General features: G+C 40.9%; 1 protein-coding gene across 2 annotated transcripts; it reads left to right on the forward strand.

The window, feature by feature from the left end:
- The first annotated feature begins 53,582 nt into the window (after positions 1-53,582).
- ZNF462 (zinc finger protein 462) lies at positions 53,583-110,713 on the forward strand. 2 transcript variants are annotated; one of them, XM_054398078.1, is made up of 13 exons: positions 53,583-53,802; positions 54,312-57,219; position 58,293; positions 60,673-60,837; positions 62,587-62,690; positions 65,685-65,803; positions 70,106-70,297; positions 89,958-90,222; positions 94,594-94,730; positions 101,671-101,894; positions 104,271-104,403; positions 109,238-109,352; positions 110,512-110,713. In XM_054398078.1, exons 1-13 carry the CDS (start codon positions 53,583-53,585, stop codon positions 110,711-110,713), a joined length of 4,785 nt encoding a protein of 1,594 aa, XP_054254053.1. The 2 variants fall into 2 exon arrangements, with proteins under 2 accessions (XP_054254053.1, XP_054254052.1); XM_054398077.1 differs by having other exon boundaries at positions 54,312-59,803.
- Positions 110,714-144,179: the final 33,466 nt, after the last annotated feature.

A 144,179-nucleotide genomic window follows, 5' to 3' on the forward strand; every position in this document is an offset into this window, starting at 1 on the left:
TGGGAAGAGAAGGGAAAGAAAAGAAAAGAAAAGAAAAGAAAAGAAAAGAAAAGAAAAGAAAAGAGAAAGAAAAGAAAAGAAAAGAAAAAGAGAAAGAAAAAGAAAAGAAAAGAAAAGAAAAAGAAAAGAAAAGAAAAGAAGAAGAAAAGAAAGAAAGGAAAAGAAAAGAAGAAGAAAAGAAAAGAAAAGAAAAGAAAGAAAAGAAAGAAGAAAAGAAAAGAAAGAAAGAAAGAAGAAGAAAAGAAGAGAAAGAAAGAAAAAGAAAAGAAAAGAAAGAAAAGAAAAAGAAGAGAAAGAAAAGAAAGAAAAGAAAAGAAAAGAAAAGAAAGAAAAGAAAAGAAAAGAAAAAGAAAAGAAAGAAAGAAAAAGAAAAGAAAAGAAAGAAAAGAAAAGAAAAGAGAAAGAAAAGAAAGAAAAAGAAAGAAAGAAAGAAAAGAAAAGAAAAAAGAAAAGAAAAGAAAAGAAAAAAGGAAAATGAAAAAAGAAAAGAAAAGAAAAGAAAAGAAAAAAGAAAAGAGAAGAAAATAAAATAAAAGTGAAAAGATAAAACAGCAACCTACCCAGCCTGCAATGTGTACCTGCATGCAGATGTCTTCAAGAGACATGTTTGCACCACTGCAAATCTGTTAGGTATTTTGGTGCTTTCCTCATGTAATTTGACATGTGATGTGTAAAATAACCTAAAGTAAAAATAGGAAAGTATATATAGTAAAATTATAAAACTATAAAATTAAGAGTGCAGACGAATGTCATCTTTGCCTGCTGTTTTCACAGAGGTAAGTTCATGAAATAATTTTGTGCTGCTTAGACTATGAAAAGGATTGAAGAGAAATGATGGAATTTCTTGACTTGATCAGGTAACATTAGAGACAGTCAAGTGTATTGGTGTCTTTATATTATACAGTTTTTAGAAGCAGAGACATCTACATCCATCTATCTGAAAAGTAGCAATGAGGAAAAGCAATTGCCCTGTTTAACTTCAAACATGTATTGTGGTTTCGAGATGTCCATTGCTCATTTCGTTTATATGAACAAGGTTAGATGGTAACCATGGAAAGAACAACAGAGAAGGATTTTGACCTTGGTAAAACTAGAAGCATCCTGGTGGCAGGATGTATGTGGCTTGGCCGAAGAGGCTTGGCTGATGGGCAAAAGATCTGGAATCAGATTTATTCCAGGGCTGAAATGACAGGAAACCTTGAATAAAATGAAAAGGTTTGGCAGATTTCATAATTTAGGAGTGGAATAAGATCCCCAAGCATTCCAAGGTTTCTGTAACTGGGGCTGGGGTCAGGCAAGAAGCTTAGTCTAAGGGCTTGTCTACACAGGAAACAGACTGGTTTACTACACTAAAAAAATGATACTGCTATAGTTTGGATGGTCAGTTCACCAGTGTAAACAAATCCTTACAAGGCAAAGAAATCCTTATGAAGTTGCAAGGCTGGCAGGCATATTCATCAGGCTAAACAGTGGCTATCTCAGAGCTGGTTAGACCAAAGAACTCTGAGTCCTGTTTGCTGGGGAAAACCAAGGAGAACAACTTCTGACAGGTGGACATGTTAGCTAGAAAACTGGAGTCTTTCTGGCTAGTGAACACCGAGACAAGAACTGCACATTTCACAGAAATGTCCTTATGACTCATACTTCCTCTGCTTGTGTTCTTCAATTCTCACACCCAAGGGATGAAGGAAAACTTAAAGGAAGAAGAAGATGGATGTTTGAATAAACTTGTAGAATACTGAAGTGTTGTGAATTGACATTTGGTCAGTGCAATGGGCAGCATTTGATGAAATAAAACTGATTAACACCAGCCCTTTAACCCAGAGAATGTAAAATTAAGAGTGAGAAAGACATTTAGAGCTCCACGCCTCCTTACCAGCAAACCACACCTGAGTTGGTATGCCAAAGGATTCTTGTTGCTGTGAAATTACATGGAAGCTTGATTTTACACTGAATATATTGAAATCCATGATTAACTAGCTATGAAGGCAATTAATCATTCAGTACATTAATCCCAGGGACAATTAAGTAGGTAGGCAAACCAATTAATTTATTGGAGTCCCTGTGTTTTTTCTAGTATGCCATGAGTTCTTGCACTGGCAATTCCCATCTGCAGCTTGAAAGTTGTCAAGAGGGAAAATAGATATCATTTCAGCTCTAGACTTTCTCACCTGGAGGCACAAGAAACACTTTGAAATTAGGGAATAAAAACTTCAGAGGGCTTCTGTGAAATGATCAAAAGAGAAAGTTAAAAACGTGGGGCTGGCTCTAAAGCTGATGATTAAGTTAGAGGGTGAAGAATGACAATTTAAGAACAAGATGAATGAGAAGGTTCAAACCTCTTGGACCTATTGCTCTAGGCTCTCTTCAGACTCAGAAGTACCTGCACCTGCTGGTGTTTGAGGTGCATCTATCAGAATTTCCTTTGCAGTCACAACGACTAGAAACACATTATTCAATATCCATACTTGGACCCTGGAGAACAATTGGGTATCAGGGAGAAGCTTCCATAGCCAACAGCACCTCCAGCAGAACATCACCATCCAAGAGTAGAAGAGGCAAGCAGAAGTAGCTATGATAATACGGTCTAGAGTCGTGGAGCAATTTTCAGTGGCAGCTTAACTGAACTGGATCTAACTGGCTACAGCAAAAACCTGATTATATTCTATGCATGTGTAATCCATCTACTTTTCTCTCTGAAAAGCTGCACACTTGCTGTTGCCCTCACCTTTTTAATCTGAAATCTTACTATTTTCCCTGAAGTTATTAATGTCTCTGTGGCTATTATGCAAACTTCTGGTTTGAATTAACTGTGCCATGGTCACTGTTCTGCTGGATTTATTGACACCCATTAAGTCCTATTTGATCTGTCCCCAATACTACCACAAAATATCAGCCTGCTTTGCCTTGCCTTGCCTTTGCCTTTGAAGAGTACCTTGCTCTTCTTCGTATACTCTCCCCTCGTGTCTCCCTTATTTTTAAAGAAAATACGTGGTTGACCTTCTCCCTGTTGCTTGTAGTACACTATCAGCAGGGTCAAAAAAGGGACATTGGATCCTGATGAACTAGTCATTGTACGTACACCATAACAACCTCTTCCAACTGGCTATTTAAGACAGGGCATTACCCTATCTCGGCCATGTTTGGTTGGGTTTATCTTCCAAACCTTTCCTTTAAGGTACTTTCCACAAGAAACAGTCTTACTCATCCAGAGCGTGTGTGTGTATAAAGATTTCAAGACCCAGAGCAGAACTCATGCTAACATAATATAACTAACATATCTGCTAAATCTCTGCTCAATCATATCACTTCTCATTACATTCCATGTCAAGTTTTGATGCTCGGCATGTTTTACTACTAGAATAGTAAGTACCAACTTGATTGCAGCAATATCTTTTGTAAGACTACATAGAAAAGAGTACCACCCACTTGCAGTTGTCAGATTTTCAGATAAATTAGTTCATTACTGAGGAAATGACGGCTTTTTTCTGCTATCTTCTTTTGAAATTAACTCAAATATTAATATGTTGATTGGACAGGTGGTACTTACATAGAGACTGATATGTATAAATAATTGTTACCTTTTTGAATACAGAATGGGATGCTGAAATATTTTTTAATTATAGGTGAGGTTTTTTCCAACTGTACTGGCACTATTTAGGGACTTCCTTTTGTGTTCTTCTTTGTGTCTTTCCCCCCCACAACCCCCAATTTCTCCCTGTTAATGGGGTCCACCAATTTACCTTGAAGGCTGAAATGTAGCCTCGGTTTCCATAGGGAGCTTGAAATTTCTGATACTGAAATGGTGTTGCCAAAAAGGAAACAAAACACTCCTAGCCATTTCTACATGTTAGTGTAGAAACGTGAGCGAGGGCAATCCCAAGAAAGACAGGATACACTGTAAGTTATTAAGTATATTTTGAAGTCTACACTATAGCACCTGCATTCTTACATATCCTGTTATCTTTTAGGACAATATGACTGCCCACTTCTGAGTAGACCAGTATTGAATGGGCATTGTAAATATGAATTTGTACTCCAAGTGGTGTCCTTTCAATTCCAGAGAACACAACAGCTAGCTGTAAAGATGAATACAGGAAACAATGTCTTCTTCATAAATAGGTCAAAACCAGTAAAAACAGGATATTCTAAGAAGAAAAGCTATTTTGATATATAGCATATTAAAATAAATTAAGGCAGAGAGAAACTCAGTAAAATTCCACAGTTAAAAATATGGAAAGCCAAGGTGGGCACTAGGAAACCGAATAACACTGGATAGATCAGAAAAAGGTGTCAAAATAGAAACGTGCATTTTTAAAACAGAGTAACACCTTATGAGATACCATGGTGGTACAGTGAAAACATTAATGGAGAAAATCATGTCATTTCAATACCTAGCGCCCCCAAGTAAAAAGATAAATATCTAAGCTACTGAAAGTATTTGGTAAAGATTACTAACCCAATCATATGTGAAAATGAGCCAGAAATGGCTCATGGAAGTAGGAAAAAAGCAGTGGTTTAGTGGACATATATGACAGCAGATGGATGAGGAAGATTTTCATTTTGTGTGGGTCACAAAATTAAGATAACGAGAAAACTCTTCAACAGCATTTGCTGAAACACCTCCAGATTAAAGGTGTGCCCATAGCAAATGACATTATTAGAATAGAGTTTTGGCACGCACTTCAGCATTGTCCAACTTTCTGTATTGTGTACCCCTGTGCTCACAGGGAAAATTAACTGGAATTGAGCCACATGTACAACAGGGACTTCAGCAAAAGATGAAGAAGAAACAGCTTCATTAGGAAGTAAACTGTAAGCTGAAGGAGTTCAAATGTAGGAGATAAAATGCGTTGTTTCCTTTTTATATCTCCGAAGACATGCAACATGGGAAATCAACTATGCCTGAAATGTTTCCACGTGAAATGAAAACACCTACTGGAGTTGCTTCAAAAAAATGAAACTTGAGCTAAATTTGTAATGTATCAATAAAAATGTCATCAAACTGCATATACCAGATTGATTATTTAAAAGTACCAGGTACTTCCCTACAAAGCCAGAGATGGCCTTGTTCAATTTTATGGTAAGTCTAGAAAAATTAGATATCAGAAATACTGTCTAGAAAGTGGAACTGAAATCTATCAGAGGCTATATACTATACAGGTTGAATAGGATATATAGAATAAAAATTATTTGACTGGCATTTGAAAGCTTAAGTTTTAAAAATGCTGGAGTGCTAGAGAAACAGACAAGAGATGCAAGAGTTGCCTTTAGGTTTTGAAAAAAGGAAGAATGGTGTGCAAGTAAGAACAGCCCTTTACTGAATTGTATAAACCTAGTAAAATAAATATACAGGATGGAGGGACTGAAAAAAAAAATGACCAGTAAATACATTTTGTATCTGACCAATAAAATAATTTCACAAATCATTTAGTACCTATCCCTTAAACCCAAATTGTTTCTCTCTTGATGTCTTCTTAGTAGTAAGTATAATATGATGATGGGCTACAGTGTTGCTATACTAACCAGCAAACAATTCTCATAATCTAGAAGGTCAGATGTTGTAAAAGTGACTGCAGTTTCCATTTCACTGACTCCATCTAAAACCATGTAGAAGTTAAATGAAATCCAGCTGTGTCTTTGGAAGGACTGAATTTTGTAAAAACTTAATTTGCACTTACAACAAAGAATATTTTGCTTCTAAAGATTTCAAAAGTGGAAAGTGAATTTAATTAAGCTTCATGGTCACTGTTTTTCAACAGTAAGAAGTGAAGTCTGAGTGAGCTTTCAGTCACATAGCAAATCCTTGTCATGGTAATTACAGATTTCCTCAAAATCAGCTTGTTGCTGTCTTCTGGTGATAGATAAAACACTCTTTGACTACACTGCATTATATTCTTTTATTAGATCAAACCAATCATTGAGAACAGGATAAATACCAATGAATGATATCCTAAATATCTAGGGCCATTTGTGATCCATGTTGCAATTACTAAGGACGTGCTCTATTTCGTTCCAACCCAGTTAACTCTAAAGGGTTTTATTTTAATTTATTTTTATTAACTCTACTGGGAGTTTGACTGGGCTCTAAACACAAGGTTTTCTGCTACCTTCCTGTTCTCAGGTTGGAGAAGTGGTGACTTGGGGTACACATCAAATTCATATGGAAGCCTACCATAGCCCTCCAACCCCATATACCCATTTTTCTTGACTCAAGCCTAATTTAAAAGGGTTTGGAGCAAGACTGGTTCTCTTTGTAAAGGGACTTCTAGGCTCCTGTTTCTGGTGTGGAGTTTCTGAGTTTGGAGACAGGTGTAGAACATAACCATGAGTTTATCCAAAGATCTGAACACTGAAGATTCAGTTTTCTCAAAGGAGTACAAACTGTGTCTTTAACAGTTACCAGCTATGTATCTGTCAGATGAGGAAGTGATTTCCCAATACGCAACCAGGTCATCTTAGGTATACTTCTCTTAAGCTTTACCATCAACATTAAAATGTATCTTTATATGGGTCTGCAACACGTGTTCTCCATGATGAGGTGTCCTTGTAGATAACAAAGCCCATCTTACAGTGAAGAGCTTGGAGATTTCAGAGTGACTTCTGCCAGAAAGAAAACGTTTGAAATTTTATTCGTAGGCTGAAAGTTTTCGGTTTTAATAGAAGAATTTTCTGAACAGTTCTTAAGAGCTTAGATTTGGATTATTTACATGTAAACCTTTTTGAACTCATTGTCTTCTATAACAGTATTTGCTAAAAGAAAATTTGTCTCATTAGACTTCCCTTGCCTTTCATGGATTGGAGTAGGATTCTCTGCTTCCAACCAACCATTTTTCCTTCAAATTCCTTCACAATAAGGAAACCCCTGGTGTTTAAAGAAATAAGTGGGTTGCTAGGGTTAAGGTCAGAACAGCACATTGCTAATCTTCTTAGATTGGAAAGTGAAATTCTCTCAATAGCTGCGGAACATAATATTCCAGAGAGTGATATTCAGTTCTTCAGTGAGCAGATACAATGCTTGCCTCTTGCATAAGGACAGTGGAACCTTGCTATTGTAGAATATAACAACCATAAAGTTCACTCAGACTTGTCGCAGAAAAAGAAAAAAATTCTTCCAAATATGGGGAGGAAGAAAAGAAGCCACTTCTACTTCTGTGAGAGGACGTTAACAACACTGCCTCACTGTTGACTATATATAAAGAGGTATACATTCAGTATCTTATTTTCTACATTGCTTTGCTAATGCCTTCTGCTCACTAAAACTATGCTCACTCTCCATGCTAAATGGAGCCCACAGAGCAAAGTGTTTGGCTGAAAAACATTAAAAAAAAAAAAAATAAAGGCAAAATAGCACCACCTTGAGCTTCCTGCAGCCTGCCAACTCTTGTGCCTATGGCCTTGCCACGTTGAGGCTCACTGTGCAACCCACATGGACTTCTAGTGGCTCCAGAAGTGAGATGTAGGTGTCATCAGGAGTGAAATACAGGTGTCATCCAGGGCAATACAAAACTGAATCTTTGCACACCAGCAAAGACCTGGCTTGAGGATGAAGTGCTCAGGCCTGGCTTGGTCATATTTTATGGATGAGGAAAGATTTATGGATGAGAAAATATTTTTCTCCTACCCCAGGCCCTCATTTCCCTGGGTACATGGTGCTACATCATCCATCTACCCTAGGTCGATGGTGGAGGATTTAATTTTTTATTTAAAACCAAAAATATCTCCTTTCCATGGCTTCAGCCAAGACAGTGGAGGGATACAACCCCTGCTGAGAAGAGAGAAACTGAAATACTGTATTGCTGCACCCATCAACCTCCCAGCTACAGGCAAGGAGTGGAGGTGGGCTCCACCGTGGATTCAGTCCCAGCTTCCTCCCTCCCACCCCGCAGCTAGGCTGTCTGGCACAGGAGGCACTGGAACCTTTGTCTAGACCCCGAGGTACCCTGGCGACCCAAATGCCAGAACCCAGAGGTGTCAACTATGTTTGTTCCCCGTAATGGGACTGTTAATCCGCCGGGGTAACTGGAACCAGGGAGCTGTCAGCACGGTTAACCTCTTTACTGCCGGGCACGGCACCGGAGCGAGCCAGGGTGGCAGATAAAGCCCTCCCACTCCCGCCCGCCCACCACTCATGGGGGGTCCTGCACCTCCCGGTCCTGCTGTCCTGGAGTCGGCAGCCAGAGGCGCCAGTTCCCGCGCGAAACCAGCGGCGGGTGGACACGGCGGGCTCCGGAGAGCCTTGCCCTTGTCTTTTTCGCTTCTTGGTAGGGCTTTCCCAGCTCAACGTGTCCACTTCGTTGTTGGCTTCCCTGGCGGCGCTCTGAGCGCGGTGGGGTGGCAGAAAACCTGAGGAAGGAAGTTATGGACCACCCAAACCCCAGGGAGAAACCTCCCTCCCCGTGGCCCCCGGCACTGCCCTCCAGAGCCGGGGCTCCTCTGACCGCCTGGGATCCTGAGTGCCCGGACACCTGCACTCCCCGCCTGAGCGCGGGGGTCCCTCACGGGACCGCGAAGGAGAAACACTCCACTCTGCCAAAGGATTTGGGAATACGGCGGGAAAACGTTTCCAGGCTACCTCCATGAAGATACCTTTGCTTTTCACTTTTCACTTTTCCTCTTTTCCTTTTTTCTTTTATTTTTCCTTTTTTTTTTTTTTAATTTTCTTTTACCTTCTTTTCTCTTTTTTAATTTTCTCTTTTCTTTTCCCCCCCTCTTTCCCTTTTTTCTTATTTTTTTCTTTTTTCATTTCTCTTTTTTTCCTTTTCTCTTTTTTCTTTTTTTTTCTTCCTCTTTTTTCCTCTTATTTTATCCATTTTCTTTATAGTGTTTTTTTCATTGTCTCTTTTACTTTTTTTTTGGCCTTCCTTTTTAAATTTTTTTTTTCTTTTTCCCCTCCCTTGAGACTTGATGCCCAGTCCTTCCAAGAGCCTTAATTTCGAAATGGGACTGCCATTTCCTTGGAGGGTGGCTAGTCAGAAGTCAGGTGTTTTGAGGCTTGTGGATGTGGGGTTGCCCTATTTTTTTTCCCCCCCTTTTTTTTTAATGTAATGCTCAGAGACAAAGAGGTGAATTATCTGCCTCGGCACTGATGGTGCGTCAAAGATTGCAAAGCCCAGGCGCTCTCTTCCTGCAAAGAGGATGATTTATAGGAAATTGCAGTCAGAACACATGCACATTCTGGCAGTCATAAAGACAGTCCCTCCCTTTTCTTTAATGTTCTTTTATCAGCTTCTTAGGAGGTGTTCGCTTTATTTGTCTGCATGGAAACAGTCTTAGTAGGAATCCCCAGTTTTGATGTTTTTCCCCTTTTCCTTATGAAGGAATCTCTGAATCCAACAGTGCTTCTTCTGCCCTGATATTATCTTTTCTCCTCTCCCACAGCACTTGTTTGTGGTGAGGAGGGGTGGAACGGAAAGAGAGGAGGAGGGAGTAGATCTTCTGTTTAGTGATTAACTTGCACGGCTCAAAGAAAGAGAAGATTTGATGGGAGAGATCCTGCCTGTGTGCTTTGTATTTACAGCAGTCTTGTGGATGGGAAGATCGGAGAATGCGTGGGCTTAATATTTGACTAGTACCTGGGCAACTGATTTTTGTTATTTTATTTTGTTGCTATTGTTAGCATTTCTGCATTTGGTCTTCAGCTGAGCTGCGAGAGTTCAGAAAATGAAGTTCTAACATGTCTGACTTCTTCCAGAACCAGTAAAATCTGGACTCTTAAGATCCTCTCAGCTTCACCACTCACATAAAACTTCTTCGGAGCAGGGAAGGATCTTTCTCTCCCCCCGAAACAGAGCTTTGTGGTTCTAGTCTCTCTTCCACCCATGCAAACCACAATGCTTAAGGGCTTCAGAAAACCCAGTGATGTTCCAATACAAGCCATGCCCTTGCGCTCAAATTGATTTTGCCTCACTCCCGTGTATGGATTTTCTGAGTCTGCACATAACCCCTAGTACACACCCCCTCAGTGCTAGACATAACCCTAGAAAGAATCTGACCTGGTGCTGTAGAAGAATTGGAGGGGGAGGGGGTGTATGTGTGTCGAGCAAAAGAAGTAGCTCAGCACAATACTTAATAGAAAAGAGACTAAATAAAAATGCAGGCTACAGCTGCTTTGTCTTTGCCTGCTTGCCTTCATCACCAAGACACCATTCTTTGTGAGCTTTGATCGTTAGTTTCCAAGGTTTTAAATAATCAGTCACAAAGAATCAGACAACTAGGTGTTGGAAGGCATAAAAGTTATTTTAAGTACAATTTTTTTTTTCCCAGCCAAAAACGTTTCACCAGTGTAGGAAGAGCTTTTGGTGCTCAGTAGTACAAGCTCTCTTTTCTCCTAAATGATTGTGAGAAATAAAAAACCTGGAGATGACTGTCTTTATTTCCGGGAGTAGACTTCAAAATACGTGCCAGAAATGGACAATTCGAGTGTCCTTTCTCCACATCAAATGTGAGCTGGATGGAGGATTAAAAACCAACCACGTGGTAGATCTGGTTTTATACTTCGCAACCTCCAGCTCCATTTATGTTCTTTACTCTGCTCAGGGAAGATTAGCCTCTAGATGGAAGTGTCTGAGGGATCACCTCAGGGGCAGATCTGCATGCAGAAACCGGTTTTTGCCATGGCTCGAAGAGAGCTATGACCTAGCTAAGCGCTCCATCCGAGCGTCTCGCTGAGCATCACAGGAGCTGCTAAGCGCTCCTGCACAGGAGGCTTTGTGAAGGCAACAGCTTGGAAGGGGAAGCTCTTCAGATCTTTTCCCCTTCTTCTCCACCTCCCTGGCCTGTGAGTGATTCAGTGTCCCAAACCTTAACTTTTTGTAACCACCTTCCTCCTCTTCTTCATCTCAAACACCTCCTCCTCTATCACTACCATCTTCTCCTCCATCTGTCTGCCTCCTGGATCTCTCTTGCATTCTTTGCTTCCCCCCTCCTCTTCCACCTCCCTCCGTCTCTTTCTTCTTGCCTTTCCTCCTCTCTTTTCTTCTCCTTTCTTTCCCTTTTTCCTCCTCTTCCCCTACACGTTGTTGTTGTTGTTAGAAAGGATTCTTGCACCCCCTGGTGCTCTTGCGTTTTGTGTGGTAGGAGAGGAGATTGTCTTCTTTCTCTCTCTCCCTCTGGTTGCTCATTATTCAGAGAGAGACACAGAGGGTGAGTGAGAGAGAGAGAGAGACGGATATCTCAGGTCATCTGCAGCTGCAGCAAACCAGTGAAGGAGAGAGAGAGAGGGAGAGGGAGAGAGAGAGGGGGGGAAAAGCAGGGAAAGATGGCGATCCTCCATTGCTGAGACCTGGCAAGGAGCACATGAGGCTCACAAAACAACTTCCACAACAATAACAACAAGAAGAGCTAGGCAGAGAGGAAGAGGAGAGGAGGCAGAAGCAAGAGCAGCAGTGCCGGGACGCTCCTGTAAGTTCTTGCAATTAAAACCCATCTCCGGTTTGGCATTGGAGAGATCATCTCTCTTGTGTGTGTATATATATTTGGTTTTGGTTTGTTTTTTTCTGTTTTTCTTTCTTTCTACCACCTTCCTGTGAAATCCATTCATTCGGTCAACGGAGGAAGGAGGAAGGAGGAAGAAAGAAAGGAAGAAAAAAAAAAAGAGAGAGAAGAGACGGGAGCGAGAGCGGGGTGTTTTGTTTGAGAGAGAAGTCTCTTGCATGGAGGAGGAGAAGAGGAGGAGGTGCTGGTGGTGGTGGTGATGGTGGGAGGAGGAGGAAGGCAGTTAATTAATTTTTTGTTGTTGCATTAAAAGGGGGGGTGGGGGTGGAAATATATGGGGAGATAAGTGAGATATCAGCCGAGCTTTCGGGGTGGGGGGTGCCCGAGAGGATATGTGTGTGTGTGTGTGTGTGTGTGTGTGCGCGCGAGGTCTGGATGGTGCTGTGCGTGTGGACTTGGATCAGAGACGAGAGACAAGGAGGAGAGCAAGGCTCCGTGCTGGCACGACTCAGGCAATCGGGTGACCTCTTTCTTCCTTTCTTTCTTTCTTTTCTTTCTTCCTTTCTTTCTTTTCTTCCTTCATTTCTTTTATCTTTTCCTTTCTTTTCTTTCTTCCTTTCTTTTCTTCCTTCCTTTCTTTTCTCTCTTCCTCTCTTCTTTCTTCCTTTCTTTTATTATTTTATCCTTTTTTGTCTTTATTTATTATTACCTTTCTTTTCTTTATTCTTTTCTTTCTTTCCTTCTTTTCTTTCTTTTCTTTATTCTTTCCTGTCTTTCTTGCTTGCTTGCTTGCTTGCTTTCTTTTCTTTCTCCCACGTCTTCTTCCTGTGTCTTCTCCTCGTCCCCTCTCGCTGCCCTCCTCCTCGCCTGTGCCCAGGCTGGTCCCTCACCCCGGTGGTGGTGCCCCCACCGCGGCTCTCCTGGAGTTGGGATGTGGGGGTCCCTGGCGGCATCGGGGCTAGGGGGCTGGTGGTGCTCGCAGGAGGTTGCTTGGAGGAGGACAGCGTTCAGCTGGAGAGCAGGAGCCATTACACATGCTAGTGCTCTCCTTTGAGAGAAAGAGAGCGAGAAGGGAAGAAAGGAAGGGGAAGGAGCCCACTTCTTGCTCAGCTCCCCGATGTCCCTACCTTTATACCAGGCGAGGGAGAAGACTCTTTCTCCCTTGCCCCTTTCTGAACTACCCGAAGCAGCTTTCTCCCTATCTCTCCCCCTCTTTCCCTTTCTTTATCTCCCTGTCCTCCATTTGCAAGCTGTCTGCTTTGGTTCCAGTCCAGGCTCCACAACACAAAGCTTCTCCTCACTCTCGCACACATGCACACACACACACACAGAGTCTACAGGCTGTTTATGTCTTCTGGAGCAACCTTCTTCTCCCCCTCCCTTGCTCCTCTTAGCAGTGTGGTTTCTATTCTCCATACAGAGACACCCTTCTGGAGCTTCATGTAGTTGTGAGATCTGATAGGATTTCTCCCCCCATTCACTTCCCTCTTTTGGGGGAGAAAAAGGAAAAGTTTAATTTGTTTTTCTGGTGTTTGGAAGGAGAAAGACCTTCAGGTTTGAGTGCTTGCTACTGCTGCTTTTGTGTGTGTGTCTGTGAGGGTCTGTTTGTCTCATGGAGCTGCTTGCATGTCTAAGAGGAAGTGACTAGTTTGGCAGAGAGCTGTGATCTGAGTCAGGTAAGCCATGTCATGTTCTCTAGCTCCACCAGAAAATGGAGGAGAGAGAGAGTAGACAAAGCTGAGATGGGAAGTGCTCCTAACATCGTGGATGTCTCTCCATGTTTTGAAGCTTTGCTGGCTTAATCATGATTTTTCCCCCTAAGGTTTCTTCAGTTTTTTTCAATGTACAACATTGTGATGGGTCTTCACTCTGACTTCATGCTATCAGGAAATGAGGATTGGAGGAAATTGCTCAGATTCTCCTTCACACAGAGAAACATATCCTCAGGCTTTTTTGCTCTTACGCTTTCTTGTGGAGGTCACCTTTCTAGATAATTTTCTTAGGTTAAAGACCACGAATTAGGAGGTTGATCAGTTGGCCAAAGAAATAGTGTATAGATGCATATATTTAGAGATTTTTGAAAGCTTTTGGAGGTAAGTGCACGCAGCTTGAGGCTGCTCAGGTTCTTCCAGAGAACGTCATGAAATGTCTTTTTTTTTCTAGGTGATGATGGTGATGCCTGATTTTTGGGATTTTTAACATCTGATTTTCAAGAGCATTCCTTCTTTTGGATGTATTTTAAATTAAGATGGAATATTTCTCCCCACTCAGCAGGTTTCATTAAAGTTAAAGTTAAAACTATCAAGCTTTTAGTAGGTTCCTCAGAGCATCATAACACACATAATTTCTTTTGGAAGAAACAAAACAGTTTTCAGAACTGTCTTTTTGGTGTCTTAATACTTTTTTTTTTTTTCCTGAAAACTTATGACAACATTCTTGTATGATTTTAATGTCATTATGGAAAACTAAGATCTTTAAAGTGACGTGGCAGTTGAATAGAAATTTCTATGCATTTTTTAACCCACCTTTTCATCTGAAATAATTTTGAGTAGACTCACAACAGGCCCAACTCTTCTCCCACCAACCTAAATTTGCACATCAGTTGCATAGTAGATGCAGTTCCTCAAAATATTCAAACTACGTGCTGAAATACATGTGGGGGCTACCAGAGTGCAATGCTACTGAGCTCGAAGGCACAGCTTCATACAAAAGTATCAGTAATGTTCGTGCATAGGTTACTTTGAAGACTATAGAAATGAATGCGTTACATAGGGAAGATGTGACAAAATAGGGAACCAGTGAATCCGAATTGGAACATGCTCCCAGATGTGCAAAAAAGTACAAACATTTGAGGATTGCAATAACTAGTGATGAACTTGAGATCCAGCTGCTGCAAGGTTAAAATCAATGCCCTTGCTTCATTTTTGCTAATCTAGTATACTTGGGAAGGACATTGCGTTATCAACTGTGCATTTCTTAAGTTCTGATTGCTGATCTGTCACCCAAATTACTGAGATACCGTGGTTGTCTCCGTCTTACAGAAGTGGGCCATGGAACATACCATTTCAGGTAATTTTAATCTTACATTTTGACAAAGTAAAGAAGGAACTTAACTTTCCACACCCCACCACCCACCCCGAGGAGATGTTCTATGATGCGCTTTGTGGTCTCTGCACAGGTCAAAATCAGCAGCCACTGAAGAAGCTGACAAAGTTCCCACTGACCTTTGGTTGTTTGGGTCAGATCCTGAACAACCATCCCCTGTATAATGACTGCATGTAATCTTATTAGTTATCTGCCTGTTTTTTATAGTTCAGAATCATGAATCTCCTCTTACTTTCTGAGAGGCCAACTCAGTGCTTGCACTATAATGTGCATTACAGATATATTGCTCTTGAACATGGCATGTGCAATCCAAGTTTGAAATTTAAGGTGAGGATCTTTTTGGGAAGGCCTCTTACCCCTCTCCTGTGGTTGACAGATACCCTTTAAAATCAATTGTCATTGTAATATTTTGAATTGGAATGACTGTGGTGTTATATCTATGGGGAGGTTTCTTCACTATGAGACTGAACTCTTTTAGAAATTATATTCTTATTAATGATATTAATGATGTCTGACAGACCCAAGTATACCTTGTTAAAATACTAGCTGAAGGACTTTAATAGCAAAGCAAAACAAATCTTGAAAGAACCACAAAAACCCAAGCAGTGAGTTTCAAAGGAGCTCTAGAATGATAATCCTGATTCATGAGATGGTGGTTACTTGAATGTTTCTTGTGATCAGACTTTTTTTTTTTTCATTTGACAATGGTTTTCAGTTTCTTTGTGGGCATTCAAAACTTTTTCATGGTGTAAGCTCTAACAAAAACTGCATTCATAGCTTATTCTTCAGTATACAAACTTGTTTAATCACAATTCCCATCCCTCTTAGACATAGCCTATAGACCATTGTCTTAAAAATTCTGAAACAATTATTTGATTTCCTTATACATTTTTACTAGGTTCATAATGGATTACATTGTTGGAAGTTTTAAAAGTCATGTTTACAATTTTTTTTCCATAATTAAAAAGAATTATTTTGTTACAAAAGGAATACTAGAAACATGTTGTCTATGCTGATCTTTGAAGAATACAATACATAAGTGGATACTGGAAATGGAAAGTAGAACAACTGCAAGTGGGAGTGGAGTGGGGAAAAAATCAATTTAGTAAAATTTATAACAAATTTTTTAGTTTTGTGAATTTTGAGTTAAAGGAGAAGTGACTTTTATGAAGACATGAGTGATTAAAAAGCAAATAGCTAAGCATTGGGGAAGAACTCTGTTCAACATAGATGTCTGGACAACTGTCAGATGTTACTCTGAGCCCGAATGAATGGACAAGTTTAATTTTAGCCTTAAAAAGGAAATGGGAAGAACTAAAGTCTTTTTACTAGTACAACTTACAGTTTGAGGAAGGTTACTTAAGAAAAGCCCAAAGATGTGTATTGAATCTGGAGGTCCCAAAAATAAGTGTAAAAGACTTTTTCCAGTAGAGTCTTCCTGTGGTTTAAAATAACATGTTTGGAGTTACAGCTATAAGTTGAGATTGTTTGCTGTCAGAGTTTCTCTGTGTGGTGGTGTGGATAATTTCTTAAATTGAGCAGAAGAACTCTGCTTTGTAGTAATGAACTGCGGAAAAAGGACTTCAAAGTGTCAATCTGGTAAATAGCTGCCTAATATTCACTTACTAACATTATTATGTAATTATCAATAAGCAAACTTAGGGACAGAACCTGTAGTATCTGTTAACCCCCAGTGAAAGGCTGAAAAGGGTGATTTGAAGAAGCATACTGGTAGAGGAAGGAGATCCTGTTGTGACAGATCAGGAAAGGTCTACAAAGGCACATATGTCTTTGTGTCTTTTAATGTATTTTGTTTCCTTATCCATTGTTATACTTCCAATTCATTGTAGTCAAAAAATAATGTAAATGCTCTCTTTACAGTTAATTCTCTACTTTGAAATCAATGTATTTGTGAACTCGTTCTGGATAAAAATGATCTGCTGTTAATGGCAGAACTGTATGATTTGCTTAGCTTTGCATGCTTGATCAGGATATGATCAAGTATGAACTTCTAATTTCTGACTTCCATAAAAATATTGAACATCAGTATAAATGATTGCTTTTCAAATAGTTGCTTTGTCCTGGAGTACTACATACTAAGCAATCTGTCCAAAATACTTTGTTAAATGGGACCCTTTCTGGTAGTGTTAAAATACATGGGCCCATAGGGGGTGAGCATGAGGTCTGTGAATTGTTGATTGAGGAGGGGACGATACTCTTCAGAGAGAGAATAATTTTGAAGGAAAAAAAAATAAAAAGAAGTAGTAGAGAATGAAGGCTACCTAAGCATCTGCTAACCTCTTGAAGGAACTAAAATTGTTTAATCAAGAAGTGCTGGAGAAGGTGATGTGATGCAAGTCTTCAGCTGCTGGCAGAGACACAGTTAACATTGTAAACGGTTCAACTTCAGCATGGCACTTCTCCAAATGAGTTGACTGTTGAAAATAAAATGTTCCAGAAGAACTGGGAGAACAGGAAAGAAGTTAAAATAGCATGGTTTGTATGCCAGTGCTGAAAGAAGAAAAGTGGGGAGGAAGGGAGATAACTCAACTTATAATAATTATCTTGTTGGTTGTAGTGAAAAGACTTTAGTAGAAGTTTCCAAATGAGGAGACTAGATTTAATAGAATGCAGTCTTCATTTGTGTACTGAGTTTTGGAAGTATTCTTCTCCTTTCAGCTTGTGCTTAGGAAGTTGGACACATAGGTAAATAAAAGGTCACATGAGATTGTTTTGGGGTTTGTTCCATTTTGTTCTTTTAACTTCAAAAACAATGCTGAAGATCTAAAGTCTGCCCCTCATCTCTGCTGTTTTATGAAGCTGTGCTACGTGTTGAGTACAAACACAATTCTGAAGGGATTTTAGAGAGAGGCTTTGAGATGGGGAAAGGGAGGTCTTTCTTTCTGAAACACAGTCGTATGTTCAATTTTTTCTTTTCCTGTGTTTTCAGCTCTTCAGAAGTTGAAGATCTTGGTATAGTTGCCTTTTTTTTTTTTTTCATCTTAAGGTAGCATGCTTTACTGCAGTAACTCCAAACATCCTTGCCTAATCACTACTTGAAGGAACGTTTCTTTAAGGAGTGTTTGGGAAAGAGCCTTCCCTCATCATTGGTTGTGATTCCTTAGAGGTCATTTCTGAGACCCACTGGTTATCAGAACATCAGTCCCAAGCCTAGCAACAATTCTATTTTTTTTTTTTAATTTCCCCTTGATGTAAAAGTCTTTGGTTTTGGATAGTTTTTGTAATGCAATTATAGACCTCCACAGCTGCTGTCTGGGGGGAATACAATAGGTTTTACTTGGACTAAAAGGAGCTTTTGGGGTAGAAGATGGTAAGATCCTTAAAGAAAAAGCATTAGTTTATGTTTATTTTCTTACTTAAAGATGGACATGAGACATCTCAAGATGTGGAGTCATTGTTCTTGAGTGGAGCCAAATACAGTCTCTTTAAGAGTACATGTTTAATAATGTCAACATAAAGAGCTGTAGGCACAGCATCAATGTCATGAGTGATTAGGAGGGACTTACTGAGAGCTTATCAAGGTAGCAATCATTGAAAGACCAGTGTATTGAGGACAAATAATTCTGGGAAGGCACTTGATTCACTGGACTACATATGTTAGTTTTGAACTAGTTAAATTAAGAATTCGGTTGTTCAAATGTATCTCTTGTTCCTTCACGGTGGAAGATGAAACAGTCTAATTGGGATTGTACAAAAAATTGGTGAAATATTTCATGCCTTTTGGAGAAGAAGCTAAGTGCTTGCATTGTGATTCTGTGTCCTCCCTTCTTGCAGTGCTGGGAGTATGCGATTAATAACCTGCTAGTCATTTAGATAATCGGTGGTCAGCAGCACTGGACGGTGTATTTACAGTGCTTGTGACAAGTACAGGCTTTGTTGACCTGAAGATTAAGAAGTGGGATGTCCAGCGATGGCATTACTGTTGCTATTAAAAAGCTCTGGAAAGGGGCTTGAGAACCCCAGCTGCTGTTGTGGTGGAGGAAGTCAGGCCTTCAAAGCATACAAGGATTAGAGTGTCAGGAAAAGTAAATGGTAGCATCAGCACAAGTAGAAAATAGGCAGAGCTATTCAGCAAACAGAAAAGTAGGCTAAGGCATGCCATAATTATGTGTAGTGGAGACTTGCTGCTAATAGAGCAGTTGCGTGGGGTAGAGAGGCAGGAGAAGGATTTTTCAAGACAAAACAAAGCCAACATTGCAGAAAATGATATAGGAAGACTGAGGATTTAGTGTGCTCGTGATAATGTGAAAGAGAATACTCTGTTTTGAAAGATGCTAAAAATGGAATCTTCTGATGTACATGTGGTCACTGTTTCCGTGGCCTTGCAGGACAATAGGGGCTTCTTTGCACTGCCCCGAATGAGCAAACTCTTCCTTCCCGCTTGCAGCTCTTAAGGTTCAATTTGTGCTGCTTCAGTGTATTATCAGTCCTTGTGGAAAGAAGGCATCACAGGATATTCCTTTTAGGAAGAAGATGGGTCATACTGGATTGAACTGTTGTCATGCAAATGGCTTTAAAATACAGTAGATATGTATCAGAGGGGCCAGGCAAATGCATTCATCCCACACATTGTCCCTAGACCTCTCATTTCTGGTAAAGTGCAGGATGGAGGAATGTGACATACAGAATCTGTGCTCTAGCAGCCTATAGTTTGAGTTTTATCCTGTTTTATCAATTAAGCATGGTAGCTAAGGGATGATGACATGTTCTGGAAGATTTTTGTCCAGCATGGGTGACATGCAGTGCGGTGCATTTACTTTCTAATGACTTTGACTTACTCAAAACTTTAATTTAGTGTCTAGCTAGGGAAGGGATCATTAATAAAGGCCTTGCTTTGTTCTGAATGCCAGAATTCATCTGTCTGGTGATGCTAAAATGGTTTTTATTTTTTTTCCTTTCTGCCTCCCTTTTGTTCACCAACTGACACCTTGAATAGATCCTTGGTCAGAAGTTCTAAAGGGATTGGTGAAGGTGAATTATGTTGGTGGTGGGTCTTGTAACAATTTATTTTTCCTGTCCTGGTTTTGGGGTTGTTTTGTCTGTGGGTCATTTGCATTTTGTTTTGCTGTTTGGTTGGTTCGTTGTTTTTTTTTTGGGGGGGGGGGTGGGGCAAGGGAGGAGGGGAGGTGTTGTTTGTGGTGTTGGTTGGTTGGTTGGTTTTATGTTTGTTTGAGTTTTTTGTGTTATCTTTTTGGTTTGGTTGTATGTGTGTTGGTGTTTGGTTGGTTTGGGTTTTGTTTGGGTTTTTTTGTTTGGTTGGTTTTGGCTTTGGTTTTGTTTTTTAAATTTTATTTTAAATAAAACAGACACTCCAGTGTGGGTTAAACTTGTGTGACAGCTTGGAGGATTGCTGGTCTTAAGGTGGATGCAGTGAATCAGGCTGGATTGTTCAATCTCTAGCCGAGCAAACCACTTCTGCAAAGAACTTGAGAGGGACCTGAATATTTATTTTAAATCAGATTTGGATTCTTCAGTTCCAGCCAGAATCAGCTAGATTTGTAGGGATGTAACTTTTTATAATGGGGTTTTAGGCCTCTTTGACCAAATGCTGAGGACACCAAAAAATTGGTGTCTGACCTTGGAATCGTGCTATAATTTTTTATATATATATATATTCCCGCCCCCGCCCCCATTCCTTCAACCACTCATCCCTTTTGTAGAACAGGGATAGTTAGAATTTAACAGGGATATTGGAAATTAAGGCATTGGTGCTGGATGCTCTGGCTGTGTGTGTGAAATAATTCAATATGTAGGTAAGAAAATAAAAATCTGTTGGGAGTGGTTCTGGTGAGACTGGAGCAGATCTACTCTGTTGCTTGCAAGCACTTGAGAGATGGGGAGCTAGAGTTATCTTCCATTTTGTTTCTTTGTCACTACTGTCATTCTTACTGATCATGTGTTCTCAGGTATGTTGCTGCTTATGGTGAGTATGGAAGAAGAGACTAACTATAGAATCATAGAATTTTTTCGGTTGGAAAAGACCTTTAAGATCATCAAGTCCAACTGGCAACCTAACACTACCATGGCCAGTAAACCATGTCCTGAAGTGCCATGTCGACACGTTTCTTGAACACCTCCTGGGATGGTGACTCCACCACCTTCCTGGGAAACCTATTCCAATGCTTGACCACTCTTCCCGTAAAGAAACTTTTCTTAATAACCAATCTAAACAGCCCCTGGCACAACTTCAGGCCATTTTCTATCACCTGATACTAGAGTGAAGACACTGACACCCACCTCACTACAACCTCCCTTCAGGTAGTTGTAGGGAGCAATGAGATCTTCCCTCAGCCTCCTCCAGGTTAAACAAACCCAGTTCCCTCAGCCACTCCTCATTGTTTTCTAGACCCTTCAGCAGCTTTGTTGCCCTTCTCTGGATGTGCTCCAGCAACAGTATGTACATACAGTATCTACTTAAGTTCATTTGGTAATGCAGCAAAGTTGTTTGGAAGGCAATGGTCACAAGGAATCATCTTGTTTTCTTCTGTGTTATCGTACTGTGAGAAAAATAAATAAATTTCATATGAACAAATTTGGAATGATTTCTCTACTTATTTAATTGGAAGCTCTTGTATTTAAGATGTCCCCTTCCTTGTCTACATCTGGGTGACCCTGGCTGCAGGATATAGAATGTCTAGCACCAGTAGGCTCTGAAACTCCACTCAGCTAAATAACTTTTAAACTACAAGGGTAAAAATGTTACCAAATGGCTGATGGAAAATTGAGAGCACCCAGACTGCTCTCCACCTGACTAATTAACTTCTTGACTGCTGAATTGTTCCTGCCCTCTCATATGCCTGAAGCTTGTAGCCCTTAGAGAAAAAGTTTGGGTTGCTGGCCAGGAGTGCATCCCAAAAGTTGAATTCATGTAATTTGAAGTCAGTGTGGATCAGTTCCTTTTGGTTTAAATGACCTTTTGTCTTCGTTGGGGGAGGGCAGTGAGGAGAAAGCATATCAGCTTTCAGCTATGTCAGGTCATATAGAGGTCAAGTTCTCTTGTCTGTGATCAAGTATGTGGTGTAAAACAGCCCAGTGTGGGTTAGCACCAGGACATAGGCAGAGAAGGGCATTTATCAGGCCTTCTGGGGGTTAGTATGACTGATGTCCATGTTGTTAATCAGCATATATGATGGCTCTTGACTTGCAGGGGTTTGTAGGATTCAGGTATTTAACCCTTCAGTGGTACTAGCTCCTGGTAGGTTGTGAAGAAACAGTTGTTTCCCAAGAACATGCAAATTTCTCGTGCCAGGTTATCTGCATGTAAGACCTTCTAAAATCCCTGGTTCCAAGGGCATAACTCTTACTCACTGAAACTGCTGACACACTGAGTCAATATATTTGGGTCTCCCAGCTGCAAGAATAAATGAGTAAACCTGAATTATTTTTAAGTGATCAGATTACAGAGGTGATAACATACTCCAGTGAATTTTCCATTCCACGCCCTCTAGACATGTGCTGGTCTCCTTCCACTGTGGAGAAGGGAGGGGAATACAAAGCTTTCAGTGTGTTGTTCTCTCAAGGAACCACATAAACCCTGAGATTGCACTCATAAAATATCTTTCAGACCAAAATCCTTGAGTCAGAAGTTGCTTCGCAAAATGACAGATGGTTTGACCAAAGGTTGCATGTGATGTGCTCTTTCAAAGTGAACATGAAGGGCTTGTTGCCCTCTATGGTTCTTCATTGCTTCCACAGGTTCACCCACATTACTTCAGTGGTGTACAGGAATATAGTTTGCTTGCTGATATTCTGGTCTTATCTCTGAAGATACTTATTTTAAGAATTCAAGTCTACATAGGTTTGTTAATACTGTACTGTAATATCAGATGGGCTGCTGAGACCTCAAGGGGGTGAGGAATCTATTTTTAGTGTGTTTGAAGGGTAGATGATGTTTCAGATTGTGGAATGACTTTCTAGGGGGCCTGTCACCATACACTGAAGTTTTGTATGTCATGGCAGTGGAGGCCAGTCATATGATGATGAGTTAGTAACTTAAATGGGACATTAAAAAAAATTCCTGCTCTTTAGGGAAATTTTAAAGATAGATGGAGCTAAGATGCCACACAGTCTGTTCTTATGCTTGTTTCCTTGATGTGCTGAAGACATCTAATCCTCTTTACAGGTGAAATAAGCAGTCTGCTTATGAGCTGAAGGCAATGCCTGCTGATCTGTTGACATCCAGATTTGAGGGTTATTCATGTCTGAGTAAGAAATTTAGTAATGGGTGACAAAAAGAGTGTGTTATTTGTCCAGGTGGTGTGAAAAAAAATGGTTTATGATCTCCTTCCACATCAGAAGTTAGTCACTTGTAGGAAGTTGGATAATACAAGTGTTTGACACCCCAGCCTGCAGAGATGTGGAGGTAGAGATTTGGAGAAGACTGCCTCAGACAAATGAGTGCATGCAGCAGTCTGAAGAGTGGACCCAGTCTTGGGTCTGGGGAGCATTGTAGTGGTAGTATAGCTATGAAGAACAAATTTTAATAGTTGTTTATTATGGTTAGGGTTTTTGTGGATTTGCTTCCTATTTTCTTTGGAAGGCAGTAAAACTGTAACTTTGACAAGATTATTATTACATTTCTGGGATTTTGTGTGCAGGCATGTGTGCTTTATATATTTATTTTTAAAATTCTTATTTCCACCATTAGGAACATTAAGGAAGATTTTTTAATAGGTCAGATACCAGCTACCATTGCAGTTTCTTGTAACTGTAGACCATTTGGCAGATAATAGAAGATGGGGACTAAAACCCTTATATTTGTAAAAGCTTATTCATGTGAATAATCACTGTGATCTGATTCTGAATTTCACTATAGCTACTCCTGTAGTAAACATTTGAAGATCAAGTCTTTAGCTGCATGGACTAATTCTTCTGGAGTCTTTAGGGAGATGTTTTGAAATTACGTTTTGAATAGAGGATGGCCCTAGCTTTCAAAAACTACCATCTACGTACATGAGATGTTCATTTGTGGTTGCATGTGAGGGCATGGTTGTAGCTGATTTGCAAGTCAGTGGGAGCTTATGCATCAGATAATTCTTTCATTTTCATTCATGTACTCCTTTCATTCTCACTCTTTGTATTTTGACAGGGGGAGCATTTATGTTATACTCAACTTTGACTTCAATTAATGCTGGCATGTCCCTGAAATGTAATTCCAGATGAGTTCGTGGGTGTTCTAGTAAGAGCATTTATGTTGTTGGGCTGCTGGTAGATGTGCATGCCTTCTGGAGTCCCATCACTACCTGCAGTGTTTTTTGAAACCATGGGTTTTCTCACTTTAAAAAAAACCAATCATTGTTAGTAGTAGTAGTAGTAATAACAATAAAAATAATAATGGATTGGTTTGGTTTGGTTTGAATGTTTACTAATACTCTAATTGTCTCTTTGAGGCAGAGATGCTTCATATGAGGGAAAACACAACTTCTACAATTGCAAGAGTGTGTACTTTTGTATATGTGCATAATACAAGTTGCCATCCATGTGGTTCATACTGCTATGGTAGTACATCTGGCAGCTCACTTAAATATTTACTCCAAAAGATCTTGTTCTTTGGTGTGAAGAAGCATTTCTAGTTATTTTATGTCATGTTCATCTCAGCAATCCTGTTGGGGGGAAAAATCCGGCATAAGTGCTGTAAACTGTCCGTGCATGTTTAGTGGAGTTTGGTCTCAAGGGGAGATCAGACCATCTGATTAACAGAAGGTTAGCCCAAGTAATACAGTTCTGAGTGCCACAAACCAGCCCAGAATATCTGGTAGTGTGTCCAGTTGATGTATGTATTAAGCACTGAAACGGTGCTTTCAGATCTGCAGAGCCAGCAGTTCTGTTACCACTTCTGTGACGCAGGAGATTATTCTGTTGGGCAAGCATCAGCTTGGGGGTGGATCTACAGTACAGGATGTGTAATGTCAACATGAAGCATGGGAGCTGGCAGAAAGAAGGAAAGCAGCCATTTCATGCCGGTAGAGGAAGCCTAAACAGATTTTCCCCCTCAGCATCTTGTCCTTTTATGCTACTTTCATACTTTATATTAAACAATTACCTTCTGCTTTGTCATCTGAAAACTTCAGCCCAGCAGGGTTTAATTTCTTTTTCTTTTTGAATCTGTTTGGGTTTTTTGGTTGTGTTCTTCAGTTGCCTTTTTTTTTTTTTTTCTTTTTTTTAAACAAGTGAAGGGCCCTCCAAAAGCATGACTGATGGATTATAAAGGAGGCTGTGGGGAGGCTGAAGGGCTAAACAGATCTGAAGAAAGAGAAGAGTTCAGTCATGTGAAAGTCCTGAGCTTCAGATGAACTTTCATTGTAGATCCTTTTGGCTTTAGTGCAGAGAAAGTTTGTTCAAAATCTGTAACCATTTAAGAATATTGTACTACAGTTACAAAACTCAGAGGGATGTGCAATATTGGAAGTGATATACTATGTAGATTTTTAAATTCTGTAAATTACTTAGAAGCTATAGAAAGCTATTGTAATTGTTTCTGCTTTCAGAAGGAATGTTGTATTAGAATTTCTTCTTACGTTTTTCTTAAAACTAATGGAAAATTACTGTAATATTTTTGTTTGGTTTTGTTTTGTATTGTTTTGTTTTGAAGAGACAAAAAATTGCAGAAAAAGAATTTCTAAACAAGTTTGTTAAGCATTCTGCGAACTTAAAAATCTAGTTATGTGTGTCCTGTCAGCTCAGTGATAGATTGGTTTGGGGTTTTTTTGTTGATGACTTGTTTTTCCCAAAACATCTGGAGATATCTTCTGTTAGCTGCAAACTGGAAAACTTTAGGGTTCTAGATTTAGGCTTCCTGATCATCATGGCAGAGCTAAAGTTTAGAATCAGAGCTCTCATGGTTTCCATTGCCTGTTCAGCAGGATTTTTGAAGAATCATATTACAGCTTCCCTTGAATGAATCCTTGTCTTAGAAGCTGTTCTGTGGTAGCCCTGCAAAGGTATGTCTTTCTTCCTCTGTTTGAGGAACTGGAGTGAGATTGTGGTAGTAGTCAACCCACAGGTATGTTTTTCCAGTTGCTGTTTGGTGGTGGCAGGAGATTGCATACAAAACGTGGCTTGTGTCTGAAGATGATTTGTCCTGTTCTTCAGTAACTTAATCTTCACACAGTACTCTTCGTTTCATTGGTCTCCTTCAGGAGATTTTTTGCTTGAAGGTACGGAAGTCTAGCACTTCTGCATAGGGCACTTGCAAAGAAATGGCACTGAAGGGTTATATGAAACTCAAACACCATCTCTCAGGGCAGAACTTATTCTTGGCTCCACAGATAACTCCATGTTGTGGTAGATGTTCCAGTGTCAGAAGTATTAAAGAAGCAGGCAAACCAAGAGCCTTCTAAGGTATGGCAGTTCTGTCATGTCCACGTAATTTCCCTTGCAGGGTTTATTTTTGAAGTAGCTGGTAATTCTGTGGTTTTTCTGGTGGTGTTGGACAGTTTTTAGAACATGCTGGATAATGTTCATCAGAAGTATTTCTTTGTATGTAAATAAATAATGCTTCTAGAGTTTCTCTACACCTTTTCTCATGGAATATCTCTCTACTGCAAAGAAAATACATTGTCCTTGACTTTTTTCATGCCAAAAAAAGGTGCTACTTGCTGAAGATAGTTTATTATAAATAACTACTAAGATGATAATCTCACCACAGCATGCTTGGCAGTCTTCCACTGAATTAGCCTGTTTCAGCAAGGAGCTGTCTCTTAAGATACAAAGCAATCTGCAGAGACATATGATCATACACATTGACTGTTTTCTCTCTCATGGTAGATACCTCATCACTTCCTTTGTCTAGTAATTAGGAACTGGAATTATTATCTGATAGACCAGCAGGATCTAGCACTTGAGTTTCCATCTTATAAACATCACATTACAGAGAGGTTCTCAGTCATGGAAGCACTAGTAGGAGAATGTCTGTTCAATGTGCTTGTGGAGGTTTGGGGGATTTTTGTCCTTTATTTATTTTTGATGTCACAAGAATAGATGGAGATAGTGGAGGAACTCTCTCACTGTATATATATATATATGTGTGTGTGTACACGTATATGTATATATATGTATGTGTATATATATGTGTATGTATGTATGTATATATATGTATATGTATATAAAACTATTTATCTATCTATATGTTCACAGCATACTTTCCTACTAGAAATGGTGTAGAAATCTAAGTGTATCAAGGATAATGGTGTAGAAAGGCAGGTTTTGGTAAATAATTACTTCGATGTCTTTCAATGTTTTATTTTGTAGAAATACTGTCCAAAAGAAAGACATTAAAAAAACATGAACAAAAAAAGAGGCTGTATCCATTTTTCTGAGGGTATTGGAAAACTAATATTAATACTTCTAAATGCTGTAGTGATAGAACAAGGTGCAGTGGCTTCAAACTAGAGAATAGCAGATTTAGATTGGATGTTTGGAACAGATACTTTACCATGAGGGTAGTGGGACACAGGAACAGGTTGCCTGGGAAGGTTGTTGAAGCCCCATCCTTGGAGATACTCAAAGTGGGACTTGACAGGGCTCTGGGCAACTTGTTACAGTTGAGGATGCTCCTGCTTACTGCAGAGGGGGTTGGATTAAATGACTTTCAGAGGTCACTTGCAACCCAGACCATTCTATGATTTTATGATTCTACATGCTTAGTATCAGGATTTGACTGTAGTCACATAGCTAGATGATGACTTTTTTGATTTTGAAAAGTTGCTGATTTGTTGTACATGGCCGTTGAGTTCATGTTATTGCAACAGTTGTGTGATGGGTATCAGTGGCTGTTGTATGAAAACTTCAAGTAGAAGGATGGAAACTGTGTTTTATTTGTTTAGAAACAACTTGATCACGTCATCCCTACTGCTTTGTTAACAGTATAATATGAATCAGAACTTTTTCTAAGCCATGTTACTCAAAGATTCTTTTTCTTGGCACCTGATGCTTCTCAGAGTCTTAACAACTCATGTTTCAAGCCTGGGCAACAATGGTTGCTTAGAACTATGGAACATGGTATTTCTTTGAAACAATTGGTAAGATCAAGATGGAACAAATGAATTCCAACATTTAACAGTAATGTTGGAATTTTTTTTATTCCTGATTTGACAGATCATGTTAAATCCTATATGTATTTCATATCCCATATCCCAGGCAAAACCCCATGTTCTTTACTGAAATTTTGGAATTAGATTAATCATGGGATAGGCTCTGCTCACAGATAAGATGAAGAACTGGTTCAATGGGCTCATGGGTTCAATGACCCATGCGTAATTGGGAGTGTTCTTCAGCTCTTAACATCTGACCAAGATGCCTTTACACTTTGGGAAGGCTGTTCAGAATCTGTCCTGGCCAGACACTGCCTAGCTTGGTTGACCTTGTGGCTTTAAAGAAAATCCTGTGGAAGTGCTACTTTCAACCTTACCGAAGGACATATTCTGAAGAGCTAGTTCATTAAGCAAGCTTTGAAGGGTGTGCTCTGCAGAGCAGCTTCCTGTTATTTGGTTAATGGTTGACCTAGTTCTATTGCCATATGCCTCCTGGAACGCATTCTAATATAAAGTATGTGTTAGAGAAAGACTAGGATAATAGAAGTCAAAGCCTTTATGAAACAGAAATCATGTCATGCTGTTGCATTTTGGAGAGTATTGTAGTTACTAAAAACGGCAGTATCTTCATGAAACTATATTGATTATGATTGCAAATTCAGGAGTGTTAATCAAACCTATTCAATAGCCTTGTACAAAAGTTTTGTATCACTAATTCCCTGTGCTTAATATATAAAACTGAACTTAGGGAGTGAAGCACTCTGACTAATATTATAGTGGTGAGGAAAGATTAGAGCAGATTTGGCTAAAGGCAGAAGGATTTCTCTCCTGTGGTATGTGTTTTTTAATTTCGAACTATGGATTAGCAAACTTTTTTCCTCTGTGAATCCTGGCTAGAAGCTAGAAATAGGGATTCAAGGTTTTATCTGGTATCAGAGATGTCACAGCATACCTACTTAGGCAAAAAATATAAGAAATTTGGAGGTATTAGACAAAGTTCAACCTCCAATCTGAATGAGTACTGTCTGACAAGCTGAAGTTCTGAAGAATGTACAGACTTTATTTTCTGGTTCATTTGGTTTTCTGCCCTAGGAAAAGGAAGAGGGTTGCAAAATGGACCATTTTCATCAGTAGCATCCATTATGGTAGAGCAGAGAGAAGGGAAGATTAAAGCCATGCTTTGTAACCTTTTGTGAGCTCATAACTTACAACAGTAGATACAGTGATTTATTACCCTTCTGTCAGTGTGGGAAACCGAACTGCTTACCAGATGTACCACTTTGAATATTCATATAACCTGGCAGTGGCTAACCTGTGTTGCTTCTGTTGCAGATGGCTGGCAAGCAGTCCAGGTGTAAATTCTGGGCAAAGGTATGTCACCACAGTGGTGGGGGTGGCTGAGGCCAGTCCAATTTGTCTGTGTGGGAAGAAGTAAGCTGTCAGGACCTGTAAAGGCAGCTGTTGCCGATCAGTATGGGATGTAGTAACCTGCATAGAAGTGGTGGGATGTCTTGAGTGCCCTCATCACCTTGTGTCCCTGTCACTCTTTAAACTGGAGGGCCTTCATGTGCCTCTTATGACTGGACTCATTTTGCGAGGCTACAAATATTTTGGCTTACTTGGCTAGGATACATGCTGTGGTGGCGTTACAGTTTCCCCTTTTTCATTAGTATGTACTACTGAATGCTATTTTGTAGAACTCCTGGATCAGAGGGAAAACAATCTGCAACATTTTTAGTAGGACACACTATGCTGCAGTGAATTGTAACCATATTGGTCATGAAAAAAATCTCTGGAGACTGACACAAGAACAGCTATTTGTGCAACTTGACCAGAAAAAAGCATAATGCTTCTGCTGCAAGATCAGATAGATCTGACATTTCAGCAGGCTGAGCTGGATGGTGGAAGTGTTCTGCCTCCCCTTATCCATTGTCTCAAAGATGCAGGCTCATAGTCGAGAAAGGGAAGTTGAACAGAGCTTCCAAAGGAATATGCTACTTGGTGTTTTGTGGGAAGAGAACAATAGAAGTTCTCTGCATTGGCAGGCTGACAAGCTGGTAATGGGAAAGTATGGCAACGGACTACTGGTATTGAATGAGTACGTTCTCTTCTGTAGCTTGCCTAAACAATTTTACCTATATTGAGAAGTGATGAAATGTTCCAGGCCTGGACTATGGAATCAAGCCTACCTTGAGGGAAGCTCAGCAAGTGTAGAAATCCACTTAACTCTGACCTCCTAGTAAGAAATTACTCAATACTCCCTCTAAACATGCAGAAAGTCAGAGAGTTTCCCTTTTCTCTTTTCTCTTTTTCCTTTTATCTTTTCCCTTGCAGTCTTCCTTGAATAAGTCATCTTTGTGTTCCTGATGGGATTTCTACATGGGGAGAGCTAGGATGATCAAATTCTGGGACAGTCAGAATCTTCTTGGGAGAAGCCTTCTGTTTCTTTTACTCCAGCTGTCGTGTTGTTGTAGCCAAATTAACTCAAGTAGAGTTAGTAGCAAGCTCCCCTTTTAAAGGCATGATGAGCCTAAGAAAATTGAGAAGAAAGGGGCAGGACAGGAATATCTGATAAACTGGACAGAATTTGAGAGATACTTCACATTCCAGAACTGTAGTATTTGACTTCCAGCCTGAAGGTGGGTTTCAGCTGAGAAATGAATCCTTTAGAAAGAGGGGATTCTTTCAGCATCATGGCTAGATCTCTTGAGTATTACCTTTTTACATGGCTACTGAGACTAGAAATTGCTCGCAGTTGGATTTCTTATGGTTAATAGACTTTCATATGGAACCAGTTTCGAGATTTTCTTGGTGCAGGGACCCACAGCTGTAATTTCTTTGGCAAGTATGCTATTGTACTTTCTTTAAGTTAATGGTGATTAGATTTCTGTCTGCGATAACAGAACCAGTCTTCGTGATCCATGAGATCCTTTTCATCCATTGTTCCTCTACATACTGTCTAGAAGGTTATATCAAATCAAAAGAGAATAAATTAGTTCCACAGAATGATGGCAAAGTCTATTATTACTGTGCAGTGCTGATGAAAATGCTGTTTTTAAGAGCACATCAGAAAGTCATCACACTCCTCGAGTGGATTTGACCCAAGAGAACCTTTGGTCAGTATGGGTTTTCAGCTGCTTTAACTTAGAGAAACCACTGTTGGGGAGACAAAGTAATGATGCTAGCTGCTTTGCTTCCTTATTTCAAACACAGATACACCATGTCTGAACTAAAATAATGTCATGTGGACAGGGTGATGAAAAATGCCTATATTCCAAAATCACATCTAATGGCAGAGAGTTCAGTGAGTATTCAAACAATGCTGGGGTATGAGCACAACAGGAAAAATCTCCAGAGGGGACATAAATCTCACAAATTAGAAGAACATTACATTAGAAGAAACTGCTTCACTGGAAGGGTTCTCAAACCTTGAAATAGGCTTACCAAGGAGGTGCTTGAATCCCCATCCCTGCTGATGTTTAGAAGACACAGAAATGTGGTGCTGAGGGACACAGCTTAGCGCCAGCCTTGGCAGAGTTGGACTTGATGATCTTAAAGGTCTTTTCCAACCAAAACAATGTTACGGTTTTATTTATTTATCATAAATAAATCAAGGAGCATTCTCCCATGCAATAAATATTTGGGTCTGAAAGCAAGCACTTTTAAAAATACAACTATAAGACTGATACTAAGCAGAGATAAAAAGTTAATTGTTTAACTGTGACAGCTGCAAAAGAATTTATTACCTTCTGCTCACTGACTTCTTCAGGAAATAGGAGGCACAGCAGAGGATCTTGGCTAGTTTTTGAGGTCTGCAGAAATGCATCCTTTGAAGTTGTTCTATTTCCCAAACAGATCTTATCTTTGTTTTGTGGGATGTTTTTATTATTTTCTTTATAATAGAATCCTTAGGATATAAGACAGTTGGACCAATTACTGTTCTGAAAAGTCAAATCACGGTACCAAGCAAAAAGCTCATGTTTTCACATACCAGGAAGGAAAATAAAGGGTTGGTTTGCATGAAACTTTGAACAAGAGCAATGTGCCTGGTTTCTCAGTCATCCATCAGGTCAAGCAAGTCTGAAATTCTTGTTGTCAAATGTCGAATTTTGGTATTTACCCATTATACTTAAAAGACTTTGAGCTTTCCTGAAATGTTCGTAATGGACGTGAGCTGAAGAAGGGAAATCATAAAAATACATATTTGTACAATCTTGAAATCTAAGTCTAACACCTTGTGTGCTTTATTTTTTCGAAGTAAAAGAGACTGAGAATTGGGTCAGTTCCTCAAGGATCATCCAGATGGAGGTACCTGATTTTGTAGCTCCAGGAGAAGAGTACTGTGAGATGAGAAAACATTATGCAGAGAGTGACAAGGAATCATAGGTCTCATTTGCATTGGCTTTTCTGGTGTATCAGAAAAGTTTCTGCGGCTTTCCATGACCAAAGTAAATAATGACCCTGCTTTGAGAGATCAAACAAAGCAACACCAGTGTTGTGCCTTAAGAGCCCTTGGACCCAAAGAGAAAAAGCACTGGTTTTCCTTTTTTTCATTGAAAAAAAAAAATCATCCCACAGGTCAGGAAAAAAGGGTATCTGTCAGTATTTAAAGAGGCCTGTCCTTTTTCTCTACTGTTCTCTGCCACAGTAATTTTATATTTAAAAATACAGTAGCTTGATGTCCAGATAGAGACTGGTGACAAGTGGTGTCTGTACTGGGACCAGTATCATTTAATATCTTTATCAATGACATAAGTGAGATCAAGTGCACCCTCAACAAGTATGCAAACATCAAGCTGAGTGGTGTGGTTGATGTGCCTGAGGAATGGGATGCCATCCAGTGAGACATGGACAAGCTTGAGAAGTGGGTCTGTACGATCCTTATAATACTCAACAACACCAAGTACATGGATTTGATTATCTGTCAGGTCTTTTCCAAGCTGGTTGATTCTGTGTGACCTACACCCAAGTCAGGGCAATTCCTATTATCAGTACAGGGTGAAGGACTTGGGAATACTGGTTGGTGAAAAGCTGGACATGAGCTGGCAATGAATGCTCACAGTCCAGGAAGGTCTGTCGTATCCTGGGCTTCATGAAAAGCTGTGTGGCCAAGAGGTCAAGGGTGGTGATCCTGCCCTTCTGCTCTGCACTACTGAGACCTCGGACTACTGAGTGCAGATCTGGAGTCCTCTCAGTACAAGAAAGACAAAGATGTTGAAGTGGATCCAGAAGAGAGAGACAGAAATTATCAGAGGGATGGAACACTTCTACAAAGAAAGAGAGTTGGAGTTGTTCAGCTTGGAAGAAAGCTATGGTAGACCTTACTGTGATATTTCAGTATTTAAGGGGGTTCTATGAGAAAGATGAGGACAGACTTTTTAGCAGGGCCTGCTGTGGTAGTACAAGAGGTAATGGTTTTAAACTAAAAGAGAGTTGATTTAGTCTTGATATAAGGAAAGAAATATTTCAGTGAGGGTGGAGGAACACTGAAACAGATTGCCCAGAGAAGTAGTAGAAGCCCCATTGCTGGAGACATTCCAGAACAGGTTGGATGGGGCTCTGAGCAACCTGATCTAGCTAAAGATGTTGCTGTTTATTGCAGAGGGGTTGAACTAGATGACCTTTAAAGGCCCCTTCTAACCTAAAGTTTTCAATAATTCTATGATCAGACCTAAAAACCTCCTTATTCTGTTTATATCTGTAACATGTAGAAAACGTAGAACAGAAAATATTCTGTGACTCGCTGAAGAAATATGTTGACTTTGTAGTGTGTGTGGACTTAAAGACTCGTGTCTTGCCTTTGAATCAGAAAATAGATTATGCAAAAGTAGTAGATGCCATTCAAAATGGTTAGAATCACTAAATAGACTAGTATAGCATTTAGATGTATAAACACACAGGATATTGTCATCCCTCTGCTGATGTGTGCAAGTACTGCTCTTGGAGTATGAAATCTATTCCTGAAGGTCTCACATGCCTGCAGTGGAAATCCTGTGGAAGAGTAATAATTTGAAGAGGTTGTTTAGCTTGGAGAAGAGAAGGCTGAGGGGAGACCTCATTACTCTCTACAACTACCTGAAAGGAGGCTGTAGCAAAGTGGGTGTTGGTCTCCCTAGTAACAAGTGACTGACTGAGAGGAAATGGCCTCAAGTTGCACAAGAGGAGATTTAGATTGGATAGCAGAAGAAAGTTTTACACTTAAAGGGTTACCAAATGCTGGGTTACCAAATGCTGGAATAGGCTCTACAGTGGGGGTGGTTGAATCCCCATTCCTGGAGTTGTTTAAAAAGACATATAGATGGGGTGATGAGGGACTCTACCAGACTTGGTAGAGTTAGATATTGGTTGGACCTGATGAACTTAAAGATCTTTTCCAGCAGAAACAATTCTATGATTCTAGATCTGTAAAATGGTTGTTCACAGTAACAGCTTTCAGATAGTCCATTCTTCTATTTCAGAGGTTTTTCAGAAGTGACATTTAGAAGACTAAAATCACTTAATTTACCAAGCTATGTCCAACATTGTAGGAATCTGGAATCTCTACCAAGCTGTAACAATATGCAGTGGCTGGAATCTAAGACTAGAAAATGTTTGCTATATAAATAGTTCTTTATTTGTGATTTAATAGTGGAAAAAGATTAAGAGATACTGGCATTATTAATGTACTGTGTAGAAAGTCCAAAGGTGCTAAGCCTATGTGTAGTTTCTCTTCAGATTCTGTGGTGGGAGACAAGCTTTAAACTGTTAACCACTGCGTTGGATGTGGACGTTGTCTAGTTGTAGAAGGTGAACTTTCAGTGAGATGACTCCTACTGCCATTACCTCATGCCATGTAAAGGATTAGTTGTCTTAAGGAACAGCTGAGTTGTGACTTAGAGGCACAGGAAGAAAGAGAAATTGATTGAGTTTCACCAGAATATGCAAGAATACTCACCTGGTAAAGAAAATGGAAGCAAATAAAAAAGTTAAGTTAAATTATAAGACTGACTGCAGGTTTGTAGTTAACAATTTAGGCTTGATTATCCATAGTGAGTTTTCCTCCATTTTCCAGTCTTGGTTTTGATACTTATGGACAAATGGATTTGCATTTTGTTCTTAAAGCACAAGGTTCTTAAAGCACAAGGAATCTAAGCACAAGGTTAGTGGAAGCTGCCTCCCTCTTAAAAATTGTTTTTTCCTGTTGTCTCTATAGAGGAGAAGAAGAAAGCAGTTTTGTAGTCCTCACAGAGCTACTGCAAACTTTGACATTGTGGTTTCTGAAGGATCACTGAATCCCCCAGAGACACCACCTCTGGTCTCATCTGGACTTCTACAACCCAGCAATTTGGTATCTCTTAGTCATGGTTTTACAGACTTTGGTTCTGCAGTTACCACAGAGGTGGCTGTGGCATAAAAATGCAATCAGAATTTGTCAATTTCATGGAAATATCCCACCAATTATATTATGAAAGGACTTAAGTAGATTAGAAGGATCTTGACCCTTTCAGTAGTAATCTCTCTCAGTTTTTTGTTAGAGACATCTCAAAATCTTAGACTTTGGTCGGTTAAGGATGATCAGTCTAGGAAAGGAAACTCAGAGATTAACTCTTTTTTTGTCTTTACTAATAAGAACAATCATTAGATTTTTTTTTTTTCCTTTCTTGGACAACTGATGCACAAACTAGTAAATTTTTGGGGAAAATGGTACATAAGCTTGGTTTCAAAGATCTTGTGCAGCAAGGGATTCATTGATAATGCTTTTCTTTTTAACTTTATAAACCAGCTACTACAGCAAGATGAAGGAAAGTTCAGATTCCCTGACAAATTATTTTCTGTTCTTAATTCATAGTACCAGTTTTTGAAGACTGCTTTCAAGATTCAGAACTCTGTATTGCAGTGGTCTAGCCAGAGGAGTTAGAATACAATGGTCAAACGAAAGAACTCAGGAATGGTGAAAGAGAAAGAGGTCTGAGATGTTCCTCCTATGTCTTGTTTTTGGAATGAGTGACTATTTTAACCTGTAAATAATGCTAATATTAGTGGCTGCCTTCCATCATGAAATGCAAGTAAAGTTAATTAGGTAACTTCCTCTTGGCAAACTGTTCCCTCTCCATTTCTCTTTCGTATTCTGTGTAAAGTATTTTCTTCTAGACACTGGTGCACAGGAACGTTCTTGTCTTCAGCTTGAACATTTCCTTTCTTCTAGTAATCAAGCCTACAGATATAGCCCCTGTGTACTCAGCTGAAAAGGAAACCACTTTTTTTTTTTTTGGACAGTGAAGCTCCACTGCCAAAGTGATCTTGTACTGCAGGTGGCTAGAGGTATATGATACAAGTTAGTTTGTCAGCTTTCGAACACATCTGAAGGACAGGCTCTTCAGGCAGGGTGAACTGTAGCACCAGTCCTATGATTAGCAAGTCTGGTTCTGCCTCCTTCAGTTTCTGAGACCTTGAAGTTCCATTGCACATTCAGCTTTCAGGTAAGGAGAAAATTATTCCTATTTTGACTCTACACTTCATAATAAAAGGCTCTAGTAAGTACTGATCCACATAAAGGTCTGGCCTTCAGCTGGAAAAATTGGCAGAAATCCAGCAAATTTCTAGAAATAAAAACCTAGAGAAGTCTCTAAAAGCACAGCAGTTACTGGAACTTGCACAGTATTCTGCAGCTTCTAAGAATACAGCAGTGGTAAGTTTGAATGACACTGATGGATTAATATTTCTGTGATCTCTTGGTTTTCTCATGACGGAAAGAAAATGTTTAGGTCATAACTTTGCTCCTGTTCTCTTGGTGGTATTGGCTTGCATGGCTTTGTTTTCCTTTGAAAACTGATAGCAGAAGACTATCCAACCTTCAGGAGTGGAGCCATTATATGTGGGGCTGTGCAACAGAAGCCAAAGTTTAAAAATAAAATGCCAGGCAGCCTTCCTGAGGATCCAGACATAGCATACACACATGCACACGCATATGCAAAGTCTTGACTGACCGCAGTTATATCAGTTACTGAATTCAGAGCAATGGACAATGAGAAAGAAGAAGGGACTCTTGATCCTCAAAGAGAAAGAGGAATAACTGTAAGGCTTCTTCAGCCTCAAATACTAGTTGGGAGGTCCCTCACCAGCAGCAGGGTTGAGAGACTTAGTAAGACCAGATGACTCTCAGTTATTTCTGTTATAGCCCCTTCTCAGCCCTCCTTTTCCCTCCCTCATTTTCTCTGGTCTACTGAGTATGGTTCTGGGCAGAGCAGCCTTTATATGAAAATGTGCTCCTTTCGTAAGAGCTAAAAGCAGTGGCTTTTATTTCATACCGAGTGCTGAGTGACCAGCATGCCAAGCACCTTCGAAGAAGTGTAACACCAACAACTTGGACTTCAAGCTACCTCAAAGATACACATCACCAGCTGTGGAAATAGCAGATGATCAGTTTGCTTCTTTCCAGAAGACCTGGAGAAGAACTGACCTGCAGAGGAGGTAATAGATCAGGAAGAATCATTTATTGCAGAAAAGCAGAAATTTAAGATTTAATGCCAGGAATACAGCTTGGAAGGTGAGGTAAGTTATGTTAGAAAGGGATGAACTTTTGAAAGATGATTGGGACAAACAGTCTAACTAAATTGGAAAATACAGTTCTTGACCACTGATGAAGGTAGATGGGGATGAAGAAGATGAAAGATTTAACTGTTTTTTTTGTATGCTTCCCCAAAATGCTGATGTCATGTCAGCTTCCAGACTTTGGTTGATAATTGTGAGCTGGGATGATGAAATTGGGAAGTCATTGATGTGAAGCAGCTTCTCTCATGACATAACAGAAACCATGTGGATGTAGCAGCAGTGCAAAATCTTACCTGCTTGTAAGCCACCTCAAGCTAGTGTGCTAAAAGACCAGAACTTACGGTTTTGACTGCATGGAGTGGGTAGTTTCCAGAAAGAGCCCTGGTTCTTGGATGCACCTCATATTAAACACAAACTGGATATTTTGCTAAGCCTCTTCCAGATGCAGTAAACATGTTTGTGTATGTCAGTTGACAGCTACAGGGGGGCAAAAAGCCCCAAAAACCAAAGAAGAGGTGTTACCACTTTGTATCTCTGCCCAGGCAAAGTAATAGTGGCTTTTGGCAGAGCTCAGACTGGTTTTGCGCTGTAGACATAGGATGAAGCATGCTCAGTATGCTTCTTTGAAGAGCAATACCAGCAGTATCTTGGGTTGCTACAGAGGTTGCTTTGTGTTTGTGAGCTCCTTTAGCACAGTTTGGGTTCACATTAAACAAGATTAGGAGTCCTTGGAAGGCTATGCATGGCTCGTAGCTCAAGCCAACACCTCTTTTGGAAAGTTGTGTTTTCTGAGACATCCAAACTTTCAAGCTGGAACACTTATTTTATTGAAGTTTTTTTGGGAAAAAAACATCCTAGTTTAATATACTAGTTGAGTGTATGCTGAAGATGATGCTGTAGGCTAAAGATTCAGTGGGACTCAATTCTCTTACAATCTGGAAGTTTGGGGGTTTTTTAATCCATAAAATACCTGGGCCTTGTTTGTGGTGATGATCTAACAATTAAGGGTAGGTGCATATGAAAACCAATTACCTGGTTTCTCACAGATTTTGCTAGTGAAGGTGGAGTGGAAGTGTGCACATGCCTTGTGGCTCCACCTAGAATGTGTGAAAGAGAGGCGTGATTACATCAAACTTCCTCTTCTTTGCTCATGAATGTCTCCTGCTTACAGAAAATACTGAAGGAGACCTACAATGTTCCTCTTACAGATATTTTTATAAAGATGCTATAATGAACACTCCTTCTTAATTACTTCTAGTAAGTTTGGTTTGTTTGTTTGCTTGCTTGTTTTTTGTCCAGATGCTTACTAGAGCAGAACAGTTAATATGTCGCATATTATTTGGATGAGTTTGGGAAGAGAGTAGAAGGATCAAGCAATTAGGGCAAAATCATATAAAGAGAAAATCCTCTCAGACCACATAAGAATTTCAAGTTTTCTAGGTGTCAGTCCTTCACAACAAGTATTCTTTCTCACCCTTTCTGGATGGCCACCCTTCTCACTGTGATCTCATGTAATATGAGTGTTAGACCATGTTCATCATCCTTGAACTTTGTCTCCACTGGTATTCTTCTCAGCTCTGTAGACATTTTGCTGAGTTGACCTAAATTCTTCAGTCCTGGATTCTGTGTAGAAAGCTGGAAATGGCAACTCCAGTTAAGAAGTAAAAACAAAAATAAAGAGCATCAGTTACATCCTTGTGTGTGGTGTATGATTTACTTCTGCTATTGAAATTTTAACTTCTACTGTGCTGGAGAATCTCTCATTTTTGGGAAGTTAGCCCTCAGCTTTCAGGACCAGTGGCACAGAAAGTTACCGTGGCATAATAAGGAAGGGCTGGAGTCTGGAAACCTACTTTCTGCTACTGGCTCTGTGACCTGAAGCCAGGCTACTTCAGTTCTCTGTGCTTCTCCGTTACCAGGTAAAGGAAGAAAGTTCACCCTGGCACAAATTCACTCAACTTGCTTTTCACACAGCCAACCTACAACACTGCAGCCTGAAGCTGCACGGAATAGAGTGTCAGTATTGCTACTTGATATATTTACTTTGTGTTTTTGTTCCTTACATACTACCTCCAGCTTGTAAGTCTTCAGATTTTGTTTAGTAATTTGAAGCCGTTTGAAAACCAGGGCAATACTTACATCTTTTCTCTCTCTGAGAGCAAGTAACTTCTGCTGACTTAAATTTAAATGGCTTATGAATGGAAACCTGAAACATATGATACTGTCATTTGTCTTTCTTTGGTGGTTCCACAAACAGCAGAAAGAAAAATTAATTTCTGCAGGACTGATTGTATATATTTGGCACAGACTCTTCTGTCAATAATGTCCTAAATTAATGTAAAACTTTCACTCTGCATACATCCTGGTAAACAAGAACCCATGCTTGAATGAATTCTTGTTGCAAGGAACAACAAAAAAAAAGGCAGAACTTACTTTTATTCAAATTAATTTTAAAGAGAAAAAAAGTGTAGAATGGACTACAAAACATTACATTCTTGCTTTTTCTCTTCAATAGTGTTAAAGGATGCTGGCTAACATAAATAATGTTCCTCAAAGTGTGTGACCCTTTTGGGATGAAAACAGAGAGATGAGATTCACCTGACTGGCAAGTGGTGTTGCTGAATGCTGTGTCTGATGGGCTTTTCACTTAACTGGACTCTTGTTCAAGACAGATGTGTTTATCTCTGTAATGGGTCTCCTCTCCATGTGTATTTGAAAAGATGCATCCTGTCCCTTTCAACTAACATAAATCTGAGGACATACAATTTTATAACAGTTGAGCCTTCATGGTTTAGGCTTTTTTTTGTTGTTTAGGTTTTTGGTTGGTTGGTTGGTTTTTTTGGTGTGGTTGGTTGTTTTTTTGATGTGGTTGGGTTTTGTGGGTTTGGGGTGGATTTTTTTGTTTGTTTTGGGTTTTTTTGGCTCTGACTTGCTTGTTTCCATCTTGGTTCCTTTAGTAAGAAGAAGAATAAGAATTTCTTAATATGGTTCTACTTTGATGTAATCTTGTTTTATTTTAAAATCTCATGAGCTGGAGGATTCAATGACACTTGATCAAAGTGTTAATGTATGCCTCTTGGAAATGCAGTAAGTTGGGAAGTTTGTAAGTTTCTTCCCTATAAGTCACTCTGGTTCCTTTTATTAAGTGGTCATCGATAAAAATCAATTTCAATTACATACCACTTGGCTTTGGAACTGTGGAACTCAGCATATATCTCTTTGTCATTATCATAGCTTGATGCAGAAAACATTGTGAAGCAGACTACTCTTCCTTTGTTTTCAAAATACTACTTCTGCAGCTTTCAGATTAGTTAAAAGGCACATTACATTGCATAATTTTGTTTGTATCTCATCAGGTTAAAAGTTCTCTTAGGTGTTTTAAAACATCACAGGGCTTGAATTTTCTGGGTTCTTTGAGGTGTTTTTTTTTTTAATGGTTTTGCCCTTTTTTTTTCTTATAGCTTAAAATATATTTTATCCATTTCCACCTCTTTTGCACACAAGAGTAAACATTAGGATTTGTTGACTTGTGGGGTAACTTAATCTAGTGCTTCTTTTCAGGCTTCTCATTGTCACTTCTTAGTATTTATGTGCAAAACTAAAATCCTGGTGAAGTCTAAATCCCACTGAGGTGTCTTTCCTTGAATTTGCACAAGAGTCTTGGTAGGGTTTTTAGGGCTTTTTTTTTTTTTCTCCTATTTGAAGAAGATTGCATTTTTTACTAGGACCAAATATGAGCACTTTCTAAAAAAGTCCTTTCACACTGAAATTACCCAGGACATTTCTTCTCTTAGGACACGAAAACCAAAAATCTCTTCCACTCTTCACCTTGCTTTAGACAGAGTGCTTCCTAGGAAACTATGTCAAGTCTTCTACATCCTCTTACACAAATCAAGCATTTGGGTTCAGTTTGTAGGTTACACAGATCCAAAGATTAGGGAAATTTGTTTATCCAGAGTTTGTCTCTGAAGTGGACTGTCCTATGTTTTTTTCATAATGAAGATACACCACCTTCTTTCAGAGTGTTTGAATAAAACATGATGGCTAGGTTTAAAACTGCTGATGCCTGAGGTAGCTAAAATCTTTAATGAACTATTTGTAAATTGTGGTAAGTTGTTAGTTTAATTTGCTGGGTTTAACAGAGGGAGTGAGCGGCCAGAAAACAGAACAGGATGTTCATGGTCTCCCTCTTTTTTTTTTTTCAATTTTTCAAAAGGCACTACTTTTTCTGTTGATGAACTAGTTTTCAACGGAACTTTCCTTCTGACATTTTCAAGAGACATTGCTTTCTTTATATGTACTTTGGTAATTGTTTAGGTATTCTGGGAAAAAAGTTTTGGAAACTATTTTCTCTTTTGTAAGCTTTCATCCTCTATCTTTAGGGTAAAGTAAGAACAGTTCCACTTTATTCAAAATGAGAGTAATCTTACAACAATTGGAACTGATTATTTTGTTCCAAAATTGGATGTTGTTACTTTCCTAGTTACTTAAAACACTTGAAAATTTTTCAAACGGTTAAATGTAAAACATTTACAACAGCAGAAAAAAACAAGGTGGTGTGTAATGACTTGCAGAAGATAATAAAGCCACAATTGTTCTGTGATGTCTACATATTTGCAGGGATTGTAGCTTCTGAAGGATGCAGTTGGTTATAATCTCAGCCCCTCTTAGCCATGGGCCTTATTACAAAGAAAGTTATTTCTTTCTTCTTTGTAGTCTTATTTTCTTTTAGGTATTTCCTAGGAGGAAGGGGAAAAAATGGATCTTAGTGGCTGGCCCTCAAACAACATATTTAAAGCAAAAAGGATAAAACTGGGACAGAGAACTCTATTAGTAGCTTCAACATTACATCACTTTTGATACAACTCAGCTTTAATAGTTTTCTCCTTAACAGTTTAATGGTTTTCTGCTTAATTTGATTATGTCCAGAGTAGTCAAGGGATAAGACTGTTTATTACTGGAAAGAGGAGAAACAAGGCTAACTAGAGTTTAATTTTTTTTCTTTTTATGAGGAAGATTGTTTTTAGTTATTACCTGCATAATAAATTATCTTTCTTTAATAAAGAAGGAATAGCAGCTTTTCTCTGTTGTTGTAATAATTTCTAATGTCTCTTTGATTCAAACACTTTCTGGATGGAGAACTTCCACTAAGTTTGTTCAAGTCATAGATACTGTGATCCTGAGTACTCTGAATTCCTTTCCCCCACAATACCTCCTTGAAGTGCGTTGTAGATATTCCACTTAGTTTCTTCTGCTGTTAGTGTATCATGTTAGACTGTCTGCTGTTAGTGTATCATGTGAACCATACAATCATAGAACAGCAGGGGGTGGAAGGGATGTCCTGAGATCATCAAGTCTAACCCCCCTGCCAAAGCAGGCTCACCTAGGGCAGGTCACACAGGAAAGCATCCAGCCAGGTCTTGAACCTCTCTAGAGAAGGAGACTCCACAACCTCTCTGTACAGTCATTTCAGTGCTCTGTCACCCTTACAGTAAAAGTTTTTCATCATATTGAAGTAGAACTTATCTTCCAGTTTGTATCTGTCACCCCTTGTCCTATCACAGGACACCATTGAAAAGTGACTGACACATTCTTCTTGATACCCACCCTTCAGATATTTTTAAACATTAATAAGGTCTTTCCTTTTCCAGACTAAACAGCCCCAGGTCCCTCATCCTTTCATAGAATCAGAGAATGCTAGGGGTTGGAAGGGACCTCCAGAGATCAAGTCCAACTCCCCTGCAAAGCAGGACCACTTAGAGCAGGCCACACAGGAGCACATCCAGGTGGGTTTTGAAGATCTTTAGAGAAGGAGACTCCACAACCTCTCTGGGCAGCCTGTTCTGATGCTCTGACACCCTCATAGTAAAGAGGTTTTTTCTCACATTGAAATGGAATTTCCTGTGATTGAGTTTACATTCATGGCCCCTTGTCCTATCACTGGGTATCACTGAAAAGATGGCTCCAACCTGCTGACAGTCACCCTTGAGGTATTTGTAGACATTGATAAGGTAACCTCTCAGTCTTCTCCAGATTAAACAGCCTAAGGTCTCTAGTCTTTCCTCATAAGAAGGATGCTCCAGTCCCTTGATCATCCTTGTAGCCCTCTGTTGGACACTCTCTCATATATATCCATGTCCCCCTTGAACTGGGCAGCCCAGAACTGGACACAATACTCCAGATGTGGTCTCACCAGAGTATAAATTACGACGATTGAGCCACTGTGCTATGTCAAATGTTTTGTACTTGGGTTTTGTATATTACATCATCTGCAAAAACTTGCTTCCTGGAAAGGGGGAGTAAAGAAACAAGATTCTCATTTGGACCCATTCCAGTGTGCACATATATTGCATCCCAACATGGGGAACAAATGAAAACCAAAAACGTGTGTGTGTGTGTGTGTGTGTGTGAATAAAAGTTATTTGGGACAAAGTATTTTGGACAACCTAAGTGTTTGCTGCAACTTGTTGTTCCTCCTTTTCAGATGTATCACTTTTCAGCTATCAATGATAGGATCCGCATCTTACTGCCATCATCCCAAACAAGCAGAGGATCTTCACTTGCACAGATGGAAAAGATCTTTTGTGAGGGATGTCAGGAAGAAGGGTGGCAGCCTAGTGGTAATCACTAATCTGAAATCTGTCAAATGCTGGCAAAGTATATATTTTCCTACCTGGGGCAGAGATGCTGGCAGCCATACTGCAAATGAGTCAGTGGGCAAGGAAAATTGTATATACTGTCTGGCATAAATGGGTCAATGATGGATTTGTATTACCTGAGGAAATGAACTGGCTGATGGAGAGGCTTCTGCTGGCTGCCCAGTAAATGTCAAATATAGCAGGAAGGCTGGGGGAAGGGGAAGGATAGCTAAGAGACAAAGGCGGTGTTAAAATAACTAGAATGTCACTGGAGCTCCTCAAACAAAATGTGTTTCTGAAGAGTAGACTGCAAGAGCAGAACAATGTTTAGACTTTGTTAATCAGCATTTTCGTGTCCTCCAGTAAGGTTTATGTCATAGATCCTGCTTTATAATTGGAGTTGTTCATGAAGTCAGACTGGGTCTGCGTGAAGTGCTTGTGCTGTTCTACTCAGCTTTGTTTGCTGGTATGGAACATTACTTCTGGTGCTTTGGGCTTATAGGGTTAAACCCATTCCTTTGAATGACCTTTCTCATCCTTTCTGCAAGCTTTCTGTTCAGGGCTAACCCTTTAAAGGAGTACCTCTGGAAATGTTAGATTTCAGGACTGAGCTGCATCATTTCTAGGGTCCTTACTAAGCTGAGCTCTTATTGATGATGAAAGGCAGGCAGTGAGCTCTGGCTCACTTGGATCTGATCCATATAACATTTCTTTGGTTTCCAGCAGTCCTGTGAATTTCTCTTACTTAGAGAGTTTTGTCTAACAAACTGGGCATTATGGAAATGATCTCTGGCTTAAAGATTACTCCTCTCACCAGATGAGTTCAGTCTGTCACCTCTGCTAGGACATAGGTCCAGTCTCTGCACTTAAAGAAGGAACATGGGTCCAGCAGAGCATCTTTTCACATGTGTTTTTCAAGATAGTGATAATCTCTCTTTTTGCCTTCCTGAAGACATTTTTCAATAAGAGTCCCAAAGCAGAGCTTTGCCCTTTGTATTTGTGGTTTCTGGGAGCTAGTGACTTGATTTCTGCCTCTATGCTAGTGTTTTATACCAGCTGTGTTGGCTGGTCTAATCTCAGATCTCCAAGATTAAAATGCTGTGACCCCTAAAATATAATCTACCAGTTCATGTGTTCCCATGGTTTAGCTGCTACCAGTTTATAAACTGTACTTAGCCCCTGTAAAAGCACCATACTCCCTGAAAACATTGGTCCTCTTGAAAGCATGTTTGAAACTCACCAGCTATGGCAGTATTAAATGTCCATGGAATGGAGCAGGGTAAATTACAAGATTACTTTTAAAGGCACTACAGGCTACACAAGTCTGGTTTAGGGTTTATTTAAGGACAGATGGCCATCAGAAGATAATCTCTTGCCTTCAGTCACAGCTTTCCTCTTTCCCACCTAAGTTCATGATCTGTCAGGGTATGGGGTTGAGTTCTTCGTCCTTGATTTGCTACTGGCAGGACCTCCTTTATAACAGCTCTGATTTTTCTTGGCAAGAAAGAGATCTTCGCTGGTGTTATGCCAGGCTGAAGAGGGTGCTCCTCCTCCCTGCTCTTTCCAGGGTGAAGCTGGTAATGCATCCTTTGTGCAAAGAACTCTTACAAGATGTTATCTGTGATGCATGAGAAGGAATTAAGTTGTTTCTGGAGTACCAAGGCAGAGTACTGCCGTGTTCTTCAGCACCACCTACTGACATCTCCTAAGTCCATGTACTTGGGGGAGTGCACATCTCTTAACGCACAGGAACCGGATTTCCTGAGGTAATTAACAAATACATTCTTGGTCGGAAATTGGAAACCCCAGACCCACTGCTTTCAGTTGCATTATGCTGTATAGGGAGCGCCAAGGAGCAGCGTACAAAAGCCAAAAGCTTGGCTCTGGTATCTGTTTTCCTAGATTGGGCCAGCTTGCTTACCTCTTGAACATGTATGCCTGTGCTGAAGGGTGTCGAGAGTTTGGGTTCTGTCAGTGAGGTGGATGACTTGGCTTTTTCCTGTGAACATTTAGTACAGGAAACAAATGTTCTGCTCTAACAGTTTTGCCCTATACTTTTCCATCTTCATTTTAAATCCGTGAAGGATTAAATTGATACTTTCTTTACAGGCTTTGACTGGGAAAATGGCTTAATGCTTTTGTGTGTATGTGTTTTCATTTTCTTCTTCTGGTAGGAAAGAAAACTAAGTTTGTTCTGGAGGAAAAAAAAATATTTTGTTCACTGACTGAACCACAGGAAAGCTTGACATAACTGTCTGTATTTGCACCTCCACAAGTACTTTTGTGCAGCAAACTATGTACCTGTCATTGTTGTTGAGATTTGCACATATATTTACAGTCTTTTTGATTTTTGTAAGGGAATAACTTGCCATAAAGGTAATTCAGAAGATCAGAAAAACCTACCGTAGTCTTGCTTGCAGCAAAAGCATTAAATATTTGAGAAACTTCTCATAGGTGATGTTCTTCATCCTAAAACTCAGATCCATGTGCTCTGCAGCATGTAGTACCTCACAGCTAACCTCCAGGAAGGAAAGACAAAAAAAGTCATAATTGTACTTTGTATACAGACACTCTCAATTTGTCATTTAATTAAGTTGTGTCATTCTGCTTGCAATGTACTTTCATTTTAAACATTTTGTTTGCAAGTATCCTTCCAACATTTAGATGGCTTCTTCATCTTCAGGAGCCCAAAGAATGAAAAGACATTATTTGTGAGAAATGGAAAAGGAGAGGTCACCATTTAGGTAGCTTGAATCAGTAAAGAGCATCAATCTCATGCATTTTGTAGTTGGGTTACTTATATTTGAATTGTCTTTCTTGGTTTATTTCCTTGTGAGTAACACATGGGTGTAAAATCAAGTATTCCATCTTGGAATTTTGTCTTCCTTTCTGGGGAAGTTTGTGTTTTCTGCAGCGAGACAATCATCTGCTTTGTCTGCTTAAGCTTGGGGACTGCAGTCTTCATACCTTGTACAAGCTGACATTGTGCTGCTACCTATGATTCCTTCATACCTCCATGTAAAATCTTTTGTATGCCTTTTCTTCTGCTAGGAACTTAGAGTGAGATGGCTAAAATGCATCAATGTTCAGTAACTATGGTTTTGGGGGGTTTTGTTTTGTTTGTTTCCATTTATTTAAAAATCATGGCCTTGAAGAAGCAGTTGAGCTGATAGCAATGTATCCATCATTTGGACTCATTTCAGGTCATTTACATGTTTAAGTTTCCCAAAATAAAAATAACCTGAGGTTCTGTGAATCCTTGTTCTCTTCTTGAAATGAAAAACCTACCTATGCTTCTGGCAGCTTCTAGCACTGTGTACCCTGTCTTCCACAAGTTTTAGCAGTAATGTGGTTTGTGTTTCCTTTAAAATGTAGAATATTTTGCAAGTTATGTGGTAGCTATACAGTGATGAATAGTATGGTATCAGGTATGTTAAATGCTTGTATTCAGGAACTTAAGTAAACAGTAACAGCAGAACGATCAGCAAATTGGGTTGTCCTGCTTTCCATGACTGGGATATTTCTAAAGAGTTTGGCAAACTATGTACAAAGAATGTATAGTAGGAAGATCTTGTTTTGTGGAATGGAACCTGAAGACCACTTCAGGATCAGACTCCAAGTTGGCTGCATACATATATTTTAGGAAAAATATATGTATTTTAGGAAAAAGAAGTCTGTCCCAATCAGTTTAGATCATTGTTTTTACCAATGAGTTGTAATGCATCTCTAATATAAAATATCTTATATTGTAATACATTATTTCCATGTAGGTAAACAGAAATTTTTACTGAGAGAAATGGATGGCATGATTACAAGTATAATCATCAGACAAAATAGTTCTCTTTCAGGTATAACTGTTGAATTTCAAAATGTCATAAATGACCTAAAATTGGACATCTGTCTGGACATCTTGATAATAAAAGCAGTAACCTGTAATAAAATCTACCATAAGGCCTTTACATGCAAATACAAACTATGAAGTAAGTGTATTGAAGTGGACAGTTGCAACCAAACCCATGGAATTCTATCAAAATCCAGTTATAACAATTTGGTGTTTTTAAAGAATGAAAAAAGAAATTGTATTTCAATTTAGTTTATTTTTATACCAACTTGGAGGAGTAACTCCAAAGACCACTCTCAGAAGGCTACGAATCCCAGCAGCTTCACTGGAATTTGGTCATTGAAAAAGACCCATCAGTTGAGTAGGTTTGCCCAAATGTAGTCGAGAGTTTGATTTATTCTGCGTTCATTATGTGTTTTTAGGGCTTGTTTTTGTTTGTTTGTTTGTTTGTTTCCCTTATAAGTTAAAGATGAGGCTGGCTTCCTCCAGAGTAGCTTTCAGGTTTCCAGTTTCTGGGATGTATAGATTTGTACGTTGCTCTATGATTTCTCTTGTTCACCCCTCATTTTCCTGGTCACAATCTTATGTTATAGAAAGGGTTTAAGGGAAAAAAAAAAAAAAAGGCAAAACAACCTTGAAGACATGGATATCAGGGCAGCATTTTGGTCATACTTGAGATGAACCTGGCCAGGAGACCACGTGGCATGGCTCTAAGGTCCACACCAAAGCTCTAGGTACTGGTGCCTCACAAACCCCAGGCTTCTCTGGTAGGGAAAAATGTTTGTTAGAATTACTCATGGGAATTTTGAAAACTTGTCGTGTCTGCAATTATTTGCTTGTGAATCACACTGCCATAGTGTTTGGTCACTTCTTTCTGATAGGATGATCTCTAACAGCAAGAAAAGGTGTCAGAGAGATTAGACCAATACAGAAGCTTCCTGCATGTTTTGAAGCTTTGGTGTGTGATTCCAGTTTCTGCTAAGACATTTTGTTCATGCTAAACTGCTTTCACCCAACAATGCCATGTGAGAGCTGCTGGGGCTCCCTTGAAGCAGCAGGTCAGGGCCTAGTAGCCTGAGCCTGTGCCACCACATTGTGGGGAGCTGAGCAGGCCCAGGGATAGCTTCAGCCCCGGGCACTGGGAATGTCCCTGGGGATCACCCTAGCCATAGAACTGCAGGTAGGCATGGCTCAGCAGGACCAAGAGCAGGGTGGCATTTCTGGGGCAGAGTCTGATGGTACCAGGGGAGGAAATGGGATCCTGTGCTGTGGGGGCACCCCAGGAGCAATCTTCAGAAGGAGCCTATGGGTGCCCTCAGGGCCCTGACACATGCTGTAGGACTGTCCAGTTGAAAGGAGTTTGGAAGTTTCTGCCAGTGTGATAAGGTGTGTAACATTATAGATTCATTTGCATTGGGGAACATCTTTAAGACTGTGTCCAAGCACTGCCAATTTCACCACTAAACCATATCGATAAATGACATGTCCCTGGGCAGCCTGTTCTAATGCTTCATAATGCTTTTGTTAAAGAATTACATTTTTTTGGGGGGGGGGGGGGTGTCACCTTGGCACAGGGTAAAATAAAAGCTGTATGTGCGACTGGAGTGTATGAACGGGATGATGATGCCTCTCTCTGATCATGTGACAAGAGGAAGGCTTGGAGAAATTGAGATTACTTTGAAACATGTAATGTTACTAATCCTGAGCTGGAAGTTCAAATTGTGTGTGTGGTCGGTGTGACCTTTTCAGTTGTGGTTGTGCATGTGCATATTCTTAACTTCTAGAAGCACTGCTGACTCCATCTCAAAATATAACGGATGGGTAGGCAAACCACAGACGCTCAATTTTGAGGTCAGTGCCTTGGGCTTCACAATTAATTTTGTATTTTGAAGCCTTAAAACCAAATGTAATGATTTGTACTACTTTGGCTGCTGCCAAATTCTGTAATGACTGTTGTTCAACAAGCACAATTATCTTTTGGGTTGGATTTTTAAAAGCCTAGAAATCTAATGCAACTGTGTTTCTGATCTTTACATGCAATTACAAGCGTAGTGAAATATGTCAAATACAATTTGAGACTTCACTTTGGCTCCTTAAAACTGTGGTTTTGAGAATCTCTTTTGCCCACAGTTCTGTAACCTTTCCACTCATGGGGAAAGTGAGAATACTTCCATATTAAGTATTAAAGCCACATATTTTAAGTTGTAAATGCAAGTTAGTCAGACAATGGCATTTTAATAATCTGTTTGGTGACATATTAGTAAGTCAGGCAACATTTTAGAAGTCATGTTATCTGTAAGCAGTGTGGTCTCAAGAGATTGGTTGTGAATACATTAGAGGGCTTGTAGGATTTATGGATTCCTCATATGGTGTGTTCAGTTGCTTGGGATTTTTTTTTGTTGGTGGTGATGGTTTTTTTTTGTTTTGGGTTGGGTTGTGGGTTTTTTGTTGTGGTTTTGTTTTGGTTTGGTTTTGGTTTTCTCCCAGACTTCCTGTTCTGCAGTTGATATAGTAGATTTGGTAATTCCTCTCTCACTTCTCCTCCATTCCCCTCTAAATTTTCTTATTGTGCTATTTAAAGATTGAAAGGATTATGGAAAACATTGCCTTAGCTAGTCATGACAGAAACATGCAAATCTTGCATTGTCTCCGTTGCATTGTCTCCGTTGCTTGAGGTGTGCGTTTTGCCAGCATATTAACGTTTGTGCTTGAAAATGCTTTTTGCTGGTGGGTAGATGGGCCTCTCAGGCCAAAAAAACCAAACCAAAACAACAAACAAACAAAAAACCCAAGAAAGATCTACATAGTGTTGCATTTTCTTTTGACATATGAGCTCAGAAAAGTAGTTTGTGGTTTTCTTTGCCTTTGTGCAATGCCTGAATTTTAAAGAAAAATGTGAAAATGGTAGAGCAGAATTTCTTACAAAATGCTTCATCTTGCTTTCAGTGTGGTGCATGGTGAAAACATCAAACTGAAGTCTATTCAGCTGTACCTGATGTTTGTTCCTCAAGCTGCAGTAAGATTAACCTCTTCTCAGACTTGGTGCTGCTTTTGTGATATAAGCCTTGCTGAGATTCAAGCTGGAACCCATTAGAAAGTCTCCATCAATTTTGTAAGCTGCAGTTATTAACTGTTGTGATTTGTAGAAGAAGGGTACTGTTAAAGATTGTCTAGACAGTAACGAGCGTCTTTGAGGATATCTTCTCCAAGGATCAGTGTATCGTGACAGCTGGAGGTGGGGAACGGTGGTGGGTTTTACCTCTTGAAGCTGCCAGGATTAATATTTTTTTCACTACGTCAGCTTTGCTCGCCCGTCTTTTTTTATCTATTGTGTAAGGTGGCCTGAAGTTTCCAAAAGAGAACTGAGAGCGCTTTGCGGTGGTGTTTCTGAAGTGGGGGGTGGGAGGGAGAGGGGGGGAAGAGCGAGATTTGTGTGTGTGGATGCGTGTGTTGTTTTTCCTCTCTTCCACACAATGGAGATTTCAGAGAACCTCTCTTAAAAGGCACAGCTACAGCCTTTGTGTGAAGGGTGTGTCTGCTGGCAGGGTTTGCTGATGCAGACAGGCTGGCTGGTGATTAACAAAGGTCATTAGACTTTGGAATCTGGCAGGGGAGTGGGGTGGTGTGTCTTCTTCGCCAAGCAGGAGGGCTCCCCAGGGACAGAGCAGGCTGGAGGTCCCCCATCCGCCTCCCTCCCCCACTCCACCCCCACCACCTTTTTTGTCTTTCTGGGAGGCTCAGTTGTGTGTTGCCTCTGCCTGGAGGACAGTTTGGTCAGTGTCTTGATACTGTAACACTATGTTTCTGGAACGAACCGTCATATTTGATATCCAAGAGTCCAGAGGAACCAACTCTAGGAGATGATTGCAGGCGATCTGCTCAGGGAAAGAACAGGCTGCTTGGGCAGTGCAGGGGGACAGAAGTGACACGATTTGGGAGGCAAGTCATGCAAGGGAAGGTGAGATGTGTTCTGGGGATGCAGATTTTTTAAGCATCACTCAAGGAGGAGGAGTTAAAAAAGAGTAAAAAAAAAAAAAAAGCCTGGTGTGCTTGAGATGAAGCTGAGATAAGTGAAGCCATGTTGTGCACAGGCGAGAAGCTCTGAGCCTCTGAGTGCAGGAGTTGTATGAGCTAAAATGGCTGCTCCCATAGCTCAGAGGACTAGGGCAGCTTAGTGAGTCTTAAAGCTTCAGTGACGCAGGGACTCATATCTCTTGAAAGTGTGATAAACACATTCAGCAGAGCTGTGGCTTGTTTGGCTGAGATGAAAGGACTAAGCTTGGGGGATGGGTAATGAAAACTGGATGATCTGCTTTTCTGTGAAGTGCTCTAAATGCAGGAGTCGTCTGCTCCATGGAAAAATTTGTTTTCAGGTCTAATGGACTGTGCTAAAGGAGACGTGGGGTGGGGCTTCACTCACTGCTGTAATTTGATCCAGAGCAGATAGCAACCTCTTCCACACAATTTGGTCTGGTGCTTGCACATAAAAGCTTGAGTATTTCGATTATTGTAACTTAGTTAGCTGAAAAGAAGCTGCTGCAGCGCTCATTTTCTTTATTGGTGGTGGGAGGGAGTAGGGGAAGAGAAAGGACATAGTGGAGCCTGCAAAGTAATGTAGATAAATATGTGGAGGGCCTCTGCTCTGATTGTCCAGAGTTTGACTTCCTAGAAGTTTATTTTAGCAGTCTATGAGAAGAAGCATTCTGTGATGTACAATCCTGATGCCCTACCCAGTCTTGTTTGAGTGTTCTAATGTTTTTGAGCTTTCTTCTTGCTGTGGAAGGAGCTTTATACTCTCCAGACAATAAACACGTGGAATTTTCAGTGCTTTGGGCTGCCCTTGTGTCTTGGACCTCTGAAACTCTCAGTTTATCATCGTTTTCCAGCACAGCACATGAAAACTTGAAGAAGTAATTCCTGTGTTAACATAGGAAGGTGGTTCCTGTTCCTAAGTACTGCACAGGGTAGGAGGGTCTTAAGTCTTTTGTTTTGCTTATGTTTTTTTATCTGTTATGGCGGTGCATAAAAATACAAGTCTCTCTTGTCTCTGTCTCAAACAGAACCACCATACTTCATGTTACCATACCTTACATTGCTTTGTATTTGAAGGTATGCAGACCTTTTGAATAATTCAAGTAATGATGTGTCAGAGCCTCTGTAACTCCTATATTATGGTGTTTTTTACTATTTCTTGTATTTTTCTCTCCACTGCTGTCCTCTTTTTCTGTCCCTCTCCATTCCCCAAACTGCAAAGGCACATGGGTCATGTCTCCAGAATAGGGTAAAATGAAACTGAATATTTTAGAAAAGAATGGAGATGCCTTTACAAAGCTTGGTGGAAGTAGGGCAGAGTGAAGCATTCTACCTTGGCTTCAGGTAGTTGCCACTCACCTAGAGTTTTCCACAAACATGAGAACTGATAGGAGAAAAGAAAGGCAAGGGTTTTTTTCATGAGAAGGCTTTTGATCTATGGTAGTGAATCAGGAAAGACTTGGCAACTTCCAGGAAGGTTAGAGTTGGTCTCATAAAGGCAGAAGCTACTGTCTTTCAGTTGTAATATCTGTGTATGAGTGGGAGTAATGTGCTGTTTCTCTGTCATACATGTGATTGTGGTCTTTGAACAAGACAAACTTCTAAACAGCAGCTCTGTCATATGTAATGGAAAAGCCAAGAGGACAAAATCCTTTGAATCAATTGTTGCTTGTCAGAAAGCTGACTTCGTAGAGTTGAGTCAGCAACTTGTGAGCTACCTTGATAGGACTTTATGTAAATCTCAAATGATGCCTCTTAATATGGTAAGCAAAGGCTGAATTTTATGCTGCAGTTATTTGTGGAATCTCTGGAAATGAAAGGGTCGTCATAAGCTTGGTATTACCTATGTTCAGGATTTGTTTCGGTGGCATTGCTGTAAAACATATCTCGCTTCTCCTTTGTTCTTTTCTTCCAGAATTTGCTAATGTAAGAGATCATACCTGAACCATGGAGGTGCTGCAGTGTGATGGCTGTGATTTTCGAGCTCCATCGTATGAAGATCTAAAAGCCCACATTCAGGATGTTCACACTGCTTTTTTGCAGCCAACAGATGTCTCTGAGGAAAGTCCTAGCCAGCCACGGTCTGGTTCCATGAACGCTAGCAACCAGACTGAGGTTGAATTTTCTTCTGTAAAGGATGAATTTGGAATTGCAGATGAATTAGCAGGTAAATCTCAAGTCTAAGACTGATTTCAAATCATAAGATCTCCGTTCTAACACCCTATTTTAATATGTGGCTAACTTCAGTGTATTTTAGTTTCTACTTTCTGTGTGATTTTAAAAGCTTACATTGTCTTTATTGTTTTATTTCCCCAGCTGATTTTTATGTAGTTCATCATACTGCTTTTTGTTTTTCAAATTTTCATGGTTGTTCTTTGCTGCCATGAACCACCTCAAAATGTTGAACTTTATTAGTGTACTAGCATTCCTTTTCCCCCAAGATTATTTTGGAAGTTCTCTATCTGGAACTGTACACCACAGTAATACATATGCAAAAATTACCAATAATGATCATTTTTCCAACTATTGCCAGATATGTTGAGCTCACCATAAGTGAGCGATTGTTACCTATTCAGGATGAGGTTGCATTTTTATGCAAACAGGGTGAGTGGAGGAAAAAAAACCCTCTTTATTTGATTTTATTTATTTACATATACACCTTAATTCTCATTTTAGGGCAAAATGCAACAAGTCAGATGGGGACTGGAAGTTACTATAGCCAGAGCCAGACTTTCTATGGTCAGCACTTGGCTCCAAATCCTAAACCAACCAACAAGTTTTTCCAATGCAAGTTCTGTGTGCGTTACTTCCGTTCCAAAAACCTCCTCATTGAGCACACACGAAAGGTTCATGGAGCACAGGCTGGGGGGAGCTCAGTGGGGCCACCAACTGCTAGTTCCCTAAATTACAACATCATGATGTATGAAGGGTTTGGCAAAGTTTTCAGTTGCCAGTTCTGCACCTACAAGTCACCCAGGCGTGCAAGGATTATTAAGCATCAGAAAATGTATCACAAAAGCAACCTGAAGGAGAGTTCAACTCCTCCTACTCCAACTGCTGCCAGTGCTATGTCTGAATCAACATCTGCTTCTGTGCCAGTGCAGGACCCCTGCAAGGAGCTGCCTGCAGAGGTTGTGGAGCGGAGCATTTTGGAATCCATGGTCAAGCCCCTGACGAAGTCTAGGGGCAACTTTTGCTGTGAATGGTGCAGCTACCAGACACCTCGAAGGGAGCGCTGGTGTGACCACATGATGAAGAAACACCGCAGCATGGTAAAAATACTGTCAAACCTGAGGCAGCAACAGGATGGAACTGGAGCACCTGATGTACAGAGTAAGAGTGCTCAGAATGCCTCTCCAAACTCTAATTATATCTCCATGAACACAACAGGACGTGAGATGTCAAATGCTAATGTCTCAAACTTCAGGAGTTCTGTGGGCAATTCTCTTATCAGGCCTAACTCTTCTACATCTTCCAAGTTTTCTTCTGTGTCTTACCCTCAAATGAAGCCTAAGTCACCTCACAACTCAGGCATGGTTAATTTGTCTGACAGATCTCGCTACGGAATTGCTGATATGACGAATTCTTCTGCTGACCTGGAAACAAGCAGTATGCTAAATGACTCCAGCTCAGATGAAGAGCTAAATGAAATGGACAGTGAGAATGGCTTGAACTCCATGGATCACCAGACCTCAGGAATGTCTGCAGAGCAGCTGATGGGATCCGATGGCAACAAACTATTGGAAACAAAGGGAATTCCCTTCAGAAGGTATATGAACAGGTTCCAGTGTCCTTTTTGCCCTTTCTTGACGATGCACCGCCGAAGCATTTCCCGTCACATCGAGAACATCCACCTGTCTGGGAAGACAGCTGTGTACAAGTGTGACGAGTGCCCTTTCACCTGCAAGAGTTCTTTAAAGCTTGGTGCTCACAAGCAATGTCACACAGGAACAACATCAGACTGGGACACTATGAACTCTCAGACGGAAAGTATTGCCTCTTCTTTGAATGATAGCACAGTTTCTTATGAGAGTGGAAATATAAATGGCAGGAAGTCAACTGGAATGATGGAACCAGTGCAGTCACAGCAGCAACAGCAACAACAGCAGTCACCTCAACCCCATTCACAGCATCCATACAAGTGCACAATGTGCAACTACTCCACCACAACTTTGAAAGGCCTCAGAGTTCATCAGCAGCACAAGCATTCGTTCTGTGATAACTTGCCAAAATATGATGGACCACCAGTAAATGCACCGCAAGAGAATGAGGCAGATGCTCACCTCTCTGCCAGCACAGTGAAGAAGAGCCAGACCTCCATACTTGGCCTCTCATCTAAAAATAACTTTGTTGCAAAAGCACCTCGGAAGGTGTCAAATGACTTCCCTTTAGATCTCTCTCCAGTGAAAAAGAGAACTAGAATTGATGAAATAGCAAGCAACCTGCAGAGCAAAATTAGCCAAAACAAACAGCAAGAGGATGCTGTGATAAATGTAGAGGATGATGAGGAAGAGGAGGAGGACAATGAGGTCGAAATAGAAGTGGAATTAGACAGAGAAGAAGAGCAAACAGAACCAATGATAGAAGTTTCGAGTTCTTATGCACCTCAGCAAATGTGGGGCAGAGAGGCTAATGATTCTCAGAAGGAGACAAACTTCAGAAGCATGCAGCATGAGTACAATTCTACCAATGGAGCAGAGATTGAGCTCACTTTATCTGAAGATGAGGAAGACTATTACTCTTCTGTCAGTATGAAGGACCATCAAAGTCCTAATGCCTCTGTTCTGGGGAGCCAGTCAAACATGTATGGTACCGATCAGAACAATGAGAACGCAGATTTCGGTGACTCTGGCAGGCTTTACTATTGCAAACACTGTGATTTCAGCAATAAATCTGCCAGGAGTGTTAGCACCCACTACCAGCGAATGCATCCCTACATTAAATTCAGCTTTAGGTATATCCTGGATCCCAACGATCACAGTGCAGTGTACCGATGTCTCGAGTGCTACATTGACTACACAAATTTTGAAGACCTGCAGCAGCATTATGGAGAGCATCATCCTGAAGCTATGAATGTACTGAACTTTGATCATTCTGATCTCATCTACCGCTGCCGCTTCTGCTCTTATACAAGCCCAAATGTTAGAAGCCTGATGCCACATTACCAAAGAATGCATCCCACAGTGAAAATTAACAATGCAATGATATTTTCAAGCTATGTTGTTGAGCAGCAAGAAGGGCTGAACACAGAGTCTCAGACACTGAGAGAGATCTTGAATTCTGCTCCAAAAACTATGGCAACCTCCACCCCCATGGCTCGCGGGGCTGGTGTGCCAGCTGGTTTTAACAAAAGTGCCGCCAAGAGTTTTAGTCCTGAATGTGAAAATCAGAAGGAACCTACAGTCAACACTGTGGTTGTTTATGACTGTGATGTGTGTTCATTTGCAAGCCCTAACATGCATTCAGTCCTGGTACATTACCAGAAAAAGCATCCCGAAGAAAAAGCATCGTATTTCAGGATTCAGAAAACCATGCGTGTAGTCTCTGTTGATAGGGGCTCTGCTCTGGCTCAGATGGCTTTTGAGTTGGGCACACCCATATCCCCAAAACTATCCAGCTTGTCTTCTCAGACTTCACCCCTTGCATCCCCAGAACTCATTACTGAACTCTACTATTGCAAACACTGTTCATACAGCAATCGCTCAGTTGTGGGAGTGCTTGTCCACTACCAGAAAAGGCACCCAGAGATAAAGGTCACTGCCAAATATATCAGACAGGCACCCCCTACTGCAGCATTGATGAGAGCTGGTGAGATGCCACCTAGTATTCAGAGGACACCAGTGTCAATGCAGCATTTGAGCCGGGGTGGATCTGAGTCCTCTGTGAATCCTTCTGAGAATGAAATGTTCTTCTGCCAACACTGTGATTATGGAAATCGGACTGTGAAAGGCGTGCTCATTCATTATCAAAAGAAGCATCGTGACTTCAAGGCTAATGCAGATGTGATTAGGCAGCATACAGCCACCATTAGAAGCCTTTGTGATCGTAGCCAGAAGAAACTGGCTGGCAGCATGCCTGCTCACACCTCCAGCACTGAACGGGAGAAGTCAAAGCTGAGAGCCCTCAAATGCAGGCAGTGTAGCTACACATCACCTTACTTCTATGCATTGAGGAAACACATTAAGAAGGACCACCCAAACCTGAAGGCCACAGTCACATCTATTCTGAGATGGGCATTTTTGGATGGCTTGATAGAAGCTGGTTATCACTGTGAATGGTGCATTTATTCACACACAGAGCCAAGCGGTTTGCTCGTGCATTACCAAAGGAGACATCCCGAGCATTATGTTGACTATACATATATGGCAACTAAACTCTGGGCAGGTCCTGATCCTTCCCCTCCTGCCCTTGTGATGCCAACAGAGATAAAGACCTACAGATGTAGAGACTGCATTTTTGAAGCATCTTCCATTTGGGATATTACCAATCATTACCAAGCATTTCACCCATGGGCCATGAATGGAGATGAATCTGTGTTGTTAGATATCATTAAGGAGAAAGATGTTGTTGATCAATCCATTCCACAGCCTGATGAAGCTGGAGTCAGGATGGATTCTGAAGACCAGGTAACAACGTCACAGATGGATCAGGATGCAGAGTGTGTAGAGGATCCCAGCCTTTCCCAGGACAAAGCTATCCAGCTGGCTTCTGCAAACCCTGCCATCTCCTCCACTCCTTATCAGTGTACAGTTTGCCAGTCGGAGTACAACAACTTGCATGGCCTCCTGACACATTATGGCAAAAAGCATCCTGGCATGAAAGTGAAAGCCGCAGACTTTGCTCAGGATATAGACATTAATCCAGGGGCTGTATATAAGTGCAGACACTGCCCATACATTAATACACGCATTCATGGCGTTCTCACACACTACCAGAAACGGCACCCATCAGTAAAGGTCACTGCTGAAGACTTTGTGCATGATGTGGAGCAGTCGAATGATATTGCTCAGAATGATGTGGAAGAGACAAGTAGGATTTTCAAGCAAGGCTATGGTGCTTATCGGTGCAAACTCTGCCCTTACACCCATGGAACACTTGAGAAGCTGAAAATTCACTATGAGAAATACCACAATCAACCTGAATTTGATGTTTTTGCCCAGTCACCACCGAAGATGTCTGCCTCAGTGGAGCCAGACATGGTGACTGAAATAAAGATCTCCCCAGAAATTACAGTTGAGGATATTGGAGAAGTCTCTATGGCAGGGCCTCATTTCTCCAGTTCACATTTAGTGTCTCATACAGTTTTCCGGTGTCAGCTGTGCAAATACTTCTGTTCCACCCGGAAGGGGATAGCTAGGCACTACCGCATCAAACATAACAATGTCCGGGCACAGCCAGAAGGCAAGAACAACCTCTTCAAATGTGCTTTATGTACATACACTAACCCTATCCGCAAAGGGCTTGCGGCACACTACCAGAAAAGACATGACATTGATGCTTACTACACTCACTGCTTAGCAGCCTCCAGGACGGTAAGCGACAAACCCAATAAAGTGATCATTCCATCTCCTCCCAAGGATGACACTCCTCAATTAAGTGAGGAGCTGAGGAGGGCTGTAGAGAAGAAGAAATGCTCACTTTGTTCCTTCCAGTCTTTCAGCAAAAAGGGTATTGTGTCACACTACATGAAGCGTCACCCAGGTGTTTTCCCTAAGAAGCAACATGCGAGCAAACTGGGGGGTTACTTCACTGCTGTATATGCTGATGAGCATGAAAAGCCAACTCCAGTCGAGGAGAAGAATGATTTTGAAAAGCCTGAGGTGGAAACTGAGGCTCAGGAAATCGAGTGGCTTCCCTTCAGGTGTATAAAATGTTTCAAGCTGTCCTTCAGCACAGCAGAGCTGCTGTGCATGCATTACACTGATCACCACAGCAAGGATTTGAAGAGGGACTTTACCATACTGGCAAGTGGCACCCGTACTCAGAACCCTGTCTACCAGTGCAAGCACTGTGATATGAAATTGCATAGCACGGCAGAGCTGACTACACACTTGAATGGTCACAATGAGGAATTCCAGAAGCGTGCCAAACGTCAGGAGAGGAGGAAGCAGCTTTTGAGCAAGCAGAAATATGCAGATGGTGCTTTTGTGGATTTCAAACAAGAGAGGGTAAGGATTTGTGTGTCTGGTTTCTTTCCCTGCTTCCCACTCCCTGCCAGGGAGTGCCACTTGCATGTTCTTTTTGAAAGCCAACAGGCTAATGAGTGACTCAGAGTGCCATTGAGCTCCATAAGTCAGTCACACATTCTGCTTGCATTTCCGCATCCATCCTCCACATCTCCCTAGGTTCTGTAGGAATCCCCGCTGCTTACTGCTTCTTGCAGTATTTTCTGTGTCTTCTTTCCTTCCTCCCACCCTTCTGGAAGGCCGTCTGTATCTGACAGTTACTTGATCTTTTCCTGCAAGGCAGCCATGTACTTTGTTGAAGATAATTTACGAAATGTGCCATCCCCCCCTTAAGTGCAACTCTGAATAACATAGCAGTTTCCTTCTCAACCTTCTTTCTCTCTCAGTATATTTTCTGGTTAAGCCATCAATGTTAATGTGGCATGAATCTATCTGGTGACTGATGCTTTGGACAATTGCCTCATAAGCAGAAAACCAAATTTTTCTCCTTTTCTTGCCTGCTTACCCCCTTCCTTTTGCTTCAATCTGAAATATAGTCACTGTGGAAAAGATTTGCACAGCTGTTGGGGAAGTCTTGGTGTCATGGAAGAGCACAGTTTGAAGCCAAATTGAATGATCATCTAGAGGACTTCTGTTATGCAGAAACTGTAAGTTTCTCCTGCACAGATGCCCATCCCATATTCTGGAGGCATTAATAGATTTTAGTAAAAATCAGCCTTGCAGTTCTGCAAAACAGGACAAGTGTACATCAAGCATAATTTAATTTCCCTTCAGGTGTAAAATCTGGTCTGTGTTCCTAAAAATGAGATAGCAAAGTATACTTCAGTGATTTGTGCTTGTATACTCAACAGGCTTTTGGACATTTGGAAGATATTTCAAAACTTAAGGAGAGGAAGGTGATCGGCTACAAGTGCAAATTTTGCGTGGAAGTCCATCCAACACTTCGAGCCATCTGTAATCACCTCCGCAAGCATGTCCAATATGGGAATGTCTCTTCTGTGTCAGCAGCAGTAAAGGTAAGAATTTTAAAATGGTGACTGAGGTTGACTGAAACTTCTTGCATTGTTAGAAATAAAGGACTCCTTGAAAACCTCTTGTGAAGTTGAATGAGTTTTGAACAGGGTATTCCAGTTCAGCATGATGTTTTAATCTAACACTAAGTTTCTGAAGTGCATTTTGTTTATTTTACAATGTTTTAACTCTTTTCCACTCTTGATCCAGGGGCACGAAGACTGTATAATTCTATTTCTTCTCAGCCGCAAAGGAGTTGATGTCGATGACCGAAAAACTTGGGTTTTGAGCAGGAAGCTTTCTCTCAGCTATTCTGTGCTACTTTTCTGCTTAGTTAAACCCTAAAAGAGCTGCTTGCTTTTTGTTTTCTTTTCTTTTTTTTTTTTTCTTTTTTAAAAGAAGAGGAAGTGTGCACGTGCAAATGTGCGAAGTTGCTTGTGGTACACCTTTCCATGTGAAATTTGCACAGGGGCTCCAAACAAAATATTCAGTGGCCAACTGAAACTGTGGTCCCATTCAGGTGATTAGGTATAATTGTGTTGTTACTTTCTCTTGGTAAAAGGGGATTCCTTCTGGGATATCTCCAAGGATAGGCCATGCTCCACAGCCTGATTTCCAGCACATCAGCAGGAGTAGCGAAGTACAACAAGGCTGTGGGAACTAGCTGTGTATTCCATCTCCTGCTACACTCAGTTCTTGGCAAAGACTCTTGCTGCCTAAGGGTGCATCTTTTGTGACATTATCTGCTTGTTGTGAGGAAGCCAAGTCCTTAGCCTCACTCATGCTACATGAGAGAGCTTTCACCTTTCTTGCTGCTACTGACAGATTTAGATACTTCCATCCGAATAGGCCATTTCCTCTTCTTCTTTTTTTCTCAAGTGAAGTTTATGAAGGGTATTATTCTTTTAAAAATGTTGCAGCAGGGAACAACATCTGAAATCCTTGGCCAAAAGAAAGTGATGGAAATACTCTCATAGGTTATTAAAGTTGCTGCAAAAATGCATAATGCATGCATAATGCATGCTCTGGTTAGTAAAGGGAAAGGAAAGTTAGGGAATATATATAAAATATTTTTATTTTTAAAGAAGATTCTAGGTTTTTAGAGTATGAGCTTCTTGTGAATTTGACACTCATGAACAAAGTCTACTGTAGACTGGACTACTGTAATAGTCTGCAGAGTAGCTATCCTGTAAGCCAGAGCAAAACAAACTAAAATTAACTTGCTCTATACCTTACTAATGTTTATCTGAAATTTTAGAAGATTCATATCCAGACTGTTGAGGGATAGTTGATTCAATTTCTTGAATTTCTTGTGTTTTGGCATTATCTGACTCAAAATTGATCAAAAAGTGAGATTCTTTTTACCCATATACATCTCTGCATATAATGGATGCAATTATTTTTTTTTTCCTCCTAAGAGTAGACTTACTTCTCAGAAAGCCATTGGTTCTGGAGTTTGCGTAGGGATATATTTAGAAAAAGAATGCAGTAGTAAACCTAGCCATTATATTGAACACGTGGGAAAGACTGAGGGGCAGAAGGGAGAGAGAATTGATGGCTTTGGGGGGGTATGTGTTTTTTAGCAGGAAGCTGAAGATTCTTCAGACACAACTTTCATGGAGGGTTTTGAGGGAACCAAAGACCCTGGCATTATGGAATTTACAGAAGCTGAATTTGGAGCATCCTTGGAAGATGAAACCAGGCCTGGGGGCTACTACTGCAGCCAGTGTGACCGGGTTTTGATGTCTATGCAGGGTCTGCGATCTCACGAGAGGAGTCACTTGGCTCTGGCCATGTTTGCCCGGGAAGACAAGTACAGCTGCCAGTATTGCTCCTTTGTCTCTGCTTTCAGGCACAAGTAAGTTGTGGCTTTTATTTTTGTTTTCAAAAGAAGCACAAACTGGCACTACTGTTCTGTAGGTTGACATTGAAGAAGAGCATACTCGATGATAAGCTATGCTTTTCTCAGCATTGATGTATTTTTCATGCTGCAAAGTCTTTGGCTATTATTAGTGGCTACTTTTTTGCATGTAGGGGAAAAGTGTGCAAGTAAAAGAATTTAAGACCCCTTTCAGTAGGCAAATAGTGAATCCCACCACTTGTGTAGCTTTGTCAAATGCGTGAGACTTAAGAAAAGGAGAAAGAAGTATTCTCTTTCATAATTTTTCATATGTAAGGAAGTCCTTCTGCATATAACTACCTTGCTTATAATTATTACAGCTTTTTGTTGATGGAGTCTTCATTTATAATGTTAAATAGCTATAATAAACTTACCTTAAAATCAGAGTTATAAAAATTTTTTACATTATGGTATGCAATTTCAGTCTACAAATATTTCAAATTCACACTAGTCTTGTATACTAGTGCCTACCTAAGCCTGCTTCCTTGTCTGCTGTAGTATGTGAAAAATACATAGTCATCATTAATAGCCATGTTTCTTATAATTTGTTTGCCAAAGGTTGACTTTGGCCTGAGCTGCAGTCTTTTTAAAAATTAATCTTACACACACACATATCTATATTTATATATATATATATGGTATGTCCCTCCTAAATGGGGTGTTTGGGATATTTCCTGTATGACCTACTCTAGGTGATCCTGCTCTGGCAGGGTTGTTGGACTAGATGATCTTTTGAGGTCAGTTCAGCCCTTAACATTTTGTGATTCTGTGTGTGACATCTTGGACTGACTCTCAGACGTATGTTTTCTCCAATTTCTGGGAAGAGTGCTGCTTGCATGCGCTTAAGAGGAGGATCCAGGTGTTTGTTTGATTTAGATTTTCATAGCACTGTCAATAGTGCTCTTAAATTTGGTGAAGTCACTATTTTGCAGTGAAATGCATATGGGAGAGAAATCATGATATAAAACATTTTTAAACTCTTTATGTTAAAAAACATTGCTGCTGGTGTCATGGTGTTGTGAATTGATGCCACATTGATGCCACAGTTTGGTCTGCCTTATTGAAAAGGTCCATGGGATTGACCAACAAACAGTAATAAAGGGACAGAGGGAAGGCTGGGTACTACAGGGTGTATTGCACCCTGCTTTGATAAGGTTGACAGTGGATGAAGCCACTTCCTCACAGCATGTAGAACCTGTTATTTACCTAGCAAACTTGTTTGTTTCCAAAATCAAGTTTATGCTTAGTTAGGTTTCCAGTCATTGTTTCCTGCCTAGAATGTGAATAAAAGCTATGTCCTACAGGTAGAAGGACAGGTAAGTCAGAAAGTGGCAGGGAATAACTGTACAGGTTTTTATTTCTGATGAAGTTATTCTCTTGGGAGATAGTCTCAGAGACAAATCAAGCTGATTGTTTAAACAGCCCACAGTTATCCCAGATTGACCAAAACTTAGTAACCTGGCTTGTGAAGAATTTCACTTGCACAGTATGTGCTCGTGCATACAGTTTTAATTATTACTGCGTAGAATACGTTAAGGTATATATTTAGAATAGCTCAATATGTAATACATACACCTTTGGCAGTCCAATCTAACTGTTAAGTAAGCTTGCTCCCTGGCAGCTATTTAAAACAAGTTCAGTTCTGTGAAGTTTTCATGGCAATTGTTTGAAGACTTTTCCCCCATCATCCTATTTCTCTAGAAAAGCTGTACATTTTAGACATATGTTCTGAAGGGATTTTTTTTGTTGTTGTTTGGTTGGTTGGGTTGGGTTTGTTTGTTAGTTTTTGTTTATTTTTTTTTCCTTTGGTTTGGTTTCTGTTGTCAGATCTTCAGATACACAGACTTCAGTGTTAATTCTTGTAAACATGGATTTTCTGGCTCAGGCTCTTGTCAGTATTGGACTAAAGATCCTGTCACAATCCTGTGTAGTGTAAGAGAGCTGGAACAACTGCCACTTGATCTATGTGTTGATGCTCAGTTAAAAAAAAAAAAAAAAAAAAAAAAAAAAAAAAGGACAGTTTAGGAAAATAAAAAATACACCTGAAATATGTCCAAATGTGTCCAAAGACTGGAAACGTTTACAACCCAAGTTGAAATTATCTGCCTACTATCTGGAGACTGTGAATTCATGGATGTGATCCACATTGTAGGTGCTACAGAGGTCTGCAGGACTCATTTAGAGGGAATTTATTTGCACTTTTAGTAGAAAATGTGGAAAACATCCCTTTTTGTCCTTCCAAACTTTACTGAGCTGTTAGAAGAAACTGGAGAGAGAGCAGGTTCTGATCATCCCCAGTACTAAGTATGTCAGTAGCTTCCCTGAAGAAAGTAAAGGCTGGTCTTTGCCACCCCTTATTCTATTGTTGAGCTTCATGCAGAATCTCCCACACTGTTACTTCTGAAACTGCTGTCTTTTAATCCTGGAACTCATCAACTGTATCCTGCTGGCACCCTCCCCCAAGCAAGATCTCTAATCTGCTTTTGCTGCTGTAACCAAAAGAAGGCTTCCTCAAAAAAGCTGTTCAATTTATTTTTTTTTTTTTTTTACTTCATCAACAGGGCAAAATGGGACATATTTTCACCAAAACGTTTGCCAGGAGAAAAATGGTATAATGATAATTTTACTATTGTCTGTTTCTTGTTTCTTCAGCTGGTCCTTTAAGTCTGGATCAGGCATAATTTAGTTTATACTAATCTTGCCTTATACGTTTTTTTAAGTGGCTTGTTTTCTGCATAACAAGGTTGGTGTCAGTTCTGCTTCTTTTCCTCAAATCAGATTCTACTTTATTCTGTAAGCAGACCTATTGAATTTTAAGAGTATAATGAAATATAGTTGAGTTTGGTCTCATTTAATTCATTATTGCTTTTAAGTGTTTAGCTTTGCATCTGAAGGAATAATTGAAATTATTTTCTCTTTTGTGTATCCCTATTCTGTTTGTCTCTTTTCAAGTCTGGATCGTCATATGCAGACCCATCATGGACACCATAAGCCGTTCCGTTGCAAACTGTGCCCATTCAAGTCCTCTTATAATAGTCGCCTAAAAACCCATATACTCAAGGCTCATGCTGGTAAGTTTTCTTACTCACTTTTGCCTTGCAGCAGCTGAAATGGCCCGTGTAGTCTTGTTGCTGATCAGAGATGCTCATTTGAACCACGTGTTTTCTCACCAAATCTGGGTAAGATTTTCAAAGGCAAGTCAGGATTGGCCAGAGCGTTCACCTGCTGGACTCAGCAGGAGTTTGGACAATGTTTTTGGAAGGATAAGAATTTAAGAACAATGATGAGTACTTAAAGAACTTTATCATTTTCTTCTACTATCTTTTATATGAATGATCTTTAAAAAAATCATTATTTCTATGTTTTTGTTTTCCACAAGAATTTAATGAATCTGCTTATACCATCAATATCTTAACAGATTGATAGTGAGATTTTCTCTGCTATGTTTGTATTTATGTTTGTGCTTTAGGTGACTCTGGGAAAAGGATTGTGGATTGCATCTTGCTTTTGGTAGAGTCTTATGCTGGGTTTCATGTTAAGACCAAGCACTGCAAACTCTGGGAGTCAGGTCTGTGTGCAGCAGGCTGTGAACGACACGATTCCCTTATCGTGCATGGAAATTTGTCTTGCAAATCTCTTTACCACAGAATGAAATCCATACAAGCAAGCCAACAGACATGCTTCAGATTAATAGGAATTTGGAAGGTGATGTGTGATAGAGGATAGGTCACCTCAAAGTGGTGAAACTTTAATTATTAAAAAGTGCAGTACTCAGAATTGCTTCATCTTTATTCCTTGGCCCTACACTCAGGGACCATCATGTATCATGTGTTGAAAGGTTATCAGAAGAACGGAGTTAAAAACCACTGGCTTCCTTGGTTCCAGTTGCATCTTTGTGGTTAAAAAGACAAAAAACTTGACCTCAAATTATAGTCCAAACATACATGTTGATGCAAATAATGGAATATTGACTTATCCAAAAACCTGCAAACTAGCCCAGTTGTTAGAAATTTTCAAGTAGAAATTCCTGGAACAGATGACAAAAAGGCTAGAAGTATGTTCCTTTCTTAATTATTTGTTTACACAATGTCATATACTCAGGTTGGGGTGGATGAGGAACATGGGAAGAAAAGGCAGGAGGGATTTATAGCTGTCTGACAGTAAAAAAACCAAACAAACCAACAACCATTATTGTCACCATTGATCCAAGGGCACTACAAAAATGTAGGAGGGATTGATGGTTGCTTGTGTTTTGTTTCCTTGACTGATTTTTGGATTTCACAGAACTTGTGCCACCCTCTTCTGTATTAGGATGGGTATTGTAGATTAGCTTAAGTTTTGCCAACCTCCTGTTGTATGGAGCTATGGCATTCTGTTCCTTCTAGGAAACCCAACTCTGTGCAGCAGTTCCATTTTACAGAGTCCCACATCCAGTACAGCAGTGATATAGTTCTCTGTCTTCACCAATCATAAAATGTTTTCTTTATGTTCTTACGGAGTTGGACTACCTTGTGTTACCTTGTGTGAACCTGACAGGTATTTAGAGCCAAAGTTAGTGTGCAACTAACTAGTATTTACTTCACACTCTTCACTGATTTTTTTATTCTGAATTCAAGCTCTTGAACTTGATTACCAGACACTCTTTGAAGGACCATGTTTTGCATCATACAAGAACACAGTTTCAGGGTAGCCTAGTTACTGCTTGGACAATGATTTCGTAACAGAGTTTCCAAAGGTTTGTGATCTGTTTCTGCCTCAGTCCGTTTCTACCAACTGAATATTCACATCATAGAAAAATTGCTTGTATGTTTTTCAGTCAGAACTTTGTTTTGTGTTTTGAGTCAATCTTTCAGAAAAATATACTACTGAACAAACCTATTATGAAGACTTTTGCTCAGACTCCCCATTTTTTCAATAAGACAGTGGTTCTCTGCATCTCTCTTTTGTAACTGTTTTCTTTGTCTCTTATCAGTCATCTCATTGCCAGTTTATTTAGAATTGGAAACTTAAATCCCCCGGTCTTTTACTCAGTCTTCTTCTCTCCCTCATTTCCTGGGGATGGGTCAAAATTCAGTGGACTATAAAATGCGTTCTTGCCTAACAGCTGGTACGAGTCAGTGTTTCTGGCATTAGCTTTTCATCCAGTATGTACTATCTCCTTTAGCATCGAGCTTCAGTTTACAGTATTTCTAAATGGGCTGTCTGTTTTCATCTGAACTTTTTCACTTTTTTTTTTTTTTTTTTTTTTTTTTTTTGGTTGGTTGGTTTTAGGTTTTGGTTTTTTGGTTGGGGGTTTTGTTTGTTTTTGTCTTGTTTTGTTTATGTTTTTTGAGGGGCCTTTGTTTGCATTTTCTAGTGTCTTTGCCTCATTGGTAACATCACTGCATGCCAAAATAGATAATTGTAAAAGGGTATTGGCTGTGCTCAGATGCTCTGTAGTCTGGAACATAACGCTTTGAGTACCTTTCAGGTGTTGAGACACATTACATCCTATTTAAGATCTATTTATTTGTTTGTATATGTATTAATATAATAATTTTAGGAAATGCAAAACTGGCAGTCAGAAAGTGCAGAAGGCTTCTGTTAAAGCAAACTGTAGCCTTTTCTCTGCAATCAAACACATCCTTTCATGATAATGTCCAGATATATTGTTATGGCTGAATAGTGGGTGTATTTATTAGTTGTTTCTACAGTGCTTAATATGTAATCATCTTCTATTTGAGTTAATGTCTTGTGGTGCTTTTAAGTTAATGGTTCATGCCCACTGTTGTCCGTGAATCTCTTATACTGACAAACCACGAATATATCTGTATCTCACTGGTGTCTTATACCTCAGAGTTTGTTTTGTGCCTATATTATCTTGTTCTGTTGAGTAACCTGTTGTATGTGCTGTGCAAAATGTTTTCTTTGTATTTCTAAAAAGGTAATATATAACTGATACAATATGGAGGTGAGAAATGCCATTTGAAAAAATGTGAGACAATTTCTTGTTTCACCATTTCAGATTCTTAAGTGATCTATTCTTTTTCAGATGTACCAAAAGAGGCTTTTTTAAGAGTTTGTATTTTGTCCCCATGATTAGCATAATTTTTCTGGAAGAGAGGGGCGGGAGTTATTTTTATGTAAGTTAGTTGCTGATGTTTTCGGGTTTGCTTACTCTAACTTGCTGCAATACATGTGTTTTCACATTCTCCTTTGATTCACTTATTGCTGGTGCTGGAAACAGTGCTGTTTGAGAAACCTGTATGCTGAATTTGTTGATACATGGAAAACATGTTCTGCTTCATTCATTACCAGAACTCTTGTTCCTCTATTACTATTCATTAATACTTCACTCCTATATTAGTTTTGGCACTTTATGTACAATTCATATGTGGCCAGTGTTAATCCTGTACGTGGAAGTGGCACTTCCAAAACAGTAATTTGGCACCCGTATAGTATCACATTGTTTGTGTTGGGACAGTTTCACTTTGTGTTCCAATTGCCTCCATGCTTAATGCAAAACAAATCTTGTCTCAGGATTTGTTTCTCCTTGTTTTCTGTCTCTGTGGCTCAGAATGTATTCAAAATTAAATTCTCTACTGTTCATTACTTCTGTTCTTTCACTTCTTTTAGTGCTTTTTCATAATGCACTTTCACTTAGCCTTACAGATACTTGCTGTTCTTGGTATTGCTGTGTTCACTTCTTGCAGTAAACCAACCTTGACTTGGTTACCAGTCCAAAGAAGGTTACTCCTTCATAATGGCAGTTTTTTCATAGGGCAAATCCAACCTTCCCCAAATGTAAATTACAACCCCCCCCCCCCTTTTTTTCTTGTGGGTTTTTTTTTTTGTTGGTTTTGGTGTTTTGTTTTGTTTTGTTTTGCTTGTTTGGGTGTGATTTTTTTTTTTGAGGGACCTTTGTTAGCATTTTGTGGTGTCCCTCTTTCTTCATTAATAATGATACTGGATATGCTGCATGCAGAAATATATGACTTCACCTCCTCTTAGTTGCTGAGATCCCAAAGAAATTCAGAAGTACTATAGTTAAGTGACTCCATTTTCATCCCAGAATCTGTTTTCTTCTCATACCATGCAACACAGGCATGCTAAGAGTCTGGTCTCTGCTTTTTTTTTTTTTTTTCTTTTTTAACATTGGTCACTTTACAAGGATTTGCACTTGTCAGAATGCAGTACTTCAGTCCAAAGCAGGTGTCTGTACCAGCAGACCCCAGAGTGCTCCAACAAGGAGATTCACATAGCTTGTTCTCTTTGGGATCAGTCTCACTGAAGAGTTCATGGCAATTTTACTGCCATCATCAATAGGAGAACTATGGGGGCCCCATTTTGTTTCTTTTGTGAGCTGATGACTTGCCTGTATTTCGCTCACCCAGGTGAACATGCCTACAAATGTTCCTCCTGCTCATTTTCCACCATGACAATCAGCCAGCTGAAAGAGCACTCCTTGAAAGTGCATGGGAAAGCACTGACACTACCAAGACCCCGCATTGTCAACCTTGCAGCCTCACACGCCCACCACACCTCCAAGAACCACACTCCTGCTGAAGAAGTGGAGGACTCTAATGGTAAGAGGTGCCTCAAAGCAAGAATTTCATTGTCTAAGGTGCCACTTAGTATTTTTCTTATTAAAAAAAAAAAAACAAAAACATGCAGTTTGCCCAAAAAGCAGCTTCATTTGATTGAAAAAAAAATGATTGGAAGTTGCATCAAAATCAGGAGTAAGCATGGTGATGTAGGAATGACCTGTTTTAGATCCTCACCAGTTCATGCTGCCATTAACTTGCCCTGTCACCAGCTGACTTTGGAATTCGTCAGTGCTGGCTTTACTTCTTAGCAGAGATTTTTAAATTTAGAAAATTTTCAAAGACAGAGCTTCTATTGATAGACAGTGGAAAAGGTTTCATTTGTTTTCATCAATGCTCCTAGAAAACATCCCTGTATCTTGTTAGTGGAACACCTCAGTGAAATCATGTGATTAAGCTTAAAATGTGAACCCGTAGTAATTTATTATTTTTCTCCTTACTGCAGAGGACACTGGAAGTACATTTAGATACTAAGTTGCATTTGCAGGAAGGAGAATCTGAGACTCATCTTCTTTTCCATGCTTTCTTTGAAAACTGTTAATTGCATTGTGCTGCAGGAGTATGCAGAAGATAGTTGGAAAGCATCAGAGGAAAGAATGCTGTTAACAGAGAAAATGCAGACTCATAGAAGAGGTGTTGTGCGGTATCACAGCAAGCATTAAGGCTTTTTAAGTGGTAGCTCCTGAGGCATGTCTTGGCTGTCACTTTCTGCCAGTTAAGAAAAGAGCTGGTCTTTGGGGAGAAAATAATCTTAATTCCTGGATGAGTTGCATTCATGTGGGAGGAGAATGTAGGTGCCTATAAATAAAAGGATCAGACTTGCAGATCTTCAAGAAACTGGGATGGATGAAGGGCGTGTTAGAAGAAGGAAGAAATAATGCTCTTTCCAGAGGTCAAAGAGGTTCTTAGGGTTTTCTGACATTGCTGTTTTATTTCAATTACTGTTGAACTAAGGATGGGAGTTAAATATTATTAGTAATCACTTCGTAGTAATTTTGATCTTACATCTTCCTTTCTTTGCTGTCTTGCAAAAAAAAAAAAGAAAAAAAAAAAAGGCATGAAATGAGAAAGAGTGAAAGAGAAGAAATAAGTTCAAAACATGACAGTAAAGGAATTTAAAGAAAAAACTAATCAGAAGAAAAACCTACATATGAATAATACTTCTGTGGTTCAGCAAGTCACTCTTGTGGTCATACTGAAAGGTTTTGACCAGGTGCTTTCAGACTAAGTGTTGTTGAAGGATTGTCTGGAACAGTGCAACAAGGATTTACTAACTTAGTATTAAGTTAGTATTATTTTTAATAATGCTAATTTAAACCAATCCATTAAACAGAGTACATCTTGTGCTATATTCATCTGCCTTTTTACTGTTTTTAAAGAAAAATGTTCCATTACTGATTAAGAAGTGGAGAAGAATTTTTCAGAGGCTTTCCTAGAGTTTTGTGTCTTTGCAGTCTCTTGGTAGCACTACTGTGTTGAGAGATACAGAAGGACAATATCTAAATTTGGGAAGGAAGGTTCATCTAATTTTTTTTTTCTTATCCCAGGAGCTAAAAGTCAGGATCAGTGAAGTTAAAATTTGAGTGCAGATCTCTGCAGAAGAGGATTTGCAACCCTTAGGAACTACTCTTGCAAACACGTGAAATGATGACTCATTTCATGAGGTTGAGTTTGTTACTTAGATCTATATTGTAGCCTGAAACCAAGGCAGAGTTTGCCCCAATTAGCTTGGTCATCTTTAAACAGGGTGAATGACAATAATAGAAGCCACCCACTGGAGAGCTAGTCAGATGAGTACAGATATTACAATAATCATGTTAAGATTTTCAGCATTGCTTGAGGACACAATGACCTGCTTTAAGTAATTTTTTTACCTTTGGAAGTTGGCTGCAGATCAGGTTAATGATAATTATTCTTATGATATAATATGTTTATTTTTTAGAAGAGAATAAATCAAAGTTGCAAGTGATAAGTAGGACTGAATAAAAGGCTTGTCCCGATAATAGGAAATGCAGGTCTGTGTGACAAGTGCTACTATGTCCAGCTGTAGCAAGTATTATAGTGTGATGTAGTTGGATTTTGACTGTGTTCATGTGCATAAATAATGTGCAATGCAAGCTGTGATCAAGTTAGTTCACTGAGAATGCAAAATTGAGTTAGGGCTGAGGTGAAAAGCAAAATAAGGGTTGTCTCACATTGCTATGAACTTGTTTTGTGGGCTGGTAGGTATACAAGAGGCAAGCGTAATTGAAATGGTGAGAGGGTCAGTTCTTGTCTGTGGATGAATATGGTGATCAGAATAGGAAATGGAGCAGAAGGGCTTGGGGAGATTCTGGGAGCCAGCAGAACTCATCTTGCTGATTGTTGAACCCTGTAAAGTGAAGAAGAGGGAAAAGGGTACTAAATTGTAATAGCAGAGTGCATGTCTGAATAGAACTGTTCTGGAACAACAGCCCAGTGGAATTTAGGTTGACTTTTCCTGTAGAAATTACTCTCTGTGGGACTTTTCTTAGAATGTTTCTTTTGTTCTTTTAAACTGATCTATTCATTGAAAGATGCAAATGTATTTACATTTCTGTGAGTCAGCTCCTAGTTCTGTGTTGGTAGCAGCAAGCATGTCTGTTCAACTTTATATCCTGCAGATGTTTTGGGTGCTTGATACATTTTTCATGGAAGTGAAGTTAAAATGGAGTACGTGCTGAACAGTTTAGGTAAACTCATCCCTGGCAGCTACACTGTCATTAAAAATACTAACAACCATTTCAGTGGTGGTATGCCTCTCAGGCCAGTAGTGTAAGAAAGTGATAGTGTCAATCTCAGTCAGTGAGAAGATTTTTTTACAGACATGGTTTGAAGACACCACTTTCTGTATCTTACCTCTCTTTGCTTCTTGGGCGATACTTTGATATGTCAGGAACATGTTTTCACTGTATACTAATCTAAATAGAAGTAAAGTATCTAGGTTTTTTTGCAGGGGTGAAGTGATGATGTTTTGTTTTGAGGGAGTTTTTCTTACAAACAGCCAAAAAAAAAATAAAAAGAAAGACTGCTCAGCACTTCAACTTATCTCTGTTTTGCATAACATGGGGTCAGTGATTAATTTGTGGTGTCCAACTCTTCTTGAAGTGACGAAGATGTTGTTAAAATGTTCTTTTGCTGTCCTGGTGGTTTACAGGTATTTTTCTGATAATAATAATGATAATAATAATAATAATAACAATAATAATAACAATAATAACAATAATAATAATAATAATAAATGGTAGTGTTTGGCTAGTAATTTGTATTTGTGTGGTTGGCTTTTTTGCTTGTTTAGATTCACTTATTTTCCATTTATGCTGAAATGCATCTTAACAGTTTTGAGAACTTACACAACAAAAATTCAATGTAAACTGAAATGTTGCAAACTACTAGGAGGATTGGACAAATCCTCTAGCAAGAGGATTCACAATCTTCTTGAAAATCAGAACTTATATCCATGTTCATCTCTGCCCAGAAGAGTTGTATGGATTTATTGATGATACTGTTATCTTATGGGGCAATATGCATCACAGATAAGGGTTTTTAGTGTTGAACTCTGCAGGGTCAGCAGGGTCAACATTACCTGTTGAGCAGAATGTAAGGCAATAGAATCCCACAATCTGCATTGGCAAGGTATAACATTAGAAGACTACTGTCTTTTTCGGTAAGGAAGAGTTAGAAAGAAGGCAGAGGCACAAAAATGGTGTGATTGAACACTAGAAAACGGGAGTAGGAGCAATAGGAATAGGAGCAATAGGAACAGGTGGTATCTGCAAAGTGCTTGTCACCTAAGGAGAAAGCCCATGGCAACAGATGCTGCTTGTATAAGCGCTGGTGTTACACATTTCCTGATATGCAAGAGCTGTGGAGGTGGTAAACTGCCTTCCTTTCATAAAGTGCAGAAATTAATGACTACAACCTATTGTCATAAAGCCCATGAAGTAGAATGACTTAATGAATTCATTAACTGGTTTTGTGTTATGACTTCACCCTCAGCAAAAACTCTTCGAAACTTGTAGTACTTGCCCAAAATTGTACTGGCTAGTACTACCGCTTGTTTGAGTAGTTCTTTCTTTTGAGAAAATAACCCCTTTGGCCTAACTGCATTGTAGAGCAAAGTACTACTCCTTATTCATTTGCGTAGCAGATTTGGAGCTTCATAAATGTGCTTGTATTGTGACTGTATGCAGTAATTCAAAGTAAAAGATTTTTTTCATTTTACTGATTATATTATATTGAATAATATTGAATTGTCAAATTAAGACAGCAGAGTGACAGTGATCAACTAGAGACACATGGATGTGGCTTCTGATGTCTTCTCAGTCATACCACTATTGCACATTCTCTTTTAGTAGTGGCTAATTTTTGAGATGAAGAATGCAACACACTTTATGTATGCCTTTGAAGCATGCTTTTCAGTGTTGTGCAAACCGAATGTGGTCTGTACCAGCACACATCACAAAACACACACAGGGTCAGAACTAGAATAGCCATGCATCTCCCTTTTCCTTTCACCTTTCAGAAGAGCGACAGCGAAATTTCCGTATGTTCATGCGTATTACCTCTGATTTTTAAGTTGTCTTAAAATGCATATCGTAGTTTGTGGCTGACTTACTTGTTTCTCTTCACATGCACTTTTGCTCTTGATAAGGGATATTTTTGTAACCTTCTAATCAGAGCAGAAAGTTCCTAATACTATCCTCTCTACTTTTGATGCCGTTTCTCTCATTGTTGCTACTGTGTCTTAGTGTTTTATGGCTGCTGTTGTTTCAGGAAGACTGCAAGTCCTCACAGCCCTGAAACACTGTGTTGGAGCAAAATAGCTTCCTCTTTGGAGTTATTTTGGGGTCTCGGTGTGGTGGGGTGTGGGGGTGGAGGAGGAGGGGTTTGGTCCCCACTCTTTAAAAGTTTGAGACTTTTTTATTTTTCTGTTGTTTGACCAGGGAGGCAGAGAGCCAGTATTGACTACAGAGCAAATTCAGGCAAACATTCAATAGCTAACTCTTTTAATTGCAAGACAAGTTGGAAGAATGGCATCCATGTTAAGGATGCAGATGGTGATCTGCACACTGGAGAACACAAGATGCCTCTGCTTTTGTAGTCAGAGTCAAGCTGCAAAGAACTGTTTGCTTGTTCTGCCTGTCTTGCTAGTTTTGTGCCCCATAGGAGTGATGCATGCTTAGTCTGAAGTATCAGATTAATTCTTCTTCCTTGCAGGCTGGGTTTTTTTTTTTTTTACCTGCTATCTGTGTTCCTTTTCTCTAACCTAGGGCAAGTTTCTTCTTTCACCTCAGACTTCACCTATTTTTCGTTCCCACAGGTGCTATCACACTGCCTGTCAGTCTTTGTTAAAAAACTTCGATGCTTGTTGGTGTGTCTTTCTTCTTGTGGCCAATGTTAAAAATTATCACACATTGGATCAGATAGGAACTTTTTCTCCTGCATCAGATTGGCAGATTGGTGGAACAAATGCAGGTTTTGCTCACCTTCAGGTTTGCTGAACAAACTCATGACTGTTTCAAGGACTTAGAACACTGGGGAATAACAACTTCTGTTCAGCTGTCTTCCACTGGTATGTGTAGTTATTTGGCTTTTGGCCTTTTCCTACAGTGTGGTGAGAACAGTATTGTGGCTAGTGAAACAGAGGGAAATGTTAATTCTGTCATGAGCAGTGCTCAGAGGGGTGTCAACTTGTTGTTCATTGTGAGTTTTTCTGGTCCTCAGCTTTTTGTGCTTGAACTGAATGGGTAAAGGCACAATTGCGATTCAACAGGGTGGAGACAGAAACTTGTGCAGCTGGGAGAGGGTCGCTGTCAGTCTTTATATGGATTTGTCGAGTCTGCTGCAATGGGATTGCTGTGATACTGAAAGATTTGCCTCAGGTAGAAGGAAGACAAAATAAATAGTTTGGGTGTATCAAGTGAAAAATGAAGGAAGAAACATCTTCTGAGTTCCTTCCAGGCAGGCAGAAATGACCTGACTGCACCCACAAGGGAAAGAATGAGGCATATCTAGATTCCTGTTAGATTTTTTTACTTGAGATATTTGTTTACTTTTGGCTCTGATTTTTATGGCATGAAGGGGTAGGTGATGCTTTCTTAGCTGTCCACTGCTGTCCCTGGAAATCATGGTCACTCTATACAGAGTGGAAAGGATACTGTTTCTGTGAGGTGTGACTTGACCAATGCTGTGCAAGAGAGCATTTCAGCGTGCTGTCAGTCCCACATGGTAGCAGCTGTCTTGTGTATGCTTACTGATATTCTCCCTGCGCCCTGAGACTGTATATTTGATGTTTAATGGAAAGGTAAGAATCCTGTCCTCACTATAGCTTTGTTGAAATCAAATCATCCTAGTTGAGGTCACAAAGTTTGATGTTTAAGTAGGTGGTATTATTTCTTCTTTAAGGGACATTACTACTACATTTCAGAACCAATGATTGAAAATACTACCCACAGTGATCTGAGCTCAGAGTTGGTGACAGAGATGAGGACCTTCTGTTGGTGATAATGATGATGATGATGATGATAGTAATAATGATAATTATAATAATATCTGGGTGTGTGCTGGAAGTGTTCAGAACAAATTACAAGTTCCTGAGCTCTGACTAGAATGGATCCTCAGTATCCATATATTGTCACTATAATTTTAGGGGCAGTTTTAAAACAGAATGCAAAAAATATAGAACTTAATAAAGCTGGATTTCATTCCCCTCTTCATTTCAAGCTTAGAGGTAAGTGAGCTTTTAGGTGACATACATGTTTGTGGCTGTGTGCTTGTATTACTACAAATACTTACAGGAAGAGAGCAATATGGCTTCACCAAGAGCAAATCATGCCTGACAAACCTGGTGGCCTTCTATGAAAAGGTTACAACAGTAACAGATGAAGGACGAGCAACTGATGTCACCTACTCAGACCTGAGCAAAGCCTTCAACACTGTCCTGTGTGACATCCTGGTCTCCAAACTGGTAAAGTCTGGGTTTGATGGATGGACAACTCAATGGATAAAGAACTGGCTTGATGGTTGCACCCAAAGAATAGCTGTCAATGGGTCCATGTCCAAGTGGAGGTCAGTGACAAGTGGAGTTTCTCAAGGATCAGTCCTGGCACCAGTCTTGTTCAACATATTTGTTGGTGTCAGTGGCATTGAGTGCACCTTCATCAAGTTCACCAATGACACCAAGCTGTGTGGTGCAGCAGACAGGCTGGAGGGAAGGGATGGCATCCAGAGGGACCTTGACAGGCTGGAGAGGTGGGCACAAGCCAGTCTCATGAGGTCCAACAAGACCAAGTGCAAGGTCCTGAATCTGGGTCAGGACAAACCCTGAGCACCAGTACAGACTGGGCAGTGAGTGGCTTGAGAGCAGCCCTGAAGAAAAGGACTTAGGGGTGCTGGTGGATGAGAAGCTCAACAAGAGCCAGCCGTGTGCACTTGCAACTCAGAGAGCCAATCATATCCTGGGCTGCATCAAGAGAAGTGTGGCCAGGAGGTCGAGGGAGGTGATTTTTCCCCTCTACTTCACTTTGTTGAGACCCCCCCACCTGGAGTACTGCATCCAGTTCTGGAGCCTGTATTACAAGAAAGGTATGGACATGCTGGAACATGTCCAGAGAAGGGCCATGAGGATGATCAGAGGGATGGAGCTCCTCTCCTATGAGGATAGACTGAGAGAGTTGGGGCTGTTCAGTCTGGAGAAGAGAAGGCTCCGAGGTGACCTTATTGTGGCCTACCAGTATCTGAAGGGGGCCTACAAGAAAGCTGGGGAGGGACTTTTTAGGGTGCTGGGTAGTGATAGGACTAGGGGGAATGGAGCAAAACTAGAAATGGGTAGATTCAGATTGAATGTTAGGAAGAAGCTCTTCACCATGAGGGTGGTGAGACACTGGAACAGAGGTTGCCCAGTGGGGTTGTAAAACCTCCCTGGAGGTGTTTAAGGCCAGGCTGGATGTGGCTCTGAGCAACCTGATGTAGTGTGAGGTGTCTCTGCCCATGGCAGGGGGGTTGGAACTAGATGATCCTTGAGGTCCCATCCAACCCTGACAATTCTATGAAGGAAATCTGGGGTGCACCTGAAAAACATCAGATTAATTGCCATTCAAACTGAGAATGAAATCATGGAGCATAATAGCTTGAGAATGGCTTGGTTACAAGTGCAAAAAAGACCCCAAAATTGCTTGCTAAGATTATAATCTGAGTGAGGAATCGATCAAAGTAGGAAATATTTGTAAATTCAGAAAAGAATGCGTTACCAGCAAGTCTTTTTGGCAGACTAGTTAGATCAGCATGTTGCTCAAGCTATTTCCAGATCTGTTTGTGTTCCATTCTTCTCTAAGTGCACTTAGCTTAATAGATTAAGGAATAGCTAGGAAATTTTTGTTACATGGAAATAGGTAAGCCCATGGAGATCCCAGTGTTTGACATGTCGGAGAAATCTTAGTTTTAAGAGCTATCCTGTATTTAGCCAATGGAAGTTTACTCCTTGAATAACAAATCATAAGAATATACTGTTGAAACATGACCCGAAATTAACCTGGTACAAGCCAGTGGCAGCAGGTGCTAAGCCTGCTATGTTCATTAAACGGAAGGCGGTGGATAAACAGAGGTGAAATAACACAAATGTCAGAGCAAGGGAAACAATGCACTCGCCATGCATCTTCTCTGCTACAAGTGAAAACAGCAGTAAGAAATCAGGTGGTGGGGTTAGGAAGCTGTAGTGGCTTGGCATTGATGTTGCAAGGGTTGCAAGCGGTAGAGCAGCTACTGAAAGGGCCTAGTTTATGGGAGACCTGTGTGCAGCCAAAATTACTAAGGGGCCAAGTCACCTAAAGAACTGCAGGCAAGTTAAATTGAGTTGAAGCCAGGAACGAAATTTTGCTGTGGGGAGGAGAGATGAAAAGAAGGGATAAATAGAAATTAAATGGCCTGACCCCTAAAACTGATCCTTCCAAATCACAGCATTATCAGGGTAATGATGACCATGTTGTGCCTGTCATGAAAGCTACTGCTAATAGCAATTCCTGGTAGTGTTGGATATAAAACCAAGAGAGCATGGGAAACTCTTGGACTGATCCTTCTCTTTCGATGGAAATAATATGGTATAACTTATTCCATCAGTTATATATATCTCTTTCCTGAGTCTTACAAAATTGCTACTGCTTTTCTTCGCATAATCTCATACAGAGTATTCTAGCCACCTGATCCCAACTATGAAACTACAAGATTCTTCTCTATGCAGCAGTATGAGACTTTGTGTAAACAAATTCAGATGATAAAATTCTTACCTTCTTAGATTAAATTTATGTCCCTTTGAAATTATTTTGATATTAGTACAAGAAGCTGCATAGCATGTGTCCTCTCTCAGATGCATTCAGAGATAGTTGTGCACCTGAAAGGGAACTAAAATTGAAACGTAGATGTCGTTTCTTGCCTCTTTTGAATAAACAAGATTGCATAATTGTTATATCTTTCTGGCTGCCCTCTTCTGAGGCTGAGATGTGTATGTAGTATCTTTCTCACAAAAGCTAGTCTGGAAAGAGCCAAAAAATCATGTTTACAAATAATGCTGAAAAAAAATCCTCCAACAAGATATTTTGGGGTTAGGTGGGAGGTTTTTTTGGTGTGAATCTTTTAAATGGCAAATTTATTCCAGGACTTTATTTTCTTTCCTATGTGAATACTCATTTATTTGGTCTTTTGGAGTGTGCAAACAAGGACACAAAGTTTGCTTCTGTTACATCTTGTTCACAACATCCTAGCATTGTAAAGATTCTTTAATAGAAATGAGAGCTTAGGTAGAAGAGTAGATTCATATTGTGCTTTTAAACATGCAGTGATTAAAACTTCCTTGTACTGTATGGTTCACTGAGATTCTTCATGAACATTTTGTTGCATCCCTTCCCTCATCTTAATTTATTGCCAGAACATTTCACCCGCCCACATATTCTTCCTTCCAGGTCAGTGCTGCATGGCATAAAGTGAACAAATGTGTGTAGTCTTGACAATCTTTGTATGACACTCTGCTTTGCCACCTTCCCACTTTGCAAGCTGTTGCCATTCATGACTATATGCTATCCTACCACTCAGTGAGTCTCACTGAATTTCAGAAGGGATTGTGTTCTTAAATCTCCTAAATTCCACTCTTAGAATTATAATCTGCCTTTTAAAATTAGTGGTAGTAGTAGTAGCAGTTCAACAATCCATGCTTTTGACTATATATTTTGTGTTTGTTGGCATTTTTTAGTATAGTATTCTGTCTTGATTTGTTTTCACAAATAAGTTTCTGTCCAGAGGAAACCATTTATCTGCTGCTTAATTCATTGGAATTTTGCTGTCATTGTTCATAGAAGTCTTGTGTGTGAATGAATGCAGAGAAGATTAAATAGCATTCCAAATATTTTCCTTTTAGTCTCTTTAGGATTTTTTCTCACAGATCCTTAATGTCATAGGTTGATATTGTTACTAGATTCCCTTTTTCCCTCCCAAATAGTTTCAAAGCGATTTTTGTTACTTATCTCCTGGTATTGTTCTTAAAGAGTCAAACGTCCTCTTCCCAGTTTCATTTATTGTACAAATGCTGATCTCTTTTGTCTTTGGTTGGTTTTTCTGTGTGGATATACCAGGAAAGTATGGTGTCTTCATTTTTATCTCCCACTGTCTCCTTCTGGTCATTGAGTTACTCAATTGTTTGTGGTTTGCAAATGCCATAAGCTCGCTTTTCAGTGTACTCAAACATCTGCTATTCCTGAACAGTGTTTCTTCCTCCATAACTATCCCTTACTGTGCAGGCAGGCAAGTGTGTTTAGCTCTGTTCACACTAAAAGGATGAAGCAATGACTTGATTTAATTCCTTTAATTGTACTTTTTCCTCTGATTTCTCAGCTGCTGCTGAGCATCTGTCACTTAGTCATGTCCAGGTGTATTTCTGGTCTGCTGTTTGGTTTAGGTGTCTTGTTTTAGTGTGTTTTGCCATCACGTATCTGAAAATACGTACAAGTAACTAAATCAGCATTTAATTTCTGAGTGAATTTGTGTATCCAGCCTAGAATCTTTAGTTTTTCTTCTTTTAGGTATCTGAAATGTTATACGCCGCAGAGGATTCGTAAAAACTTGGGGTTGCGTTTTGCTTCTGTGATGGGTTTTCACTGTGTATTTTTCCTCAATGTATGATGAAACTAAGCTTGGAGACAATGTTGGTCTGCGTGAGGGCAGGAAGGCTCCACAGAGGGACCTGGGCAGGCTGGGTCAACGAGCTGAGGATAATGGCATAAGATTCAATGAGGCCAAGTGCACGATTATGTGCTTGGGCCACAACAACCCCATGTAACACTACAGGTTTGGAGAAGAGTGGCTGAAAAGCTGCCCAGCAGAGAATGACATAGAGGTGTTGATCAACAGCAGGCTGAACACAAGCCAGCAGTGTGCTCAGGTGGCCAAGATCGCCAGCAGAATTCTGGCCTGAATGAGAAATAGTGTGGCCAGCAGGAATAAAGAAGTACCCCTGGACTCAGCATTAGTGAGGCAATCCTTTGAATACTGTGTTAGTTTTTGGGGCCCTCCCTATAACAAAGACACTGAGATTCTGGAGCATGTCCAGAAAAGGACAACAAAGTTGGCAAAGGGTCTTGAGAACGAGTATTATGAGAAGCAGCTGAGGGAACTGGGATCATTTAGCCTGGAGAAAAGGAGGCTGAGGGGAGACTAGGAGACCTTCTCACTCTTTACAGCTACCTGAAAGGAGATTGTAGTGAAATGGGTATTGCTCTTTTCTCACTAGTAACAAATGAGAGGACAAGAGGAAATGGCCTCAAGTAGCACCAGGCTAGGTTTAGATTGAATGTTAGAAGCAACCTTTTCACTGAAAGGGTTATCAAACACTGGAATAGGCTCCACAGGGAAACAGTTGAATCACTATCCCTGGAAGTGTTTAAAAGACATACAAATGTGGTGCTAAGGATCATCATTTAGCAACAGACTTGGTTGAATTAGAGAATGGTTGGTCTCAATGATCTTAAAGGTCTTTTCCAAAAAAACTAACCCTATGATTCTATGGTCCCAGATGTGTAGGTGTGTATCAGCCTACATTTTCATGCTGTGTTGCACTGCATTGTAGTAGAAACTCGGAATGTATTTTGGATGAAGTGGTAACTTCTTGTGTTGTTGACTGACTCATTAGGCCACTCTTTGTGCCCATACTCTGAATAAAATTTTCAGGGTGGCAACATCACTTAACGGGCATCTAAGTGTTTTTAGGCAGTCTGGAAATACTCTTCTTCTCCTTGTGCATAGACTGTATGAGACTTAAGTCAGCAAACAGTACTAATTTAGATATGGCTGTGTTGATGAGTCACCATGTGGGCAGTAATTTCTACTGCTTTCATTTCAACAAGTCATTTCCACATTTGGGTTTGAAAATTATATTGTGTGGTAAGAGTAGATTCTATGGCATTTTTGATCCATAGATACTGTCAGGGATTGCACTACTTGCTAGCCTTGTTATTTTTCCTGTTCAGGTAGGCTATAGGTAGATGTGATATGTGAAATCTCAAAATTGAGTTTTGCAGCATCACTGCTGTTTATCCATTTTTTACTGCATCAGTTACTGTTAATTTTTTGCTTCTTGGCATAAGTATAGGTGCCCTTCTCTTTACATCAGAGCAACCCCAAGGTTTTTACCTTGCTTTTGGAGTTGCATGGTGAAGTCCTTTCTTTCCATTCATTTTGGTAAAAATTATTTGTCAAAATGGATATCAATGTTTTTCATGTGTTGTGGTGTTTTTTGGGGGGAAGGTTGTTTTTGTTTGGGATTTTTTAGTTTGGACTTTTTGGGGGGTTTTGTTGGTTTGTTTAGTTTATTTCATTGTTTTAAGTTAGTCAGGATGAAGCATTCTGTTTTCCTCCCTTTCATTGCACATCTGAACGTGCTTTATTTTCTTGTGCCACTTTCTGTTCCTTCTTCATTCTCCAGTCTTGCATCCAGACATCCTGTTGTTGCAGCAACACCACCAAAAGTTATCTATCATTTGGTGCACAGTAGCTCAAGGCTTGTGTGCACGCTGAGGTTCTTTTAATACCTAGTCAACAACTGAAATTGGCCTATCACCGAAGTACGTTCAGAACTGTTTGAAACATCAGCCTGCTTTTTCAGCAGAAGTAGACGGGGTACCGGTGTAGAAGTTTAAGGGAACTTTATTGCACTTTGCCTGTGGTTTTTGCCTTCCTAGTTCTTCTCTCAGGTACTGCTTTGAAAATAAATTTAAAAAATCCAAACCTCAACTCTGTTTCTTCATTGCTGACACTTCATTCTGTGCTGTGTGCTAAAACATGTTTGCAAACTCATGTCAGTTGTTATCTTTCCACTGCCTTCACTGGTTCCAAAACCAATGGGAATGAAAAAGTGTGATTTACTAAAGCTGGCTTTAGACTTTTGTTTTAAGTGTTCCTGGTGGTGCTGGGTTGTACTTGCATGCTAGGATAGCTGTCTGGCAAGTTGATTCTCAGAAACCAACAGAAGCCCTGTATGCCTGTGTTAATGTGGGGTGTTTTTCTTCAGGAAGTGCTAAGTCTTGCACTCCAGAATAATTGCAAAATAATGAAATCGTTTGGGAAAATGGAAAGAATACACAGGCAAAACTAGGAATAACCATGCTACCATTAAGCATAAGGCTCTCTATATAGCTACTCTTCTTTCTTTTTTTTTTCTTTTTTTTTACTGTAAATATCATAATTATTGATACATTGTAATGGAGCAATATACTAAAAATCGTAAGGTGACCAGCACAAATTCTAGTTGAAATAAAGTATAAATTTCATATGGGCTATTCCTGATGACAAGGAAAGCTACTATCTGTGTTTATTCTTCTGTTTTTCTGTGGGATTAGAAATGTGGCTTTCTACAGTTGCAGTTTTCACATACAAGATTTCACAAGAAGTACACATACAAAGAGGAAGGCAGGAAAAAGCACCGGGTAGCCTGCAGAGATGAAAAATGCACTCCTGGGCACTCTCTGGCACAAAAAGGAGACCTACAGAGGTTGGAAGCAAGGCCAGGTATCCTGGAGGAATACATTATTTGTCCAAGTAGTCAGAGAGCAGGTCAGGGAAGCTAAAGTCCAGATAAAATCATATCTGGCCAGGGACATCAAGGTATGTCAATGATACAAGAAAGACTAAGGAAGAGGTAGGCCCTGTCCAGAATTAAACAGGGAACTTGGTTACCCAGGATGAGGAGAACATCAGGATACTCAATGACTTCTTTGTCTCGGTCTTCACCAGCAAGGGCTCTAACCATACCACCTAAGTTGCAGAAGGTAAATGCAGGAACTGAGAAAGTGAGAAACCACCCACTCTTAAGTGAAGATCACATTCAAGACCACCTAAAGAATCTGAAGGTGCACAAGTCCATGGGATCTGATGAGATCCATCCGTGGATCCTGAAGAAACTGGTAGATGGAGCTGCTAAGCCACTTTTCCATCATATTTGCAAAGCCATGGCAGTATAGTGATGTTCCCACTCTCTGGAAAAGAGAAAACATAACTCCCATTTTCAAAGAGGCAAAAAACTAAGACTCAGGGAACTACAGGCTGGTCAGTCTCAATTCTGTGCCTGGCAAGATCATGGAGCAGATCCTCCTGGAACCTGCCAAGGCACATGAAAAACATGGAGGTTATTCAGTGGCAGGCAACATGGCTTCCACAAGGTCAAAATCATGCCTGACAAATTTTTTGGCCTTCTATGAGGGCCCTGGTAACAGTGCTGATGGGCAAGGAAAAAGCAACCGATGTTTTCAGGGACTCATGCAAAGCATTTGACTGTGTCCTCCATGATATCCTGATCTCTAAACTGAAAAGACATGGTTTTGGTGGGTGATTCACTTGGTGGATTAAGGAATTGGCTTGACAATCACACTTAAACAGTAATGGTCAATGGCTTGATGTCTTAAGTGGAGACAAGTAACAAATAGTGTTCCTTAGCAGTCAGTACTGCAACCAGTCCTGTTTATAACAGTTTTGTCTTCAATATGAACATTGGAATTGACTGCACCCTCAGCAATTTTGCCAACATCACGAAGCTCTGTGATGTGGTCCTCATGCTGGAGGTGAGGGATGACATCCAGAGGGACCTGGACAGACTTGAGATATGTGCTCACACTGACCTCATGAAGTTCAACAAAGCCAACTGCAAGGTCCTGCACCTGGGTCGGGGCAGTCCCAAGCACAAATACAGGCTGAGTGGAGAATGGATAGAGAGCAGTCTTAAGGAGAATGACTTGGGAGTGCGGTTTGAAGGGAAGCTCAACATGAGCCAGCAAAGACTCAAGTTGGAGGCCTGTGGCCAGTGGAGTTCCCCAGGGATCAGTATGGGGTCCAGTTTTGTTCAATATCTTTGTTAACAACCTGGATGAGGGGATTGAGAATACCCTCAGCAAGTTTGCTGATGATATAAAGCTGGGGGGGTGGCTGACACTCCATCAGGCGGTGCAGCCGTCCAACAAGACCTGGATAGGCTGGAGAGCTGGGTGAAGGCAAGCCTCGTGAAGTTCAATGAGGATAAGTGCAGGGTCCTGCATCTGAGGAAGAATAACAACATGCACCAGTACAGGTTAGGGGCTGCCCCGCTGGAAAGCAGCTCCACAGAGAAAGACCTTGGTGTCCTGATGTCTCTGTGGGACAGCAATGGTATCTTGGAGTGCATCAAGCAAAAGTGTCCAGCAGGTCTAGGGAGGTTCATCTCCCCCTCTACTCTGCCCTAGTGAGACTACACCTAGAATACTGTGTCTAGTTTTGGGCTCCCCAATTCAAGAGAGACATGGATCTGCTAGAGAGGGTCCAGCGGAGAGCCATGAGGATGATTAGAAGACTTGAGCATCTCCGCCATGAAGAGAGACTGGAAGACCTGGGTCTGTATAGTCTTTGAGAAGACTGAAAGGGGATCTGATCAGTGTTTATAAATATGTGAGGGGTGGGTGGAGGGGGGCAATCTCTTTTCAGTGGTGCACAGTAATGAGACAGGGAACAATGGATACAAACTTCAACATAGAAAGTATCACCTCAACCTGAGGAGAAACTTAATATACAGTGAGGGTGATGGAGCACTGGAACAGGGTGCCCAGAGAGGTTGTGGAGTGTCCTTCTTTGGAGACTTTGAAAACCCACCTGGATGCATTCATGTGCAGACTACCCTAAGTGATCTTGCTTCAGCAGGGAGTTGGACTTGATCTCTGGAGGTCCTTTTCAATCTCTGACGTGCTGTCATTCTGTGAAAGTATTCTTGCAGCCAAGAATGTCAGCTGTATCTTGGGCTGCATTAAATGAAACATGGCAAGCAGGTAGAGGGAGACGATTCTCCCCCTCTGCTCTGCTCTCGTGAGAGCCCACCTGGAGTACAGTATCCAGCTCTTGAGCCAGCAGCACAAGAAGGACATGGAGCTGTTAGAGTGGGTCCAGAGGAGACCTGTGAGGATGACCAGAGGGCTGGAGCACCTTTCCCTTGGAGACAAGCTGAGAGAATTAAGGTTGTTCAGCCTGGAGAAGACAAGGGTCTAGTATTTGAAGGGAGCCTATAGGATAGTTGGAGAGGGACTTTTTATGAAGACATGTAGTGGTAGGTGTCATGGATTGAGTTGAACCTGCTGCTGTTATTCACACCATGCCGCAGTCATGCCAGCTTCAAAAATGTAAGTGCTAACTGGAGCAAAGTATTATGGGGCTTGAAGTTCAGATTGCAACATGGGAGGCTTCCTGTACCAGTTGCTGCTTCTGGGTTCTGGCTTCTTGGGAGTGGTCTCTTTTCTGCAGGCATGGCGGTGAAAAGAGTGGGAGTTGGGTAGCTACTGGGTTTGCTTTTTTGTTTTATGCTGTTTCTTTTTTCCCTGTGTATCTCACTGTGCTTCTTCTGTAGACAGGCTAAGTTGCTAAGTTAAGGTAATCATACACTGTATTTTTAGATTAATTAGATTATTAGGTAAGATAATTACGCATTGTGCTTATGATGTGTTATATTAAATTCTTATCTATTTAGCTCAACCCTGAGTTTTGTGTGTTACTCTTCCCCTCACTTTTGTGTTGGGAGAGCAAGCAGGTTAGGCTTTGTGCTAAACCATCACAATAGGACAAGGGGTAATGACTTCAAACTGGAAGAAGGTAGATTTAGATTAGACACTAGGAAGAAATTCTTTACCAGGAGAGTGGTGAGGCCCTGGCATAGGTTGCCCAGAGAAGCTGTGGAGGCTCCAGCACTGGAAGAGTTCAAAGCCAGGTTGGATTGGTCCAGTAGAAAGTGCCCCTTTCCATGATAGCAAGGGGTTTGGAATTGGATGATCTTTAAGGTCCCTTCCAAACCAAACCAGTCTGTGATTCAATGATGGTGATATAAATATCCAATTGGAAGTTTGAAAGCTGAAATAATAGACAGTAGATGATAAGGGAAGTAAAAATGTCAGAAGTATAGTAAGTGTTCTAAACAACCACGAAACATCCTTGATCTGAAAATAATCACTTTTAAACATATATCTTTCTTAGCAGTTGATACCACTGAGGATTTGGCCAGAAGTATGGTGATATGATGGAAATTTTTGATCCCTTCATCTACAGGGAAGGGAACAGTAAGCTACAAACGAAACAAATTAGTTTTTCTACAAGTAATTTGAGTAGTCCACCCAGAACAGGATGGTTTCCAGTGCTATGAACTTAGGAACTTTTTTTAGGCTCTCATATCCTTGTCAGGAAATTCATCTCACAGTGTTTTGAGCTTTTAGAAGCATTGAGCCAGGCAGAGCAAACACTAGGCTGCAGATACGCAAGTCAGCAAGTCAGCTCTGAATGATGCATCATTTTGGGCCCCAAGGTCCTGCTCCAAAAGAGAGGGAAGATACTTCTGCAGAGGTTTGCAGCTCCTTGGGCCTGTCCTATACCAAAGTAAAAGAGTGGTGAGCCCATTTCAAATACAATGGAAAGAAAGCCTTGATATTTGAATGGATGGAGTTCACTGTGAGCCCTCGCAGTGAACAGACCTGCTGTAGAAGTGGTGGAAATAAATGTTGATAAATGCTGAATTGTAATCTGGCCTCAGTTCATGAGACCTGGATAGGTCTCAAACAAACAAACAATACCAAAATTTTTTTAAAAAGTATTTAATTATTTTACTGGAATGTTTCTTGTGTATAGCATTGTCTTTACATGGTGATGAAGCCAGGGGAACCTGGAAAGATTTGTCTCCTTCTTCTGTTTTATTTTTCACTTCTCAGTCATGTATAACTGCCTTTTGAGGTAGAAAAGAAAGCAAGCATTTTACTCTTTTGAAAACATTTGAAGTCCCCACACTGAGTGGCCTATAGACCTCTTTGCCTTTTTGTTTTTCCATATTCATTGGTTAGAATGGATAGTACTATGTCTTTTAGAGAATTCCTAGATATCTGTCATTGGGAAATTAAGCTTTGGAAAATGAAGTACCCATCAAAGCAGGAAGTGGCTGGTACAGTTTGTGTCCTGAAGTTGTGCACGCTCCTCTCCCCACCCCAGTTTGTTTTTTTCCCCTCTTCTCCAGAAAGCTGAAGAGCCTTTTGTCTTCTTTTCAGGAAGGTTACACTGAAGTTCATCTGTGCCTTATTCACCTGCTTTCATTTGTGCCATTCACGGGCAGCTGTGGGTTATATGGGACAAAGCAGATGAATTCCTAACCTTCACATTCAAGTAATGTGTTGGAAAACGTTCAATACAGTGCCTCCTCCCTCCTTTTTTGGAACGTTCCACTAAAGTATTTTAACTTTCAGTATCAGTACTGAGACATCTCTAGACCCTGTTTCTCCACATGCCATTAAAATGAGATAGCTGAGTTCTGATGGATTGTAAAAAGGATGTGTCTATACAGACATATCTATATAAAGAGATCTCTTTCTGAGAATAGCAAAACCTAGCAGCTTCCAAGTAAATGTGGTTTAGAAGTTTGCTTTATAGGAATTTATGGTTAAATGTTTGGTTTTTTTTCAAATGATGACTTCATTTCAAGCACCATCAGCTAAGAAAACTTGAATTTAGTTTTTGTGAATATTGCTTCAAGTGTGACAATGTAGAAATGTACCATTTGGCTGAAGTTTACTGTAACAGTAAATGAACAAGTAGGGAAGAATATCAGTTTCTTTTACTGTTTTTTTTTTCTTTTTTTTTTTCCTTTTGGATAGGGTATTTACATGTGTCCTGTGCTAGACCTTCATCTGATTTAAACTGGCATAAGACATTGGAGACAATCTGGTCTGACTTGTACACCAATCACATAAACACTTGGCAGTATGATTAATGTGCTTTACCTTCACAAATTAAAAGTGTCTTAAAATCAAACTTCTTTTTAGACTGCGTTTAATTTAAATCTGTCACTTTATTCCTCCCCAGATCAGATATCAAAAGTATAATTTATACCGATCACCTTTTAAATTGTAGAATTCACATATAGATAAGATTAAGAAATATTATGCCTCTTTTTCTTAATTCCTTCAGAAAGCTGTCAGTGGATTTCATAACCAACATCTTGATAACCCCCTCTAAAAGCCAGTAGATGCTGGGCAGGCCTCCAACCTTTTTACATTTGTTGATCCACCTGGAATAACAACTTCTCTCTGTTTTTCTACAGACTCTTCATACTCTGAACCTCCCGATGTTCAGCAGCAGTTGAACCACTACCAGTCTGCAGCTTTGGCCAGGAACAACAGCAACATCAGTCCAATCCCACTTTCTGGAAGTGCTGCAGGACTGGAAAAACCAGAAGCCATCCTTAACTGTGAATTTTGTGAATTCTCCTCGGGTTACATACAGAGCATTCGGCGTCACTACCGTGACAAGCATGGAGGGAAAAAACTCTTCAAGTGCAAAGATTGTTCCTTTTACACAGGCTTTAAGTAAGTACTGTGCAAAACAAATAAACTGAACTCATAAGGCATCTTTTTAGCACTTGACAGGATTTTTTGAGATGTTCTGACATGTTTGGCTGTAGCTAACAGAAAAATGGCCACTGTTGACCAGGGAGAGGAACATGGGAAATGCTATGCCAGATCACAGCAGCATCCATGTAATCCATTTTCCTCTCTCCTACACAGCCGGTACCATCTGCTGCAGATGAAAGCAGAGTAAGTCTTTGGAGTAGGTTTTAGAACCACAGAATTACAGAATTACTGTGGTTGGAAAAGACAATTAAGATCAAGTCCAACCATTAACCTAACACTACCAAGTCCCCCACTAAACCATGTCCTAAGCATCACATCTACACATTTTTTGAATATCTTCAGGGAGAGTGATTCAACCACACCCCTGGAGAGCCTGTTTCAATGCTTGAGAACCCTTTCAGTGAAAAATTTTGTCCCAGTATCCAATCTAAACCTCCCTTGTGCTACTTGAGGTCATTTCCTGTTGTCCATCTTGTTACATGTGAGAAGAGACTGACACCCACCTAACTACGACTTGTACTTCTTTCAGGTGTTTGTGAAGATCAAGAAGGTCTTCCTTCAGCCTCCTTTTTTCCAAGCTAAACAATCCCAGTTCCCTCAGCCACTCCTCATAAGACATGTTCTCTAGACCTTCCAACAGCTGTGTTGGTCTTCTTTGGATGCACTTCAACACCTTAATATCGCTCTTCTAATGCGAGGTCCAAAACCTGAATGAAATATTCAAGGTGCAGCCTCACCAGTGCCAAGTACAGGGACACAATCACTGGTCCTGCTGGTCATAGTATTCCTGATACAAGCCAGAGTGCCATTAGCCACCTTGGTAATCTGAGCACACTTCTGAGCCGGCTGTCAACCAGGACTCCCACATCCTTTTCTGCCAGTCATCTTACCAGCTACTCTGTTACAAACCCATAACGTTGCATGAGGTTGTTGTGACCCAGGTGCAAGACCCTGCACTTGGCCATGTTGGATCTCATACCATTGGCCTCAGCCCATCAGCCCAGCTCACGTAGATCCCTCTGCATAGTTTTCCTATTCTCAAGCAGATCAACACTCCCTCCCATCTTAATGTCATCTGCAAACTTGCCAAGGATGCATTCAATCCCCTAGTCCAGATTATTGATAAAAATCTTAAAGAGAACTGGGCACAGCCCTGAGTGCTGGGGAACACCACTCATGACTAGATGCCAGCTGGATACAATGCCATTGACTACAACTCTTTGGACCTAGCTGTTTTTTATGTAGCAAATAGTATGCCTACCCAAGCCATGAGCAGCCAGTTTCTCCAGGAGAATGCTGTGGGAAACTGTGTCAAAGGCTTTACTAAGATCTAGGTAGATAACATCCACAGTCTTTCCTTCATCCACTAAGTGGATATCATAGAAGGAGATCAGGTTAATAAAGAAGCACCTGCCTTTCATAAACCCATGTTGACTGGGCCTGATCACATGGTTGTCCTGTACATACTCAAGAATGATCTACTTCATACCCTTCCCTGTCACCAAGGTCACTCTAACAGGTCTTTCATTCCTTGGATCCCCTTTCCAGCTCTTTTTGTAAATGGGTGTAACATTTCCTAGTCTCCATTCAAATTTGACATCCCTTGTTAGCCAAGACTGATGAAAAATGGCAGAAGGTGGTTTGGTGAGCACTTCTGCCAGCTCCCTGAGTACCTTTGGATGGATCCCATCTGACCCAGTAGACTTGTTTGTGTATATAAGTGGTGCAGCAGCTCAATAACCATTTCCTCTTGGCTTATGGGAGCTTCATTCTGCTCATTGACCCTGTCTTTCAGCTCAGGGTCTTTCACCTCAAGAAAAACTGGTCTTAATGTTGAAAACTGAGGCAAATAAGACATTGAGCACCTCAGCCTTTTCCTCTTCCTTGATCACTTTGTTCAGTAATCTCCAGTGCAGGAGAAATCTCCCTAGTCGTCTTTTTGTTCATAGTGTATTTTTAGAAACAACTCTATGGCATTGCCAGATTGAGTTCTAGTTGGGCTTTGACCCTTCTAGTTTTCCTTCTTTATAACCTTACTATATCCTTTTAGCTCTCCCAAGCAGCCTGTTGATTATTTCAAAGGTCATAAACTCTCACTTTTTCCTGAGTTCCAGCCCAATCTCTTTGTTCAACTACCATTTTACAAATGAGGATGGTTTGCTCCTGTGCCTTTTAAGGTTCAGGTCTTCCTGAAGGTACATTCTTTTGAAGAATTCCTAGCCTTCCTGGGCTTCTTTGTACTTCAGGACTGCCTCCCAAGGGACTCTGTCAATGAGGCTCTTAAACAGACCAAAGTCCGTCCTCCAGAAGTCCAAGGTAGCAGTTCTGCTCATCCTCCTCCTTACTTCTCCAGGAATCGAAAACTCTAACAATTTCATGATCTCTGTGCCAGAGATGGCCTGCAGCCTTCACATCACCCACAAGTCCTTCTCTGTTCACCACTTTACTTGCTGGATATAATAGCATAGGTAGTACTTTTTCCTCAGCACAGGCAATTGGAGGGCTTTCCTTATCTCCAAGTGTGAAAAAAATAATGTCATATTCTGATGGAACCAGCATGAAGTGTGGGACAACCAACTGACCTAGAGAGAGAGGCGATTTTGTATTCTCTATATACAGAATTTATACATTTCTGAAGAAGTGTCTCTCACATTACTTTATTTCTGCAACTGTCTATAGCTAAAATGCAAACCATTCTCTAGCATATCTGATAGCATACATAGACATTTCAGAAAATCCGATTAGATGTGCAAAGCTTAAAAATATGGTGCAGTGTGTGTGTTTAGGTGTTGTTCCATAAGAAGAAAACGTTCTGCACCTGTGCTGTGCATAATTTCCTCCTAATACACTCTATGCTCAGTCTTAACACCCTCAGCTGACATTTGAGGTCTCAAACCTTTCAAGTTGTTACAAGACTGGTGACATTAAGCAGTATGACTGAATAAAGGGGAGGAGTTCTGTTGAAGAAAATGTTTATTGCAAACCTGAGAGAATCCACACAAGATCAACTTGAGTTTACCTATCTCTAGCCTCTGTTGGTTCAGTCCCTTGCTGCTTCTGTGATAGTGCTTCTGCTTGTGCTTGCTGCTGATTACTATCTATCTTAAAGATTGACAGCAATTACCAGGTCTGTCCAGTCTGTTCCTGTCTGAAGAGTGCCATGTTCTTCAGTCTGGATGAAATAAAAATCATCTTGCATCAAACACCATTTAAACGTGGTCAGAGTTGCATAAGGGAGTGTGATGTCTCAAACATTTAGGGAATAAATCTTACTTTGTTCAGAAGCACAGCATGTTTTCTGTCTTTTAAGAAAAAGCAAGGTAGAGAAGGGTGGCAAAAAAATCCTCTCTTCAATTCACCATAGAAACTTAAATGCTTGAGAACATTCACAGAATTTGATAGAAATACACCTGTAGAATTCAGCAATAGTTGGATCAGGCTCAAAGACAGTTGTGTTAGTAGGTTGCTTTATGTTGAACCTAACAGTTTTGAGGAACTTCAAAGAGATTTCTAAGTCTAGTTAAATGTGGTGAGGTCCTTAGCTTTTTCAAGATTTACCACTGCTTTAGGAAAAATTAACCAAGTGCCTCAAGTTTACAGACACCTCTCACTGCAGTAGTTAAGCTTGGTTTTAGATAGGTGTATGGTTAGATTCCTCTGTGTGCATGTCTCTTACAACTTTTAAGCATGCAGCAAATGCAATTGCCAACATGACATTTCTTGTTCAAAAGTACATTCATTCCTCTGCATTAATAGGTAGACTATTCTTCATCTTACATTTTCAGATCCTTAAAGCCAATGCTTTAAAATTCTGAGCCAAACTCACTTTGAATGCAAATCTTGTTTGTATCTTGAATATAAACATTTTAGCTGGTTCTGAGCTTGTCCTACAAACACAAAAGGTGGATAAAACTGTTATCTGCCTCCAGAAGGTCCAGAACACTTGATAAATTTTGTTCAAGCTGGAAAAAAATTATTCTTTGTCAGAGAAAGTACATGGAATATTGCAGCCTGAAGACACATAATGAGCATAAAAGATGCAAATTATTTTGCTCTCTTACCTGTGGCAATGTGACTATAGAGCAACCCATAAGAAAAGAATATCTCATCAGAGTGTTTGTTACTTGAGGATACAAGTCTGAAAATACCTCTGCTCATGTGTTACTCATGTGAGTAGCCTTGCTGAACTGCCATGTGGCACTGTGAAGACAAGGTTGAGTGCTATCTGTACCATTTTATGCCACACGTCCCTTACAGGGCTGTGACACTTCATCATTCCCTGCACACCTCCTCTGACTGCTTCCATCTCTCCCTCCTGTTTCACAGATCTGCTTTTACTATGCACGTGGAAGCTGGGCATTCGGCAGTTCCTGAGGAAGGACCCAAAGACCTTCGCTGTCCTCTTTGCCTATATCACACCAAATATAAACGCAACATGATTGACCATATAGTTCTCCACAGAGGTAACATTATCCCTGTATGTGTCTGTATCTGTTGAGGGGAATGCTGAGCAATGGCCCTGTCTTTCAGACTGATTTCCTTGAATTTTCCCCTCTCTGCACATGAGTACAAGTTCGTTAAGTCATCAACCCTTATGTATCTTTTATTTTAATTTCTAATTGATGCATCTCATTTATTTTTGCTAAAACTCAGAGCTAGCCAGTGCTGAAAGAAGGCAGATTGAAAACAGTTTTTAAGCTTCTCCTCTAAAGGGGTTAACAGTCATCAAACACCTGTTCTGAGAGAGTTGCCCTAAATTACAGCTCTGATCTAGGCCAGAGTTGTTTCTTGCCTGTTGTTTCCACCTTTCATTTTTATGATAAAGGCCTTGCCGTCATACACTTGGTGACAAGGTGTATCAACTAACCATAGAGGTCCCACAGTATCCTTGATTATTTGTGGTGTTTTTTTTTTTCTCTTCAGTGTTCTTAGATCAAAACAAGAATTATCTTTATTTTTTTTCTGTAAGACTCATTTTCTGTCTTCACCTCTTAATTCTTTTTTTATGCCAACTAAAAGTGAAGGATTTCTATATTCTATTAACTGGGCTTGCTAGCTCAGGAGAGACAGCTCTCTGGGCTGGGATTCGTGCCCACAGCTATCACACTCAATGCTTGTAGATGGTCTGTTGGCTGCTGAAATCCAAACCCATGTGTTGGGATGGCACTCTGCCTGCTTGCAGGTTGGGCAGAGTTTCACAGTAGAGTATTGGTGGCGAGCAAACAGAAGTTTTGCATGCCATCTTTTTCCTGGAGGAGATGCTGGTGTGACAAGCGCTATCATAATTCCTTGTAACATGCCACTTTTCAGTGTTCACAGCTTAAAGTCCTTCTTGTACTAAAGCAGTGAGGTTGGCAGAGTTCATACAAATTTTGGTCTGCTAAAAGGGCTGTTCTGAGGGAACATCTGGGAAAAATGACCTGTCAGTGATTCAGAAAGCACATTACAAATCTCCCTTATTTGGTTGTTAGAATTTGGCAGATGCTTTAGCTTTTACTTTCTGTCTATGAAGGTGGTGCTGTGTCAAATTTTTCTCAGCTTAAGGGTATACACCAGAACTGGCATACTCTAAAGAAGGGGATTTAGTTAACCCTTGTGCAGTGGACCATGTGGTTCCAAGTGCTGCTGAGATGTGCTCTGTTTTGTGGCTCTGCCAGGGCTCCAGTGAATACTGCCACACCTTTAAAATACAGATAGACAAGAGAGAAATGGATGGGCTTAGGGTATTTTCCATCATGTATAGACTTCACACTGGGAATGTCCAGTTACAGAAGTGGAAGAGCACTTAATGAGCTCAAGCAACTATAATGCCTGTTTAGGGCTGTTTTCAGACCAATTGTGAGGAGGTGGTTAACTCCTGGGTAAGCTATCTGGGGTTTTTTAGAGCAGTTGCTTCGGCTACACAAACTAACCTCAAGCCTTTGTGCTCCTAAAACACAGCTGGTAGCAAAGGACATTAACAGTATATCCTCTAGAGCAATGGGAGAGGTAAAAAAGAGTAATAGAAGTTTTGATGATGAATCTCAGTGACCACAGGGGAAGAACAAGGGTTTTCTCATGTATCAAGCATCCAGCTAATAAAGGAAGTAGAGGCCTTCCTTAAAGTACTTTCTGATGTGTATATCCAGCTTAAAAAAATACTCTGCTGCTGTGTTTGTGTGGCAGCTGAGGCAGACAGTTTTGACAAGGCTTAACATTCACTGAAAGAGAGTCAGAGGGACAGTGAATGTAGTTGGAGATAGGCTTCTGTTTTCATAGCCATTGCATTGGTAAAACAAACGCATGCCCACAGCCATGGTCCAAGAAAATCAGCTTTGAGGTAGATGGAGTGGTGCACTCCGTGAAATCAAGAATTAAGGATTTGGTCCATTCATAGTTAAAGTTCTTCCTGTGTAAAAAGGATGTGTTTACAGTTGCATGACTCTTACATTACCTCCATGTTGCTGCTCCCCTAATCCTTGGTGAAACAGAATGTGCTTGTCTCTAGTAAGTGGCTTTGGAAGCTGAGTTTTACAGGGTTAAAGCATTATTGTCTAGAAACTTGAATGGCTCTTCAGAAAAAAGAAAATTAAGTAAGGAATTTGTTTCTCATTAAGAATGAGGGCAAATAAGCTTTCAAGAGCATTCTTGTATGTATCACCTATTCCCCTTCTGTGGGTACAGATGGAGCACAGACTTAATACAGATGGCCTGTAGCTGGAGGTCGCTATGCAGGTAGGTGAAGGGAAGAAGTGTGACTGTCTGGTTCTTCCTGGTCTTTGTGACAGGCAAGCTGGAGAATAGGACATGCAGAGGAGACTGTGAACTCGCTCTTTGCCTAGCAGAGGTGCTGCCCTTCAATTTAATCAGTTCAATGTAGTTATTTTCATTATTCCTTTCAGCACCACTACCATCACACATTTTCAAACACACTGGTATTTCCCAAGGCTGAATGAGATTTGCCAAAGTCATTGTTTTATCTACTTCAATATCCTTGGGACATTATTTTTATCTTTTAGCTAAAAGTTAGTCTCTTCTACTACAAATGGTGATTTTTGTATTCAAGTCCATGGGACCTGACGAGATGCACCCATGGGTGCTGAGAGAACTGGCAGATGAGGTTGCTAAACCCCTCTCTATTATATTCCAAAAGTCCTGGCAGTCTGGGGAAGTCCCCACTGATTGGAAAAGGGGAAACATTACTCCCATTTTCAAAAAGGGGAAGAAGGAAGAACCAGGGAACTACAGGCCAGTCAGTCTCACCTCTGTGCCTTGTAAGATCATGGAGCAGATTCTCTTGGAGGCACTACTGAGACAGAAGAAGAGTGAAGAGGTGATTGGGTACAGTCAGCATGGCTTCACCAAGGGCAAATCCTGCCTGACAAACCTGGTGGCCTTCTATCAACAGGTGACAACATTAATAGATGAGGGGAGAGCAACTGATGTCATTTACCTGGACCTGAGCAAAGCCTTCGACACTGTCCCACACCACATCCTGGTCTCCAAGCTGGTGACACATGGGTTTGATGGGTGGACCATGAGATGGATAAAGAACTGTCTTGATGGCTGCACCCAAAGAGTGGCTGTCAATGGCTCCATGTCCTAGTGGAGGCCAGTGACAAGTGGAGTCCCTCAGGGATCAGTCCTGGGACCAGTCTTTTTCAACATCTTTGTTGGTGCCATGGACAGTGGCATTGAGTGCACCCTCAGCAAGTTTGCTGATGACACCAAGCTGTGTGGTGCAGCAGACAGGCTGGAGGGAAGGGATGGCATCCAGAGGGACCTTGGCAGGCTGGAGAGGTGGGCACAAGCCAACCTCATGAGGTTCAACAAGACCAAGTGCAGGGTCCTGCATCTGGGTCGAGGCAATCCCAAGCACCAATCCAGGCTGGGCAGTGACTGGCTGGAAAGCAGCCCTGAGGAGAGGGACTTGGGGGTGCTGGTGGATGAGAAGCTCAACATGAGCTGTCAGTGTGCACTTGCAGCCCAGAAAGCCAACCAGATCCTGGGCTGCATCAAGAGAAGTGTGGCCAGCAGGTCAAGGGAGGTGATTCTCCTCCTCTACTCAGCTCTGGTGAGACCCCACCTGGAGTACTGTGTCCAGTTCTGGAGCCCCTGTTACAAGAGGGATATGGACATGCTGGAACGTGTCCAGAGAAGGGCCACGAGGATGATCAGAGGGCTGGAGCACCTCTCCTATGAGGACAGACTGAAAGAGTTGGTGCTGTTCTGTCTGGAGAAGAGAAGGCTCTGAGGTGACCTTATTGTGGCCTTCCAGTATCTGAAGGGGGCCTACAAGAAAGCTGGGGAGGGACTTTTTAGGCTATCAGGTGGTGATAGGACTTGGGGGAATGGAATAAAGCTGTAAGTGGGGAGATTCAGGCTGGACGTGAGGAAGAAGTTCTTCCCCATGAGAGTAGTGAGAGCCTGGAATGGGTTGTCCAGGGAGGTGGTTTGGGCCCCATTCCTGGAGGTGTTTAAGGCCAGGCTGGATGAGGCTGTGGCCAGCCTGATGTAGTGTGAGGTGTCCCTGCCCATGGCAGGGGGGTTGGAACTAGATGATCCTTGTGGTCCCTTCCAACCCTGACTGATTCTATGATTCTATGATTTTGTCCTTTCATTTGATAGAAATCACACCCACTTCTCTGGAACAGTAAATTCAAGATAAAAAAGTCAAGTAGTCAAACTCGTCTGCCTCCCCAAAAGTTTCATTGCTACATATCTTGATTCTTTGCGCATGGTTGTTTCTGGCGTTATTCCTTGTATGCTGATCTTCACTGATGTATGCAGAAGCCTTGTGCTGTACCAGCTTTTGGCTACTGGAATGCAAATCCTACATGTTCAGTGACTGTAGCTTGGATATGCACACAAATATGTGTAGTTTCACATCAAACATGACTAAATAATTGGTTTGTGTCTCAATTGTAGGACTGTTTTGTTTGTACTTGATTTACCTTTCAGGGAGGGAAATCACTTAATAATATGGTGTGTTGCTGAGTAAAGATTTTTCCTTACAACTAAGGACTGATGAGTCTCTGGCTCTTCAGTGCTTTGAGCACGAGAATGTATGTCTGCTTTGAGTTACTGTGCTGCATATACCCTAGTGCATTAATGGCCTTGCAGTTTAATCTCTGATCTGCCTTATGAGTAGCCCAAATATTTCAGTCTAATGGAATGACTGGATTTCTTAAACCAAGATGATGCTTTTTAGGCGGTTACTTTGTTGGCTTTTAAATTATACATCTTGCTATATTGTTCCACAATTCAGGACATCTTCTGTGGCATGTATGCAGTAGTGTTCATTGGTGAAGCTCACACTGGTGAGCTTTGAAGTAATACACCTTTTTTCAATTTGTGTATATGGCGTTATGATTTGTTGTCATTGTGTCAGTTGCCCAGATAAGTGCATTCTAAATGTATAATTAAATAAACAAAGCTTTATAGGGGCAAGCTGAACCTCCAAAAGTTCTGCATCCAGATAACCCTGCAAGTTCCAAAATCACTGCTTGGAGGAAGCTCACTGACATGAATACCTCATGAATACACCGCTTTCTGCCAAAAGTGATATCCTTCAGGATAAAATTGGTGTTTACATTTATTTTGCTTTCTCTGGGTACTCTGGGAAGCGTGTGTGTGATTGTGACTTAATAGATTTTGCTAATGTGACTTAGGGAATGCTGCATTACTCCAGTCTGGTAGATACGAAGTTTTATGCCATTCCATGTTTCAACTTTCATAATGCGTGCCAAGTGCTACAAGAAAAGTGAATTTTTAAGTGTTTAAAGTAGTATTTCTGGTTTCGAAAATTTCACCAGACTTTTCCACTCTTGAAACCATCTGCTTACTTATTTCAGTGAGTTGAAAAGCCCACAGCTGCAACAACCTTGTAAGTCTTCATATGACCTTAGAATCAACAGCTTTGTATACCCTTTCCTATTAGATCCTTTTCTCCCCTTTCCCTGCTCTGAATGGCCACAGCTTTCTGTGTTTATAGCTTGAGAATCTGTTGCTGCGGTTTCTTTGGTTTGTTGGGGTTTTGTTTTCTGTGTTTTTTTTTTTTTTTTTTAAAGCGTAGATTTGGGGCAAACTTCTTCTTTTTTGAAGGGTCCAGAGAGGAAGTTAGGAGATGGAATAACTTTCGTGTTCAGTGGGAAGCTGACCAGGATGAAATATTTTGCTGGTCTGTAGAAAGAGTCTTGTAAGCAGTGGTGTCATGTCCGTTGGCCAGAAGCAAATGAACAGTGGAGCTTTTGCCACCCTTCAGAAACTCTAATGCAGTTTGTGTTTCTGTAGTTATCTTTGGATGTGATATTACTGTCTTGACTAAAGAAAAGGGCCCACTGGCTGAGATCCATATGTGGATTGCCATGTCTGATATTCCCCTAGCCTTCACGTCTGCCATCTGAGATTCAAACCTGCGTTTTTTTGTTCATTTGTTTTAATCTGTCATGAGATATGAACCTGAATGAGGAGGATCGAACTTCTTCTTTAATTATTGGTCTATAAGGAGTCACAATGCTCAGTTTCACTATTCTAGTTTTAAAAAAAAACAGTTGGGAAACAAAAGCCCATAATGAGGGTCTTCTGGCAACCGTCATTCGAGGGGTCAAACTTTGAGTTTCCCTTGTGCACACAACTCAGGAAACCACTGTGGATGAGTGTTACACACATTGGATTCTGGCTGTGTCAAATTAATTGCTGCTCTGTTAAACATGAGAGCTTTGTTTCAGAAGTAGAGAGTTTAAAACCTCAGCAAGAGCATTTTGAGTACATGCCTATATCCATGATCTGAACTGTGCAAAATGTGACATGACATGCATACAGATTTTGAATTTGAGCTTTCTGAAAGCTGTGGGTGTGTTGAGAAGTTTCTACCTCTGTATGAAGTACAAAGCCTTTTCTAGGAAAAATTACAGCCTTACCCTCTCAGGCTCCAGAAAGCAGCTTTACCTGTGATGGTAAGGATACCAGCTCTGACTTTTTCAGAGGGTGATACATTGGGAAGCATCCTGCATCCTCTCTGTTTCTAGCATCTGTTCCTGGCTGCTCACAAATACTGAACCAAAATGAACTTTTGGTCTGTCTTGTTTAATGGTTTTGTTTGGTATTCTTAGGCTCTGTTACTCTGACTTACAAATAGATAGAATCTCATTTGCCCTCTATTCCCATGCTCTTCATCCCATAAGCAGCTACATTTCTGAGGACACCTGCATTTGTAACCTTGGATGATTAACCCTGTGATGGCAGGAAGAATTGTTGTCTTGTGGGTTTTTTTGTGTTGGTGCAGCTTAGCTCCTATTCCTATTCAGATGAACTGCCTACCCATATATCAGATCCTGTTCCATGTGTATGGAACCAAACTGTTGTCTTGCAGGCCCGGTATTTCATGAAATTTGTTAAGTGAACATTGTCCTGTCCCTACAGAAGAGCGGGTCGTTCCTATTGAAGTCTGCCGTTCCAAACTGTCCAAGTACTTGCAGGGGATTGTTTTCCGTTGTGATAAGTGTACCTTTACCTGCTCCAGTGATGAGAGCTTGCAGCAGCACATAGAGAAGCACAATGAACTGAAACCTTACAAGTGTCAACTCTGCTACTATGAGACCAAACACACAGATGAGCTGGACACTCACCTTCGAGATGAGCACAAGGTAATATCCACATAGTTTTTATTTGTAGCAGTCTACTCTTTGCAAGTGCTGAGTAATTTTATTTCCGTGTCAGCTCTGAGTAGCCAACTTGCCGTTTGGTTTTTTTTCTCTCCATCCCTAAATCTGTAAATTAAGCCCATGTAAGGTTTCACTTCCTCTGTTTTCTATTATTTCTCTCTCTCTCTTTTTAATTGTTTAGAAACCCAAAATTGAGGGTTTCTAAAGATGTTCAGATTCATCAGAATTGGCAGACTGTGGTATGCAGTGTGTGATTATCTGGAAAAGGCAGTTGTCTATGCTAGATGTATTTAAAGAGGCAAAAAGGGAGTTGTGAAATGATAGTAATGCTTTATGATTCAGCTTCTCTAAAAATGGGAACATTCCAAACATAAGACTGCTCTGGCAACTTCAGCAGCAGGGCATGCCATGAGTGTTGTAATAACATAGAGGGCAATACATTGCTTTTTACTTTTAACAAGGGAAATATAAAGCACAAGCATAAACAGGTCCTAAATTAAGATTTACTTTGGAGTTCTTCTGGAGTGCTTGAGTGTATGTAGATCTGATCCAATCTTTGAGATGTCATTAAAGGGTCTCCACAGTCTGTTAGCTTTGCATTTCTATAACTGAGAGCCAAGTAACTGAAAGACACTTAAATTACAGAACTGAGATATGTTTTGGGGTATTTGTCAGTGCTTCCTTGTTATTTCCAGAGGATGCAGCTGTATGTCTTCACCTGTTGCAGCTGCGTTAACCAGGTCCTCAGTGGAAACTCACTCTTACTTCACTGACTGAATGACACTTTCTATGTTGACAGTATTAGTAGCAGAAGCCCCAGTGGGACTTCTAACACTTAAAAAAATATTTGGCTGTCTTCTAAAAACAATCTCTGCAAACTTTTGTTGGCCTGCTATGCCTGCCTGTCCTCTCCTTTATTATTTCTGGAGATTCTTCTGCAGTTCATGTGCTACGTGAGATGCTCCATGCCTCCTAGTCACCACAGCAAGACACTTGGCATACCCAGAGTGCATTGTTCCACATAATTTTGACAGTGTATCAGGCTGGGAAGATTATTCCCTTACTCAGCTCTCCCTTGCAATCCAGACTGGCAGTGATGATGCCAGCAGTTTAGGGTACCTTTTCTCCATCTCTCTTTAGTAATTTGTATCTCACTAATTTGTATACGAGTTCTGGGCTCATATATTCAGGTGAAATACTGCACCTTAAAGAGCTCCTGTGCATGAGCCATGTTGAATTAAATGCCTTGCATGTGGTCTTCTTTGTTGAAATCTCAGTTAAGTCAGAGAACTTTGTCGCAGCTGTCTGTACGGAGTAGTTCTAGGAATCTGCATACCACTGCCTTTAGGATAGTTTGGAGACATACTACAGTCAAAATCACTTCTTAGTTTCATTCACATTCATGATTCCATAGAGAGATAAAGTAGTCAGTGGGTGTTGATATTTCGTTCAGCGTCTTGCAGGAGGTGTTGTACTGATTCCTCTCTCTCCATCCTCTCTGCCTCTCTAGCTGAGTGCCTTTGCAGCTGGAGGACTGTCACATTGCATGAAAGATGAATCCAAAAATCTCTCCAGCAGTGATGAATGAACTCGGGGGGCACTTGTCATCAAACAACCATTAGCCCTAGTGTTCTGGTCATGCTCCATGCTCTTTGCCTCTACTGTAAATCTGGACTGTTCCTCTGCTGTTTCTGTTGGATGTGGTAGATTTCCTGACTTCCATGCCCTAAGCTACTCCTTTTATACTGCTGCTACGAGCTGTTAAATAGCTGGTACATTTCACCCTAGGGTTAGCTGAATTTGACTGCTGGGTGAAGTGCTCCCATTATAGTCTGTGTATCAGTTTGCAAAGTACTTTGCAGCCTTTCACAATGAAAATTGATCTCCTATTAATGAATGAAAGTGTATGTGGCACACAGGCAGGCATGTGCTTAGTAAAAGACCCATCCTTTCATGAATGAAGTAGATTACACCAGCCACTGTGGATGAGCAATAGCGGTGTTTCATCACAGTCATTGAATGGACTCATAATATGAGAAAACAACTTCAAGTGTTTTGTATTTCTTGGATTTTTAAGTTGTTGGTTTTTTTTTAATACATCAAAACTAGTAAGAAATCATCAGGAGGGTTCGCTGAACATCATTAAATTTTGACAACCAAACCCAAGAAATGCAGAATAAACAACAGAAGAGGAATCACTGGCATTGAAAATAAATTAGTGTTAACTTGATTAGTTGATGCGTGTCACCTCTAGCTGAGCAGGCTTTGGGGTGTACTTGATTTTGTTTTGCATCTGTGATGATTTTTCTGATTAGCTGAGGATTCTGCTGATTGCTGACAAAAGCGTTTCTTTCAAAGGTGAGCCGTAATTTTGAGCTGGTTGGACGGGTTAACTTAGACCAGTTGGAACAAATGAAGGGGAAAACAGAAAGCTCCAGCAGTGATGAAGAAGAAAAAGAAGATGAATTAAGTCCTGAGGCTGAAGAGAGAGGTCAGTGCTTTTTGCCTTTTTTTTTTTTTTTTTGGCACTGTGCAACATGCTCCATCAGTCCACCAAGCAAGGTCAGCTGTTGACTCTGTAGCACATTCCTGTAGAGTCATGCAGACATGCCAGCAGAATCAGAATGGAGCTTTTATGAAGACACTGCTCCTGGGGGAATCTTGTGTTTCTTATCCTTATTACAGTTTTTCTGTCTATTAAGAAATATCTACTATGAGAAAATACAGATAGGATTTGTGACTTACTTGCCCGTGTAGATAACTTCTATAAGGTTTTGGAAAACTACACAAACTAAGTGTTTCAGTAGTCTGTTAGATTTTCTGTTTTAGTAACCAGTTCTCAGCTTTTAATTTGGCTTTGTTAAGTGAGGGGTGAAGAGGTTGTGGATAACCTTTTTCATGGGCTGCTATTAACCCTGTGCTCAGAATCCCTCGTCAGACAGTACCAGTCCTGTTGCAGTTGCTGCAGTTGACAGATCTGTTGCTGGAGTAGATCCATGCCCCACGTGTGCTGTTGCAGATTTAAGTATGTGCCTGGTTTCATATCTAAGAGTAATACCCCAGAATTTGGCAAAGCTGGGCCATGTGCTGGCTCATGATCTTGGTTTGGTCAAAGTTACTCATCAGGGAAGAAATCTCTATAAACTTCCTAGCTTATGGTGGGACAGGAAGGCAAGTTGGTTTAGTATGCATCGGGACTGAGATCATTTGCCATCAGCAGGTGTTTCTGGTAAACGAAGATCCACCAATCTGGCCTGCCAAAGAGCTGAAGGAGGGAGTCTTATGAAGACAAGACAGCCCTGCTTTGTCTGAAACTGGTGAAACAAGGCTGAAATAACAAACACTCAACTTCAATGAATTCATATCAGAGCAAGTCCTTGCTGGGACATTTGAAAGAGGGGCAAACATTAATTTTACAAAATAGTTGCACTAAGAGTCCTGGCTCAGAGACAGGCAGGCCCTGGGATCTTACCTGTGACATGACAACCTTCCAACAACCTTCCCAGGTTATTGCAGTATCTGGTGTAAACCCTGTTGTTTAGTTGCTCTGGTGCACAATTCATCAGTCAAACACAGTATATACCCAATTCTAGTATCTTTAGACCTGTGAAGCCTGAGTGTTGGGTTCCTGGAGTCACCCTGATGACTGCAGTTAGCCAAGTTCTGTATACTTTAAATAAAGGTACACCACCATGTTTTTCCTCCTGAATTTCCAGCTTTCAAACTCAATCACAAGATGTTCACAAAAGACACTGACACAAAAGGCATCTTTTCAGATGTTGAAAATTTCTGATTTCTGGTTTCACAGGTTGTTTACAGAACAGGAAGAAGCACAGATCATGTTCATTACCTTTTAATAGCAAGACCCCAGCATCTTGGGTTTTGCTTAGTGACCCCTCAGCATAAATTGAGTCTACAGTTACCACCATCACTCAAGTGTGGTTAGTGATAGCTTTTATTTAAGTGAGGAAGGAAGCAAGTTGGATAGGTAACCATTTGTGTTTTAATGAAAAATATCCTTCACAAGGTCTTGGGCAGAGCAGTAGAAAAATCAGAGAATGACCTAAACAGATGTTTGTTCTGTACTTCTGGGTGTCTATTTGAGAAAAGCTTCAACCCTCAGAGTTTCATGGCTGGAACAATGATTATGTAATGTAATGATCTGACTAAAGGACCAGCTCACCTCAGTTGTGGATGTAGCAGGCTGATTAATACTTGGTATAGGCCCAGAGCAAGCAGGGGATGAAGAGTCACACTGTCTTTTTGAGGATTACCTTGCCATTACATAACAAACTCAGCTGCTGAAGTGAACTTCGAAGCTATAGTATCTAGACCAAGAAAACAGTGCTGACAGGCCTTTAAGTGCACCGTGAGAAGGGGCACAGCCCAAGGTGAAGTTCACTGTTTAAACTGACTTTAGGTTGCACTGTGAAAATGAAAATACACTGCTTTCTGTTTTGCAGATTTAGATTTGTGGGGATAAGGGTTATCCCCATGGTTCATAGAATCAAGAGTTAAGCAAAGGATATCTAATTTTTATTTTGTACTTTTTTCAGTTGTACCTGTGGGTTTTTTAATCTGTGACTGGCTAAAATTACATCTTCATGCTTGTTCAAATGGCCAATCAAAAAAATTAATACGTATTTCCAAGTGTGTTTTGCAGCTGTTTTTTCCTAACTGATTTGTAGTGTCAGTGTTTCACTGCTGTTATATTTTTTTCCTTTTTAATCTATTACTGTTTACAGTGTAGGTAGAAAATGCATAAAACCCATATGCCTACTGCAGTAAGGATATTTAGAGAAGATCCAGGTGTATTGTCTGTATTTTTCTAGGCAAGTTGTGAATTACAATGTAAGTTGCAAGATGCAAAGTAGACTTCTGAAAAAATGTCCCAATGAGAGAGACTCTGTGTTCCAACTATCTGGAAGCAAATGCTGCCTGCACCTTCTGAAGTCTGTCACTTTGGCAGAACCAGGGATTTCTTCTTAATAGCTACCTAGATTCACCATCTTGACTTCAGGCTGGTATGCACAGTACTTGAGGTGCAAAGAGGAGTGTATTGCTACTCCAAATGGGCTGTTGGACAGTGGACCAAACAAAGGCAATTGCCCATATGAACAGACAAGGTTGGGCATCAAGCTCAGTGAAGCTGAACAACTATCATGAATGGGAAAGGAGAGAAGCCATTGTCTGCTGGTAAAGGATAGGAGAGAATGTATTGACTAAGGAAGAAGAGTAAGGGAGAAAAACAGAGTGTCTGGTATAAATCATGCAAAGAACAGCTTCCCTTGGTAGGGACTACATCCCAAGAGGGACTGTGTATCTTTACTGACTTCTATATCTTGGTCTCAGTAAAAAATGGAATTTAGAGGCTGTTTTCCGACAGTGGTTGAAAACAAATGTCCATGGGTGCTTGCATGTGCGATGCAGGAAAATCTCAAGAGAGGTCAGGTGTCTGTGCAGTCTCTTACCTTTCTTTTGCAAGCCCCGGAGAGGAGCGGCTTCTGCTAGTACTCAGGGAAGTAGTCCAGATTCACAGCCCTAGAAGCTAAACTGCTTGGGAAGTAGGGTGAACAAGACTGTGTTTTCTGAAGCAGTGATGGATTTACTAGAGTAGCACTTGCTAATCTTTTGACTTGCAAGTACAAATCATGGACCAGTTTGGTTTGGGACATCTAAAGATCATACAGTCCAACCTACCTGCCATGGGCAGAGACGTCATTCACTGTATCAGAACGCTTAAAGCCCCATCCAAACTGACATTGAATACTTACAGGGATGGGGCATGCACAACTTCTCTAGGCAACCTGTTCCTGTGTCTGAAGACCTTTATCTTAAAAAATTTCTTCCTTGTGTCTGATATAAAACTCTTCTCAGTTTAAAAACATCACCCCATGCCCTGTCACCAAGGCCCCACTAAAAGGTCTCTCTCCATAAGCCCCCTTTAAGAAGTCAGAGTCCACAAGATCTCCTCAGCACCTTCTCTTCTCTGGGCTGAACACCACCAACTCCACTCTGATTGAACAGAATATGCTCCAAGCTGCATATCTGTTCTCTGCAGAGGCCCAGAATAAACTTCCTATTGTGTACTGTAACATGTGTGTTCTTGTACAGAAAGTGTGTTCTTGTACAGAAGGTGTGTTCTTGTGCAGAGCAACAGCATCTGCCTCTAAAATTTTGGCCACTATAACTATTTGTTCCATGACTAGTCCGTATGTTGCAATGTGTTTATAAATTTGTACCATACATATATAAGGAATTAAAATCCAGATCATATAAGGCCTTTTTTTTTTTTTTTTTTAGAGAAAAGAGGCAAAAAAATGATGTTTAAAAACATTCCTTATAGAACTTCAGTAACGGCTAACTAGTGAGAAATGTGTCCTTAAATATATCTTTACACAACCTACATAAAGATAATAGGGAACGTTTGGGCAATAGTAAGTTTATAGGCTTATTCTGAAATGAGTAAATCTGAGATTGAAGAACTCAGGTGAGCAAAGATCAAAACCAAAATGAATCAAAGTCCCTCTTATTTTATTATGTAGTTTGGGAGGAGTCAGAAAGACGTTCTATTGATTTCTTGCTTAAGATCATCCCTGCTAAGGAATGTATGTTTTGAGCAGATGGTGCTGTCTAATTTTCAGTGAAAGAATCAAGTGAGATAGTCCATGCAATTATTTTTAATGGCTTATGTGGTGATCTTCTTAATTTGTGAGAAAATGTTTCAGCTTTTCTTAAAGCTGGCCTGTTCACTTGGAGCTTGGCTTTCCGAAATACCACTTCATGAGCTGCCAGTGACTTCACTTGTTATTACTAGATGCTTGACACTTCTGCAAATGAGGCCCAAAGTCTTTTGTATAAAAGATTAGGATGGGATGAAACACCTATGCAGTTAAGATGCAAGACTTAACCCGGGAAACCTCCTTATGAAGGGATATCTATTTATTTTGAGCATCACATATTAAATATACCAAATCCTTGCTTCCTAGAATTTGTATTACCCATTCAAAAATTACCAATGGGCTTTAGTGGGTTTCTTTTGTTTGCTTTTAAGCCATTTCAGCCCTAAACTAACTTTGGTTTTGAATTAAAACTGCACAGTCTCATGTTTTTAAATAAAGGAACATTGAGTAGTAACTCATTGCCCTTATTTGCAAAGATGCTTTAAGGCTTAAAATGAGATTTGTCACTTTTAATGTCGCTTTGTTACAGGGAAGGTGCATTTTCACAAACCGAATTACTTGAGTCATGCAGTAGAGGGGACCAGAGCAGGCACTTCTTGACCTGACACTTCTAAATTTACAGACTATGCTGTCGTTTTCCAGATTCCATGATGTTTCCTGACAGTGGTGCTCCAGAGAAACGTTTCCCATGTGAATTCTGTGGACGATCATTTACAGAAGGCTCTGAGTGGGAGCGACATGTGCTGAGACATGGCATGTAAGTTCCCTCACATTCCTTTACCAGACAATCAAAACTCAACAGTAGATCTCCATGCATTTCCTCTGCCCCAGTCCACACCTCCCAAAAAGCCTTGTGATGAAGGCAAACACTTTTATGAAGAACACTTCTACCGCAAAAGTGGGCGTAGCCATCAGATGTCACTGCATGGGAAGTTCCTGTCATTCTTTTTTTAGCTCCAGTCCTTGGGGTGACTGTAGACTGTAGAGTTTAAATTTGTTTGTGATTCTAAAATTTAAGAATGTTCCAGGGTGAATACCACATGGCCAGGATTAACTTTACCTGAATGCTTTGTGGGTTTTGCTTGTTAGCAGAGCAGTATATACAATTATATGGAGTATTTGAGGAAGGAGCTGGGTTTCTTTTTAACTTTTATTATTACATCTCTTTTGCATGCTTGCAGCTAGACTTGCACTGTGCAGAGAAATGTCAAAATCTTTTAAGGAGGTAGAATTGTTTGTAGAATTGTTTTGAATGCACTCCTTCTAAAACGTATGTAGTGAAATTCAGTAGGTTATCTTCATAGGGAAGATCTGTGCTTTTCTAGAGCAGTTTGCACATTGCAAGGTGATAAACATCACAGATGAGATAGCCATCTCTGAAGCCATCATTTCTCTTTTCTGACCACATCAAAGAATAAATTTCATTCAAGGCTACTGACTTGCAGGAGATACTTGAATATCATACTGTAGGTTAACTGTAAAGGGATGAGAAACGCTTCTCTTACTCAACTGTGTCTGCCTAAATATGAGTGCTTGAAATGTTGCAACCTATAAAACATTTTATCAGATCATTAAGTCTTTGGGAAGGTATTTTTTTCCCATGCTTTTGTTTGATGCCATGTTTACATCTCTGGTTTACAAGGGACTGGGGAAGGGGAAATAATCTTCTAAAAGTCAGAACAGTCGCTCTCTTATCTGTCCCAGTGCAGAGCAGTTTGTTTTCAAAACTAGAATATCATGGGTCCCACTGGTAGCTTCGTTCCACTGCCTCTGCTTTTGAGCATGGAGTATCATGGCTGCTTGCATTGGCCTTTCTACAAAGTGGTCTGATTTTCTCTCTCATGTGATGTGCACAGATTGGCTTTGCTGTTCCCTGTATTGACTGTGTTTCTGTTTTCTGCCTCTTGGCTTCCCAGGGCACTGAACGAAAGCAAGCACAGGATCAGTGAGGACAGCCAGCCAAAGGAGGACATAGAAGAAACTGTTAGCGCACTGCCAGAAGAAAAAGAAGGCATCGAGGCAATGGTGGTGGACTATTCCCACAGCAGTGAAACAGCAGTCAGTGTGGTAGCTGCTGACAAACCTCACCAAGACAACTCGGAGGCCAAAAATGAATAAGCATTTGGTGTGATTCTAATCAAGCTACTTGAACAGTGATGAATGGGGTGGGATGGGTGGGAGGGGTGGGCAGAAGAAAGAAATGAAGCTGCTTTTAGGACTGAATGATCTATTTTCAAAGCACTGGTACCTGTGTGAGTGTGTGTGTATTAAAGTTATTTAAGTGATGGAATAAGTGGATCCATTACATCACTGCATCTTTTCTTCTGGATCTTGACAATGGGAAGTTACATTCATCTTGGACTAATGAAGCAACTCCCCGTATTCCTACATTACACATCGTGCTTTGCAGTGGAGACTTGGATTGTTTGTGAATGGAAGCATCGTGAGCATGGAAGAAGTGGGAGGGGGACAACTTTTCAACGCACAAATTTGTGTGCGTTTTTCTAGTTTTAATACATAACGCTTTTCCAGACTGAATGCAACTGCTTTAGAAAAGAAAAAAAAAAAAAGGGGTGGGGAAAAAAAAAAGAGAAAAAAAAAAAAAAACAAGAAAAAAACGAGCAACAAACAAGCAAGCAAACAAACAAAAAAGACAGAAACTGCTTTGCGTAAAACAGTCACCTGTTTCCTAGTACCTCAGAATTAACCAAGGGAAATCTCTGCATTTGTCAGTACTACCTGCTGTTGTTGTGGTTAAATGTAGAGAGACTGCTGGGCAAGGTGGTGAATGGAGGAAAAAAAAAAAAGTTTTAAAGAAAGGAAAACAAATTGTGCTTAAAATCCCAGTGTGGGTTTTATTTCTTAAAATACTGTGATTTTTTTAATTATTTTAGTAAAAAAAAAAACAAAAAAAAAAGAGAGAGAGAGAGACTTTAATTCCTAGATAACTGTTTGTGAATTGTCATACTTTATTCCAGGTAAGCTGTTTGTTAGTATTCAGTTATAATTTTAGTATTTGATAGATTTCATGTGACTGATTGTGCAGTTTTGTTTGCCACATGTTTATTTTCTATCAGCCTGAGGTATTACAAATACAGCACAATTAAGTTTCTCATGTAAAATGAGTATTTCTTTTTGAGGGGGGGGACAGGGAAAGGAGACTAGATCTTGTGAATAGAATTTTTTTTGTTGTCGTTGTTGTTAATTTTAAACATGGAAATAACAAAAAGGTTTTAACTTTTTTTTTTAAAGAAAAAAAGAAAAAAAAAACAAAAACAAAACAAAACAACTAAAGAACCAAACTTACAGCACAGCTATGCAGCTCGCGGGCCAAACACGTAGGTCCTCATAACCATTCTGTTGCTTGTCATATTAACATCTATCAGTCTCACACCAGTAACTTTTTGTTAAGATTGGCTGCCTTTCTTTTCTTCCGTCTGTGGTGTGCATGTTTTCTTTTTGTTTTAGTGTGGTGGGAGGGAGGGGTATCTGTTAACACATCTTTTTGAAAGCGGAGATGAAATAGTTACATATGACTGAGCCTGGAGAACTACATTTACTCGATTCAAGATGGAGTTGCTAAGTTTTTCCCCTCCTCCGTAGCTTTTTAGCACGAGGGGAGCAGTGTAGAATGAGTAGGAACCTGCATACCTAAGGGCTGATCCTGCACTACTTCTTGGGTGAAAAGCCTTCCTGACTCAGCAGAAATCTTGCCTGAGCAGTGAATACAGGATCTGGTACCCATGGTATGTTCTGATTGTGAACAAATAAACAAACAAAAACACAAAAAAAAAAAGAACAAGAAAAAAAAACGCAAAAAACCCATAAACAAACGAAAAAAAAAAAAAAAAAACAAACCAAAAAAAAAAAGAGACAGAAAAAAAAGGAAAAAAAAAAAAAAAGAAAAAAGTTTCTTTCCAAAAAGTAGAAAGTACTTGACTGAAACCTAGTTTTAGAACTGCATGTGTCTTCGTTTGTTTTTTTTGTTTTAGAGGGGTTTGGGGGAGGGGGAGGGGGTAACATAGGAAGCTGCTGAGGAAACGGTGTCCTAGAGAGCTTCACATAAAATTGTTGGCAAAAATGTTGCATTTGTGGAATAAGTGCTACTTGAGAAGCATGGTGTTTTGCTTTTGGGGATTCATCACTTGTGTGTTAGGGGGATTCTTTTGATTTTTTTTTTTTTACTTCTTTTTTGTTTTCTTTTAGTTTTGAAGTAGGGAGGGAACGTCATAGAAAAACACATTGGAGGGACAAGTATAAATACACATTTTGTGTCTGTATTTGTTTTTTAATTGGCCTCATTTCAAGTGTATTTAAACAGTTCCATACCTGGATTGGGTGTTTGTAATGGTTACCAAAAATGAAAAAAAGAAAAAAAAAAGAAAAAAAAAAGAAATAATGATTGTGACATGCTTTTATCACTACTTTATTTTTCAAATAACATGTAAATATTGTAATCCATTGGATTTTGTTTTGCTAACCTGTTAATAAAAAATATGGGACCATTATCCTTTTAACAAGCCTAGAATGTCATATTTTTTTTTCATTTTTTTTTTTCATTTCCCAAAAATGTATACCTGATATATTGTGGACACACATTTTAGATGCATTATGATTCTGTTGACTGTAATGACATAGAATTGAAAGTAACATTTTTTTCATTGTTTAATTTATACAGAGGACTTTTTCAGAGTTTGACAGAAGGAAATAATAGCAAAATGCTAACCCATTGGCTTCAGCACTCGGTATTTCCTCATTTTAAAATTACTGCTTACTGATGGGGGATAGGAAGGGGATACTGAACTGTTGCACTGACGGGTTTGTTTTTTTTAAAAAAAACAAAACAATGAAAATTAATAAAAACTTTTTAAGAGTGTGCGCTTGTGTTTGTGTCATTTTGTTTTGTCTGCTCTGGTGATAAGTCTGTGTAAGTGACTGGTTCTGCAGTTTGCAGTTCTGGGAAGGCAAAAAAGCACCCTTCTTCCCCTCTAATACTCCCTCCCTTCTCTCTCAACCCCTCCACATCCCCCCTGGCTTTTACAGTGGGTATTTGTTTTTCACCCGAGGTGGGGGGAAGGGGGATGTCTATTACTTCCTTCAGCTCACACAGATCCTCCACATGTCCAAAGAATGCCTTGATATCCATTATCCTACCATCCACTAGGCAGTCAAGGGCATTCTGTGAAGGTCTGCTGACTGTTCCTGGACCCAAACATAGAAATCAAGGAATTTTGCAGGCTGTCCTGAATGATCAAAGTAGGTGGAGACCAGCTGTTATTTGAAGTATCAGCTCAATATCTTTATGAGCTGGAATACTGTCTGCTCCATTATCTGATGGAGGGCCCAGCATGGAGGCTGTCACTAACTGGAGTTGAACACAGACCCAGTAAGATGGAGGAGAAGGCATTATTTTTACCTCTTTCTCCACTGAAAACTGAAAATGATGCTTCTGGTGTTTTGTTAGATTTTTTTTTCTTTTTTATAAATGCACTTTCAGATGATCTGAGAGTTTTTTTGTTTGTTTGGGGGATTTTTGGGTGTGTTCTAATCAGAGGCTGTTTCCAGTTTAAATAGGTTTTTGATGGTGCTGGCACTGAATCGCAACTGAATGTGTATGATGTTAAATAGAATGAAAGCCCAATCACCTGATAGCTTAACATGCTTCCACCTTTCTTTCTAGGACTCAAAATATTTCTCTACTAAAATACATATTTTCTTATCCTGTGTTTACAGAGGAAAAAATCAAATAATTATTTTTAGGCCCATAGACATTGCTTTTTTCCAGTGATCTCTGGAAATATTTGTTCATGAAGGAGATATACAAATACTTTGCACATTTTATGTTGTAGCCCAGAGCTCACATGCACTCTCACCAATTTAAAAGGATTGCTCAATGGTACACCACTAGCAAGAATTACGTAACTGAGGTAATGAAAGACCTTGTGATGATTTCTAGGGTATCACCAGTTGCATTATCACATTCACCTCAGTGATAGGATTGTGTAAGTTTAAAACAAAGCTCTTGATCTTCCCAGTTTGGGTATCTGGCTGAACACAGCTGGATCACCTGCCGTGAGATCTCATGTGCTTGATACACAAGAGGGTGGAAAAGAAGAGGGAAAGGAAATAGATCCTTTACTCAACATTACTTCTTTGCCTTGTCAGACAATTCTTTCTTGTGACTGGAAGCCTTACATTTCACAGGGAGCATCTGTGCTGTGAGACGACTGGTGTTCTGCACACATGGTATTCCCAAGCTCATTGTCCTTCCTTTTCTCAAGAAGTCTGAGTAAATGTTTGTTACATTATTGCTAGCTGACCGCTGCCATTTTCTTTTGGTCTAGAAGCAGAGTGCCTGAATGCTCTCCAGTTCTCGTATTCACACTGGTGCAAAGCCTTTGCAGGAGTTGCTATGGGAAGGGAGACAGCTATCTCCCTTCCTTGCAAACACTCAACCTCCCTGGAGCAGTGGAGGTTACCCTGTGACTCGAAGACCAACACTGAGGTTTTGCAGGGCCACAGGATTATAGGTCTGGAACAGTAGGGTTTCCTACTGCAGAAAGTCCTACCAACAGGGACTAGGGGAAGTGTTGATACTTGTGGACCAGCTGTCTTGGAAATGGTGCCACACAGAAGAATTCATGTGAACTTAAAAGACAGACTCCAAGATTCAAGAAAGTATCAAAATACAATTGCTGATGTGCAGTACACTTCAACTAAAACTTTTCCAAGTTTCTCTATTCTTCCTCATTCTGAAGTCTTTCTCTAACATTAATAACACAGAGTAACTCAGGACTTTTCCACCACAAAAAGTGAGCTATCTGGTTACAAAGCAGCAAGAACAATGAATAGGAAAATATTCTGGGTAAGAATATTTTGAAAAAAAGGAATATTTTAGTCCAAAACAGGCTTAAGATGTTAGAGAGACCTTTGAAGCATGGTTAGTTCCATGTTTCCCATACCAACCACTACTAGAAACAGGGATTTCAATTTGAGCAGTCTGAAGTACAAAGTTTAGCCTTAGAGGCTTCAGTCTTTCCAGGATACAGCTTGTAGACTTGTTACTGTCTTCTTGTCTGTCATCTACCAAACTCATAGTTTACCTCACCTAAACAGATGGATGCAAACACTCTGTGAACCAAAGGTAGGGCTGGGTGGCATTAAGTCAAAGAGCAAGCACCCTGGCCAAATTCTTTGGAAAGAAGGCTGATGCCTATTTAGACCAAAACATATTTGGAGAACCTAACAGAAGACAACCTAGCTGTCCCTCCTGCTGAATCAGCAGTTACTTATCAGTGTGTGCAAATACAGTGTGCATTCTGCAAAACTAGAGAGAGAAGGAAGGCTGTTACATCAGACTGTTACTGCCAAGGGAGGAGACATTCAGATAAGACAACTTTTCTATTGGAAGAGTGGTGCAGCACTGGGTCATGTCAACCCAAGGGCATGTGCTCTCTTTGCTGTTGGTGGGGTTTTTTGGCCTCATGCATACAAAGCCATGACTGACTGGCCTAATGTAGGCAGTAATCCTGCTTTTGGCAAGAGCTTGGACCAGAGACCTCCAGAATTCCCTCCCAGGTCCATTTCCTAGTTCAGATCCATGTTTTTCTCTTTCTTTAGTGTTCTCTTAACTTCTGATTTCTCCAGCTTGTTTCTGACCTTTTGGAAGCCTATGTTTTTGGTGAAGTAAGAACTGCTTTAAGTATGTGCTTGCTGACTCATAGTGTCTGACCAGCATTTCTGTCAGCAGTTCTGACCAGTATCATCTGTCTTTAGAGTTAGTAACATAAACTGTACCTGAGGCTATGATCTCTTAGCAGGATTAAAGCAAATTTTATCAGACTTGCTCTATGGGTACATCATTACCAAGGGACAGGCACCGAACAGCTCTTAGGTATAGAATGTAACTGTTGTGTAGCAGAAGGTACTGATCTCTATTTCTGTGTTTCATCTTGACCCAAAGCATTTAATCAGTTCTGACTTAAATACTACAATTCCTTTTCTTTAGCACTCCCACAATATGCTACAAATCATATGAAATGCCCTAGAAAACAGTGTCAGTATGGTGGTGGAGTTTTGTTTTTGCTTTGCTTTTATGATTGGGCCAGTATTGTCACTCACTGCAACTGGACAAACTAGAAAAAAATGAGGAAGACAACCCTAAAAATAAGCAAAATATCTGCTCATGCAATGCACTTCATTGCGCAGCAACAGACGAATCGTGTAGCTCAGTGTCAAGCAGCGCAACTATCCTTCCTTTCATTGCATTTTGAAATCTATTCAAAATAGATGTGAGAATTCATCAGATCAGGTCTGTTCCATGTCTAGTTCAGTGTCTTCAGTCATGAAGGGAAAAGCAAGAAATCCCATGGTGACCAGGAAGGGAATAATCTGTCCCTAATTAAAGTCACATCCATTTTATCAATAGTTTTATGCACAGAAGCAGAAGAGGTCTAGCCACTTTCACAATCGTTTTATACTATAGTAGTATGAATTATGGTACTTTTGCTACTGATTCCATTTTAAATTTTAGTGAACTTCTGGTTTCTCTGGTGGGAACTGACAGGCAAAATATTTTTGTGTTAACAAAAAATTATTATTTTCCTAAAAAGAAATGCTTCACAAAAATTAGTTGTGCGATCTCTGTTATTCTTATGTTGTTCATAAAATTAATTCCCCCTGTACCTAAAATAAAATGTCAAGAATTCCAGTTGATTCATTTCAACTAGGATGCTTAGGAAAAAATGAAGTCAGCTGCTGGAATGAGAAGAGACATACTTATCTTCCTTCCAAATAATCTGCCTCTATGAATAGTTGATGTAAAAGCAAATAGGCCTCAGCTTGATTCTTGAATTGTCTACTGAGTTTACATTTCTACCAATGAAGAAATTAGCTTAGCCTAGCCAATTCTATGTGCATGACTTCCAAATGTGTCTCTTTGCAGCTGTTGTGTTGTGCTCTCAGTGGTGTTGTACTCTCACTAGTGTTTAAAGAGACAAAGCTGTGTCTCTAATTTAGTTTGTGTTGAAAACGTTGGGCTGGAATTTTAACTTTTCTGTGTGGAATCATTAGACTGAAGTCATCAAAGTCTTACAGCAGAGATGCTGGAGAAAAAGCAGTAGTGCTTTTGGTCTGTATGAACCAGCAGAAAATTAGAAGGCATGATCCACAATGACACGAGTCTTTGGTGTTTGATTTCCAGAAATGTTTTTCTCTGCTTAGACTCTTCATGACTCTTAGCTATATGATTGTTGAAATTGTTATACTTAAGCAACAATAGTCATTCAGAAGTAGAAAGGATTTGGTTTCTCACAAGTAAATAAATGTACAGCACTAAAAGTATGCTGCCCACAGAAAGAAATAGGGTCTTTGAGCCATCTTGATGCAGCTGCATAGTATTTCCTGCTATTACTATAAGAATCTCCTCCCCAAAAACATGCTAGAAAACAAGGTTTGCTTCCCCCATTCCTTGTCTGATCCTGTAATAACCATTTCCACCTTTGTTTAGAGAACTGCTGTTAGCAACCAAAGGGCAAGCTCTGGCTATGATGGAGCTGGTAGGAGTGGGGCTATGGTATACAGAAGACTGAAAACATTATCATGGAGAAGAGAAGACTCGGGGGGAGAACTAATAACAGCCTTCCAGTACCTGAAGGGGGTGATAGGATGAGGGGCAATGGTTTGAAATTAGAGAAGAGTAGATTTATGTTGGATGTTAGGAGGAATTTCTTTACTGTGAGGGTGGTGGAACACTGGAACAGGTTGCCAGAGAGGTAATTGAGGCCCCATCCCTGGAGATATTCAAGGTCAGGCTCGACAAGACTCTGAGCAACCTGATCTAGTGGAGGATGTCCCTGCTCACTACAGGGAGTTTGGACTAGATAACCTTTGGAGGTGCCTTCCAACCCAGACCATTCTATGATTCTAAGGCTGTCAGTGTTAGAGGAAGCCCAGACTTAGGCACATCATGACTGAGATTACACAGGCTTTGTCCCTACCCAGAAGGGAGAAGCAAACAAGGAAAAAAAACTGAGTTTTCTAGAGTCTGCTCAGCTTCACTTGGGACTAGACATAATCCAGCTGCTGGTCAACAGAGTATTTTTGTGCTTGCCTTCATCAGTCCTTATGATCTGTTCTGGAGGGAAGGTGCAAACAGGACACGTACTTTCTTGGCTCTGTAGCAGAAAAAAGCTTTATGGGGGGTTAACCAATTCAAATGTGATTGTCCTTCTCATAATTACTTGTTGGTCTTCTGTCCTATTCTCCAAAAGCAAAAAAATAACAGACAGGCCATCAGATGTAAATATCATATCCCATGTAATTAACTCAACTAACTGCAGCAACAAAAGTATAATTATATTCTTGTAATCAGATTAAATGTATGTTGTTATTTAAACCATTTAATGTACATCTATAGCAATTAGGACCTCATTCTTCAGGGATTCATGCTGTAGCATAGACTTATTTCCATGTAGCTTAATTGGAGTACTGACAATGAAATGCTCTTTTCCCACTAATTTATATAAAATGGATGCTTTCCCTGAGTGAATGGGCTGTTCCCAGGGACATTGTGCGGTCTGGGAGAGCCTCAGAGTGAGAAGGAAAGAGGAATAGGGATAAGGCTCTTAAAACCAATAGGCTAATGTCACACACAGTGACAAAAAGAAGCAAATATATTATGCCTTTGGCAACCTCCTTGCCTTTCATATTCATAATGCTAGCACAGGATTTTCTGAAGTCTCAGGGGGCCTGTCGGCACCCTTTGGCATCTGAGTGGTTTTGACAGCACCCAAAAATCATGCTTTTCATTGCGGGAGGTGTGAGTTCAGGACATAAAGTTAGATTTGCATTATAAGTGTGCTGATGATCAATAACATCTTTTGGCTTTTCCTTCTGATTGCAGATATAGGAAAGTTGGTTTTCCTGAGGAGTCTCCATTCACCCAGAGTGGAGACTTCAGTCATCTGCCATAGATCTTTTGTCTTTGTCTAGGAAATAAAGTAGACCACCTCTTCAGTGGCCCACCTTTTTCCTTGGGAGAAAAGTCTCTGATTCTCCAATTCAAGTAAAAGCATGACCAGGTACCACCATTAGTCAGCAATGCAAAAGTGCAGTGTACAGAGGTGGTTAATGTGTGCAGGGAGGAGGTGCTAATTTTGTCGTGCAAAAGTGAAACCTCAAATAAGATGATCTTCCAAGATCTCTAAATTAGAATTGTTCAGATTCTATTTTAGAGATCTCTGTCCTGATATGAACACTAGCAAAAGCTGTACGTGAAACAGTGAGGGTGTAATACAGGTGAGCTGTTCTTTAACTTTCTGTGATCTGTGAAGAACCTTGTTTGCTTCTTCAACAGTGAGTTTCTAGCACACCTTTACATACCAGAGATTGCGTCCTGTTGCAGGCTGGGATTTCTTTCTTTTAAAGGGAATGTTACTCATCTCTTGACTAACTTCCCTGTGTTGTGAATAATATTCAGTAAATCTGTAATATTTTAACTCTGAATCCACTAAAAGCAAGGAGAGTTGTACAAACACACATTCAAAACTCATGAACCTTGGTTCCTGTTTATATTCCAGTGACAGACAACTGCTTATAAATGTCTCTGATCACTGTTTCAAAGATGCCTTCATGAAGGATCCATAGCACTAGGAAGGCTTCAGTTCTTAATTAAATATTTCAATTATTTTAATTCTTGTATTGCTTTCCATTAAGAGTAGTAGTCATAATTTGAACAAAAACCCATTAGTATTTCATATTAGTATCCTTTGTCATCTGCTTTGAGGGAAACCTTCATGCATGAAAGGTGCACAGTTTTTGGTTTTTTGGGATTTCTTTTTTGGTTGGTTGGTTGTTTGGGGATTTTATTTTCCTTGTTTTTGAGGGATTTTGTTTGGTTTTGGGTTTTGTTTTTTGTATTGCATATCTTTAAAGTTGTTAAGGTACCATCAACTAGAATTTACTACCATGATGAGTAAAAATGTACTCAAATACAATCAAAGAATTTAGGCGAAAGTAATGAATGGATACCCCTTTTCTGAGGATGAGCAGATTTGCCCACAGCCTTAGGGTCTGCTAAATTATGCTCCTGAGGAAAGGCAGGCCTTTCTACCCACTGATCCCTGTGGCTGGTGACAAAAGTTGGCCCTCTCTTGTTTGACCTTCATCTTAACCATGGACTGTAACAGATGCTACACAGAAGTCAGATGGCTTCTCTTCCATGTGCAGATTCACTCTCCTCACTCTCCTAGTGCACTTAGGGCTACCAGTTAAGTTGTCCACATTATGAATTGCTAGTAACTAATATCTTTTTGCTAGTAACTAATTGCTAATATTTTTTATTGGCCAGATTTTAAAACACAGCTTCACTGAGATAAATGCTGAGAAGACTTCAATCACCCTGGTACCTGCTGGGAAGACCACACAGTCAGGCATGTGCAGTCCAGGAGTTTATGCCAGTGTATTGATGATAACTTTCTGATTCAGGTGGTGGAGGACCGAACAAGGAGAGCTGTGCTACTGGACCTAGTACTAACAAATAAAAAGGTACTGGTGGAGGGCAGTAAGGATGGGGGCAGCCTTGGCTGTAGCAATCATGACAAGATAGACTTCAGGGTCATGGGTAATAGGCAAAGAAAGACAAATAGGTTTGCAACCTCAGACTTCAGGAGGTCTAATTTTGACCACTTCAAAAAACTGCTTAGAGAAACCCCATAGATTAGGGCTGTGGAAGATAGCAGGGCCCAAGAGAGCTGGTTGATATTCAAGTATTACTTCCTCCAAGCTCAGGATCAGTCCAGCCCTACGAATGTGAAATCAGGAAATGGAAGCAGGAGACCCGCGTCTCAGGGAGCTTCTGAAAAACCTCAAGCCAAAGAGGGGTGCTTACCGCACATGGAAGAACAGACTGACCACTGAATGCTGTCAGAGCATGGAGGGTGGAAACAAGGAAAGCTAAGACCCTTTTTGAACTGTATTGGGCAAAGCCTAAAAGGTAACAAGAAGGGCTTCTTCAAGTACTTCAGAAGCAAAAAGGAAAACTAGAGAAACTGTGGGCCCACTGTTGAAAGACACAGCTGCCTTGGTGATGGAGAATGAAGGGAACACATGTACTGAATATCTTATTTACGTCAGTCTTTACTGTTCAGGCCATCCCTCAAGAGTCCCAGAGCTTGGAGATAACACAGAAAGTCTGGAGGATGAAAGTCTTTTCCTTGACTGAGGAGGATCAAACTAGAGATCAGTTGAATAAACTGGATATACACAAGTCCATGGATCCTGATGGGATGCACCTTATAGTGCTGAGGGAGTTGGAAGAAGTCATTGATGGGCTGCTGCCCATCATCTTTGAAAGGTTCTGGAGAACAGGCAAGGTGCCTGAGGACTGGAAGAAGCCTGATGTCATTCCAGCCTTCAAAAAGGGCAAGGAGGAAGACCCAGGAAACTACAAGTCGCTCAGCCTCACTTCCATCCCTGGAATGATGATAAAACTGTTCATTCTGGGCACCATCTCAAAGCAAGTGGAAGAAAAGGTAATCAGAAGCAATCAGTGTGGATTCACCAAAGGGAAGTCACATCTGACTAATCTAATAACTTTCTATGCAGGCTTACCTGGATGGATAGATGAGGGGAGGGCAGTGGACATTGACTTCAGCATCCTCACAGGCAAGCTTAGGAAGTGTAGGTTAGGTGATCCTGTGAGGAGAGGCTGAGAGACCCAGGTCTTTTTAGTCTGGAGAAAAGAAGACTGAAAGGGGATTTAATAAATGTTTATAAATATTTGAGGGCTGGGTGTCAAGAGGGAGGGCACAGGTGTATCTTGTATTGTAGCAAAGGTGATGCCAGAGACAGGGAAACAAGACAATCCATCATTGCTTCCAAAAGAGCATAGGACACAGCCAATACAAAGTTACTGAACAGTAGCTGAAAACACCTCATTTCCAGGACGATCTTAGCGTCGCATAGTGGCGAGGGAGGGGTGTTTCCCCTCAACAGTAACTTTTAGCCTGTTATGTAAGTGCTAATTAAATGTTTTAACATGCTATACATGTTTTATATATTAATAAGTAATAAGTGCACAAGTTACACCTTTTATGTGATTTAGAATTAATTGCAGGGTGGTGAGATTTTCTCCTTTATATACCTATTAAACCCACATAACTGCTGTTTTTACGGTTGATTGGTGTTCAGTTAACATACAGTAATTGCTCTTTAAAGGCTTTAGTAAGTGCATATTTGAGACAATTTACAGTGTTAGCAATTTCCTGGTGCTGTTCCTTAGAGGTATGGGGGAGCTAATCACATTCAACACTGGAATTTGCTGGGAGTCTGCCACGCGTTCCCTACTGTGCACCGTGCGAGCTACGTTCAGCCATGAGAGATTCCACTTTCAGGGATAATAAACACACACGAAGAAACACTTTATTGGCTATAAAATGATCTTGCTTCACAACATGCTGCAGCGAGCTGAGCAGCTGGGAGCTAGAGACATATTCTTAGAAAAACAAATCAGGAGGGGTATCACTGGTCCTGCTCTGGCAGGGGGGTTGGACTCCATGATCCATTTGGGTCCCTTCCAACCCCTGACACCCTGTGATCACTTGGTGTTTTCTGGTTTATCCTGTGAAGACACAGGGAAAAGCAACTGTCTGTGCTTTTTTTCTGTGGTGGATCACACAATCCCTCTGTGTTTGCCTGCCTTTACTCTGAGGTAATATTGTTCATTTCAGGCTACAGGCTCCAACAATAAGGGGACAAAATCATATTTAACACAGGCTTAAACGCAGACAAACAGCACCACCGTCCTGCCCCATTAATTTGCAGCTTTTGAGGGCAACAGAAAACTGATTGCTGCTTCATAAATGACTGAGGCAGCAAGGTGTACAGAGTGCCTGTCATTTGATTTATATAGCCATTTGAAATACAATCATCCAGGCAGATCAAAGAAGGAAGAATACAGTTTGCAATCTGTATGCCTGCAAGAGAGAGTGCATGCAAAAAAACTGCAATTTTTTTGTTCCACGTCATTCCTTTTGGATAATGTTGTATCCTTCTGGCAAGGCAGCATAATAAAGCTTAACTCCTTCTCTGCTTTCCACCCTCCAATAGCTGACTTTAAAGCAAACAGCAAAGTCCTGTCTTTAGCGTCAAATATACAGGCACTCTTCCAGCAAGAAGAAATGAGTTGCTTTTGAAAGAGCTTTAGAGGAAAGTGCACAATGTTCTAACTTCTCATGAAATAAATGTTGGAATGATAGTCGCTTGGCTTGTCCTCTAAGCTGTCAGTGCAGGTTTTGCTCTCCACGTTTATATAAAATATTGGTTGGGGTAGATAGGGGGGGCCAGAAAGCCCTTATTGCAGATAAGACAGAGATACTACAACACCAAGGATTTTCTCATCCCATATGCTTTAGAAACAATAACTAATTAATTTTTCCACTACAAGATGGCATATTTCATTATATCTTAGTGATGAAGCTTGGTCAAAACTTTCCAGGCAGCCTAAAGGATATGCAGACATTGATTTTAAGAGGGCTTGGGAAACTCAGTCCCTTAGGCAGCACTGCAGCCATGCTGCTTCAGCTTGAAGGAAGCTGTAAGGAAGTCGCTCAGCATAACGCAGCAGGGAAAGTGCTTTCTCCTAGTGTGCAATGAAGACTTAATGAAGCGCACAGGCTGAGACCAGCCAAGAATCTGTTTGACAAAGTTCAGGGCTTAATGCGAAGTTTTGCTAAAGCCCAGACTAGAAGCTGCCTCCACAGAAACAGAGAGCCTGGGTACTCCACTGCTCTCCCCATTCTGTTTCTCTCCTTTCTCTCTCTCTCTCTCTTTCCTTTTCTTTTTTCCCCCTAAACTGTTCAGCATGGAATTTTTTTTTTTGTTTACAATACTTAGGTTCCTGTTATTGTTCTTGAAAGATAATAGAAGTTTTTAGAAAAGTCTGGAAAAGCTAATTTAAATGAGGTTCTGGCAGGCTAAGGGGTTGTGTAATTCCCTGTATTACCATGATAGATTTAATATTTTTAAAGGAATGTCTTCATTTAACCCACTCTAGAGCATTTGAGAGAGATTCATTAAGTTTTATTCATCTTCCAGAAACAGTCATAGTTGAAATGGAGCTTTCCATACCTCCTTCACAAGACTATAATAATAAAAAAAATCCTTGTATGTTTGTGCTAGTTCATGTGTCCACAAAAAAATGCATATAAAAGTGACCACGACCATTTACCTGGATGTGCATAATGTCACACCATGAGTTTGCCCACAGTAGCTGCAATAGTTCTGGTAGTTCTGCATTGTCTCTAGTTCTTACATATCTCCCAGGTATTTGCCTCCTTTTGTGTGACTACATATTTCCAACTGATGCCAACATATTGAGATGAGATGCATACAACTGGAAGAGGGGAAAATAGTCTTTAATGTCAGGCTTGGGGACAAGGTTCAGATGAACTTTGTTCAGTCTTCTATACCACACCATGAGTCCTGTTTAATACTATCCTATACAGCAAGAATATGGTGGAAGTAAACTCCTTAGGTGGTTCAAGGCAAGAAAAGTGTGACTTTTGAAAAACAAGCAGTCATCAAATGGTCTGTGTGAACCTGGTTCACAACAAGGAGCAGTATTTTAGGTAGTTTCTGCTTACTACCTTTTATAAGCTTTGGAAGTACCTGATTTTCTGGCATTTTCACAAAATTTACCAGTTAAGCTTGTTTGTTGGAGTAGAGTTTTTCATAGTTAAATGTAACCTTTTATCTGGGTTTATTTTAGTGCCTCTAACATTTTTTTCTTAATTAGCATTATCTAGAAGATCCTGTGGTGGTGAGAGTCATCATGATAATTTGGCAGAGAGCAGTAGTGTAAACATTTATGCCACTCCTCTTACCCTTTGCAAGAACTGGGGGTGGAAGAAAGATTTTTGCATTCAGGGTGTGGTGAAACAACTTGCTCTGGAAATCCTGCAGGTTTCTATCTCCATCTGAACTATGATTCAGTGTTACTGTGGCAGTGTGATTTGCCCTAAGCACTGTTTCCAAAGCAGAGATGGTTGGAAACTTTCCAAAAGAAAGGTTTTCTACTGGGAGGTGCTGATTCAACTAATGCAAAACCTGCCACGTAAGAGCATTGCTCTGGCTGGAATCTCTTTGGAAATCAAAACAATTGTTTTGAAGTCCTGGAAGGGATGGCCTTAGTTTGGAGACAATATGCTGCTAAAAGTGCAGTTTGAAATGGAAGATTTTAATTTTGAATGAAATACACTGGTTCCTTTCTCCTCCTTGGGAGAAACCCCATTATCTTTTCCCTGGATCCAGCTGTTTGTCAGCATGTGTGACAAGATGAAGTTCCATCTGAAGGTAACAGAGGATTAAAAGTAGTTCCAAGGACTCTATCTGTGGATGTATGGCACACTTTCCATGCCTACATACTGGCCGTGTGGGCTGGCAGGATCCTTGGTTGGTGAGAGCTAGCTGCTCAGACCTGGAGAGTTGGTGCCGCTCTTTCCCTGGGATTTGGCACCAACTCCCATCTTAGCTGGGGACTCCATCTTCTCCTTCCCACTGCCTGCCATGAACATGGCTGAAGATGTCTTCAGTGCTCTCCACGGGAACACTGGGGAGGAGCAGAGTTTGATTACGTTTTTCCTTGTGCCTGTGATAAATGTGACTCAAAAGTCTGCACCTCCCCTCAACTCCCCTGCAGTGTCATGTTTATCCTGTATCTGGAGATGAACTATAGCAGTTGCTTTATCATCCAATGACCTCTCCCCAGCAGAAAAGATGAAATGGGAAGGGGAGATCTGTGGGTTGAAAGGAAAATGGATTTAAATGAAACAGCCAAACTAACGTTGCTGCTAATGCCAGTATAAAGTACACAGAATTAAACTCAGCCCAGTGTGAAAGTACCATGGTTACAATAAATAGGAAAGCGAGCCTTAGGAGCAGGAGGAGCCAGAGCAGGACCAGGTGAACTTTTGTAGCAGCAACTGCCACTTTTTTTCCTCAACCCTCATCAGTCCCCCAACAGAAGCATCCTCTGATTAACCAGGTGAGGTAGACACCAGTTAAATTTTTTCTGACTCCACTGCTGCTAAACCAAATGCACACCAGTACCCCTCTGGTCCCTGAAATGAGATGATTTACACCAAGAATGCGTGGGGCATCTGGGACAGTCACAATGCAGTACTTTTGCCACTCAGACATGTCAGCTTCCACTACAGTCAGTTCCCGGTGTCCTCCTTTCACTCAAGAAATACAAATGCATTCTGTCCCTCTGTAGTTTGAGGGTGTTGGGGTACATTGTGGATCAGAGTCCATAAGAGCCTTATATTCCTGTGGTTCTGATGTGACAGGCCATTGAATCCACACAGTCAAACTCTGTGGTCCATCTACTCTAACTGGATGGAGTCAGGGCCTTTCTAATTGCAAACAGATCACCCACGATCAACATACAGGTTTGAGTGGCTCGCATGGACTATACCTCCATTGCTGTCACTCTCATCTCATAAATATGAATCAGAAACCCTCTTAAGTCATCTTGAGGAGCTGCCTAGAGGCACTGTGCCTGGTGTGATTTTTTTACCTAGCAACTCATGCACGCATATCTGTAGGTTTTCCATCCCATTTTATCATGTCTTCACCATGGTTACATAGGAAAAAACACAGGGTACCTTGTGGTGTGTAGCATCTTTCTCAAGCAGGCCTTACAGGAGAACTCTTCCTCCTGATAACCGAGACTCATGTCCGTACAGGTGGGGAGTGGAACATATTCTTCAGCTCGCACAATATTTTGCACATCTTACCAAGCAGTTCCATAGATTTGTCAGAATTTTTTCAACAGTGGAGATGATGGCCTGTGAGGAGGAAGAGACTCAGCAGGGTACCTGTGTCACGCACCATTGGTCCCTCATTGTCCTTCCAGCCAGTGCCCACTTGCGCCATGTAAGTCTGGTAACTCTGAGTTCATCTGGATCTAATGGTGCCTGCAGGTCATCCCAGTCAGCAAAAATCAGCTCCCACACAGATAGTTTCCTCTTATTCTTGACACATCTCTCAGTGGTTGTCCACTTGCCCATTGACATTAAAGGGATGCCTGTTCCTCATGTTCAGCGGGAGTCACCTCCAGAAAGAGAAAAGATGTGCCTTTCATGCAAGACTCCTATCAACTCCAAATATGCATTTGTCAGGCCATGGGTCCCAGCTGACTGGCTTCTTTACCCTCCAAGTCCAAACCATTGGCCCAAATCATGGGCTCCATTATCCCAGCACTGGAGCAGCCAAGAAAAAAGATACTCACCTTCATGGTGGCTGTACATAAATACCACAACTCACTTATGGATAGAGATCCAGTAGTCAACTCTGTTATGTTCCTGCAGGACCTGCTCTTTTTGTGTTTTTATTCTTTGTCTACAGAGGCAACTGTTGCTGACACTGGTTGAGTCCTTAGGTGAACTGCATCACTGTTCACCAGGGCATAAGTACCTGCAGTGCTTCTTCTGGGGAGTGAAATAGCTGCAGTTCTTGTCATAGGGGCTGAGATACCATCAGAATCTGTTGCAGGGACTGTAACAGCTACATCATATCCATGTTCAAAAGCCCTAACAATTATTTGCAAGGCAGTGGAAAAATGGTGGAAGCACCCCAAATGTATAACAAACTCTTTGCCCACTACCGCTCCACAGAAATCATCATAAATGCAAAAGTATTTATAATTTCATAACCTAGTGGCAAAGATCCTATCAGAGCAGCATCTGACACCAGACTCAGAGGTGATAAACCACACAGACTCAAAAACCAACACCGGTAAAGGCACCCACAGCTTCAAAAGCAACAAAGAGAATTGTGCTCAGTGACCATTGTATCACACCACCAACATAACGAATGCTTGCAAAATAACGAATGTGGTAGAACTTCAGCCATTTGATACTCTGAAAATAAAAGCCTGCAGTTCTCCCAGGTGAGATATTTAAGTCAGATCCCAAATAAATGTTGGGTGCTAAACAAATTGTCAACATTTAAGCGGTATCTGGGGCTAAACTCTAGCAGTTGCCCTACCACCCAGTTCTCCCTGCCCAGGGGAGAAGGTTAATTGGGAAAAAGAGAGAAGGCCTGTAGGCTGGAAGGAAAACAGATTTAAATGAAACAGCCAAATTAATAGCAATGCCAACATATACAAGGTTACACTCAGCTCGACAAACGTACGGTGGTCACACTAAACAAGAAAGCAGCCCCTGAGTGGAGGAGAAGGATGAGAAGGACAAGGAGGATCAAGGTCAGAGGGAGCTCAAGCAGAAGGTTCCCTCATCCTCAGCAAAGTTCTCCCTTTATAATGAACATGATTGTTTATGGTATGGCATCCACCTGTCAGCCAGCTTGGGTCAGCTGTTCTGGCTGGCTCTAAACTGCTAACTGCCTGCAGACCATGGCTGGCCTGTGATTCTGTCCCAGCAAAACTAGGACAAGTACAAAGTATCCCTGCCACAGGAGAAGGTAGTCTAATCTAAGCACGTCCTCTTGCAATCTCTGCTCCATGGTGATACTCTCAGCTACCCAAAAATCAAACAGCCCTGTTTGGTTTTGTACATTCCTGTTTCACCAAGTCCCACAAATCTGCCAGTCTCAACACAGGGGACATTCGATACCCTTTAACAGCTGGACACATAATTAAAGTGAAACAGATACCCTGCAGTAGGAATCCATGTTCTCCAGTTTCTATTAAAGGTAGTGTAGAGGGCAGGAGTGTCTAATTGGAGCAACGTGAACAGGAAGGATTAAAGCTGTGTTATCTCATCCTTGGTGACTTGTGGCAGAGGCACAGGGAGAAAGGGGCTTTAAAAGTTGGTGGTGTTTCAGCCACAGTAGCAGAGGAGGCAGGGAGTCAATGCTCATACCTCCAGCTCATAAGCTTGGAAAAGTGGCAGTCAACTGAGATGATAAGCTTCTGTTACCATCTCTGGATCCAGGCTACAGAAAATGATGAGGTCAGGATTACAGAAACAGCACAGGCTGAGGAAAGGCAGACCATGTTTCCCTCGTGTTTTTCCATGATCTCACTAGGCTTGGTTTCTCACCTTCTGAAGCCCGGGAGGGATACCAAGGAATCACACAAACCATGGGTTCTGAAGTGTGTGCAATTCACACAATCCTTCTGAAAAATTCCAATGCATCAGGAAGCTGGAGCATGCCTCCAGACATGTAACCATCTCGCAGTAGTTGTCTCCTACCACCATCTTCTGCCTGAAAACTGGAATCTTTGCCTGTCTTTGTGTCTTGACAGAGATATAAACAAGGGCAATAAGCAGAGTTTTTAACTGTCAGTAGATCTGGTCTTCTTGAATATTCTTTCTTATTACACAGTAATTTCCTTAGTTCAGGAAAGGCTCAGGTTCCCATGATGCCCAGAATTGCATTGCCCCTTACAATGACACCTGTCTTGTTGAACCACACATCTATGGCACATTCCTTGCGGTGAAGGAGACTGCACTAAAAATCAAAAGTTTTGTCAGCACCTGCAGGATAACTGCCGAGCTTACTGTGTGCCAGTTAGTATGTGTTAGGGTTGGGGTTGTTTACCATCAGCAGGTGTTTCTGCCAAATGAAGGTCTGCCAAGCTGGCCTGCCAAAGAACTGAGGGAGGGAATCTTATGAAGACAAGAAAGCCCTGCTTTGGCTAAAACTGATGAAGCAAGGCTGAAATAACAAACACCCAACTTCAAAAGAGATTTTGAGGGCCAGGATGCCTGAATGAAGACCTTTGCCTTATTAATTGTAATTTTATATCAAAGTTGACACTGCTCAATATGCTAATGAGCAGAAGTGAGTACATGCTAAGCACACATGACTATGTCACTCAACTCTCCTCCCAAACCATGCTACACATCAGCCAGAAGTCAGGGAAAGCCTGAGCTAGGGTATAAAACCCATGATAGGAATACATCTAGGTGTGCAGGGGCACTTCACTAGTGGGTGTGCAGGGACATTGGTACCAGCACCAACAGAGGAGCAGCATGGGCCAGTAGCAGAGGTACAGCATGGCCAGGACGAACACCACCACCAGCAGTGAGGAGAGAAAGACAGAGAAATTGGCCAGTGTGATGCCCATCCACAAGAAGGGACGGACAGAAGAACCTGGGAACTACAGGCCTGTCAGCCTGACCTCAGTGCCAGGGAAAATCATGGAGCAGATTGTCTTGGGGGCAATCACTGCATACCTGAAGGATAGCCAAGGAATCAGGCCCAGCCAACATGGATTTAGGAAGGGCAGGTCCTGCCTCACCAACCTGATCTCCTTCTATGATCAGATAACCAGCCTGGTGGACGTGGGAAAGGCTGTGGATGTAGTCTACCTGGACTTCAGCAAGGCCTTTGATACTGTCCCCCACAGCAAACTCCTGGCCAAACTGGCAGCTTGTGGCTTGGACAGCAGCACTCTGCGCTGGGTTAGGAACTGGCTGGAGGGCCGAGCCCAGAGAGTGGTGGTGAATGGTGACACATCCAGGTGGCAGCCAGTCACTAGTGGTGTCCCCCAGGGATCAGTGCTGGGCCCCATCCTGTTCAATATCTTTATTGATGATCTGGATGAGGGGATTGAGTCCATCATCAGTAAATTTGCAGATGACACCAAGCTGGGAGCAGGTGTTGATCTGTTAGAAGGTAGAAGGGCTCTGCAGAGGGACCTTGACAGGCTGGACAGATGGGCAGAGTCCAACATGATGGCATTCAACAAGTCCAAGTGCTGGGTGCTGCACTTTGGCCACAACAACCCCATGCAGAGCTACAGGCTGGGGTCAGAGTGGCTGGAGAGCAGCCAGGCAGAAAGGGACCTGGGGGTACTGATTGACAGCCACCTGAACATGAGCCAGCAGTGTGCCCAGGTGGCCAAGAGAGCCAATGGCATCCTGGCCTGCATCAGGCATAGTGTGGCCAGCAGGAGCAGGGAGATCATTGTACCCCTGTACACAGCACTGGTTAGGCCACACCTTGAGTACTGTGTCCAGTTCTGGGCCCCTCAGTTTAGGGAAGATGTTGAATTGCTGGAGCATGTCCAGAGAAGGACAACAAGGCTGGTGAGAGGCCTTGAGCACAAGCCCTATGAGGAGAGGCTGAGGGAGCTGGGACTGTTTAGCCTGGAGAAGAGAAGGCTCAGGGGAGACCTCATTGCTGTCTACAACTACCTGAAGGGAGGTTGTAGCCAGGAGGGGTTTGGTCTCTTCTCCCAGGCAACCAGCACCAGAACAGGAGGACACAGTCTCAAGCTGCGCCAGGGGAGGTTTAGGCTGGAGGTGAGGAGAAAGTTCTTCACAGAGAGAGTGGTTGGCATTGGAATGGGCTGCCCAGGGAGGTGGTGGAGTCACCATCCCTGGAGGTGTTCAAGAGTGGATTGGACGTGGCACTTGGTGCCATGGTTTAGATAGGCATGAGGTGTAGGGTGACAGGTTGGACTCGATGATCCTTGAGGTCTCTTCCAACCTTCTTGATTCTTGATTCTTGATTCTTCTTGATTCTTGAAAAGAACAGTGCTCCTTTTGCTCCACCCCAGACAGGGACACCTTTCTTGGTGAGAACAGCACCTTAATCCACTGCTGAACTTCTGCTGGATTTCTGTCATACATTAGAGCTATTGTTAAGGTTTGCATCTCCAATTTTTTTGGATGTAACTCAGGATTTGTTAACCTCAGATCATCTTGCAGTTAGTGTCTTTGTCACTGGCAGTCCAATATCTGTCACCTCAATAAATTAAATAAATTGATTGTTTTAACTTTTTGAACCTGTGTTGGACCAAGTCCTTATTGGGCCACTGGAAGAAAGAAAAGCAAATGTTAGTTTTGCCAAATAGGACTCTGAGACAGGCAGACATTGGGATCTTAACTGTGATGTGACAACATCTCCTTCCTCACTTCTCACCAACATCTCTAGCATTTCATGCTGGTGATGAAAAAGGAAAGTATGATTTCTGTCAAACTATCTCTAGGAAGATTTAATAAATACATTAAAACCCTGAGTACTACTAACAGGGTTTTGAGAAAATACAATGCAATGGATATATACCTCCCAAATTATATTTCCCAGTCTACAGCAGTGACAGTGGAGCTGCTTACCTTTGATGTGGGCAGCTTTGGCACTAAGCTTTTCTCCTACATCATGGTGACATCTGAGACATCGTCATGACAAGTGCTGCATGACAGAGATGTAGCATGTAGGTTGTGCTAGATGCAACTTTACGAAAATGCATTGGGCAGGGAAGAATGAGAAAGGTGATCGCCCAGCAAGTACAGGCCTAGTAGAGGTCGTGAACATGGAAAGATAGGGACACAAGAGCATGGAAATAGAGGGTGGGGCAAGACAGTGTTTGAGTAGCTGGCATACAGTCCACGAGCAGCCTGGATAAAGCTATTCCCACACAAAGAAAAACAATTACACACACACACACACAAAAGACTTTGCTGGCTTCACACGTGCACTCACACATAATTTTGCAGTATCTCTGAATGAGAAATTTCTTGATTAACTGGAACGTGTGAAAAAAAGCATTCATGAAGCTCCCCCAAGGCATTGGCTCTTCCAGTCCCATAAATCAACACCTCCCTATTGACTGTGTGTTTCTTTATGCCTGGAGAGAATATGCCCTGTTGGGTGTGTAGATTTGCATGGTCAGGTATTTTGAAATCCATCATTTGATTGCAGTAGCAAAATGAGTCAGACTTAAGCCTTCCCAGTGATTTAAGGGCGCTCAGGTATTGCTCTTTAAATAGCTAGCTAGATCGAGGTCTTTAATGTTTCTAGTGGTGATCGCAATGAAGTGAATTGCAGCTCATAGGTTTGTGAAGGTCTGCAAATAGTTGCTTCTAGTATCTGGAGTACAAAAATTGGAGAATCTCTCAGGCAGTCACTGCTTATATAATTTCAAAAGTGGAGAGTATCACTGAAGTTCTGCTAAGCTAAGGGACTTCGTGTAATAGTATCTGTAGGTGAAGTGGAATGAGTAGTATGGACTGAGCATTGCTTTCTGAGGTTGAGTGCTACTTGACACAAAGGATTCAATGTGTTGTAGGACAATGCTAGCACCTGCACTGTGTTCTTCTTTTAGTTGGTGTGAAAACAAGAAATACGTACTTCTTGACAAAGAGATGCTCCTGACCAAGGCTTGGCCTTTTCCAGCTGAAGTATGGCTCTGTTACCAGAAGTACCTGGAGAAGTGCACTGTGAAGTTGCACACTCAGTTTGCTGGTGATTTCCCCATCAACATCACCTCAACATGCAATGACATGCCCCTTATTTCTCACCTGCAGGCTGTGCTGTACCTCAGGTGCTGAGATCATGTGGGATTTGTTCACCTTGCTTTGTAAGCAAAAGAAGCGAAGGGTCTGAGAAGAAGATTCTGCTTCCTGTTCCACTCATTAATCTTTACAGGGTGGCAACAGCTGCTCAGGAAACAATTTTGTGATGGTCTACAGTTAAAGACCAAACCCAGAATCCTGCTGTCTCAGGGATGTCATCTCCATGGTGTTTAGGGAATTAAAAACCTATGAAGCCCATCTATAATTACTTGGGTCACCAAAGTAGCTTTATATACACAGAAGATCCCTGCTCTGCAGCAGCTGCCTGACAGATGGAGAAAAAATTGCAACCATTAGAACTGATGAAATCATGGTAACAGCAATAACAATGAAAATAATGATAACAATGATAACAACAGTAACGATAATACTAGTAATAATGGGAGGAGGAGGAGAGGGGAATGGGGAATTAATGGTTTTTGGGGGGGATTCTCACCAAATGTGTATTCAGGACATGCTCTGATTTTGCCAGTTCAGTCTGCATAAGACCTCAGCCTTTTTTACACACCCGTACAAATAAATTTTTGCATGTCAATTACTACCAAAACAGTTCTCTGACCTTTACAAACACTGCTTTGCCTTACTCATTTCTATCCTTAATCATTGCTTCAGTGATTGTTTAGCTGTTTAACTGCCTGGGAACCTTTTCATTAGCTGCTCTTTCTCACCAGCATCAGAGACAAGACTGCTCCTTCCCCTGGTTCTCACTGAACACTCCATTGAGGCCACACTCTGTCTTGAGAGACTTGATGCTTTCTCCCAACACCTCCCTCAGCTGCTGCACTGCTGTCCTGGGTTCATCTAGGATAGGGTAAATTTGTGCAAGAAGTTGGAAGGGACCGCAGGATAGCTGCACTGAACCATCCAAAGGGATATTCAATACAATATTGATGACGTGCTCAGTCTGTTTAAGGGGAAAGCTGGCTTGGGGGAGCACATACAGTCTGGGCAGTCAAATGGCCATGTGGCAGGTTCTGGGTGGTGAGCAGTTGTGTTGTACATCACTCATTATATATATATATGTACATATACATACAATTAGTATTCAATTAGTATTATTGTTGTTACTGTTGTTTCTTCTCTGTGTTGTCCTGTTAAACTCTCCTTATCTCAGCCTATTAACATTTGCCTTTTTTTACCAAGTTTCCTTTCTATCACACTGGGGTAGGAAGCGACAGGGGAAGAAGACTGAGTGAGTGGTTGCATGGTGAACCACAGCAACTGCCTGTAAAGCTGCCCTCTCTTCTCCTCCAAATCTTTCCTTAAAACTTTTTTTTTTTTTTTTTTTTTTTTTTGGCCACTGAGTCCTATAAAACCAGAGTTTGGGTTTCTGTTGTGCTGAGATCACTACCTGGTCTATGCTGATGAATCTAATGTTTCCTTAGTCTTCTCCATCTATATGCACTTTTGTTGCATTGAACACATGCAGTGATAACTGGTGCTTTCTGCAGAAGTGCTCTGCAACCTTAGCACAAAAATCCAGGATGATTGTATCCAAGACTCCGAACCAGGCTCCAGGTACCACACGGTACAACAAAGTACTACTCCAGAGTTTAAAGATTTTATCAATGTAACTGGGATCATTGTCTCTGCTTTCAGGAAATGAAAGCTTTGTTGCAAGCTGAGCAAGTAATAAATCCAAGGCCAATTTTTGTGCCTGAGGATTTTGATTTCCACAGTCCCAAGCCTGTATCACCTGAATCCCCCACCACACACAGGTTGGAGAGAATTAGTAAGATTTTTTTTTATGGTGTATTTTTGTTTTTTACATTAAATTTTGTAAAATAGATCACTTTAAATAGGGTTTAGATAGCTCCTGTGACCATCTCTCTGGTTCAAAGCGTTAGGTTACAGGTCTTCACCCTGACGGCAGGAAGAGTGCCGAGTGACCTTTGAGAGTTTCACTTTCATTTTCTCCACTTGAAAAATATTTATAAACCTAAGGTTACAATGTGTATGTGTACAACAAAAATCCAAAACCAAAAACAACAAAAAAGGAACACTAAACCTTCCACTTCTCGGTGTAGTCAGTCTGAAATAGGTTTTCTCTGGATTGCACTGTTTTTAACTCAGCTGATTGACATCATTGCACTAGGATGTATGAGATGGCTCTCACATTACTGCTGTTTGGGGTTTTTGGTTTACACTTGCTGTATTATATTACTTTTGGAAATAAGGAAAGCCCAAGGTGCTGTCCTGATTTCACAGAGGTGTGGAATGATTGCAGGTGCCTTTGATATATGGGAATTGTGTGCTTTCAGAACAATGAGGTCAGCCCGGGGTTTCTCTTAAGTTTTTTGTTTGGTTTGGTTTGGTTTTGGGATTTTTTTTTTACTGAAAGGAAAACACTTACTTCCTTACCAAAATTAACCTCTATGAATGGCTTGTGATCCTCCAGTATCTTGTTACCTTGTTAACTTGGTGGCTACAGAAGGTTTTGCTGCCTATTTTAGGTTGGTAAAAACACAAAGGTTGCCACTGAAAGATCTGTACCACTTTTGGTCTGGTTTTGTTATTCTGTAACTGGCCAAGGAAGCAAACACCAAATTCTCATCTCGAGAGCTGTCTAGTACAGTAGTATGTGGCTCCAAAGTAATTTCTCTGGAATTAGAGGAGATTTTATTTACACTGGTAGGCAAGCAATGTGAGAATTTCTTTTCATGTCCTATAAAGTCTGATGGCAATTGAATACAGTGTGGGGACTCCTGAGGCACTATCCATTAGCTCTTCCTTTTACAAAGTGTTTTCATCTCCACTAATTATGCTAGATTTTGTATGCCACTGATGAGGTTACTCTGATGCCAGACTGAGGCTGGTTGGCACTGATTAGACCATCTCTGAATTGTACTGAACTGTATGATTTGGCAGACCTAGCAGCTCTCATACGACTGGTCCAGTGCAGTAGGCCAGCTTACAGCAGGATGGGTGACAGGTTCAGACACAGTTAGACAAATGGGCCCCATCTTCCCATGATTAAAGCTGCAGAGCATTAGACTTGCACTGAGATACACTGGTTCATCCCACTGAGCCACTTTTCCACACTGTATTAATTGTATTGAATTAAGAGATATATTACCCTTCTATGAGGAACAATTTGAATTGAATCTAGCCAGGGAGGTTAAAGGGAACACTAAGAATTTCTACAGGTATATTAATGGTAAAAAGAAGACTAGGGAAGGTGTGGGCCCCCTCAGAAAGGAAACAGGTGAAATGGTCACAAGTGACCTGGAAAAGACTGAGGTTCTCAGTGACTTCTTCATCTCAGTCTTCACTGCAAAGGCCTCCAGCCACACTCTGCAGTCATGGAAGATAATGGCAGGGACCAGAAGGAAGAACTGCCCATCATAAGTGAAGATCAGGTTCGTGATCACCTGAAGAACCTGAAAGTGTTCAAGTCCATGGGACCCGACGGAATACACCCACGGGTACTGAGAGAACTGGCAGATGAGGTTGCTAAACCCCTCTCTGTTATATTCCAAAAGTCCTGGCAGTCTGGGGAAGTCCCCACTGACTGGAAAAGGAGAAACATTACTTTCATTTTCAAAAAGGTAAGGAGGAAGAACCAGGGAACTGCAGGCCAGTCAGTCTCACCTCTGTGCCTTGTAAGATCATGGAGCAGATTCTCCTGGAGGCACTACTGAGACAGAAGAAGAGTGAAGAGGTGATTTGGTACAGTCAGCATGGCTTCACCAAGGGCAAATCCTGCCTGACAAACCTGGTGGCCTTCTATGACAAGGTCACAACATTAATAGATGAGGGGAGAGCAACTGATGTCATTTACCTGGACCTGAGCAAAGCCTTTGACACTGTCCCACACCACATCCTGGTCTCCAAACTGGTGACACATGGGTTTGATGGGTGGACCACTAGAGGGATAAAGAACTGGCTTGATGGCTGCACCCAAAGAGTGGCTGTCAATGGGTCCCTGTCCCAGTGGAGGCCAGTGACAAGTGGAGTCCCTCAGGGCTCAGTCCTGGGACCAGTCTTGTTCAACATCTTTGTTAGTGCCATGGACAGAGGCATTGAGTGCACCCTCAGCAAGTTTGCTGATGACACCAAGCTGTGTGGTGCAGCAGACAGGCTGGAGGGAAGGGATGGCATCCAGAGGGACCTTGGCAGGCTGGAGAGGTGGACACAAGCCAACCTCATGAGGTTCAACAAGACCAAGTGCAAGGTCCTGCATCTGGGTCGAGGCAATCCCAAGCACAAATAGAGGCTGGGCAGTGACTGGCTGGAAAGCAGCCCTGAGGAGAGGGACTTGGGGGTGCTGGTGGACGAGAAGCTCAACATGAGCTGTCAGTGTGCACTTGCAGCCCAGAAAGCCAACCAGATCCTGGGCTGCATCAAGAGAAGTGTGGCCAGCAGGTCAAGGGAGGTGATTCTTTCCCTCTGCTCTGGTGAGACCCCACCTGGAGTACTGAGTCCAGTTCTGGAGCCTCTATTACAAGAGGGATATGGACATGTTGGAATGTGTCCAGAGCTCTAAGGGCCACAAGAATGATAGAGGGCTGGAGCGCTTCTCCTATGAGGAGAGACTGAGAGACTTGGGACTGTTCAGTCTGGAAAGGAGAAGGCTCCAACGGGAACATATTGTGGCCTTTCAGTATCTGAAGGGGGCCTACAAGAAAGCTGGGGAGGGACTTTTTAGGCTATCAGGTAGTGATAGGACTAGGGGGAATGGAACAAGGCTGGAAGTGGGGAGATTCAGGCTGGACGTGAGGAAGAAGTTCTTCCCCATGAGAATGGTGAGAGCCTGGAATGGGTTGTCCAGGGAGGTGGTTGGGGCCCCATCCCTGGAGGTGTTTAAGGCCAGGCTGGATGAGGCTCTGGCCAGCCTGATGTAGTATGAGGTATCTCTGCCCATGGCAGGGGGGTTGGAACTAGATGATCCTTGTGGTCCCTTCCAACCCTGACTGATTCTATGATTCTATGAATTTAGCCTGAATACATAGATGTATGGACTTGGAATAAGTTCAGATTCTAAGCACCAGTCATTGTATCTGAAACTGCAATTACTAGAGGCTGGGCATAGGTGGTGGCACTTGTTACTAAGAGCTTGATGGCAAACCGGTGAGAGACCTATCTGACCTTGTACTTCCTCAACAGAGAGGCACAACAGATGAGAAATCTTTCCACTCTCTTCATGAATCAGGGTTGTTAAACTGAGGGTTGCAAATAGGTCTACATCTTTAGTGTGCTACTGTGCACAGCCTTGTGTCCAAAACCCACAAGTCTCTTCTACTCAGTTCTGAAGAGTAGGAATAGCTGTTCCTTGAGGCTTTTTTTGATATCCTGATTGCTGATACTGATGCTAGGTAGCATTTTAGAGAATGGGCTGCCTCTTCTGGAGGAATGTGATGTTTAGATAGGCTTCGGTTTTAAAGCTGAGCAGACAGGGCAGCATCAAAACTAAGGGCACTGTTGAAAGCAATAGGCTTGGAAAAATTACATCTCAGAATTTGGAAGGACGTAGTAGAAAACATCGAAGTTTTCCCCCCTGAGAATGGGAATGGAACCAAGAGAATGGAAAAGGGATCATTATGATAAAGTTATACTTCAAGTGGATAGTTCCTTGTAGTGCAGGAGAGAAACTAAGAAGAAGGAGGGAAATTAATATTTCTAATGACCATGTTGGTAAGGAAACTGTTAGAGAACAGTCTCCACATGTCTGAATTTATGATCCAAAGATTGTGTGCATCTTTCTTTGCCTGCTCCGCATGTGGGACAATCTCAGCTAAATGTTTTCACTTGGACATTTGTATACTGTCTTCTGTTTGCATACATGGGAGCTTTTTTCATATGTGTGTAAGTGAGAATTGGATCTCATGGCACTGTTAAAAAATACAGCAGCATGTGATAACTGCAAGATCCTGGCAAGATGCTCCATCTCCAAAGCAAATTCCTGGAGGTGAAGTCAGTTCTATCACACATCCAAGGGAAGTCTGGTGTGTATGTGGAGTAACTAGTTGTTTTTAAGTACCTAAACCCTTGGTGAGCCACTTTAGTGTAGCACAAACAATGCCCTCTGGAAATTAGTGCTCTTCTGCTCCTTTCAGATCAAAACAATTGAGGTAATAGATGAGGTTTCCTGGACGGATGAGTGTGACTCACCCAGCTTGATGTACAGAAGGGAGAGGAAATGAAGTAAGGGGCCAAAAATAGTCCTAGAGACATTAGCTTAGAAGGAAGGACAAAACAGAGCACTGACTAGAAAAGAAAAGACCTACAGTGATGTGACATTAAGACCATCTGGACAATGTTTGGCAGCAGTTGAAAAGCAAGCAAAGCCCTGAGAAGGGTTTTAAAAAGTGAGTGGAATATAAATGACATTCTTCCCAGCTCTCACTTAGAAAGCATTGAGCTTTTCTGACCTATCTGCACTGGTGCATACAATTTTGAAAAGAGGTAGCCCAAAGGCAAGGAAAAAAAACTGTCACAGGCAGTATGACAGTTTTAAGATAGGCTCAACCAAGTCTTGGCTTGTTTATACTTAGATAAGCGCTCAGAGAGATCTGGCTGAGACAAGGGTGTCTGAAAGGCAGGTAGCATGGTAACATTAACCAGCTATGCAAATAAGTACCAGCAATAAAAGAAGAGCTCAGTGACTGATTTGAAGAACAGTGTTAAAGGACCTGTATGTTTGTATAGCATCTGCCAAAATGATTGAGGTTGCTAGGACTATTGCCAAAGAAATGAAGTAATAGTGATAGCATCAAACGCGGTATAAGAAGAACTTCAAAGCTCTGAAATTCTTAAGATGAAACAACACTTTTGGGATAGTTCTTGATAACTGCTATATTTATCAAGTTGCCTTAACTATGACAATTGACCATGAGAAATGCTGCATTTGAACGGAAAGGAGGGGTTGTGTGATACTTCTGTGAACTGAAAAATGTGGTTTCCTACAAACTTTCTTTTCTGAAGAAAATTCCAAATCAGAAAGTTTGCTGTGCTTTTTGGACTAATGTTTTGGATGGGTTTTTTTCCCTCTGCTTATCTTTTTCTTTAAAACATCAAACCCAAAATATATTTTAGCCATGACTTTTTAAGCTGTAAGACAAGAAGATAAGGAGAAAGAAGTGATTCTAGGAAAAAAGCTATTTGATTCCTCCTCCCCCTTCCCCTGATAACACTCATTTTGATCCAAGTGCCACAGCAACACTGTTGGGAATGTTTCTCCTAACTCTGGTCCAAAATTAGAGTGAGGAAACTTTGCTGGCAGGCAGCTAAGCTTTGTGTTGGGGGAGCATATCTGCACAGACAATCACGAGCTGTGCTGCTTTTGGGCAGTGGCTAAGGATGTGGCCCCTTATCCACCCAGACTGATGGATGGAACAGAAGTTTTCCTATCCAGCATTTGCCATAAATCGGATCAAGCCTCTAAAAACACCCTGACTGCTGATGTGGATAGGTGTTTCTCTGTTCAGAGCAGCAGCTTTGAAAAGGGTGGTGGTTTGCTGTCCTTCCATACAACATCTCCCTCCGTTCTGTCACTTAACCAGTTCTAAAAGTGATTATCAGCTTTGGGGTAAACTGTACGTTTTGCAGATTTCTGGCTGCTTATTTTCTTTTTTTTCTCTGTGTATGTGTGTGTTCAACAGGAAATTCCTCCTGCCCCTTTCTTCTTCTGACTCTGTTCTCATCCCCTTGGCACGGGTTTCTGGATCCTCTTATCACATGCCTCTGCGGCAGAGTTTCTTCTTATCTAAATTAATGTATGTGATCTTGCATCCAAACACCCAGCACAGGGGAAATGTTCCATGGTAAGAACACTGTCCACAGGGCTTCAGCCTGTTGATTTCACACTGATTTCCTTGCAGTTGGCAAGCAAGCCTGTAATTTCCGAGTTGGGCACTCCCAGTTACTAAACTCAAAAGAACTGGAAGTAGGAGTTGAATTATGTCAGGATATTTAGGGAGGGAAATAAAGGCTCATTAACTAGAAAAATTTCTAACAAATATAAGAGAAGTTTAGAGCTCTGCCTCCATGTAGACCTCTATCATCAAAAAGTCAAAAGGAGTGTGATCTTTCCAAATGCAGGTGCTCCAGGCTTTTCAAGCTCTTCATGAGTAAATATTGCTGGGAAGATAACAGTAGGAGAGCTGAGGCTCAAGCACATGACCAGCCACAGCTTGAGGAGATGCCGCATACCAGCTGATCTGTGTAACTTACAGCTGAGCATGCTTAACTTATTCCATCAGAAGAGGTCAGGGTGGTCAATTTAGGCTTCTCACAGCACATCTCTTTCCTCACTCTCATTTTTGCTGTGGCTTAGCCTGACACCAAACAACTCACCAAGCAGAAGTAACGTCACCATGTGATGGATCCTGATCTTCAGAATGCCTCCAGCTTTCATGTTGTGAGCATGTCTCATGCTCTGGTGTCACCATATTCAGCTTTGACAGTCTCCAAAAAAGGGAAATGCTCACAGTGATTAGACAGTTAATCAAGCCTTCTCTCAGGTTGTCTGCAAAATAAAATCCACCAACGAGCCTGAGAAAAACAAAGGAAATTAATCTGAGCATCAGTGACTCATTTCTGCAGTGAAGAGCAAAATAATCTTCTAATGAAGGCAATTTATTTAAAAAGTCAATTTGCAAAAGGGAAACCACAGACTGAAGGCCTGGAAGAAGTATGGAGCCATCACTGTGCCTCAAGGCTGCTTAAAACTTGCCCAAACTATCCAAGATGGATGTTTCTCTAATCTCTTCTTTGATCTCTCCATAGGTGGAGGTACGCTCTAGGGCTCAGCTTTTCCTGCTCTTTGAATGTTTGTTTCCTGAAGCTGGAGCTAAAGATGTTTTCCTGCAATTCACAGTGTAATTTTGTCTCATCTGCAATGGAAATGCAAAAGAAGTAATTCCATTCTTTCTTAGAGCAGCCTGGGACATAGCTGAGGACTGCTCTCATACCTCCCTGTGCTCTCATACCTCCCTGTGCTCTCCTCCAGGCTAAACAACCAACAAAGCTTGCAGTCAGTCTTTGAAGGCAGTGATTTGCAGCTTTCAGTCACATTGTGCTCTCCTCTGCATTTACTGCAACAGATCCACATTTTTCTTTAAATTTGATACCCAAAAAATGCCTAAATTAGTAAATGCACATAAAGCCTTACCCCTGTAAAGACGTGTAGGGATGACTTCAGAAGACTGATGTAGCAACTGTATTCCTACATCCAGGCATATATTGTCTTTTTTACTCTTGGTTTACACTTAGTTTGTGACCATGTATAACCCACAGGTATTTTTATCCTGTATTTATACTGTTGCTTATTCCTGCCTGATTTTACATATTTTTTTTTCCTTTTCCTTTTTCTGTTTGTTTTTTGTTTTTTTTTTTTTTTTTTAATAAGGCAATTAAGTTACTTTTGAATCTTTTTTTCCTGGAAAATGTTCTGGTTTGTGAAGATCAGTTTGAATCCTTAGTCCATTTTTCAAAGCCCACAGGCCCTCTCACCATCTTTCAATTCTTCAAGTCAGTACAAATACTGAATGGTAAAACGTTGAACACAGTCTTTATCTGGATATTGTTACAAACTGGCTGTTTATTATGCCAAGGTAATCTCTATTTCACCGAATAACTACTCACTAAAAGGAAGCACACAAAGATGTTTCAGTTTTGCCGTGTACAGGAAAATGCTGATTTCAGACATTCATCATAAAGATTCATGTAAAGAAAGGAGGCAGAGTTTAGATGCAGACCTGGTTTACAGCTGAGGTTTCAGGCTGGCTTCAGATCTCACCAAACTCACTAAAGGCATTAGGAATCTCTTTCTCACCAAGTAATATAAGCAGGAATGTGACTTTCACAGACTGCCAGAATACAGTGACTCACTCGGCATTGAAAAGGGACAAAACTTTACAAGTCTCATTCCTTCATTTTAATTTACTACTTGACAGTGATTCAAAACTTCCTATAATATTCACCAGTAAATACAAAGACAGCCCCAGACTATCCATTACCATGAGTATTTCATATGCATAATTCAGGGCTTTAAATTTCCGTACCACTCCTATGAATGCCATTGATTCCTGAATCTATTCTTATTGTAACAGCCAGAGGTGGAAGGGCTCATATAAAAAGAGAAAAGGTGATAATGGCTGTGTCTGCATGTTCTGCCAGCTAAAGATATGGCCTAAGACACCTACTTATTACTGATTCCTTTAGCTGATGCTTTGTTATATAAGAAATCTGCACCCTTTTTGGGGACTTGAACTAGTTTGCTCAACTCCAGAACTTTTTTAAGCAATGGTGCT

The sequence above is a fragment of the Indicator indicator genome, chromosome Z, assembly GCF_027791375.1.
Source record: "Indicator indicator isolate 239-I01 chromosome Z, UM_Iind_1.1, whole genome shotgun sequence".
Taxonomy (NCBI): Eukaryota; Metazoa; Chordata; class Aves; order Piciformes; family Indicatoridae; genus Indicator; species Indicator indicator.

Bases quoted from the DNA above. Each gene is read 5' to 3' on its own strand.
- ZNF462 (XM_054398077.1), top strand. From the start codon at position 53,583: ATGGAGGTGCTGCAGTGTGATGGCTGTGATTTTCGAGCTCCATCGTAT. The intron at 59,804-60,672 runs GTAAGGATTTGT...TATACTCAACAG, and splicing joins TGGATTTCAAACAAGAGAGG to GCTTTTGGACATTTGGAAGA. The intron at 60,838-62,586 runs GTAAGAATTTTA...ATGTCTATGCAG, and splicing joins CTGTGTCAGCAGCAGTAAAG to GGTCTGCGATCTCACGAGAG.